This window comes from Eubalaena glacialis, chromosome 13 (assembly GCF_028564815.1).
Source record: "Eubalaena glacialis isolate mEubGla1 chromosome 13, mEubGla1.1.hap2.+ XY, whole genome shotgun sequence".
Classification (NCBI taxonomy): Eukaryota; Metazoa; Chordata; class Mammalia; order Artiodactyla; family Balaenidae; genus Eubalaena; species Eubalaena glacialis.
In genome coordinates, this window is record NC_083728.1 from 27258371 (window position 1) to 27384001 (window position 125631).

Here is a 125631-nt window from a genome sequence, read left to right on the forward strand (position 1 = left end):
AACACTGAGGATTGTTGAAACTGAGAGTTCATTTTATTACTCACAATTTTTATGTATATTTGAATTTTTTCCAAAAAAAAGTTTTTACTTTTAAGTCTTGATCTAACAAATCCACTTCTGGGAATTTATCTTAATGAAAATTTTAGATATAGAAAAAGACTTACAAATAAAAATATTTTCCAAATAATAGCAGTGAAAAATTGGAAACATACTAAGTTCTCATAATAGGACAACAATAAGCTATGGGACACCCCTCAATGGAATTTTATATCATTAAAAACATTTATTCAGGCCATGTACCAACATGGAAAACATGATATACTATTAAGTGAAAAACAGGACATTAAATTGTAACTACTGCATGATTAAAACTATGCAAAGACTTATATCTTTAAAAAAGACTGACATTTTTAAATGATTTTATACATGCAGAATCTGACCACTTCCCACCACCTTCAAGGCAATGACCTTTGCCTAAGCCCCATCATCTCTCTCGCCTGCATCCTTGTGACAGCCCCACATTGGTCTCCCTGCTGCTACCCTGCCTCCTTCCCATCTCTTCTCCACGTGGCAGCCAGAGAGGCCCTTCAAAAATGTAAATCAGGGCTTCCCTGGTGGCGCAGTGGTTAAGAATCCGCCTGACAATGCAGGGAACACGGGTTCGAGTCCTGGTCCAGGAAGATCCCACATGCCACGGAGCAACTAAGCCCATGTGCCACGACTACTGAGCCTGCGCTCTAGAGCCTGCGAGCCACAACTACTGAGCCCTGGCGCCACAACTATTGAAGCTCGTGTGCCTAGAGCCCGTGCTCTGCAACAAGAAGCCCACGCACTGCAATGAAGAGCAGCTCCCGCTCGCCGCAACTAGAGAAAGCCCGTGTGCAGCAACGAAGACCCAATGCAGCCAAAAGAAAAAAAAAATTAACCAAAACTTCAACAAAAAAAAAAAAAGTAAATCAGACCATGACCCTCCTCTGTTCAGACCCAACAAGGCTTCCCGTATCTCTCCAAATAAAAGCCAAGTCTTGACCTTACACTGCCCTCCAGGCTGTAGGATGCGTCACGTCACCTGCTCTCATCTACTCTGTTCCCTGCCTTGCTTCTGCCACTCCAGCCACACTGACCTCCTTGCTATTTTTCAAACACTCACTCCAGCTTCAGGACCTTTGCACATGCCGTTTCCTCTGCTGGGAAAGCGCTGCCTCCAGATCTCTGGATGAGTGTGCCCCTCCGCCCTCCACAGTAGCTCTTCAGAGAGGCCTTCCCTGAGCTCATCTAAACCAGGACTACTCCCCATCTGCACCCACCACGCCCTTTATTTTTCTTTAAAGCACTTAATTAACACCTCCCACAGTACATTTGCTTATTATGTCTTCTACTTTATTAGAATGCAAATTCCTTGAGTACAAAGACTTTGTCTGATCCTCTGCTGAATCCCTAGTGCCTAGCACAGAGCCTGGCACACAGTGGGTCAATAAACACCTGTTGAATGAAAGCGTGTTGAATTAAGCAACCACCCAAGAGAACTGTAAGCTTCATGTGGGCTTTCTGTTTCTTGGGTGATTCCCCCTCCCTGAAAGCTCCTGGCAGTGGCAGACCCACGGCTGCAGCCCACTGGGGACAAAAGTGGCTGACCATTTCTCCATCCGAAGCCTCCACAGCACACAGCATAAAGTGTATCCTGTGAACTGGAGGAGCAGAGCGTGCTGGCTAACAGCACTGACTTTTGGAGGTCAAATCCGGGCTGAACACTACTTGCTGTGTGGTCCTGGGGAAACTGAGAATTTTCTGAGCGTTAATTCTGCCCTGTGGGACTTCCCTGGTGGCTCAATGGTTAAGAATCCGCCTGCCAATGCAGGAGACACGGGTTCGATCCCTGGTCCGGGAAGATCCCACATGCCGTAAAGCAACTAAGCCCATGCGCCACAACTACTGCGCCCCGTGCACCCTAGAGCCCACTCGCTGCAACTACTGAGCCCACGTGCTGCAACTACTGAAGCCCGCGCACCTAGAGCCTGTGCTCCTCAACAAGAGAAGCCACCACAATTAGAAGCCTGCACACCGCAACGAAGAGAAACTCCCGCTCGCCGCAACTAGAGAAAGCCCACACGCAGCAACGAAGACCCAACGTAGCCAAAAATAATTAAAAAAAAAAAAAAAAAATTCTGCCCTGCGCAGAAGTTCCTACTTCCCAGGGCTGAGGTGGGGGCTAAACCAGAGAATGCCCACAAAGCACTTAGCAAGCACAGTGCCTGGCACAAAGGAGGCATGCAACGAGAGGCAGTCAAATTATCAACAGCCATGTATTTGCCCTTGTCTCTTTCAAGTTTACAACGGGCTCTTATACATGCTTTATCTGATTGGGGCTGTTCAACAACCCCGTCAGTTTTATCACCATTTTATAGGTGAGGAAACTGGGTCAAAGGAATAAAGTACTCGCCTACAAAACACACTGAATCTGACTACAACTCCAGCGCCCTCACCTCCAGAGACACGAGGATTTGGCCGGCCCATTAGAGCCCCAGACTCTAAGGCGTGTGCCTAGTGTGGGGCAGCAAATGACATCAGGCAGAAAGCCACACGCCCCCAACCGCCGGATGGAGGCAGGGGCTCCCACGTCCCACAATGAGGCTCGTGAACAAGTCTGAACAGATAAACCATCTCTCAGAGTCCACCCAGGATTTAAAACATTTCCCCCAGACGGAAAATTCAAATGCCCTTTCTGTATAGTTTCTCCTACTAAGAGTTGGGCGGCAGCTCTAAGCAGCGAATGCCACCTTTGGTGTTTGAGATCCTTGTTGCCCTGCAGCCTCTGATTCAGTCTGCCATGAAAACAAAGCATCTCTTCCCAAAGGTTACCCAAGGGACACCGCTGCATGAAGCTCTGGGCCTGGCTCTCATCAGTCTCCTCTACCTTACCAGGATTGACTGTGGCCTTCTGAGGGAGGCCAGATGGCGGGGAAGTAATCGGCAGGTGTTAGACATGAATTTTAGAACCACAAGGCCAAAAAATCAGACTCTCAGGAGTCATGGATTTTTACAACTACAGCATCTGAGAGACAAAGAAACTTATGACTGTAACACCTTAAGCCTCATGGGCTTGGCTGAGATTATACTGGATGAGATGGGCAAAAAAACCTGGGAATCCAATGGCTCCTGGGTACTGAACATCTTTGATCTGGTCAGAGGCTTAGTGAACACTCCCTTGTGAGAATATAGTCTGAGGGCTCCAGCTGCAGGAGGAAGGCTGGGAGGACAGGCCTTGGATAGCAGCTTAATGGCAAAATTCTACAACCAGGTCCCTTGGGACATGAGATCAGAAGAGGAAACTTCAGAAGGATCCTGCCAGGCAGCAAGTCCTGGCCCTGGTGAGGTGTTATGAAACCCTGATGGTGCCAGGTTTGTGGCAGGCCACCAACTACCAAGAGACTTTGAGAGCAATACCATGATGGTCTGGCTTAATGGGAAGAGATGCTTTGTTTTCATGGCAGACTTAATGGTGCTCCTTGCCGGGAATGTGCTGGGGGAGCAGCACTTAGCCGTCTTCGGGGTACTGACAGCACTGTGATTGATAACTTCTATTTGCATACTGTGTACAATGGAGAAGAGTGTTTGTGCCCCAAACCCTGGCAATGGCCTAGGAAAGGGGGGCTGACAATGGCTCTGGCCAGGCAGTGGGGATGAGTCTGAGGGCCACTTTGGGGGTCATCTGGAAAAGCGATCAATACACCCACCCACCCCTGGCCTTATCCACATTCTGTTAAGGTCACTTCAGGTACCTATGTTAATGAACTTCACTGATTTTTTAAAATGAGGGAGAGTTCTAGGGGAGTCATGACCTTGTATCAAAACTATAAAAATCTCTCTATATATATATAAAAAAAAATCTCCGAATAGAGTTCAGCATCCCAGGCTGCTCAGAGCAGGGCAGACCAAAAGACAGAGGTTGGACTGCTTTGCTGGTGCGAGAAATTCCCAGGAGAAGCAGCAGGGAGCACATGAGAAAGGGAGGTGGTCTGGCTACTAGAAGCTTGGAAGTCCCGTGCCCTGGGAGATGGACTATCTTCCTCCTCCTCCAGGAAGTCCCTGGTACTTTTTTCTGTTCTCTGATCCTTGGGGATCAATCCTGGGAGCACCTCTGGCTGCCAGGCCTGGCTGGAGGGAACAACTCAGACAGGCGGTATGCTCCAGGTAGGATCAGAACTCATCCCGCAGCTGAGGGGGACTGTCCATGCCGAAGAAGGAGGACTGCCTCCCCTGGAGGTCCCGTTCCCGCTTCACAAAGGCAGTGAAGGAGGAGACACAGTTGCCAATAAAGTGGTCAGCTTGGCCGAGGATGTACAGGTCGATCTGGGCCACCTCAGGATTCAGACTCACCACCTTCACCTGCAGGAGGAAGGGCAGGGTGTTTTAGCCAGGGTGCAGGCCTAAGTGGCCAGCTCAGCCAAGGCCTGCAGCCACCGGCCACCTTCTTTCCCTGTGCTGAAGTCACAGACAGACAAGGAGGCGTACAGAGGATTAAAATGTAGGGTCGGGGCACCTGAGAGAAGTGCTATCCAGCAGCTGCCTTAGCCCCTCAGCTCCAGACACACCACTCATTCACACTCTGCCTTTGCTTGTTGGTTCCCTCTGTCGGGAATGCCTTTTCCCATCCATCACAGTCCTGACCATACTCTCAAGGTTCAGCTCAAGGTCACCTGAGGGGCTTGGCTTCTCCCACCAAACCACGATCTGACCAAAGCGCACCCCACCCACTTGGTTCTGCTGCCTGGATGCCTCCAAGACTTAAGTCCTGTCCAATCTATCCCTGAGGTATTCCCCAAAGGTGAACCCTTCTCTTGATGGATTACTACTCCCTGGTCAGTCACCATAATCTTTTCTCCTCCAGGTCTACTCACCAAAGGAAAGTAGCCAAAGGAAACTTTTTCAGATTCCCCTACCCTCCTACTCCTCCCTCTACCCCAAGCTGAGCACCCTTAACTGGTGTCCTACTGCTCTTCACATAAAGATGACAAATCTTGAATGTGGCCTATAAGGCCTGTTCAGCTACCTCTCCACCTTGAGCTCCAGCCACTACACCAGTCTCCCTTCCACCTCAGGACCTTTGCACATGCTCTTCTGTCTGGAGTGCTTGTCTCTTTGCTCGGTTAACTCCTATTTAACTCTCACCCTGCAGCTCAAGTCGCACCTCCTTGGGGAAGCCCTCCCTGGCTCCCCCATCTAGTCCAGGCTCCTCTGCTCTACACTCTCACAGAACCACGTTCTTTTACTTTGTAGTACACATCTCGGTTTGTAGCTTTCACTCCTTAGTGATTCTCTGGTTAACGTCTGTTTCCTGCACCTGACTGGGGCTGGGGCTGTGTCAGTTTGCTTGTCGCTGCTGGCTGGGGTCTGCCTCAGTATGCATCTGTTGACTGGACAAGTGAGTGAATGAGCCTCCACACCCAAGCCTGGCCCTCTCTTGTGGCGTATCTTATAATTCTTTGCAAGTCTCTTTTCCTGAGTTTAGACTGTGAGCCCTGGAGGCAGCACCACGTCTTATTTATCAGTATCACCGGCTCAGCACTGGCCCAGCTTAACAGATAAGCAAGGCTTAGGTCAAGAGGAAGGGTGGGTTGAGCCCATGGAGAAGGGGGCTGAGTGGTGGAAAAGGGCAAGAACAGTGGCACAGGAAAAGGAAATAGAAAATGGCAAGAAGCTCAAGGTATAACAAACATACCAACTCTAGAAACTCACAAAAAAACTCCCTGGGACTCTCCAAATGGGGGTGTGGGCAGAGTTGGGGCTGAAAGTGCTTTGCTGTCACACAGAGATTTCTGATGTAACAAAAATCATCATCTTGCTATTTGGATGGCAGCATAAAAATAATAGCAGCTTAACCATGGCCAAAATCCCCTGAACAATTCCACCCACGCCCTGAAACTTACCCGCTCTGTGTCATGCCCACTAAAATGAGCTCCGAGACCTCCTGGGTAAATTCTATTCCTTCATGGGACTTTGGTTTCCTTAGTTATAAAACGCAGGGGTTGGGTTAGAGGCGCTCCAAGGTCTCCCGGCTCTGATATTCTTCTATAAAGCGGGTGGGTGGGGACCAGAATGCTCTGACTCGGCACTTCCTCTACAAGCTGGTAAAAGAGAGAAAGGGAGCCCCTCGACATAAAGCCAAGGGCACCCACTGCTAGAAAGCGGATGTCTGTCTTTTAAGGTCTGCACAAGCATTTAGGGCCTTCATTCACCCAAAAGTCTTATTGAATGTTCACTATTAACTCCGTCATTTTATCGATACCTACTTACTTATTACCTATTCTTCACTCATACAGTAACAAGCCTGTTCTATTATTTACTCATATACTGAACACCTACTATTCACCACCTCTTTAATCATTTACTAAGCACAAAAGAGCCTTCCTTGTATTCATCAACCACCTACTTCTACTATCAATGACAGCTAACTTTATTCAGCACTTATTTTTTACTGGACCTGTTTTAATTTCTTTATATTTGATCTTCACAATTACACTATGAGATGTAGGCACTACTCTCAGTCCCATTTTATTGATGAGGAAACAGAAGCACAGAGAAGTAAAGTAACTTGTGCAAGGCTGCACAGTGAGTAGAGCCCAAGTCCTCTGGCTCCAGAGTCCATGCTCTTAATCCCTCTGCTGCACTGGACCCCTACCAAGGGCCCACTCTTTATGGCCTTATTCACCAAACATTTACCAAGTGTCTACCACGTGTCAGGCACTGTCCTAGACCCTGGAATGGCAAGGCGGGGTCTCAGCCCTGGAGGAGGTCAAAGCAACAGGCTACACCCTGAGGAATAGAATGCTGAGTCCACCTTGGATCCTGCTTTCAAGGAATCACAACTGGGAAGGAATAAGACCTGTTTCTGCACTAGTCTCACACTCTAGAAGGTGTCTCAGGAGGAGATGTGATAAAGTGCTGTGACAGCTCCCAGTAGGGATCCATTAGCGACAGGAGTGGAGGGAAATCTGCGGAGCACCTGTGGAGGTGTCTGAGCTGGGGTTTAAAGAAGGGTAGGAACTGGAAGGGAACCTGATGTTCAAGTAAAAGCCTGGTGGTGGGAGGACGTGAAGCATGAGGTGGGAGCGGGCAGACCACCCTGGTGCTTCCTTTGATTCCCTTCCTGCTGCCCTCCCACCAGGCCCACGCCCCACGTGTACCTTCCCTTTGAAGAGCTGCTGGATCTCGGGTACATAACTCTCAGAGTCAGTGGCAATGTAGACCGACTGGGCGTTCAGCGCTGTCACCCAGAGCTTCAGGGCGCGCCTGATTTCCTTCAGGTCGGGGAGGCACATGGTCATGGTGAGCGGGGCGGCGGTGTGGCGGCTGTAGCCCACGCACTGCGGGGAGGCCATGAAGTGGGCGCCGGCGGTCCCGTCCTTCAGCATGGCACACGCATTCTTCTGTGGGGCGGGTGGGGACACAGCTAAAGACGGCCACCGCCTGCAACCCCAGAAGCAAGAGCCGGGAAGGGGAAAAAGGCAGGCAATACAGGAGGAGCGCAACTATTTTTTTTTTTTTTAAGCATTGAGGGAAGAGGGAAATGCATCAAAACAGTTAACGGTGGTTATTTCTGGGTAGTGGGATATTGGCTTTTCACAATTTTCTTTTCTTGGTATAACTGCACTATCTGGGACTTCCAGCAGAATTCTGAACTGTGGTGGTGACGATGGGCAGCCTTGTCTGATTTCTGACTTCAGTGGGAACACTTCTGATAGCTCCCAAGTAGTACGTGTTTGCTGTGGGTTTCGGAGAGATAGCCTTTATCAAGGTAAGGTGGGTCCCTTGTATTCCTGGTTGGTTAAGAGTTGTTTTTCTTTTTTAAATCATAAATGACTGTTGACTTTTTATCAAGTGCTTTCTTGGCCTCCATTGAGATTATATGATTTTTCTTCTTTGGGTGTTAATCTAGTGAATTTCACTGCATTCCTGGGATAAATTTTACTTGTTTGTGTTGTATGTTCTTTAATATGCTACTGGATTTTACTTGGTAATATTTTACTTAGGATCTGGGCATCTATGTTCTGTATGAGAATGGGCTGTACTTTCCTGAGTTGACCTTATTGACTTTGGTATTAGCATTATGCTAGCTTTATTTAAAAAAAAACATCTTATATCTTCTTATGTTCTAGGGAAGCATAAATGGGAACTATCTGAAACCACTGACAAAATACTCTGGGCCTGGCTCCTTTACTTTGTGGAAGGGGGCAGGAAGGGGGGCAGGAAGGGAATCTAGTGGGTAAATGTGTGATTGCTTCCTCAATTGACACTGAATGAATTTTGATCTACTTTCTATACTTTTCAGTATTTTTCAAGTTTTCAACAATGAGTATTTCTCACATACATACATATATATCTTCTTCTGTAAACTAAGGAGATTGTCTACATTACTCCAGTTATTTTCACAGGGAGGATAACCTGATGAGTTTTCTGCACATTTAAGCAGCTGCCAAATTTGGAGGATGACATCTTCATTTCTTGAGAGCCCCACCCAACCTCCAGAGCTTATTTTTCAACAAGGAGTCTACTGGCTAAACACTGAGCTGGGACAGAGGACTGTGGGCTGTGGGGCTCTTTCTGGCTTGCTGTCTGACCCAGAGCCTAGTTTGATACCTCAGTTTATCCATCTGTGAAATGAGGATAAAAATGGCAACTGTTAAAATGAAAACTGCCAAGCAAGCGCTCCGGAGCCACATTTCTGACGTGTCTGCGGTGGGATCGTGGGGCACAGTCCCGTGAACTTGGCCAAGTGAGACCTCTCTGCCCTGGCTAGGACGTGGTGCAATGGGTTCAGTGTTCCACTCCCACAGGCATGGGCCCTGCTCAGAGATGTGTCCATCCCGGCCATGAGGGGAAGGGGGAAGTTACCCAGTCGGAGCCAATGCGCAGGTGGATGCCCACATAGGGCCGGATGAGGTGGGCACGGATCTGGGCCTCCCCTGTCCTCACCATCTCATCTGACCACACCATGTACTTCTGGAGAGGCCTATGCTCCTCCAAGACAGGGAACTGGGCCGGGGCCCCTGGCAGGGCAAGCACTGGATGTTCCTCTGGAGAAAATCTAGGCATGAGACAGAAGGAGAAGAAGTCAGACAGAGAGCGCACAGCGAGTCCAGCCGCCACCCCCATGGGAGAAAGGACGGCGTTGCACCATGCCCCAGAGACCCTGCGGAGGGGCCCCTGCAACATGCAAGAAGCACGAGAGGTTGTGAAACCCCAACGGGCTGATAAGAGACCTTGGCGGCGGCAAGAGGCACAGTATGCAATACTGTCCCGCCACATGGAATTTACAACCCTCTTTGATTGTTTAACAATTAAAACTTTACAGTAGAGCATTCCAACCTTTTGTATGTCACGCTGGCTTCCAATCTGTGGTGCGGTAATTCACTCCAGGTTGGGGTGTCTAGACTGAGTCTTTGCCATTTTACCCACACAGTGGGATCGGGAAGTGCAGCTGCCGACAGGTCACACTCCCAGGGAATGTGTACGCTGGATGAGACCATTCACTCAACATTTAACACGTTATCTACGGATTGCCTACTATGTGCTGGGGGCCAGGGGAGAATGAGACAGGCATGGTCCCTGCTCTCATGGAAAACACTAGAGGTCTGTAGATGCCCCCCACGTACCCTGCCGAAGGCTCTCCCTCCCCCTTGTTCACAATGCACCTTGTAATTATTTTACCCCTGAGTCCAGAAAAGTCTGCTGGACTCAGGCTTCTGAAGTCAGTATCTCCGCGTGCCTAAAACAGTACATGTAAGAGCTCAGTAAAGATCTGTTGACTGAATAGAGTGAGGAGCAAACCTGTGCTCCCTCATTAGCTAAGCCCAGACTATATTCCAGCAACATGAAATGCCCCGCTCTTCCATAAACTTGCAATGCACTTTCAAACTCCAGATCTCTGCAGACTTCTCCCCTCTACCTGGTATGCCTTCCCTCTGCCAGCCAAAATCCTTTTCCTAAAATTATGAAATAGGTACAGGCACTCTGGAAAACAGTCTGGCAGTTTCTTATAAAACCAGACATGCAATTATGATATGACCCAGCAACTGTACTCTTGGGCATTTATCCCAGAGAAATGGAAACCTATATTCACACATGAACCAGTACACGAATGTTCACAGCAGCGTTTTTCATAATAGTCAAAAACTGGAAACAACTCAGACGTTGTTTAACAAGTGACTGGTTAAACAAACTGCAGTACATCCACACCACAGAGCACTATTGCAATAAGGAACCGGCTACTGATACAGGGAACAACTTGGATGGATCTCAAGGGAATTATGCTGAGTGAAAAAAGTCAGCCTCAAAAGGTCACATACTGTATGATTTCGTTTATATAACGTTTGTGAAATGACAAAGTTGAGAAAAAAGAAATGGAGATGGGATTAGTGGTTGCCAAGGGGCTAGGTGTGTGTGTGTGTGTGTGTGTGTGTGTGTGTGTGTGTGTGTGTGTTTAGGGAGGTGGGTGTGGTTATAAACTGGCCACACAAGAACCTTTGTGATGTTAGAACTGTTTGATATCTTAACTGTGGTGATAGATACACGAACATACACACGTGATAAAATTGAATAGAACTAAGTATACACACACACAGAAGTTAGTACAAGTAACACTGGGGAAATTTGAATAAGATGGATGGACTGTACCCATGTCAATATCCTGGTTGTGATACTGTGCTATAGTTTTGCAAAATGTTAACATTGGGGGAAACTGGGTAAAGGGTACATGGGATCTCTCTGTATTAATTCTTACAAGTGCATGTGAACCTACAGTTATCTCAGTAAAAATTTCAAGGAAAATTTATTAAAAATTTCAGAGCATACAGGATAATACAGAAAATAATTTAACAGTCCACAGAGCTGTGACCCAAATTAGCAAATATTAACACTTTACTTTGTTTCAGATTTTAAAAAATATACACCTGAATAAAAGCTCTACCCTATGATCTCTTTCCCGCTTCCTCCTCTTTCCAGAAGATACTGTGGTTTTATGCACGATTACACTTTACTATTTATATTAAAAGGTATTATTCTGTGTGCTCTTTACACAGTGCAATGGCAAAAGCATGGACTGTCAAGCCAGGTGACCTTGTTCTAATGTTGACTATGCCACTTACTAACTCGGGCAGGTGACTTAACCATTCTGTGCCTCAGTTTCCTTATCTGTATAATAGAGCTGATGATAGTTCCCACTTCACAAGGCTGTTGAGAAGATCAAATGCATTAATATAAGCATAGCATTTAGCACAGTGCTTGGCACGTAGAAAGCTCTCAGAAAATTCTCTCACCATCACCACCATCATCATCATCATATTGCATGTAACCTATTTCAACTTTTAAAAAATTCAACTCAGGGACTTCCCTGGTAGCGCAGTGGTTAAGAATCCGCCTGCCAATGCAGGGGACACAGGTTCGATCCCTGGTCTGGGAAGATCCCACATGCTGCGGAGCAACTAAGCCCGTGCGCCACAACTACTGAGCCTGCACTCTAGAGCCCGCGTGCCACAACTACTGAAGCTTGCGTGCCTAGACCCCGTGCTCCACAACAAAGAGAAGCCACTGCAGTGAGAAGCCCGCGCACCATGACGAAGAGTAGCCCCCACTTGCCACAACTAGAGGAAGCCTGCGCGCAGCAATGAAGACCCAACGCAGCCAAAAATAAATAAAATAAATAAATTTATTAAAAAAAGGTCAACTCTGTTTTAGAGATTTGGCCATGTTCATGGCGTGGATCATGTGATCGTGTTAGTGTCTCTTGAAGTTTTCCATTTGCACGAATAAACTGCAGTTTACCTATCTAGTCCCCTCCTGCTGGTCAGTGGGGCTGTTTCCAATCTTTCCCCATACGACAGTGCTGCAATGGACATGCCACTCTTTCTTCACACCCAACCAAACACCTCACTCCACAAACACCTTCCAAAGTTCCAAGACCAGTTGCCGCTCCCAAGCCTCATCTCCTAGGGGAGGGCTCTGTCCCACCTCTCCTTTGCTGCCTTCTGCACGCTGATGTGCTCAATAACCACCTTCCCTGGCCACTGCCATGAGGGTAGGCCCCAAGCACTCTTGTTCACCATGATTCCTGCACACACCGGTGCAAGGCCTGTGCCAAGTAAGCCACAAGCAAGTGTTCATGGACAGCTTGGCTCTATCTGATCCTCGTCTTGTCAGACTTTACATGTACATACATGTGACAGGCAATGTTCCATTTACTTTGTGTACATTAACTCATTGGATCCTCTTAAGAGCCCCGTGAGGTAAGTACTACTGTTAGTCTCACTTCACAGATGAGGAAATTGAGACACAGAAAGGTTAAGTAGCATGCTCATGGTCACACAGCTAGGAACTGGTGGAGCAGGGATTTGAATCCAGGCAATCTCCTCCAGAACCTTTGTTCTTAACTACTATACCTCACTCCCAGCTCCCCCACCCAGTCAATAAGCACCTCAAAAGCTGAGTCTGTGGCTTATTCTTCTGATTCCCAGCCTAGGCACAGGCCTCAACACATAGTAGGTACAATAAATATGTTTAGAGTGAATGAATGAGAATTCAGGGATCTCACCAGAAAGACCAGATCAGGTTGTCAGGGGTTAGAGGAAGAAGTGAATAGTAACTGAGTACCTACTATGGGCCAGGCCCTCAGCTAAGCGACTTTCATAGGCCACCTTAAAGGGTTTCAAATGGAAAGCAAAGCTGTGATCTCCCAGGGGGCTGGAACATTAGGATAAAATCAGGATCTGCTCCCTCCTTGACCTCTTAGAAAGTACCTGCTGTTGACCTTTGGTGAATTCCAAATCTGGAATATCCATCCCCTCTACCTGGATCTGGATCAGCACACATAGCTGTCCCAGTGCAACGCCAGCTCTGACATGACAAGCAGCAAGAGGCCGAGACGGATGCGCTCATTTGCTCCCAATGAGGGAGGAGAGTGCTGTTTGGAAAGAAAGTGGGGAATAAGGGTCTTGTTTGGAAAGAAAGCTTGACCAGGTCCATCTGTTCACAGCCCTGACGGCTGACCCTAAGTCAGGCCTTTGCCTGGTCACTGCCCAGCTGAAGAAGGCACACTTTCCTGCTGCTGGGTGCAGTGAACCTCTGGGGTTCTTCACCCACCACCACACGGACGCTACTGAGATCCCCCTACCAAGCTGGGGTTTCTCCATGCACAGCACCCGCATGTGTGCCCAGGATACACCAGTGGATGGATACTATGCTGAGTGCAGAGGATGCAGGGACATGAACGAGGCAGAGTCTAGTTCTCAATGTCCCTGACATGAAGAACTACCTTTCCCTGCAGCTCTTTGCATGCCTGGCTTCTTCTCATCCTTCAGGTCTCAGCCCTGCCAATTACATGTCACCTGTTTATGTCCTCCCAAGGAGGCTGCAGCCTGGGAGAACAATAAGCCACGTGCTCAAATACCTGTTGCCTTCATGCCAAGAGAATGGTTCAGCATGATGGTTCATAGCCTTCCAACAGTGAATGTGCAATAAATAATAAATGTCTGTTCAATTAAATCTCCATCGGGGTATTCACAGACTCAGAACCAGCACAGCTGGAAAGATCCTCAGTGGGAAATCACTTAGTGGGGAGAAATAACTCTTATCCTCTTTTCCTAGAAGCCAGTTTTCAGCTGGACACATAGAAGCCCCAAAAAAGACATTTCTCAGTACTTCTTGTAGCTAGGTATGGCCACATGTCTAAGTACTGGCCAATGAGCTGGTGTAAGCAAGCTATAAGGAAGGCTCCTTAAAATGGTGAGGATGTGCCCTTCTTCTGCCCCTTTTGTCCTTCCAGCTACCTGGGGATTCATGAGTCATCTTGGCCCATGAGGTGAGACTAAGGATAAAAGCCAGTACTGGGGGAATACCTTGGTGGTCCAGTGGTTAGGATTCCGTGCTTCTACTGCAGGGGGCAGGGGTTTGATCCCTGGTTGGGGAACTAAGATCCCGCATGCCGTGCAGTGTGGCCAAAAAAAAAAAAAAGCCAGTACTGGGACGGCTGAGCAGAGATGGGAGCCTAATTCCTAGACACAAGGGAGCTGCCCTGCAGCCCTGGGTTGCACAGCCCAGTCCTTTTTTACTTAAGAAAACAATGAACTTTTATCTTGCTAGTCTGCTGTTATTTGGGGTTTTCTGTTACATGTAGCTAAGTTAAACCTGGTACACCCGGACCTGTGGCCACCAGTACTTTTAGCTGATATACAAGAGGGTTACTGGTTGAAGGCAGTGGGGGAGGGGAACCGAGCAGTTCCAACTTGGCCCCCGTTGCTGCCCCCACAGCACTACAGCGCTTCTCCAGAACTCTAAAACTCAAAGAACAGTTTGAAAGTGACCGATCTTGCTCAATCCCTTCATTTTATAGATAGAGCACTGTGGCCAGAGAAGGGAAGCAATCTGCAGTTACACAGTGAGCCAGGGAAGCAGCTGACCCTTTCTAATGCCATTCTCCCTACATCCATGCCCCTGCCCCCAAAGGACAATTTTCTACAGCAAGAAAGTGTCCACTATTTAAGAAAATGTTTAAAATACTTAAACTCTCAAAACTCACCCTTGCAAACACTCACAGGATTCTTATCAGACTGCTTCACCAGGGCCTACAAAGCCCTGCACAGTCTGACCCCTGCCCACTTCTCCAATCTCCTGTTCTATATGGCAGGTTAATTCAAGTCTCCTCCCATTGGGTGGGCTCTATGTTCCCTCCCAATAGCATTTGGCAGAGGTAACAGTGTCCCGGTTGCCAGGCCCAGGCTTTAGGGGGCCAGCAGCTTCCACCTTCTGTCTCTTGGAGCACGCACTCCCTGGATGCACCCTCTCAGAACCCAGCTGCCACGCTGTCTGAAGTCCAAGCCACACGGAGAGGTCAAGAGTATACATGCCAGCCGACTGCCCCAGCTGAGCTCCCAGATGACAGCCAGCACCACCTGCCAGCCATGAGTGAGCCCTCTTGGACATGCAGCCCAGTTGAGCCTTCAGATGACTCCAGTCCCATCTGACAGCTGACTGCAGCCATGTGAGACCACAAGCAAGAAGTGCCCAGCTAACCCAAGTGTCCATCAACAGATGAATGGATACCCCACACACATACCCTACCCAACACACTCCATTGGCATGGAGTGGAATACACACCAGTTAACCATTTTTTGAAATCTCATGTTTTTACATGTTTAGAACTGATCCTGCCAATGATATTTACTAACCTGATAAATATCAATTACTCCTCAGAAAAGATAGTTAATTACTCAATTACAAACTATATGTAATAATTTCATTTTAAGTTAATATGTATAGGTATACATTGTATATGTACATAAAAATACACCCATTTTGGAGGGTGGAAGTATACATATCAAAATTCTAATAGCTTTTTGGAGGGATGATGGGATTATGAGTAAATTTAATTTTCTTCTTTATTAAAAAAACAAAAAAAACACCAAATGTGGTGGGTATTCCAAAGAGTATTCATCTTAAGAAATTAGATGTTTAACATGGATTAGAACTTTGTACAGTTGGGATTCCATAAAGAAAATGGAAAAACAAAAACGAAACCAAAGACGTGCCCTGCTAAGCCCAGTCGACCCACAGAACTCTGAGCTATCATTCTATATTGTTGTTGAGCTACTGAGTGTTAGAGTGGTTTATTACACCGTGGTGGACGACGGGAACACCCTACCCTTCTCCTCCTGAAATGCTCCACGCCAACCACTCTGGCCTTTCTGCCCCTTGACCACACCAAGCTTGTCCTGCCTCAGAGCTTGCAATGTCCCCACCATGAAGAACTACCTTTCCCTCCAGCTCTTGGCATGGCTGGCTCCTCATCCTTCAGATCTGTTACGGACTAAATGTTTGTGCCCCCCCACCTCCACCAATTCATATGTTGAAGCCCCAACTCCCAGTGTGATAGTATTAGGAAGTGGGCCTTTTGGGGGCAGTTATATTTTGCTGGTCATGAGGGTAGAGCCCTCGTGATGAGATTAGTGCCCTTATAAGAGACCAGAGAGCTTGCTCTCTCTCCAACATGTGAGGATACAGTAAGAGGCAGCACCTGCAAGCCAAGGAGTCCTTACTAGAACCTGACCACGCTGGCACCGTGATCTCGGACATCCCAGCCTCCAAAAGTATGAGAAATAAATGTCTGTTGTTTAAGCCCCCTAGTCTGTGGTATTTTGTTATAGCAGTCCAAGCTGACAAAGACAAGGTCTTTGCCTGCCAATCACACATCACCTGCTTATGTCCCTCACAGCACTATGTCTTCTGGAACTATCTTATGTAAAAATGTATTCACTGTCTCCCCTGTTAGACTCAGCTCCATCAGGGCAGGGGCCTTATCTGCTTTATTCTTGCCTGTCTCCCCAGCATCCACACCAGTGCTTGACACTCTGGCGGTACTTCTTACATGTGTGTGGAAGGAAGGCAGCTGCCCAGGTGGTCCTAACTCTCTCCAACTGCCTCCAGGGACCTCATCTTCCCCACTAGTCTTCCTTTCCCAAAATTTTGGTTGTAAGGCACAAGCTTCCCCAAGCCCTTACACAATTCCTACAACTCAATGAACTGAAGCAAGACCATGGGGCCATGAACAAGTGTTTCAGCAACACTGTCCGACTGATGCATCCATGCAGCCCTGTCCCTTCTCTTCCAACCAGGACTGTGTGCTTTTTGGAATTTGCTCTTAGAGCTGCTTTTAGAGCTGGTGTCATGTTTTTTTTCCCCCCTGGCATTTTAGAGGCAAATCTCCATCCTTTGAGGACAGGTCTGCCGTCTGGCAATAGCTCTGGGTCATTCAGAGCTGAATGGGGAGAACCAAGCAGGTGATCAAATGGGAATCAACAATTCCCTATCCGGGATCAACAATGAGGGGGATTAGACTCTGCCAGGACTGAGTATCCTCAGTAGCTCATGATCTAGCTCTGAAGGCAAGTCCCAAATAGGAATTGGCAGCTATTAAAGGCACAGCTCTTTTCTCCACAGTGATGAAGAATGGGTGCTCTGGAGTCAGGCTGCCTGGATTCAAATCCCAGCTCTGCCACTTCAAGCTGCATGACCTTAGGGAAGTGACTTCACTTCTCTCTGTCTCAATTTCCTTACCTGTAAAGCAGAGATGACAATAACACTCGTCCCCCAGACTCATGGAAGCATTACATGAGCTATTACCTTAGAAGACTTAGGTAGTGAAGATTTAGAACAGCAACTGGCACAAGTAAGCACTAAATAAATATTAGTTCTTATTACCTATGAAAGCCTTACACACAGACCCCTGCTGCCCAGTCAATAGCTGCATTACCTTGGGCAAGTTATTTAGCCTTACTGAGTTCAGTTTCTTCACCTGTCAAATGGGAATTGATCATAATACCCATTTCATGAAATTTCTCAAAGACTTAAATAAAATAAAGCATGTGAATAATAGTAACAGGTAACACTGACTGGCCCTCTACTATGTGCCATGTGATTTATACACTTGGAGGCAGATAACATAGTGCTCCTTCCATTAAACCAAGGAGGAAACTCAGGCCAGACAGCTGGAGTGGCTCACTCAGGGTCATCTGAGAAAGAGGTAGGGCTGGGTCAGAGCTCAGGGCCGTCTTATCCTGAGCCTGTGCTCGTTCCTCTGCATCAGTCTATCTTTGTCTTACTAAATGCCAAGTGCTGGGACCTCAAAAGAATTCATAAGCCCCTCATGGCTCCTAACCCAGGTCTGACGTCTAAGCCCACGCTCTTTCTTGCCACACTATAGCATCAGGGGCAAATGTACTATGTTAGTGTCATCATTATATCTAGACTGTAGCCAGCTGAAGGCTGAGACTGGGTCTTCCTCATTTTTATGCATCACCTCTGGCCTTTGAGCACTATGTCTCTTACGTGACAGATACTCTATAAATATTTCACAGCCTGTGCCTATGCCCTGCTAACCTTTTTTTTTTTTTTAATAGGGCTTACTGGAGCACAATTAATAAAGCACATCCAATTATTATCAGAATGACATCATTTCTCCGTCTGCACCTGAAGCTGTCTTTCTCTAGAAGCAGCTTCCAATTTTCACCTTGTGAAGAGGAAGGTAACAGGGGAGTGATTCTCACGCCTAGAGGAGGAAATCGAGACTCATGTGACTGCACAATATTCTTTTTATGACATCCTTTATTGGCTGATAAACTCTTGCTCAACTTTGTGGCAGGTCAACGTCCCACCGTGTCAGGCATTAAGATGGGAACAGATCACATAGGATCCCAAGTTCAACAGACAGAACAGCCGCACCTTTGGTCTCATACATCAGGGTGTGGTAGAGGGGAAGAGGGCCAGGAAGGTGCTGAATGCCCATGGGCCCCCCACCTCTCCCCTAATCCCAGCAATGCTGCCCCCTCCACATACCTCTGGATCCACTGGTCTTTGTAGGAGGCGCTGAAGGAAATGCCTGCAAAAAGCTCAGACCTGTTGAAACTCACATGAAACTGATCCCAAAATGGGCCAAAGGGGTTTCCTTCCTAGAGAAAGAGAGTGGGCAAAGGCTTACTGAGCGGGAGGGAAAGCCAGTTGGGGATGGGGCCAAGGAACTGTGGATGGGGGAACCCTGGGCGATTTGACTCAGGCTGAAATACTCTCATAGGACGGGCCAGTAGGAATATCACTTCGTAATTTCTGGGCTGGGTGCTGAGGAGGGCAGCTCGGCCTCCAGTCTGGTTTTCAGCAGGCAACGTTCACCACAATATCTGAAGGAGTCTTTCCTGCTCGTGTGCCATATGCCACTGACCCTGCAGCATTGGTGGGGGTCTGGGGAGGAAGTCAACCTTGGATTTGGGACCATGGACTAAGAGCTCCAAGAGACCTTCAAGACCCAGCTAATCCAATGCCCTTATTTTCAAGATGGAAACCAGGACCCAGACAAGGTAAGACACTTGCTCAAGCTCACAGAGCAAGTGAGGGCAATGTTGGGACTGTAAGCAAGGTCTCCTTTCTCAAATTTCACAGCTCCTCCAACCACCCTCAGACTTTAGCATAAGCACTGAAACACATGCTGGGGATTGTCTTATTCCCAAAGTGCCGGAAATTTACAAACTTCTACTGATAAATATGACAGCTTCTCATTTACGTGCTGAGAGGCAAGAAAGTATACAAGTTAGGAGGGTGGACAATGGAGCCATATTACCACAACTTATTCACTATTATGATTTTGGGCAAAATATTAAACCTCTCTTTGTTGCATTCAGTGTCCTCTCTATAAAATGGGGTATTAATAGTACTTTCCTCACGGAACAGTTTAAGGATTAAGTGGGATAATATGTGGAAAGCTCTTAACATGGTACCCGGCATGTAGTAAGTGCTATGTGAGTATTAGTGATTATTACTGATGTGGTACTTTACAGTTTACAAGCACTCTTACACCTGGCCCTCATTGATACTTTATAAGCAAGACACAGCAGGGACTGGTGTCTTTACTTTGTAGGTAGAAATAAAGGCTCAGAGGAAGCAAAGTCCTCTGCCCAAAGTGACACTGCTGACAAATGCCAGAAATGGGACTTAAATCTCCATCTTTCTATTCTAGGCCCTTCTGGTGCCTTCCCCCACATACTGCTATCGCACAGTGTCTCAGGGGCCTAGAGGACCTGGAACAGGCAGAAAGGGTCCCCCAGACCCACAGGACCCACCTTCATGGGGCATGTCTTCTTATCAGGGCTTCGCTGGGCTGCCACCTCAAAGCAGTATGCCACCCGCTTCTCAGGGGGCCAGTGAGTAGGTGCCAGCTTCTCCATGAAGTCCTCCAGGCTGATGACCCGATGGTAGGCCTGGAGGGGCTCCAGCTTGAAGTACTTCTGGTAGGACACATGGAGCTACAGGAAAAGTGGGGAAAAGGAGGGGGCGAGGGTCCCTCCTCAGTATCCTAGTGGCTGTTTCAAAGACATTCATTAAAACCGTATACTGTAAGACCCAGACAGCTTGGACTACATGCCAGTAAACAACTTTTGATAAAAGACACCAAAGTTAGAACGGAGGCTGGGAGAAGACATCTGCAAACTAAACAACAAACAGTAATATACCTCATATTCAAAAATGCCTGCTGATTTATAAGAAAAAAGACAAATGATGCAAGAGAAAACATGGGCAAAGGATAGGAGTGAGCAACTCACAGCAAAGGGAACCCAAATAGCCAACACACTCAAAAGATGTGCAAGCTCACGAGAATTAGGAAAAAGAAAATTACAAGACACCACTTCTTATGCATGAGACCAGCAAAAATTTAAAAGCTTAACTCTAATTACTGGAAAAGATACGGCTGATAGTAGAAGTCTACATTTTGGAACAACTACTTTGGAGTGTAACCCCTTACAAGCATCTAATAGAATTTTAAATGTGCCCTCTACCTCTAGGTATTTGCCTTAGAGAATCCTGCCCTTTGTACCAAGAGATGGATAAAAGGATGCTCAGTGCCACAATGGAAGTAGTACAGGAAAAAACTTGGAAGGAGTCACACCAAAAGACACTAAATCCATGATAGTGGTTGCCTCTGGGGGTGGGGGAGGGACTAGAAGTAGCCTCGAGCCAAGACACACAATCTTTTAACGACTTTATCTATAAACTTTTATTTCTTTTATTAACAAAAAGAAAACATGAAGCAAAGATGAGAAAATGTTAATGATTATCATTTCTAGGGGCAGATACATGGATGGTGATTATAGTAATCTCTGCATTTTTCTGGACTTAAGAAAATTTCTTAGAACACCATGAAATAAAATTTAGACTTTATCCTATAGGTCAGAGTTCCCAAGCATGTTCCACTAGTTCAGGTGGGTAAAGGGTTCTGCAATAAAAAGGCTCCAGAAATAAACAGGCCTGGCAAATGCTATGTTAGCAGGTTTCTTTATGACAGGACTTCTCAGGGCCTTTAATATGCTAACATGCATTTTGAATCTCCAAATTTGGGGGAAATGAGGAATTGAGAACACAATGTCCCAAACTGACTTAACCACTGCACCATTCCTGCACGAGCCGTTGATGTTCCAATGAACAGACTTCGAGAACCTTAATTATTAGCAACAAGGTCTTGCTGAAGGATTTTAAGCAGAAATAATATGAGATCTGCTTTCTTGAAAGATCACTCTGGCGGCAGAAGAGAGAATGTACTAATGGTAAGATTAGAGGAAGGAGAGGATTTAGGAGGCTACTGCAATGGTCCTTTAATTTGTTCAAGTATTCATTCAACATGTATTTTTGTTTTGTTTTGTATGCTTTGTTTTGTTTCAACATATATTTTTGAGCATCTCCAAAAGTCCGAGAGATGGGGAAGCATGGACAGGTTAAAAAATGTAAAGGGAGGTGAAGTACAGAGTAAAGGGAAGCATTTAGGATGACTTCTAGGTTCCTGGCCCAGGTGAATGGAGGTGACATAAACTAAGGCTGGAAATATAGGTGGTTACACAGGTTTGAGGGGAAAGTCCTGGCTTTGTGAACTTCAGATTATCTGTGGGTCATCCAAGTAGACCCAAAGGTGTAGGAGTTAGAAACACGAGGCCTGTGGTCAGAGGAGAGTCTGGGCCATAGATAAATTTGGGAGGTACGTGGAGAAGAGTGAAAGCCCAAGAGTCAACAGAAACTTATAGCAAAGCAAATAATGGTAATAAAAGCAACTAATATTTACTGAGTGCTGGGTTAGCGCCAGGTGCTGTACTCAACATGTTTCATAGACTTGATCATCTAATTGTTAAGAGGTAGGAATACAACCATCTCCAGTTTATTTATGAAGAAACCCAGGTGGACAGAATCTAGGTAACTCATCTGAAGTCACACAGCTAATAAGCAAACAGAAAGAGGAGACACATCAACATTTAAACAGTGGGTGGGGAGAGAGGAGCCCCTGATGCAGCGCAAAGAGGAAATTGTGGATAGGTTGGGCTGAAGCAGGAACAGGCTGTGTCTTGGAAGCCAGGGGAGTAGGAAGTGCAAGAAGGAGAGAGGCACATGGGGCCACGTGCCACCAGGAGGTCAGTTGAGATAAAGACTGAGAAATGACTCCTGGATTTGGCAATTCTGAGGTCCTTAGTGGCCTCTGTGAGAACAGTCCCAGTGGGGAAGGGGAGCCCAACTGGGGTAGGTTGAGTAACCCGTAGAAAGCAAGAAGTGGAGACTCTGAAAGACTCCTAGCTGAGAAGGCAAGGTGAGAGAAGGCAAGCAAACCAGAGGGAGACCAATGGCCAGGTCTAAACTATAACAGTGAGTACAAAAAGTCAGAGCATCAACAGCTCCCGGTTACTAAGGACTCCCTGCATCCTAAGCACTTTCAATTGATGGCCTCAGCTGATTCTAAGAGGGAGGCATTCCACAATCACTAACTCACTGAGGGAGGTAGCAACAATTATTACCAGCCTATTTTAAAGATGAGGAAACTGAGGCACAAAGAGGTCAAGTACCCTGCCCAGGCTATACGGCTAGTAAGTGGCCAAGCCAGGCTATGATCTCAGGTACTCTGGCTTTTAACCTTTCTAAATACAGGCATGTGCAGGAAAAAATAAAACCTACGTTTTAGGCTGTAAGAATGAAATACAGTGTTTTGTACATATTAAACATAATTTTTTGAAGTTTATTAAAAACTTTCAAAGTCAATTCACTAAATATTAATTCAGTTCCTACTGCCAGGCCCCTGGAGTTACACTGTGAACAATGACAGACACAGGACTGGTGGAAGACATAAAGAACATGCAAGAAATTAGATGATGCTGGGCTTCCCATGCTAAGGGACCCCTTGATGAGGTGAGAGGCAGTGCTGGAGCCAGACTGCTCCGGTTTGTGGCCCTGGACATGTTATTAACCAGCTTGTGCCTCTGTTTCTCCTTCAGAACTGATAATAGCAACCATCACCTCTGACCAATGGGTGGGACCGAACAAGGCTGGAAACGGAGTCTGGAGGTTCAGGTCACAGGCTCTGGAGTCAGAGAGACATGGGCTTGAATTCCAGTCTACTACTCACAAGCTGTGTGAGCGTGGGTAAGTTACCTAACCTCTCTAAACCCATTTCCTCATAGGGATATGATGGGAAGGAAAAGAGCTAATCCTGATGCAGTGCTCAGAAAGAGTGCCTGGCAGACAACAGGTGCTGGATAAATGTTAGCCAGTTAGCCAGGGAAGACAGTTCTGGGTGGGGGGGGTAGGGCAAACTCAGAGGGGTGGGAGGTGAAGCCTACAGAAAGACTTGGGGTCAAGCAGAGGTGAGCAGGATTGGGGAAAGGTGGACAAGGGTCAACAGCAGGAGGTACTCACATTGGTGAAAGGAGGCTTGTGATGCTGGTACTCAATCCAAGGAGGTACAGCCAGGGTGCGGTTCAACAGCTTTGCAAATGCCAGGGAGCCCAAGAAATGATCAGCCTGGTTCCCAAAGCGCCCTGGATGGTATATTGCAGGTGAAGTGAGGACTAGGGCGTCGAGGGCTTGGGGCATGCAAGGCTCAGAAAGGATGCAGAGCCAGGAGTGTGGAGGGCCAGGACACCAAGGAGAGCCAGGGGAGCTGGCAGCAATGGGATCAAGTCTGGACTCCTGGGTCTGACGGTCAAGGCCCTTCAGGCCCTGCCTCTTCTGCCTCAGCCACTCCTGGTTCTTTGCTGTTTCCCAAACATGCTCTACACTTCCCATCCCCACCCCATGCCTTTGCTCTTGCTGTTCCATCAGCCAGGAGTGACCTTCTACTTCTATTTCCTCCCACCTGCATGTGAAGGGGTAACTCCAATGCCTCGCTCACTGGGATCCTTTCACTACCTCTCTGCCATATTCAGTTCCCCTCCTCTGCCTCCCACCTTGGATATGAGTTACTTGTGGTTCTTCACTCTTCCTAGAATGTCCTTTCCCATTTCCCGGCCTTTGGCTGTTTCCTCAGCCTGACAATGTCTCAGGTGCAAGGTCCCTGTCTGGCTCTTTCTGTTATCCCCAGCATGGCATCCATTCCTTCATTCCACAAAGATTGTTGAGAGGCCACAATGTGTCAGGCTCTCTGCTAGGTGCTAGCACACAGGAGTGAGCAAGAAGGACAAGGTCTCTGCCTTCAAGGCATTCACCGTCCAGATAGGGGAACAGTAAACATATAAACAAATATACAGTGATAAATTTTGATAAGTTCAAAAAAGAAGTGAAAAAAGTTTGGTGATGGAGAACAATGAGGAGGAGATTATTTGGGTTGAGGTCAGTGAAGTCTTTTCTGGTGACATTTAAGCTGTGGCCTGAGGATGGGAAGGAGTTGGTCTGGCACAAGGCAAGAAGAGGGTGTTCCCGGCAGAGGGAATAGCACAGGCCGCAGGACCTGCGTATGTGTAAGGAACGGAAAAGGATAACTGTGCCTGCAGCTGCAGGGTCTGGGGAGAAGGGTGTGGTGGAGATGATGCGCAGAGGGCCACATCATCATGGTTAGGAGTGTGGAGGATTTTAAGAAGAAATAACTTTAACAGTGACGATCCACCACTCCCATTTAAATTGCACCCCTCAGCCAGCTTTTAGATTCTCCCTTACCCTGCTCTATTTTATTTTCCCATAGCACTCATCCATAAATACTATGCAGTTACTTATTTTTTATATTTATCTTTTATGGGCTGTCTTTCCCAACTAAAATGAAGGCTCTACAAGGGCATGGGGCTTTCTGTCTTATCACCACCGTATGCCTGGAGCAGAGAACAGGGCTGGACACACAGTAGGTGCCCTATAAATATGTGTTGAATGAATGAAAGAATCGCCCAGAGCCAGCGTTGGGTCAGTGACATCAAGTCCTGCCCCACTAACTCCATTTACTGGACTCGGGGCTGGCTTAGGCCTTGTGCAAGACACATCGTAACCTCTCCCGGCCTCAGTTTTCTCATCTGCCAAACGGAAGGTTGGACACAGAGGTCCCCTCAGTGCCCTTGCAACTGGGGCAGAAAGGCGAGGAGCAGGCCCTGCCCCGCGCTGGGGTCCTTTCCTGGACCTGTCAAAGCGTCTCTGGGCGCCTCAGAGAAATGGCTTCTCCTCTCTGGGCCTCAGTTTCCCCATTTAGACAGAAGGCTCGGGAGGCCTTACCCATGCATGGGCAGTAGAGCAGGTAACCCGCCGGGTCCCAGGAGCCCACAGACAGCCCCGGGAACGGCAGAAGCAGCAGCAGGAGAGACACACGCGGCGGCAGGGGCGACGATGCCCACGCTGCGGCTCCCATATCGGCCCCAGAGCCAGGGCGCTCCGCGGCTCGGAGGCGGGGAGGGAAGGAAGGGCGCGAGCATCCGCCCCGCTCCCGTCAGCCCCCGCGCGCCGCCCGCGCGCCGCCCCGGCCGCTCTAGCCGGCGGGCAGGCGGGACCATAGAGAGCCCGCGGCACCGCCCCCTCCACGGGCCGAGCGCCCGCTCGCGCGGCTCCCACAATGCACCGCACAATGGCCCGACCGCCGCCACTACCGGGGCCTGAGCGGGCCTGGCGGAGCCCGAGCGCGGCCCGGCCCGCAGCGCGGGGCCCGGAGCGCGGTGAGTGTGGGCGAGGGCCCCGGGGGACGGCGGGGAGCGGGGCGGGAGGCAGTCTCGCTGCGCCCGCGCGCCCGGCACCCGGAGCGGCAGCGCCCCTCATCTCTGGCCCCTCAGCGCGGTCGCCCACACCCCCGACCCGAGGGCCCCTCTGCGCCATTCCGGCCCAGATAGGCCCCAGGGTGACGAAAACTTTCCTCGGACCCGATACCTGGGTCTGGGGGACCTGAAGAAACCCCGCTGGCCCCCTCCCTTCCGAGACGTGGAGCCTCAGCCCTGGGGGGGGTCCCCCACTCCCGACCCCCCAGGCTCCCTGGAGACCCAGATAACGCGCTGCTGACCTTACCAGGGACCCGGGTCTGGGGGACGCAGATAAGCTGCACCTGCTCTCTCCTCTCAGACACGCCTACCCGGACCCACATAACCCTCTTTCCTGCTCCAAATAGTTCGCTCTTTCTCCTCTGTTTCATTTCCCAGAACCACGTAACCCCTTTTGAGGCTTCCCCCAATTATTTGGTTCTGGGGAACCCAAAAAATTTCTACCCATAGTTCCCTCCTCGGCGATCGTACTCCCAAACTCTAGACAGCTTCCACCCGGTACCATTTTGAGACTCTTGAAATTCAGGGAATTCGCTTTTATCTTCAGCCCCTTTAACCCTCCAGCCCGTGTAATCCATCCCCCACCCCCCACCGTCTCTTTTTCTTTGCGGAGGGTGGGGTGGGGGTCTCTTAGGGATCGAGATAACTTGCTCCTCCCTCCCTTCCATTCCTGAGACCTCCTCCAGACTTCTTCCTGAATTTCTGTCTCTGGTCCGGCAGCCGTCTACCCCCAGCCCTCCCAGCCCAGGGGCGTTTAACCTTTCCCCCCATGCAGTATGGTGGTCTACAAACGAACCAGGAGACAGGCTGTCCCCTGCAAATCCTGTCCTGGCCCCATCTCGGTGGGGGAAAGGGACTTGTAAGGTGCAAGATAAGGGGACATCGGGTGTGGGGAGTTGGTACTTTCTTTCACCGGAAAGTGTTCCTGTGTCCTGGCGTGTGTGTTTTCCCACCTGTCTGCCTGGGACTCTGAAAGAGTCTGGCCTGGGGTTGCTAACCCTACCGCCCAGTGTGAGGCCACGGGATTGGGGGGGGGTGGTGTCTAATCAGGTTTCCTCTTCGTGAAAATGGGGCTGTTGTGAGTTGCAGCCATTTGCTCAAGACCTCCTTAGGAGGGGGAGGCAGCGGGAATCAGAGGAAATCATGAATCAAAAGGACTCCAAAAAGGGTCCATCTACACCGATAGAAGAACTAGCAGCCCCTGTTAATCCTGTTTGATGTCTCCTGGAATGATGCAAGTCATTGAGACGCTCCAGCCTCTCTGTAATTTAATTCTCCCCCCACTCTGGAGTGTATGTGTGTTTGTGTGTGTGTTTTGGGGGGGCAGCTAAACCCATTTCCCCCTTTCCTTCTCACCGTTGTCCAGTCAGTCAGTGTGTCTTTTGGATTTGTTTCTGATGCCCAGGTCAGGACCTGTTTTTTATCTCTAAGTCTATTTATAATTTCCTAGTTGCTATTTTGGGTTCTGCTTAAGGGAAGATTGTGTCCACCGCAAGGAAAGTTCCTGGGTGTGTTTCCTCCTCGGCAGGTGTTGAATTGAGTTCTTCAGATCCCCAAGTAGCTCTTGGGCAGCAGGGATAAAAGCTATTTTAGGGTAGTCACTGAAGTGGAGCTGTTAATCCTCTGTGGGTCTCTCTAGTTAAGAACACTTACAGATTAACCCTTTCCTTGGTGCAGGGGTGCTATTTCTCAACAGTTTTGGGGGGAGGTTTGAGAGAATTCAACTGTGGCAGCAGAAGGTGGGAACATGCAACTCAATACAAAGGCAAAGATAATAGCTGCCTTTTGTTGGGTACTTAGAGCAAGCCAAGCCCTGTGCTGAGCCCTTTGCATACCTGACTAAAATAATCCTTACAACAAGCCTGTGAGGTAAGTATTTTTAGTTTTACAGATGAGGAAACAGGCTAATAATGGAGAAAGAACGCAGTTTCTATAGAGATGATGTAACACCATAAAGACTATAGTTTCATCAGAGGGCAGCAGGCATCATGGCACACAACAGAGGACAGACAGACGAGGAAGCGATTTGTCTCCTTTAAAGGCTTCCAAAGAGGGCCATACAGAGTTTTTAGCAAGCATTTGTATTTGGGGTATGGGGCCTTAATAATAAAGGAGATTCCTACAGTGAGGGAACTCTGGCCCAGGATATGGTGCTGGAGGAAGATAAAGTAAGGGGGACTGGCTCCGGGGGATGTGCTGAGGGTTAATTGTGAGGGAAAAGGGGAAGGCTGCATTCTGGGGAGATGTTGGGAAGGGAAGGAAACTCACTCTGAGGCCTGAGAAGACTCATCTAGGGAGAAAAAAAAAAGTAGTACTATTCAGGCCCCGTGCGGAAAAGAGGGAGACACAATTTAGACCTCAGAGACAGCACTGTTTGTATTTACACGTTTTATGTCAGACGTTTCAAGAGTGTTTCACTGAATCTTCCATGAGAATTTTATAGGTAAGGAGAACAAATGTCTATTTTAGAAATTGAGGAAACTGAGGTTCAGAGAAACTATGTAACCTGCCCATGGTTTCACAGCCAGTAAGTGGCAGTCTTCTGATAGCAAGTCCAAGGTTCTTTCCACAATACCTCCCTCTTCAGATCAGGCGCCAGAAGGAATCTTAGGATGAAAATATACCGAGTTATACCAGTAACTGGGAGGGATTGATTGTGTTTGTTTTATGGGAACAGGTTCTGTCAGCTTCTGTAGTTGTTAAGGTTAGAGTATGAGACCAGAAGAGCAGCTTTGAAAGAGAAGCAGAATTTTTTCACAGTTTTGCAGAGGAAGATGTCTGAAGGAATAGGCCTTCGGATAATGTGGGAGAGACCCAGGAATCTTCCTGGATGAAAGGAGTTTGTAGACAAGGGACAGAGGGAGAAAAACTAGATTTCCAGAAGGGTTCCTAAGGTAACAGTAAAGCCATAGCCCCATTAAGTGTAAATCAAGGCAAGCACATGGCTGCTGCCTTCCTCCTTTGGTTCTGTCAGTACAACCTTGAGAGCTCTTCTTAGCCACCATCAACCTCTTTCCTAGAAGCCCATTACTCACTCTTCCAGCAGCAGCTTACTAAACTGCTGTGTCTTGTTTGTGCTTGTTCAGGAGAACAGATGAGGTGGACGTGTGGGAGGTGGGGGACGTACTGTTCTCTTTCTGAGTTTGAGTGGAATTTCCAAGGCTAGGCTCCTCTCTCACATCAGCCAAAGTGATGTGACTTGCTTCCCTCTGGCTGCCATTCCCAACTTTCCAGAGGCTGAGGTGCATGATTTCACATATTGAGGGGAGGGGGGGGCAGAATTTGACTTTGAAGGTGGGGGAAATTCCCTCCAAACTAGATGTTCAAATTCGTGCTCGCTCTCTACCCAATTCCAAGCTGCCTAGTAATCGCTGGTATTATAAACAGGTAATTCCACCCTTTGGAAGAAGGAGGGGACTTAAACAATGAAAGCCAGACATCAGAGGCCTTTGAGGTTTATCGTGAAGCAGGCAAATATGCCATGATGACTCGAAGGCTCAAGCGGGACTAGTTTTTAGTGCTAACACGTGACTCATGCAAAATGCAGCCACCTTTGTGCAGATCTTTCTAGGCAAATCTCCACTCGTGATAGGGAGATGTTTATCATATTACATTGCAGTGTTTCTTCAACAAGAGGAATGGTTCCTGAACAGGACGTAGCTTATGTTAATGATGAGCAAAGCTCTCTCGGGCATAAACCCGCTGATCCCATCATCTCGTTCACGGCCAGCCTGTTGGTTGAATGGTCACTGTAAGCAGCAGGTGCTAATGAGCTGAGCAAGCATTCTTTGGCCCACAGCTAGTTTGTGCAATTGGAGCCCTCCCCAGATTCTCATGGACAATCCCCAGATACCCCTTTTGCTCCCTTCACATGGAAAAGCCTCATGACCAAATTTTGGCATGACCTCTTCAAAGGAAATCCCCCTGTTATAGCAAGTTGCATTGGGGTTGGTAATCTTGTGTGATGAGCTTGTGAGTGTGAATGTGGCTCTGTTGTCCCCCTTTTGAGAATCAATACGGTAATGCCCTTTCTCTCTTCCTCTGAGTTGAGTCAGGAAAGAAGTTGTGTCACCTTTGCTCCCCCGCCCCACTCCACAACCCAGTAGAAAGCATCAGACTTCAAGATATTGGCTCCCCACTTTGGAACTCAGTTTAAACCAGAACTTCCTGAGCATGTTAGCCAATAAGAATCCACTTGCCTTCAATGACTGATTTACTCATCTAAAAGAAAGTTGAAAGTCCTTTTCTAGATGCTAGGTGTATGGAGATGAAAAAGATGTGATCTGAACTCTCAAAGAATCAGAGTTTGGTGATGTCTAAGTTCTAATGCAAGTGTGTTACTTGCTCATAATGGAGACATTCCCGTGTTCTATGAGGGTCTTTGGGACCCTCAACACCACTCAACACCTTGCGTGTTCGACGGGCTTTGCTAAAGAAGTATGGTTTGGGCCCTGAGACCAAGAGACCCAGAGTGGTGGTTGAGGGCGGGACAGGACTAGTACTGGTTTAGTGGAAATGCTGAGTCTGCTGTTGCCTTCCTCAGACAGAACCTCTTGATGTTGATATGCTGCTAAGAAACACATCTGGCGCAGGGGCTGACTCTCCAGGGTGTAAATTTCCTAAGTAATGGCTTCTTCTTTCTCCTCTGATGCCTTTTGGGCATTTTATTGCTCCTTAGCACCTCTATGAGGAGAATTGTAGAAAGTGAGGAGGAGGTAGGGTGAAGAGGAGGAGGAGGTGCTGCTATTCTTAAATTTAGTGGAAAGGATGTAAAAGTGAAGTTAGAAAGGAAAGTCTGGAGTTTAGGGCTTTTACTTCCTCTGATTATCCTGTTTTCCTATTAGCCTAGGTGGTACTTGTAATAATAGTTACCACTAAGCACTTACTAGGTGCCCAGCCTTCTGCTGAATGCTTTATATTTATTATCTCATTTAATCCTCAAAAGAGCCTTATGATGTAGGAGATTATTAAGCCCATTTTGTAAATGAGGGAATAGATCAGGGAAGTAAGTAATTGGCTGAAAGTCACATGGCTTCTAAGTGGAAGGGCTGGGATGGAACGGGGATCTCTCTGCCTCCAGAGCCCATGTTTTCATGGTATTGGGCTCCCTAACACCAGGTGTTCTGATGTTTCAGGTGAAGAGATTGTTTTCTGAAGGCTGCGTTGGAGGCTGTGACAGAGCACAGAGCCCTGTGGAGCTGATGGGGAGGCTTTCTCAATAACATGGCCCTTCGCCATTAGCCTTGCCATGACCACATTTTTCACCAGCGTCCCCCCCTGGATTCAAGATGCAAAGCAGGAGGAGGAAGTGGGCTGGAAACTAGTTCCCAGGCCTCGGGGCCGGGAGGCGGAGAGTCAAGTGAAGTGCCAATGTGAAATCTCGGGGACACCCTTCTCAAATGGGGAGAAGCTGAGGCCTCAGAGCCTCCCCCATCCAGAGCAGAGACCGTATAGCTGCCCTCAGCTGCACTGTGGCAAGGCGTTTGCCTCCAAGTACAAGCTGTATAGGTAGGTGATACTCCCATACCTCTTCCTGCCCTGAGGTTTCCGGAGGATGAAGCCAGAGAGACTCCACTGAGTGTGGAACTTTATCTGTGGCAGAAGAGTAGAGGTTAATTTGTCCCATAAGTGTACCCTGAACGTCAACCGTTTGAGGTCACACACTGAAAAATAATGGTGGTATTTTTTATTCAAACACTAGGATCTGATGGGTACAATATCAGATAGCCATGAACAAACTAGATAGAATTTTTTTTTTCAATACAGGTATACCTCATTGTATTGCACTTCACTTTATTGTACTTCTCGGATACTGCGTTTTTTACAAATTGAAGGTTTGTGGCAACTCCCAGTCAAGAAAGTTGGCCCAGTTTTCCAACAGCATTTGCTCACTTCATGTCTCTGTGTCATGTTTTGGTAATTCTCACAAAAAAAGATTATAGCTTGCTGAAGGCTCAGATGATAGCTAGCATTTTTTAGCAATAAAGTATTTTTTAATTAAGTATATACATTGGTTTTTTTAGACATAATGCTATTGCACACTTAATAGACTACAGTATAGTGTAAACATAACTTTTATATGCACTAGGAAACCAAAAAATTCATGTGACTCCTATTATTGTGATGTTCACTTTATCGCAGTGGTCTGGAACCAAACCTGCAATATCTCCGAGGTATGCCTGTGCTACTTTCCCCACCTATGTCAGGTAATGGTCAGAATATTAGCCCCAAATTAGGAATCAGTTTTAGAAGTTTAGAAGGAAAAGGAGACCCTCAGGTCCAATCTGTAAATTTTAAAGTGCAGGCTCAGAGTGGAGAAGTAACTTACCCAAGGTCTATAGCTTCTTAGGTCCTGCAGTGCCTCTTCTACTGAACTAGCATGCCACTCAGATGATTACTTATGTCTCTGTAGAGTCCCTGGTGTCCTCTGGGTTGGAAGATTGCCTGAAACTTCTAAGCCCAAGAACCCCTACTTAAAGTGAAATGGAATGTGAAAGCCCTGGTGTAAAGCAGATAATGACAGAGCAGCTTTGAAGGGAGGGGGGCCCGCTCGGACGTAATTTTGATTTTATCCTTGCCTTTCCATCAGAGGACCCTGAACATGCCCTTTACCAATAATGTAGACTTCCTGATGTACAGTCATTCATCTCTTGACTATTATTTATTGAGCTCCTGCCACATACCAGGCACAGTGTTCAGTGATACGGACAGAATAGTGAGCCAGACAGATGGGGGTGCTGGCCCTCCTTGAGTTTACTGTCTAATAGCAGGGACAGACAGTATATGAGTAAATACAAGAACAAGATGACCACAGAAAGCCTCAGTTCCTTATCTGGAAAACAGTTGATAGGAAGGAACTAAAACAGGTAACAGGGTAGCGTGTGGCCAGGATTGCCCTCATGACAGTTCTGTGGTCCTCAGGAATGCTTTGATTCTGTGTGCTCCTCTGTCTTAGGTGGATTCCAGTTGGGGCTGTCGTCTTAGACTTTCTTAGTGACAGTCTGAGTGTCAGTGGGAGGCTACAGGAAAGGTCCTGGGCCAGGAGACAGGAGCCTTGACTCCACCCTTAGTCACTGTATTTTAGGTGAATTACTAAACCTCTCTGGGCCTTAGTTTCCTCACCTTCAAAATGAGGGAAGTAGACTGTGGATCACTCAGCATCTCCCTCTCATACGTTTTCATGCCAGTTGTGTCACAGGAGGTTAATAGTAACCCTCATAGGTGTGAGCACTCACACATAGCATGAGGGTAATGGGTACGATTGATAAGAATCACTGGGTGCTGTGCTAGAGACAGCAGTGGCATACCTAAGTGAACCTGGGTCTCAAGAAGGTCTGTGTTTAAATTCAGCCTCTGCCACTTACTGACTGGTGGGTGGGGCTGCCCTGTGCTTCAGCCTCTTAGGGAGAACAAGGTTAATCACATAGCTCACACAGGGCTTGCAAAGCGTGGGACCCCCCAAAGTCTTGCTGAGTTGATTCTGAATGTACTACGGAGCTCTGGATTGCAGTTCCTGGATTCTGAGCTGCTTTCCAGCCAGAAAGGAGCAGGAGCAAACCAAGGGACACTGAGGTGCTGTATCACAAAAAAACATTTTTTAAAATGTTGCTGCTGTGCTCGCTTCGGCAGCACATATACTAAAATTAAATGTTGCTGCTTTGTGTGGCAAACAGTTTAAATGGTACCAGTGGACATGCAGTGAAAAATGAATTGTCACACTCGAAGCCACTATTCTCCTCCCCAAAGGCAGTTTCTTGTGTATCCTTGTTGACACATTCAAACGTGTATTCCCTTCCTTTTTTATTTTCACAGGGGATTGTATTACACACACTATACTGAACTTCCTTTTTTGACTTGGCTCCCTATATCTTCGGATATTGTTCCAGATCAGGAAGTTTAGATATATTTCATTCTCCCTTTATTGTGTCATTTAAATTTTTGTAAATACACTTTTTTTTGCAAAGGAAATGCATTCAAAATTCAAAAGGTATATAATGAAAATTCTCCATCACACCCATAAAAGCTGCCCATTTCTTCTCCCCATAGGTAGCCAATGTTGTCAGTTTCTTGTGTAGCCTTCCAGAAATATTTTAAGCTTATACAAGCAAACATACATATATCTTCCCTCTTTTCATATGTATAGTACCATTCCATAGGGACTGTTCTGTCTCATAGGTTTTTTCGACTTAAGTGTATCTAGGAGCTTGTTACCTGTGGTACATATAAAGCTGCCATTATTTTAAAAAGTTGAGTTGGGAATTCTCTGGTGGTCCAGTGGTTAGGACTCTGCGCTTTCACTGCTGAGGGCCCACGTTCGATCCCTGATCAGGGAACTAAGATCCCACAAGCCTCATGGCCAGAAAAATTTTAAAAAGTTGAGTCATTTTATGGACTTAGAATAACTTAATCAGTTCCCTATTGATGGACATTTAGATTGTTCCTGATTTTTTGCTACTAAAATCAGTGCTGCAAAGAATAGCAGTACATGTGATTTTGCAGGTGGTCAGGGATATCTGTAGAATACAGTTGGCATGGTATTCCATTCCATTGCATGGCTGTACCATAATTTTTGTGTCTAGTTGCCTGTTAGTGGACAACTCAGTTGTCTAGCCAGCCCTTGTGATCTCATTTCTTTCTCCTCTGTCCTCCATCCCTGTCTCCAGGCACATGGCCACTCACTCAGCCCAGAAACCCCACCAGTGCATGTACTGTGATAAGATGTTTCACCGCAAGGATCATCTGCGGAACCACCTGCAGACCCATGACCCCAACAAAGAGGCCCTCCACTGTTCTGAGTGCGGTAAGAATTACAATACGAAGCTGGGCTACCGGCGCCACCTGGCCATGCATGCCGCCAGCAGTGGTGACCTCAGCTGCAAGGTGTGCCTGCAGACCTTCGAGAGTACCCAGGCCCTGCTAGAGCACCTGAAGGCCCACTCACGCCGGGTAGCAGGTGGCGCCAAGGAGAAGAAGCACCCCTGTGACCACTGTGACCGGCGGTTCTATACTCGTAAGGATGTGCGGCGGCACCTGGTGGTCCACACAGGCCGGAAAGACTTCCTGTGCCAGTACTGTGCCCAGCGATTTGGCCGCAAAGACCACCTGACACGTCATGTCAAGAAGAGTCACTCGCAAGAGCTGCTTAAGATCAAGACAGAGCCAGTGGACATGTTAGGCCTACTCAGCTGCAGCTCCACAGTCAACGTGAAGGAAGAGCTGAGCCCTGTGCTGTGCATGGCCTCTCGGGACGTGATGGGGGCCAAGGCCTTCCCTGGCATGTTGCCCATGGGCATGTATGGTGCCCACATCCCTACCATGCCCAGTGCGGGCGTGCCACACTCCCTGGTGCACAACACGCTGCCCATGGGTATGAGCTACCCTCTGGAGTCCTCACCTATCTCTTCCCCAGCTCAGCTTCCTCCAAAATACCAGCTTGGATCTACCTCATACTTGCCCGACAAATTGCCCAAAGTGGAGGTGGATAGTTTTCTGGCGGAGCTTCCTGGAAGCCTGTCTCTCTCATCCGCTGAACCCCAGCCCGCCTCACCTCAGCCGGCGGCAGCTGCGGCCCTCCTAGATGAAGCACTGCTCACCAAGAGCCCCGCCAACCTCTCTGAGGCCCTCTGCGCTGCTAATGTGGACTTCTCCCACTTACTGGGCTTTCTTCCTCTCAACCTGCCCCCGTGTAACCCGCCCGGGGCCACAGGAGGCCTGGTCATGGGCTACTCCCAGGCCGAGGCGCAGCCCCTGCTCACCACTTTGCAAGCTCAGCCTCAAGATTCCCCGGGAGCTGGGGGACCGCTGAACTTTGGGCCTCTGCACTCCTTGCCTCCTGTCTTCACCTCTGGCCTGAGCACCACCACCCTGCCTCGTTTCCACCAGGCATTCCAGTAGCCCCAAGGAGGACCTCAGCTCAGTCTTGGCTCTGTCAGGGAGTCTCAGTATCTACCCCATATGCATCCCCCATGAAGGCAGCTGAGCTTTCAGAGCTGAGTTCAAAAAGAAAAAATTCCAGTATCTGTATGGAGCACTTGGTTTGGGGGCTTGGGCTCCAGGATCAGTTCCAGGAGGAGCCTTGAGCCCCAACCCCATGAAAAGATGTCATACAATAGGACTTCAGGTATTTTTACTTTTTTTTTTTTTTTTTTTTTTAATCTGAATCGGGAGCCACACCTAGCCCTCTCCCTCTCCAAAGCATCAGAACCTCCTTCTCTTTGGAGAAGGGAGAGGTCTCTTGGAGACACAGAGGGTTTTACTTTGGATGACCTCGAGAGAAATAGCCCAAGAAGCCCGTCTTCTGGTCCCAGCCTGCAGACCCCACAGCAGTTGGTTAGGCCCTGCTGCAGAGGGTCCATCGCCTGCTTCCAACCAACAGGCAGGAGAGAGGGCCTCTGTTCTTCCCCATCACCTCCATCCCTCCTGTCCTAGCACCTCCATTTTCAGTGTTTTCCAGCAACGGTACCGTTTACACAGTCGCCTCAGACACACCATTTCACCTCCCTTGCTGAGCTGTATAGCCTTAGAATGATTGCAGTGAACATTGTTTACACACCGTGAATCCATTCCCACCAGTCCATTCCAGTTGGCACCAACCGGAACCATTTGGTACCTGGTGTTAACTGGAGCCCTGTTTACAAGGCGGAGTCGGGTCTCACTGACTTCTCTTCACTTGAGGTCATATTTTTCCCCTGTGGGGAAATAAACTGACTTTGGACTGCTTCAGTCTCTGCCATCTTCCATGACTGTGTCTGTTCCTGCCTTCCTCGGCAGAGTCCACAGGAGACAGGCAAGAAGATTGGAGCAGTTTTCTCACAGGTCTGCAATTCTGTTTTTCTCCAAGTACATCATGACCCCCTCATCCTCCTTTTGAACTGGAGAGGGGAAGAAATGAAAGGCATGCCCACTTCCATCACCCCCTGCCCCAATTCTCTAATCCCCACCCTGAATGTCATGAGCTTTTATCATTAGTCTTGGAACGAGGGACTCCGGTTCTAGGCTGGTGTGGATAGCAAAGGAGAGGGAGAGACCTCATTTGTCTCTCTCCTGTCTCTTTTCCAGGAAGTTGTGGAATTGTTGGAAGAAGAGTTTTCAGAAAGTTAGGACTGGGCAGATAGTTGAGTCCTAATCTCTGGGTGTACATCATTGCCTCCCATACCAAACTTTTTTCTTCTCCAGTGTTCCTCCTCTCTCTTCCACTTTGCAGTCCCGTGGACTCAGGCCCACTGTGCCTAGGCTTCTCTGCTCTCCATCAAAGAACTTCCATCTTCCTTTTGTGGCCCCTCTCACTTTTGCCCCCAGTACTCAGCAAGTTTCTTGCAACAAATGATTAGTTCTTCTCTTCTGACTTGTGGGGCTCCCTGCCACAGACAGCACAGCTCTTGCCCCGCTGAACCCCATCCCTGCTTCATCTCAGTTCTGCATGGGCTTCGCTCTTCCCACTCGTGGAAGGGAGGCAGCTCAGGGACCACCAGTGTGGGGCCCTCTTGAGACACTTCCACTCTGATTCAGAAACACACTCCTACCTCTTTACTGTTAACTCCTACAGATGCAGCCAGCAGTTTCTGGGCGCTTTTCTCAGCAGGTGCCTCATACTGGCTTCTCCACTAGGGTTTCAGGACAAACTACCAAGGAACTGCCTCAGCCTCTTCCCAGTCCTCCCCCCCGCCCCTTCTGTCTAGAAATCACTTTGGTTTATCATCAGGAACTGAGCAGGTCCAAGACCCAGGCTTCTGCTTCAGCCCAGGCCAGTACTCTTCCTTTGAGGTGAAAGCCTTAAAATGTAGCTCCCTGGCCCTTGATTGGAAGCAATGTGGAGTGAATAAGCATGTTTTAATTTAGGCAGGCTAGTTTGGGATACCTTTTTTAAAAAAAAGACAACCAGATATAAAGGTGTCTGGCAAGATTAGAATCAGAGTAGGTGATTTGCTTCTAAAAATTAGTTTCAGTGAGTCCCAGGGACTAATTAAGGTTTACTTTTAAAAGCGTCCCCTTGGTACGCAGCCACCTCCTGCATGCTGTGCATGTTATTGGGACTCGTATATAGGAAATGGTATGTGAGGATCCAAACAGGACTCTGCTGCCATTCTCCTTGTCGTCTCTGATCTTCATCACTAGACCCAGCAACCCTCACCCCTCCCTGCCACCTTCCCTGCACCTTTCGGTTACAGAGGCAAATGGGCCTCTGGCCACAGAATATAAAGTCTTGGGCTGTTAGAAGAGTCCCCTCCTCTTTGCCTGCTCTTTCCTGTCCCTTCCTTGAATACTCTCCCCCATTAGTGATGCTGGGAAACTCATAGGACAGGCAAAGCAACTATTTAAAACCTTGTAACTGGGGCCTTGCCCCTCCTCCCCTCACTTCTTCCTTCCATCCTGTTCCTCTTTTCTTCTTCCTTCAATGCCCTTCCCACCCACAAGGAATTTTCCTATCACTGTGAACTTTGCTGGTGCAGAGGAACATCTGCCTTCACCTTTTTTTTTTTTTTTTTGGGCCATAGACACCCAGCCATTTCTTAAACCTCCCCAAAATTTAAAAAAAAGGAAAAAAAAGAGTCCATATTGGCCTGGTTGTTCAAAGGATAAGAATAGCTTTATCCTACTCAGTACCAAACCCACTTCATACCCTTACTGAGGCCATGAGAGCCTAGGGGTTTCTGCCCAGGACGGGAGCCATGGCATGTTGGCAGAGACCAAACGGGGACCAGGAAAAGGGGTGATGTTCCCTTCCCCCACCACCTCCAACCTCTGTCAGCATGAGCTGCCCTGAACAGTGGCAGGCAACTCCCCCTCTGCACAGTAGCTGGTCAGGGTTGAGTGCAGTCCTGGGGGCCAGGGGATAGCATGCCCAGTTGTGTCAGCTCAGAGGATCTGTGCACATCTTAGGTAAGAGGTAGGGAAAGGAATAACAATGAGTTTTTTTCCCTCACCCTTTTACAATGGCATTTTGTTAATGGAAATCTGGGAAGCAGGTGTGATTACTTCTTTTGCTCGTAGATATTGTCCTAAGTTGAAATGCTCTCACTGCCCTAAACTTTCCCCTAGTAGCCCTTTAAGTCCCTACCCCCCTTCTTTTTGGTAGCTGTTTTCTCCACCCCTCTCTCCACCTCCTCTCTTATCTAGGAGCTGTTTTTAAGCACGATTTTTTTTTTAACAGTTTATATTGTACAGGATCAATATTTTGCTTTTTAACAAGGATATTTATGTAATAAGAAACTTTGCCTTAGGCAGGTGTTGGCCAGAAAAGTCCAGATTCCTCTGGGACCCCACCCTGGCCTCTCCTGGAACTCTGAACCTGCTGTGGAAGGAATTGGCTGTAACCTCACCACTGGAGAGTAGGGTCTGTGGCGAGGGAAAGGGGTGTACTGGTTTTGACAGGAGAAGGATCCACCATCATAATCTAGTGCCTCTATGGAGGGGTTTGGAAGAAGCGTTCCAGTTCAGTTTCTTTGGATGTAAGCTTGCTTCCTTAGCGGATTCTCCCCATAGTGCACCTCTCCACCTCCTACTATTCGGCACTAGAACTCCTGAAACACCACTTCTCATACACCTCCCTCCCTCCTTCCCAGTGGTCAAGGCTTTAGAGCCACTCTTTCATAACGCCAGATTATTTAAAGAGAAAAATACAAGACAAAACCTAGCACTTTGTACACACAGTGAATAACCTCTTGGAGTATTTTTGGCTTTATATAAAACAAGGTTTTTAATTGTAAAATATAAGTGCCATTAGAAAATGCACAGGGCCTATCTTTCTTAAAGTAGATTTTTCAATGTTTTGCAGAATTACATTTTCAAAAAAAAGTTTTTATAATGAAGTTGTTTATTAAAAACTTCTGAATGATGTGTTTGGAAGTTGTGAACCTGTTTGATTGGAAAGGGGTAGGAGAGAGCCTGAAGAAGAATTGGAATCCAGACATCTTTAGCATCCAAGGGGATGATGAGTATAGGGCAGACAGTAACAACCCTTCACATTAGCACCTACAAACTTTGCACTTTGAAATTAAAGATCTTTGAGGTAAGTGGCATCATGCCACCACTTAATAAATCTTGGGTGCAAGAGTCAGAAAAACCAAATTGGCTTAAACGGTGAAATTTCATGTCACTGAAAATGCCAGATGGAGTGCAGTCTTGAGGTTAGTATTGATCCAGCAACTCAAACATGGTTGGCCTTAGCATTCCTGTTTTTGCCCTATCTTGTGCAGTTGTGACTTCATCCTCCAGCCCTTCAAAATGGTTTGTCCCTTTGTGTAGGAGAAGAATGCTGCCATAATTCCAATCATTTTCACACAGTGCTGACCACAAATGGAGAGGGACCCTTTCTGGGCTCTCAAAGGAGAGAGGAGTCCTTTATTCACGGAAGCCTCAGTAAGCGTCTCCTGTCTCATTGGCCATGATGGCATTCTGTGCCATCCCAAAACCAGTCACTATAGGCCAGTGATGACAAGGCTGAGACAAGGGTTGGAGTAGTTTCTCAAAGGAAATTTGGGGTGCTGTTAGGATGAGGAATGGATGCTGGTTGTCCAAGAAAAAAATGTCATCCATTGCCCAAGGTGCACAGCTGGTAAGTGACAGACCTAGGACCTAACCTTGACCACACTTGTGCCTACCCATTTGGTTCAGACAGACTCTTGAAAGGCTATTATGGCTTCACCTGATGTTGCTTGGCCAGTCTCCAGTGAAGGTAGTCATCACTATTCTGGGCCCCATCCCTTGTACTGAGATCCTCCTGTCCAGGGCTCAGACCGAGCTTGCTTTTCTGTGGTCTGGAGCCAGTGTTCATAGCCAAGCAGTGCAAATCACTCCAGAGACCAGCCCAAGAGTTTATGGGACGTTAAGTGTTAATGTGTGTAACAGGTGCTTTACGTACAAAGGCAGTGGGCTGGCTCTTCATCTCTTTGGCCTTCTGTTTACTTGACTAACTGTCCACCCCAGTGGGTCGGATCCCTGCTAGGGCCCCAAGAGAATCCACCTTGCCCTCTAGGGGATGCATACCCAGGAGTGGGTCTGGGGGCTCAAAGCTATCTTTTCCATTGGATGGGAGGAAGCTGAAGGCCTTCTGGAGGAGGTGGCAAGGACTTCCAGGTGAGCGGGTGGGGTATTGGGTGTATTGACCTCCATGGGCCACAAGTGTGGGAGCTGAGATCACAGGAGTGCAGGTGCACTTGCAGGATCAGGGCTGCAGGGGCTGGTCCATCCAGGCTCTTAACTATCTGTGCACAGACCCTGCACTTCAGACTAGAGTTCACATTTATGAAATGTCTGGAGCAGAGAAAGGGGTAGCCCCTAGGCCTAGGACGAGGTGAAGCCATGTCCACCCTTCAGCCTGTCAGCCCAGGAAGATCCAGCTCGTTCAGGGAAACCAGGCAGAGGCCCACTTGCTTCCTGGTTGGCAGCATTTGGGACCTTCCCTTGCCCCTAGATCCTTCTACTCAGACCTTGTTTCTTCCTTTTTCCAGAAATATTTTGAGCACCTCCGTGTGCCTGACAATTACTATGCAAGTTTCAGTCTAGTCAGCCTCTGCAAGGGATATCTCTTCAGTCCTCTGCATACGCCTGAGTAATTTATCCTGTGAAAGCTGCCCCAAAGCCACAGCCGAGTGTGGGCACCAGCCGACTCCCACCTGTCCACCGCAGATGGGGGGAACAGTAATTGCCTGGCGTGGTGGCTGTGGGGTTGGGCCTGATCGTGGGCGCCTGCTCAGAGCTGTTCGCTGCTTGGTACACCCCTGCACTTCACCCCATTTCCACCGCCGACTCCCAGTTCTGTCTGGGCGCCCGCAGTCGCATCCCCACCGGGCAGCCCCCTGCCACTCCACCAGTCGCCTAGTCTCAAGACAGCCGGGGAACCCTTGCGAATCACATCCGGAAAAGGGTGGGGGCGCAAGGGGCGGGGCGAGCCCTGTAGGAGAAAATCGGGCCTCCCTGCCTACTACCCGCGGTCCCGCTGGGGTCGCTGCCAGCCACCCAGCCGCCCCTCTCGCTGAACCCGCAGTGTCGCCCGCGCGCCCCGAGCCCCTCCAGGCCAGAGGCTCCCGCAGGTGATGGCGGACGAGGGTGCGGGGGGCCTGGAAACCGCCGCGCGCCCGGTCACCGCGTCTGGGGCCCAAGAGGCTGGGGGTCGCGGGTATCCCGACCCCGCAGCCCGCCCAGGGACCGCCCTGCCTGCCCCGGAGGGCCGGGAAGCGGCCTCCGCGGCCACTGGCCTGAGCCCAGAAAACGGTCTTTTCGGGGACGGGGCCCGAGAAACCTGTGGCGCAGAAGGGTGGGAGGCTCGGGCTGGAGCCGGCGAGAAGGCAGAGGAAGTGACGACTGGGGAGGGCGCCATCTTCATGGAGGAGGCGGAGCGGGAGGTGGGGAAGCAGCATGTGGGAGAGGAGATGGAGGTGGCCGAGAAGCTGGTGCAGGGGGAGAAGCTGGAGGTGGGAGCGGAGGCGCAGCAAGGCCCGGGGCCCCTGAACTTTGGTGGCCCAGTTGTGGACCCGCTGGAAGCCATCCAGTGGGAGCTGGAGGCCGTGAGTGCCCAGGCGGACAGGGCCTACCTGCGCCTGGAGCGCAGGTTTGGGCGCATGCACCGGTTGCACCTAGCCCGAAGGAGCTTCATCCTCCAGAATATTCCTGGCTTCTGGGTCACCGCCTTCCTGAACCACCCGCAGCTGTCAGGCATGATCAGCCCCCGAGGCGAAGACATGCTCTGCTACCTGATGAATTTGGAGGTGAGGGAGCACAGGCACGCCAGGACGGGCTGCAAGTTCAAGTTCAGTTTTTGGAGTAACCCCTACTTCCGGAACAAGGTGATAGTGAAGAAGTATGAGTGCAGATCCTCAGGCCGGGTGGTGTCAATCGCAAGTCGCATTCGCTGGCACTGGGGCCAGGAACCTCCAACTCTGGTACACAGGAACCGGGACACCGTCCGCAGCTTCTTCAGCTGGTTCTCACAGCACAGCCTCGCGGAGCCCGACAGGGTTACCCAGATTATTAAAGAGGACCTGTGGCCCAACCCCCTGCAGTACTACCTGCTCTGGGATAGGCCCCACAGAGCCAGGCAAGGCCTAGCAAGGTGGCCCACAGAGGCCCCTCCTAGGCCCTATGGGTTCCAGTCTCGCTAAGTCCTGCCCTGGGACCTGGCCCCTACGCAAGACTCCTTTCTGCCTCCTGGGGACCTGTGCTTAGGCCAGCCATGGCACTCTGCTGTCTGCTTTCTGTTCCATGTACTCTGAGCCCTTTGGACTTCAGTGGACTCAGCTCCGAGATTGTGGCCTTCATGGCCACGCTCTTCTGTTTCCACGTAGGCTCCATGCATCACATGACTGTCACATGCCACAGTGTCTACCCAAGCACCCAGCACTGTGGACAGGTACTACCATCATCTTCATGGCCTGGACCTGTCTGATCATGGCCTTCCACCCATTTTTTACATGTGCACCCACAGGTCATCACTAGGAGGACCAGTGCCTCTTTGAGGCCTACTCCTTCAAGGCCACAGCATGCCGGGCTTCATATTTATGCTGACCCCACACCTGTCTGTGGCATGCTGAGTCTTGTCACCCAAGAGGAAGTGGGTGCACTTGCTCAGCCAGACTTGGACATTCCAGGACCTCAGGACCACAGGCCAGGCTAGTGGACTGTTGGGCATCTAGCAGAATGGGCATGGGGTGAGGTCAAGGACATGAAGCAGTGGGCAATGCATTCTTTGTGATCACACTGCTCTTCTTACCCCTGTGCGGGTCCTACATCCCGACCTGCTACTGACTTGTGACGGTCTGTGTCCTACCTGTGTCTGGTCATCGCCCTTCTCGTGAGTTTCACCCACGTTGCCAGCGACCTTGTTGCCTGCTCCCAGGTCTATAAGGACCTCAAGAACTGCCTGTGAACCCAGGTGGGCCACCTGCCAATGCACAAGAGTTCCCAAACCCCCAGGAACTCTGCCACACTGGCATATCTGGGCATGCACTTAAGGCAGGGGCAGTAATGGGGTCCCTTCCAGAAGCCTACCTTCCTGAGCACCAGTCACTGGACTCACACAGAACCCAACTCCACTGTCTCCACTTGTTTTTAGGCTGCCAGCATGGGGGCGCTGGAGAGGGGGTGTTTCTGGTCATGAGGCCTTTCTCCACCTGCTGAGATCTCACATGTTTCTTTTTATTTTCTCTAAAGTGATAGCTCAGAAACAAAATAACTGAAGAAGTAGGGTTTTTTACAAACAGCTGAGGAGACAGGCTTTCTTGTTGAATTTGCCTCTCTGATTGTCTCCAGAGAGGGAGGGTTGTCCTGTAGCTTGGCGGAGCTCTCTTTGCCCCCTCTGCTCCAGTGCCCTGCCCCCCTCAGCAAGGGGGGACAGCACAGGGCCCCTGAACAGAGACACCAGGAGCTCTGGGCCCGCAGGGAAAGCACATTGTTTTGTTTCGTGCTGTGTTCTTGGAGACTAACTTTAGCTCCAACTCTACTTTCTTCTCCTTTCGCCGGGTCCAAACCCTCATGGGATCCTGTTGGTACAGGAACTTAGCTGTGTCCCTCTCCTAAGACCCCCTAAGACAGTTTTCTGGGGCTGTCTCCATCTCATTTTGGGGGAGTGACCATACCCAGGCCCCTTCCCATGGAAGGCCTTGTCTTCTGCTCCCGAGGACCTGGGGAGGCCTTGACACAAAATAAAGGGGGGGGGGGGCTGCTCTCGGCAGGGGAGTGCAAGAGAAGTTGGAGCCAGCTGGGAAGACAGGGATGGAGGAGGGCCTGCGAGGTGCAGGGAGGGGAGCCCCCGAATCTTCCTAACTTTTTTGATTCACCAGTTGATCTTTTAAGTTTTAAAAAATTTTTTCCTTTTATTTTTTTAAATTTATTTTTATTTGATTATTCCAGTTTCTAAAAATTTTGATGGTCAACCCTATTGAGGAAATTTGTAGATTTTTTTTTAAACATCTTTATTGCAGTATGATTGCTTTACAATGGTGTGTTAGTTTCTGCTTTATAACAAAGTGAATCAGCTATACATATACATATATCCCCATATCTCCTCCCTCTTGTGCCTCCCTCCCACCCTCCCTATCCCACCCCTCTAGGTGGTCACAAAGCACCGAGCTGATCTCCCTGTGCTATGCAGCTGCTTCCCACTAGCTATCTAGTGGGATATATATGTCCATGCCACTCTCTCACTTCGTCCCAGCTTACCATTCCCACTCCCCATGTCCTCAAGTCCATTCTTTACGTCTGCGTGTAGATTTTTTTTTTAATTAATTTTTTATTGGAGTATGGTTGCTTTACAATGTTGTGTTAGCCTCCACTGCACAACAAAATGAATCAGCCATACACATACAGCTATCCCCTCCCTTTTGGACTTCCCTCCCATTTAGGTTACCACGGTGCATCAGGTAGAGTTCCCTGTGCTATACTGTGTGTTCCCATCAGTTGTCTATTTTATACATAGTATCAATAATGTATATGTGTCAATCCCAGTCTCCCAATTCCTCCCACCCCACCCCTTTCCCCCTTGGTATCCATACATTTGTTCTCTACGTCTGTGTCTATTTCTGCTTTGCAGATAAGATCATCTATACCATTTTTCTAGATTCCACATATATGCGTTATTATACGATATTTGCTTTTCCCTTTCTGACTTACTTTACTTTGTATGACACTCTCTAGGTCCATCCATGACTCTACAAATGATCCATTTTTATTCCTTTTTATGGCTGAGTAATATTCCATTGTATATATGTACCACATCTTTATCCATTCCTCTGTTGATGGACATTTAGGTTGCTTCCATGTCCTGGCTATTGTAAATAGTGCTTCAGTGACCATTGGGATGCAAGTGTTTTTTTGAATTATGGTTTTCTCTGGGTATATGCCCAGTAGTAAGATTGTTGGGTCATATGGTAGTTCTATTTTTAGTTCTTTAAGGAACCTCCATACTGTTTTCCATAGTGGCTGTATCAATTTACATTCCTGCCAACAGTGTATGTGGGTTCCCTTTTCTCCACACCCTCTCCAGCATTTATTGTTTGTAGATTTTTTAAAATAAATTTTAATTAATTAATTAATTTTTGGCTGTGTTGGGTCTTCGTTGCTATGCGCAGGCTTTCTCTAGTTGCAGCGAGTGGGGGCTACTCTTCGTTGTGGTGTGCGGGCTTCTCATTGCAGTGGCTTCTCTTGTTGCAGAGCGTGGGCTTAGTTGCTCTGTGGCATGTGGGATCTTCCCGGACCAGGGCTGGAACCTGTGTCCCCTGCATTGGCAGGTGGATTCTTAACCACTGCACCACTGGGGAAGCCCTGTTTGTAGATTTTTTGATGATGGCTGTTCTGACCGGTGTGAGGTGATACCTCACTGTAGTTTTGATTTGCATTTCTCTAATAATTAGTGATGTTGAGCATCTTTTCATGTGTTTGTTGTTAGGTCTTCTGCCCATTTTTTGATTGGGTTGTTTGCTTTTTTGATGTTGAGCTGCATGCGCTGCTTGTATATTTTGGAGATTAATCCTTTGTCAGTTGCTTTGTTTGCAAATATTTTCTCCCATTCTGAGGGTTGTCTTTTCATCTTGTTTATGGTTTCCTTTGCTGTGCAAAAGCTTTTAAGTTTCATTAGGTCCCATTTGTTTATTTTTTTATTTTTTCTTCATATTTTATTATTTATTTATTTATTTATTTATTTTTTGGCTGTGTTGGGTCTTAGTTTCTGTGCGAGGGCTTTCTCTAGTTGTGGCAAGCGGGGGCCACTCTTCATCGCGGTGTGTGGGCCTCTCACTATCGCGGCCTCTCTTGTTGCGGAGCACAGGCTCCAGATGCGCAGGCTCAGTAATTGTGGCTCACGGGCCTAGTTGCTCCGCGGCATGTGGGATCTTCCCAGACCAGGGCTCGAACCCGTGTCCCCTGCATTGGCAGGCAGATTCTCAACGACTGCGCCACCAGGGAAGCCCTATTTTTGTTTTAATTTTCATTACTCTAGGAGGTGGGTCAAAAAAGATGTTGCTGTGATTTATGTTGAAGAGTGTTCTGCCTGTGTTTTCCTCTAAGAGTTTTATAGTGTCTGGTCTTACATTTAGATCTTTAACCCATTTTGAGTTTATTTTTGCGTATGGTGTTAGGGAGTGTTCTAATTTCATTTTTTTTACATGTAGCTCTCCAGTTTTCCCAGCACCACTTATTGAAGAGGCTGTCTTTTCTCCACTGTATATTTTTGCCTCCTTTGTCATAGATTAGGTGACCATAGGTGTGTGGGTTTATCTCTGGGCTTTCTTTTTTTTTTTAATTAATTAATTTTTATTTTTGGCTGCGTTGAGTCCTTGTTGCTGCGTGCGGGCTTTCTTTTAGTTGCGGTTAGTGGGGGCTACTCTTCGTTGCGGTGCGTGGGCTTCTCATTGTGGTGGCTTCTCTTGTTGCGGAGCACAGGCTCTAGGCGCGTGGGCTTCAGTAGTTGTGGCATATGGGCTCTAGAGTGCAGGCTCAGTAGTTGTGGCACACGGGCTCTAGAGCACAGGCTCAGTAGTTGTGGCGCACAGGCTTAGTTGCTCCGTGGCATGTGGGATCTTCCCAGACCAGGGCTTGAACCCATGTCCCCTGCATTGGCAGGCAGATTCTTAACCGCTGCGCCACCAGGGAAGCCCCTATCTCTGGGCTTTGTTCTAATTCTGTGAAAGATGACATTGGTAATTTGATAGGGATTGCAATGAATCTGTAGATTGCTTTGGGTAGTATAGTCATTTTCACAGTATTGATTTTTCCAATCCAAGAATATGGTATATCTTTCCATCTGTTTGTGTCGTCTTTGATTTCTTTCAAGAGTGTCTTATAGTTTTCTGCATACAGGTCTTTTGCCTCCTTAGGTAGGTTTATTCCTAGGTATTTTATTCTTTTTGTTGCAGGGGTAAATGGGATTGTTTCCTTAATTTCTCTTTCTGCCCTTTCATTGTTAGTGTACAGGAATGCAAGAGATTTGTGTGTATTAATTTTGTATCCTGCAACTTTACCAAATTCATTGATTAGCTCTAGTAGTTTTCTGGTGACATCTTTTTAAATTAGAAGAACTCGTAACAGAACACTACAATTTTAGAGGTTCCCTCAATCCAGGTGTGACTTTGGGTATGTAGAAAGTTAATGCTCTGTTTTTCATTTCGCTGCTTTGTTTGTTTTTGTTTTGTTTTGTTTTGGTCGTGCGGTATGCAGGATCTTAGTTCCCCAACCAGGGATCGAACCCATGCCCCCTGCAGTGGAAGCGTGGAGTCCTAACCACTGGACCACCAGGGAAGTCCCTCATTTTGCTGCTTTTAAGTCAGCCCCGATGCATCCCCTTCTCCATTTCCATCCACTGGGGAAATTGAGCTGTCCAGGCCTGCTTGTTGCTTTTAGCTGAGAACATTTACCAGGAATATCAGTGTAATTTTTCTACACCATTTGGAAACTTATGTGGCTATTCATGATTGTTATTAAGTTGTTGTGGCTGTTAATATAACCCTGAACTTAGAAGTAGTTTGAATAAGGTTGTTTTGTAGAACTTAAGACTAGAAATTGTTACCATATTCTGTGAGGATAACCTCCAAAAAGAAATCTGTAACTCTGATGGTCTTGATGACCTGTGTCCCAGTGGTGGTGTTGTAATGACATCGCTGTAACTGACGTCACTGCTTCTAGACAGAGAAACAGTCATGAGGTGGCTTTGTCCAGTCAGAAGAGGATTCATGGCACTTTGTCTTCCCTTGCGTGATGAAAAAATAAAAACTTTTCAGTCTGGGGGGAAAAAAACCACCTCAGATCATGTTACTCCCCCATCCAAAACCCTCCATTGGCAGAAAAAAAATCCTAATTCCTTATTGTGGCTGACAGATTCCAGCATTTTCTGGTCCCTGCCAACATCTCCCCTCGATCTCCCTTCACTTCCCCCATGCTCGCCTCTAAGCTGCTCCTTAAACACACTAAGCACATTCCGACCTTGGGGGTTTCGCACTTGCTTTTCTGGCCCCCAAACGCTTCTCCCGAGGCCCTTCCTGGCCAGCCTGTCTAAAGTCATTCTCTGCCCCTCGGCATTGCTTCTCCCCTTCTCTTCCTGATTGCCTCCGTGGCACGTGTAACTCTGAAGTGACCTTCGTTTTCTTCTTTTCCTCTCCCATCTAACATGTGTCAGGAGGACAGGGACCTCTTCAGTCTGCTGCTTTGCCCCACGTGCACCTCAAAAATTACTTGTGTGAAATGAATGACTTTAGCCAAATGTGTCAGAGTATTGCGCTCTGCCCTGCCAACATGGTTGCTGCCCAAAGGATTTCAGTTGGGCAGAGAAGTGTGGGGACGATGAAGGGTAACCATGTAATTTGTCTTTAGCTAGAACACATCTGGGAGTGAAAGGGACGCTACTAATAATTACACCAGGACAAGAGGCCTAACTGGTACATAACAGTCACCCCAAAGAGACAGAACCCAGCTAAGTCCAGCTTGGCATACAGCTCTTCCCAGCTGTGTATGATGTGGGATCAGAGGGTGGAGACTTCTCTGAAGCCAGGACGCTGGAGCTGGGCTTTGAAAAATGAGCGGTAGTTTAAGAAAGTGGGCCTGAAAAAGGAAATTCCTGACAGAGCAAACAGTGTGACCAGAGGCGCTGGGATAGAAAATGCATGATGTGTTTAGGGCACAACATGTGCCCTGCGTGTGGCTGCTTGGAAGAGGCAAGGCTAGATGGGTAGGTTCAGGCCATTTTCTGGAAATAGGACCTCTGAATGCAAAGCCAAAGCATTGTCTGTGGATAGTGGCGAGGGGTATCAGATGTGGTTCAGAGGTGGGAGAGCTCATGGGGCAGCTGGAGGCAAGGCAGGGGTCAGTGTCTGCAACTCCCGCTCTCCAGTACCTTCAGTTTGAATCTTTTCCATCTGTCCAGGCTGCAGCTCTTCCAGGAAGCCCTCCATGATTGCCCTAGCCCACAACAATCTCTGCCACCTTCCAAGTAGACTGAGAACCCAAAATTGGCACACCAGTGCCTGGCTGGGCTGCACCCTCTGGGGTTCTCTTTTGTGCTAAACACCTGTCCCAGATGCTCCCAGGGGAATCAGGGTGAGCCTGAAGTGGAGGCAGCCTGGCGATCCTGGAAGCCAGTGCCCCATGTGGTTTGCCTGCCCTGCGCCTTGTGTTTGGCAGGTGCACTTTGGCTCCTGCAGCCCAAGTTGGGGCCCAGCTGCATCCTACACGTCCTTAGGCCTTCGACAGTGGTGCTTGCCCAGACAGGTGCTCACTTGATCTTTCTGCTGCATGGCCAACAGCACACTTCCTTCATGCCGTGACTGGCTTCGGCAACTGTGGGTCTTGGCGCTCTTCTGGGGCCTGAGTCTCGTCCTCAGAACCCACTCCTGCTTGCTCATTTATTCGGGTCCTGAGTCATTTGTTTATCCACACCTCTTAGTGTCCTCTGTACCGGGCATTGGGGGCACAAGATGACTCTATTCAGGTTTCTGCCCTCAGTGAGCTCAAGAGCCTGAAAACAGTGATAATAACCCCTGACATTTAGTGAACACCTACTGTGTACAGGGAGCTCACATGGATACAGCAGCCAGAGTGGTTCTTTAAACCTCCGTCGGGTCATGTCTTTCCTCTGCTCCAAACCCTCCAAAGGCTCCAATCGCGCACAAGAGGGAAAGCCAACGTGCTCCTCGTGGCCTGCAAGACCCTCAAGATATGACCTTATCACCTCTCCAACTTCATCTCCTACACCTCTCCCTCCAGATCGCTTTCCAGTGACACCAAACTCCTGTTAGTCTTCAAACCTGGCTCAAAACTTTGCTTGCACTTCCCTCACCTGGAACCTTCTTCTCCTGATACCTGCACGGCTGACTCCTCGATTCATTAAGGTTTCTCAGCTCATCTGTTACAGTTTCACCTCCTGAGGGAGGCCGTCTGTGACCACCCTTTCCGAAAAACACCCTGACACTCTTCCTCCCGGTTCTCTGATTTGGATTTTGTTATAGCACTGACAACCCCTTACGTTAGATTGCATATTGATTTATTGATCTGCCGTTTCCTCTGCACTCATGGGGACTTTGTCTTATTCACTGCTGAATACCCCTCACCTAGAATAGCACCTGGCACAGTTGGGGGCTCAGGAACTCTTTGACGAATGAATGCTTCACACCCTCGAGGTTCAGGAGGCTCTCACAGGTGGGCAAGGGGAAGATGACCTCTAAGGATAGGAACTCTGTATGGCCCGAGGCAGCCATTTTCCAGGCACTCTCTGGAGTTGAGGTGATGTCTCTGGGCCCATTCCTGGTCCCTCCTACAGAGATATGGCCGCCTGGCTTACACATGTTCCAAGGGTGGAGGAAGGAGTTCAGGGCCAGGAGGGTCTTCCTGCTCTGGTGTGACAGACACGAGCCTGTGCTCTCAGAGGTCTGCCCTGTTCTGTTGTCCTGGGAAGGAACTTTGGACAAGTTCTTTTCAATCAGAAAGAATCTGTCTAGAAACTATAGCAATTAGTTGTTACCTATAACCGCCCTGATTACAGCTTAGGGGACTTTGATATTTTCTTCCAAGGACATGATTTCAGCACAGAAATTCAAGTATCTCTGATATCCGCTTGCCCTTGCTTAGCAGGAGAACTAAATGCTAACTTGGGCCAGTGAACTTTGAGGCTCCCACCTCACAGTGAACTTTGAGGCTCCCACCATCAGAGCTGACTCAGGACCTCAAGGGCAGGGGCTGGGGTGGAGCAGGCAGTAGCCAGAAGGCTGATAGGCCGGCATGCTCTTGATTCCCCACTGTGTGGCCTTGGACACATCTTTTCATGGCTCTCAGCCCCAGTTTCTCACCTAAAGGAAAACTTGGAAATTCATTAGCGGGAGGAAAAAGTCCCTTCAGGTGTCTCCCCCTCCCCATAAGCCTCCAGCCCTCCAGGTGGCCGGCTCAGTGACAATGCTTTTGGTTGCATCTAACAGAAACTCTAATTGACTTAAACGAGATTTTTTCCCCTTACGTGAACATCCAGAGGTCAGATGGGCTTTGGGGCTGTTTGATTCAGCAGCTCAATGATGTCTTCAAAGACTTGGGCCTCCTTCTCTGATCTGCCATCCTTCCTGTTGGTTCCATTCTCGGGTTGGTACCAAGATGGTAGCAGTAGTTCCAAGGGTAACTTTGGGATATGGCGACTCCAGAGAAGGCAGATTGTGTCTTCCCATGACTTGCTTAAAATGGAAGAAAACTTTCCCAGAAGCCACTTTAGACTTTCTGGGTTCTGCATCTAATCGGCTAGAACTGGGTAACATGTCTGCTCTTGAATCAGTTATTGGTGAGGGGGAGCATGGTACCGTGACTTGCTTGGACCAAACGTCAGGGGTAAAATGGATGTCTGTCCACAGTGTCCAGTGGGATGGTTAAGACTGTCATCTCTAGGAGCTACAGTTATAATTCAGCTCTCCTGTGGGACCCCTTAGATGGCACTTTCACCCTGCAGTGGCCCTCAGGGTTAGAGGGGGCTGACTTCTGGGCTAGCACAAGTTCAATTGCACAGTTTCTGGGCCTAGAGCGTTCTTAGGTGCAGCCAAGTCACTGCCAAACTTAGATTGCTAGGAATTAGGCCCTTTAGACTCACCATTCGTGGGTGAGGAGGGAGTAACTGATTGAGCAGCTACCGTGAGTGATCCTTTCATGTAACAGGACTCACACAGCCCTTCACAGAGACCCCGTGATCTTACAGGTTAAAAAAGGGAGCAGCAGAGACTTCTGTTTTTAGCCAAGATGAAATAACAGGTAAGATTTATCCTCGCACCTGAAACTACCAGAAAAACTAAACAAAATACATGAAACAGTGGTTTACAAGGCTTTGGACATTGATCAATAAAGGACAGTAATCCCAGACAGATGGGAAACAAGTGAGGTAAGGCCTGTGACTGCCTAGCTCACTGCCTTGAGAGAGTTTTCAGGCTGCAGCATAAGGAGGGGGACTGAAGTAGAGCCGAGTGCACTCCCTGGGATGGTGCTGAGAGTCTGGAGACCAACGTAACAAGAGTTCAGAAATGGCCAAAAGATCTGAATGGACATTTTTCCAAAGAAGACAAACAGATGGCCAACAGGTACATGAAAAGATGCTCAATATCATTAATCATCAGGAAAATGCAAGTCAAAAACCACAATGAGATATCACTTCACACCTGTTAGAATGGCTATTATCAAAAAGACAAGAAGTATTGGTGAGGATGTGGAGAAAAGGGAAACTTTGTGCACTCTTGGTAGGAATGTAAATTGGTGCAGCCACTATGGAAAACAATATGGAGGTTCCTCAAAAAATGAAAAATAGAACTACCATATGATCCAGCAGTTCTACTTCTGGGTATTTATCCAAAGAAAATGAAAACAATAACTCAAAAAGATGCACCCCTATGTTCCCTGCAGCATTATTTACAATAGCCAAGATATGGAAACAACCTAAGTGTCCATCGATGGATGAAGAGATGAAGAAATTGTGGTATATATACACAATGGAATATTATCCAGCCATAAAAAATGAAATCTCACCATTTGCAACAATATGGTTGGACACTGAGGACATTATGCTAAGTGAAATAAGTCAGAGAAAGACAAATACCATATGATCTCTCTTGTAGGTGGAATCTAAAAAAAGAAAAACAAACTCATAAATACAGAGAACAGATTGGTGGTTGCCAGAGGTGCAGGGGGTGGGAGAAATGGGTAAAGGGGATTAAAAGGTAAAAAGAAAAAGGGGGAGAGAAGGGGAGGGGGGACGAGAGAGAGAGAGAGTTCGTCAGAGAGAATACCCGAGAGCCAGAGAGAGCTGCACAAGGAGAAACACCTGGAGATCTGCATAGGGTCCCCTGAAGTATTCATTAGCATACTGATCAGCACAAGTGTGCGAGGAAACCACCTGAGGCCAAGTAAAGAACCAACAGGAAGAATGGGAAGGGAATAGTCCTTAGTGCTCACATGAGTGGGGAATAGTGTCTATTCCCACCAGCCATGGCACTGGGGAGAATGTCATGGTATATACGGGAGAATACTCAGAAAGGTCTTGCCTCGGTAGTGGCCAATAATTAGCCCTAGAAAAAGCACTGCTCTGGAATTGCCTAAAAAAAATCTATGAGTAAGACCCAAAAGGATTAAACTGTTTCCAAGTAACTTAACTGTCCCAGAACAAAGCTCAAGAGGATTTACAGGATTACAAAAATATCCAGCCCTTAACAAGGTGAAACTCACAACATCTGGCATTCAATCAAAGACCATCAAGCCTATAAAGTGGCAGGCAATATGATCCACAATGAGGAAAATAAGCATTCAAAACCAACCCACAACTGAAATAGATGTTAAAATGAGCAGAGAGAGGCTTCCCTCGTGGCGCAGTGGTTAAGAATCCGCCTACCAATATGGGACACGGGTTCAGAGTAACCCTAAGCTAACACAAGCCACAACTAAGACCTAGTGCAGCCAAAATAAATAAATATTTTAAAATAATAAGAAAAATTTAAAAAATTTTTAAAATGGGTCAAGGACCTAAATAGACATTTCTCCAAAGAAGATATACAAATAGCCAATAAGCACTGAAAAGATGCTCAACATCACAAATTATTAGGTAAATGCAAATCAAAAACACGAGATACCACTTCACATTCACTAGGATTAATGGGTATTTTCTTTTTTTTAAATAAATTTATTTATTTATTTATTTTTGGTTGCTTTGGGTCTCTGTTGCGTGCGGGCTTTCTCTAGTTGCAGCAAGTGGGGGCTACTCTTTGTTGCAGTGCGCGGACTTCTCATCGCGATGGCTTGTTGCAGAGCACGGGCTCTAGGTGCACGGGCTTCAGTAGTTGTGGCACACGGGCTTAGTTGCTCCATGGCATGTGGGATCTTCCTGGACCAGGGCTCGAACCCGTGTCCCCTGCATTGGCAGGCAGATTCTTAACCACTGCGCCACCAGGAAAGTCCCAGGATGGGTATTTTCAAAAAACAGAAAATAACAAGTATTCGTGAGGATGTAAAGAAACTGAAATTTTCATGCATAGCTGGTGGGAATGTAAATGATACAGCCACTGTGGATAACAGGATGGTGGCTTCTCAAAAAAAATTAAACATAAAATTACCATAAGATCCAGCAATTCCACTCCTAGGTATATACCCAAAATAACTGAAAGCAGGGACTTGAACAGATATTTGTACACCAGTGTTTACAGCAGCATTATCCACAATAGCCAAAAGGTAAAAACAACCCAAATGTTCACTGGTGGGTGAATGGATAAGCAAAATGTAGTATATACATATAATGGGATATTAAACCTTAAAGGAGTGAAATTCTGACATATGCTACAATGTGAATGAACCTTGAAGACACAGTAAGTAAGCCAGACACAAAAGGACAAATATGTCTGATCCCACTAGAGTAGTCAAGTTCATAGAAGCAGAAAGTAGAATAGTGGTTACCAGGGGCTGGGGGGAGAAAAGAACGGGGAGTTAGTGTTTAATGCATAAACAGAGTTTCAGTTTGGGATGATGAAAAAGTTCTGGAGATGGCTGGTGACCACACATTTGTTGCACAAATTATGTTGCACAATTTGTGAGTCTACTTAATGCTTCTGAATTGTACACTTTTAAACAGTTAAAGTGGTAAATTTTATGTATACTTTACACAATAAAAAGTTAGGTAGAAATATGGAATATATATTTAAAAAAAGGCCTAAATCAAATTGCTAGAGGTGAAAAAGACAATATCTGAGATGAAAACCAGTGGATTAGTGGCAGAGTAGACATGGTAGAAGATCAGTGAATTTAAAGGAACAGTAATAGAAACTATCCAAAGTGAAACACAGAAAAAAGAATTAATGAAATGAGCATCAGTGGATGGGACATCAGTGGTGAAACAACTTCAAGTAGTCTAACCTATGGGTAATCAGAATCACAGAGGAAAGTGGGGGGGGAGAAAAAATATTTGAAGAAATAGCGACCTAAAAACTTTCCAATCTTACTGTAAACACACAGTTCTAAGAAGCTCAATGTACCCTAAACATAAGAAATATGAAGAAAACTATACCAAGGCATCCATAATCAAATAGCTCAAAAACCACTGACATAGTAAAAGCAGTCATAGAGAAAAGACTTGTTACATACAGAGGGGACAAAGAGAAGGATATCAACTCTGTTGTTGGAAGCAACGCAAGCAGTAAGACAGTAGACTAACATCTTTAAAGTACTAGGAAACAAAAAAACTTGTCAACCTAGAATTCTATACCCAGCAAAAATATCTTTCAATAACAAAGTTAAAATTGAAACATTTTGGACATACAAAAACTGAAAGGGGACTTCCCTAGTGGTCTAGTGGTTAAGACTCCATGCTTCCACTGCAGGGGGCACAGGCTTGATCCCTGGTTGGGGAACTAAGGTCCTGCATGCCATGTGGCGAAAAAAAAAAAAAAAAAGCTGAAAGAATTCATCATCAGCAGATCCTCACTACAAGAAATATTAAAGGATATTAAAAGATGTCTTTTAGGCAGATGGAAAGTCGTACCAGATGGAAATTTGGGTCTACACAAAGCAATGAAGACCACTGGAAATAATAACTACCTGGGTACATAGGTAAGATCTTTTATTACTTAAGCTCTCAAAAGACAACTGTTTAAAGAAAAAAAAAAAGACAACTGTTTAAATAAAAACAGCAACAGTATATTGTGGGGTTTATAACATATGTAAAAGTAAAAAAAGGAGTGACAATCAAAATATAAAGGCTGGTAATGGAGAAATGGAAGTATACTATTGTATGGTTCTTATACTGTATGCGAAGTGGTATAATATCACTTGAAGGTAGACTGTGATAAGTTAAAGATATACAATAGAAACCCTAATTACCAAAATATCAAAAAAAAAAGTTACAGTCAATAAGCCCATGAAGGAAATTAAAATGCAAAGCATACTTAATTTGTCCAAAAGAAGGCAGAATAAGAGGAAAAAAGGAAACAATAAATGGGGAAAATAGCAAACAAATGGCAAGATGATGGACTTAAACTTAGCCAAATCAAGAATCGTATTAGGGACTTCCCTGGTGGTGCAGTGGTTAAGAATCCACCTGCCAATGGAGGGGACACAGGTTCGAGCCCTACTCTGGGAAGAACCCACATGCCGCGGAGCAACGAAGCCTGTGTGCCACAACCCTGAGCCTGTGCTCTGGAGCCTGCGAGCCACAACTACTGAGCCCCTGTGCCACAACTCCTGAAGCCCACACACCTAGAGCCTGTGTTCCACAACAAGAGAAGCCGCCGCAATGAGAAGCCCATGTGCCTCAACAAAGAGTAGCCCCTGTTTGCCACAACTAGAGAAAGCCTGTGCGCAGCAACAAAGACCCAACGCAGCAAGAAAGAAAGAAGGAAAGAAAAGACGAAAGAAAGAATCATATTAAATGTAAATGATTTAAACACTCCAATTAAAAAGCAGAGATTGTAAGACTGGATAAAAAGCAAAACCAAACTATATGCTGCCTATAAGAAACACACTTTAAATATAAAAATACAAATAGGCTAAAAGTAAAAGAATGGAAAAAGACATACTGTGCTAACATTAGTTAAAAGAAAGAAGTGGGATTGGCTGTATTAATACCAAAGTAGATTTCTGGGGATGAATTCATCCAAAGAACAATATGAACCTAACAGAGTTTCAAAATACATATAGCAAAAACAGAACTGCAAGGAGAAATATACAAATCTACAATTACAGTTAGAGATTTCAATACTCCTCTCTCAATCACTGGTAAAACAAGCAGGCAGAAAATAAGCAAGCACATCATAGACTTGAACAACACTATCAACCAACTTGACCTAATTGACATTTATATAACACTCCACTCAAAAACAGCTGAATACTCATTCTTTTCAAGTGTACGTGGAATATTTACCAAGACAGACCATATTTTGGGACATAAAACAAGTCTCAATAAATTCAAAAGAATTCAAGTCATACAAAGTCTCTGTCCATTATGGTCTCTGTCCACAATAGAATTACATTAGAAATCAATAACAGAAATATCCTTGAAAAAAAATCCCCCAATATTTGGACACTAAATAACATACTTCTAAATAACACATGAATCAAACAAGTAATCAAATGGAAATTAGAACGTATCTTGGACTGAATGACAATGAACACACGACATATCAGTATTTCTGGGATCTTGCTAAAGCAGTATTTAGGAAGAAATTTATGAACACCTATTTTAGAAAAAAAAAAGACCTCAAATAAATGACCTCAGCTTCCCCCTTAAGAAACTAGAAGAGAGCAAATTAAAGAGAGATGTCCACTTGCACCATTCAGCACTGTATTCGAGGCTGTAGCCAGTGCAAGACAACATGATCATCTATGTAGAATTCTGAAGGAATATACAAAAGACAAAAAAAAACAAAACAAACAAAAAAAACCCCCCAAAACAGCTACAAGAACTAATACGTGAATTTAGCAAGGTTTTAGGATATAAGATCAATATATAAAACTCAGTTGTGGGGCTTCCCTGGTGGCACAGTGGTTAAGAATCCGCCTGCCAATGCAGGGGACACGGGTTCGAGCCCTGGTCCGGGAAAATCCCACATGCCGCGGAGCAACTAAGCCCATGCGCCACAACTACTGAGCCTGTGCTCTAGAGCCTGTGAGCCACAACTACTGAGCCCATACGCCTAGAGCCCCTGCTCCACAATAGGAGACACCATGAGAAGCCCGCGCACCACAACAAAGAGTAGTCCCTGCTTGCCACAACTAGAGGAAGCCCGCACACAGCAACAAAGACCCAGTACAGCCAAAAAAAAAATAAACTCAATTATATTTCTATTGCTAGCAATGAAAAAAATAGAAATTAAAAAACACCATTTTTAATGGCATCAAAAGTATGAAATAGGAATAAATCTGACAAAAAGCTGTGAAAGACCTATACACTGAAGACTGCAAAATATGGTTGAGAGAAATTAAATGGAGAGATATAAGTTGTTCACAGGTCAGAAGACTCAACATTAAGATGTCAATTCTTCCCAAATTGATCTATAGATTTAACAGAATCTCAATTGAAATTACAGCAAGTGTGGACTTCCCTGGTGGTCCAGTGGGTAAGACTCCGAGCTCCCAATACAGGGAGCCCGGGTTCGATCCCTGGTCAGGGAACTAGATCCCGCATGCACGCTGCAGCTAAGAGTCCGCATTGCCACAACTAAACAAAGATCCTGTGAGCTGCAACTAAGACCCAGTGCAGCCTAAATAAATAAATAATTTTTTAAAAAAGGAAATTACAGCAGGTGTTTTTGTGGAAATTGACAAGATGATTTTAAAATTCATATGGAAATCAAAGGGCCTAGAAATGCTGAAAAAGAACAAAATTGGAGGGCTAACAACACCTGATTCTAAGAATTATTATAAAGCTACAGTAATAAAAAGTGTGGCATTGGCATAAAGATGGACAGAACAATGGAACAGAATGGAAATTCCAGAAATAAATCCACACACAGGTGGGCAACTGATTTTTGTCAAAGACACAAAGAGAAAAGATAAGCTTTTCAAGAAATGGTAAAAAAAAAAAAAAAAAAAAAAAAAAAGAACTTGGATCCATATGTTGCACCTATACTAAAATTGCCTCAAAATGGATCACAGATCTAAACACAAAACCTAAAACTATGAAACTTCTAAAAGAAAACATAGGAGAAAAATCACTGTAACCTTGAGTTAGGCAAAGATGTCTTAGATATGACACCCTAACCCAAATCCATGAAAGAACGAATTGATAATTGGACTCTTTCAAAATTAAAAATTTCTGCTCTTTAAAAGACACTATTAAGAGAAGGAAAACACAAGCCACAAACTGGGAGAAAATCTTTGCAAAGCATATATCTGATAAAGGACTTGTATGCAGAATACATAAAGAACTCTCAAAACTTAATTTAAAAAAACAAGCAACTCATTAAAAAATGGGCAAAGGATTTGAACAGACATTTCATCAAAGAAGATATATGGATGACAGCTAAGCACATGAAAAGATGCTCAATAAAAGTTGTCACTAGGGATATGTAAATTGAAATCACAGTGAGACATTATTTTGCACCTGTTAGAATGGCTGAAATTAAAAAGATTAACCACAGGAAGTGTCAGAACGTGGAGCAACTGGAACTCTTATACTGCTGATGGGAATGTGAAATTATAGATACAACCACCTTGGAAAAGAGCTTGGCAGTTTAAACATTACCACCATCATATGATCCAGCCATTTCACTGCTTCACTTATTCCCAGCAACTTTATTTGTAATAGCCAAAAACTTGAGACACAAATGTCTGTCAATAGATAAGTAGATAAACAAATGATGGTATAGCCATACAATGGGATTTCATATACTCTGAAATATAGAGGAATGAACTACTGATATACATAACAATGTGGATTAATCTCAAAATAGTTATGCTGAATGAAAAAAGACCAAAAAAGCATACATATGATTTCATTTATATAAAGCCCTAGGAAAGGTAAACTAATCTATAGGGACAGAAAACAGGAATGGTGAGAGGCTAAAGGCCAGGATTACAAAGGACATGAGGAAACTTGGGTCGATGAATATGTTCACTATCTTGATTGTGGTGATGGTTTCATGATATATATATATATATGTCAAAACATGGGACTTCCCTGGTGGTCCAGTGGTTAAGACTCCACGCTTCCACTGCAGGGGTTGCGGGTTTCACCTCTGGTTGGGGAACTAAGATCCCACATGCTGCACGGCACAGCCAAAAAATAAATAAATAAATTGTATATACACACACACACATACATCAGAACGTATCAAATTGTGTAGTTTCTGTCAATTATAATTTGTATTAAAAATATAAACATAAATACACATTCTTTTTTTTATAATACCCATTCTTTTAAAAAAGCAGCTACAGTAGTGGTTGGAAGAACAGGTCTTGGAGTCTGGCTGCTTCAGTTGAGTACTACTCCAGCACTCACTTGCCATGGGACCCCCCCAGCAGGCTACCTGAACTACTGATGCCTGTTACCTCCTCTGTAAAAGGGGGCTAATAACGGAACATGCCTCAGAAGATCATATTCAAGATTAAATAGGCTAACACATGGAAAGTGTTTGTAAGTGTCTGGAACACAGAAGTATCCCATGAATGGCAACCAGCATCTTTCTCACTGAGGTTTGGCATTGGAGTGGGTGGGTCTAACAGGCAAATGTTGCTTTTGTTTGCTGTGCATACCCTACAGTGGTTAACTGTTCTTTCATCACCCATTCCACGTGACTCTGGTGGGCTGAAATTCACAGTATCCAGTACACTTGGGGTATGCAGCCTGTAATAGGACTCTATCCCCCAGGATGTAGTGATTGGTCCAAGATGTATGAACAGTAACCCAAGCCGGGCCCATCAGAGACCTTTCCTAGGATTTATCTATATTGAGTATCCTGACATAAGGAGATGTCTTTCTTTTTCTTCTGGGCTTTCTAAAAGGGCTAATGTAAGCCTAGAGTGATCTGTGCCATGCTCTCCCTGCCTCCCCCATAGGAAAGAAGACTGTTGACAATGGGACAAATGGTACAGAGAAAAGCACAGTGGAGACAGGGAGAATCTTAAGGCTATCCTTTGTGCCCCTGGATCTATCCAGACCTGAAGCCAAACCACTCCTTTCCTTGCTGACTTATGAGCTAGTCTATCCTCCTTGGGGCTTTAGGCTGTGTGACCCATTTCCACTGCCTGCAACTGAAGGTGTCTTACATGACAGAGAGGTGAAGTGAGTTAGCAGCAAAATATTGGAGCTGGGAATCATTTAAAAACCAGGTCTCACTGCTACCAAAGCTCACACATGATTACCATCTCCTACTTGTGGGACCAGAGGGGCATGCTTAGTGATTCAGTATCGAGGGGCTAAGCAGATGGCAGAGGCTGTGAACAAGCACCAGGCAGGGGAAGAGCAGTGGCCTGGGCCCTAGAAAGCCTGACATGAGACTGAGCTTTAGGGAAACCACTCAGCTCAACACACTCGGGGAATCTGTCTCACCTCAGACCCGTAACCCTTGAAGAGATTCAAGAGACATGACAACAGGACAATGACATATTTATTTACAACTGGACCAAAAAAAGGCATACAGGCATCTTTTAATTAAAAATAATGATGATGATGATTTAAAAAGTCAGAAAAATCGATGCTGTTTGAACCCTTTACGAGGAGTCCGTTTCCCCACTCCCCCCCAAAAGAGAATCTCTTAGGGAAAAAAATCCAAGATTCGAATGAACAAGACTCCATTATCATACTCTACTGCTTGGGTTCCCTTTCCTCCAACCTGATTCTTGGTGGACGCCGCTTGGCACTGCGGAGTCGCTGTGAGGCAAGGTTGAGAAGATCACCGGTTTGACTGGTGGAGCTGGTGAGGGCTGCTGGGAGAGTGCGGGGGCAGGGGCGGCGGTGAGGGTGGTGTGTTCCTAGCTCAGCCAGCATCCTGAGCTTTGTCTTGTGGTGGGCTTCCTCAAGGGGCTGCAGCAAGGGCGAGTGGCTGCTACTTGAACCCCAACCCCAGGGTGGGTTTGGTCTCTTGCAGCTTAAGAGCAAACGTCTGTGACACGCACGGGGGCGGGGGCGGGGGCGGGGGGTTAGGAGGAGTGGGCGCTGACAGGGAAGCCAGGCCTGCAGGTCAGCTCCGCTTTCTAACTTAGGCTGCTTGCCTATTCCTGGGACTTGGGGAAGGAATGACAGAACTTACTTTCCATCTTCCTTCTCGCAACCAGTGTTCTGGGTGTTCCTCAAAGGAGGCGAGAACTCAGACAGGAGGTGGAGGGGAGGGGTCTGGCTAGAAGAGCTGTGCGTGGGCACTAAGGCTGGGGGATGTCAGGGAGAGCGCCTCTTCCCAGCCACCTAAAGGAGGGGATCTGCGGTCTCCAGGCCTTGTCCCGCCCTGGAAATGGAGGAGAGGGCCCACCCTAGCACACTCTGCAAAGAGCAGCAACCCCCACAAGGAAGGGGCTGAGGAGCGTCCTGCGGGGTGAGGACCCTCAGCCCAGACACAGACACACGGATGCTTGGTTTGGCTCTGGAAACACTTGGCCCTGGATCCAGGGTTTCTTGGCACGAAGACAGTTCATTGCAAGTCTCTCCTCTGGTCCAGCAAACTCTTACTGCTCTGAGCAGGGGCAACTCCTGCTGTCCTGGGGCATTTGGTGCCCAGTACTTCCAGGGGATTTCCTTGTAGCAACCAAGACCTGGGCTTGCTCCCAGTGACGAGATGACCGGAGGCCTGGCGGGAAGCCCCGCCTCGAGCAGCCCTGGGAGGAGGCTGGGGAGGAGAGAAGAGGGAGGAAAAGGGGCTGGAAGAGGCTGGTTGGCACTGAGGATGCGTGTCCAGGCTGAGCTGTGCTTTGTCGCGGCATCAGTGGCGAGGACGGGCAGCGAGAGGCTCAGAAATCTCACTGAAGCCCTGGAAGGCCCAGCGTTTCCTCTTCCAGTTAGTCGTGGGGTGGCCAACAGCCCTGAGGAACTGAGGTGGAGACAGTGACCAGAACCCAGTGTCTTGATGGGTTTATCCATCCTGGATCCATTTGTTAAAAAAACTAAGGAAAAAACTCCAAACCAAAAATAAACCTGAATAAACAGGTCTGAGAGTTCCTGCTGGAGGGATCTTTCTTAGCACTGAAGAAAAACAACCCACAAAAAACTCATCCCCCACAGAACTGGAATAAGATGATGAAGAAAAATGCAAGATTTATCTATAGGCCCTCCCGCCCCCTATGCAGCCCCAGGATCCAGGAACACTGTGCCAGGAGTTACATTCCAAACGAGCAGGAGTTATTTTATTTTACGTGCCTGCAGTTCCCCACGCGGGGTGGCTTCCTGTCCGTGGATGGAGTGGGCCAGGCCACGGTCCACCCCCATCAGTCTATCTTCACAGCAGCGTAGATCTTGCGGACAAACATGTAGGCTGCATAGAAGCCGATGGTGCCCGTGAGAAGCCAGAAGGACAGGACCATGAGGGCCGTGTAGCCAAAGTAGAGGAGAGAGGGAATGAACTCGACGATGTCCAGCTGGGGCACGAGCAGGGGAGAGAAGAGAGGGGACACGCTTAGTGCCAGCCTGCCGTAGCCAACTGGGTGTCCCCCTACCTTCTCACTGATCTCATGGTGAAGCTGAAGACTAGCAAGGGGAAGGGGCCTGCCCCAGGTGGGCAGCGAGGGGCAGGTGGGTCTCACAGTCATGGTGAACCTTCATCGGTACCAGGGCCCGTGCACCGCCTTGGATGCTCACAACCACTATGGTAGGTTATTAACCCACTTTACAGATGGGGCACAGTTACACAGCCGGGAAACAGAAGAAGCTGGGATTTGAACCTGGGGCTAGAGGGCTAAGAGCCCAAGGCCCAAATCCATTGACTCAGGCCATTTCTTGTGGGGGTAGGAGGGAGTGGGAGTCTTCCTGGGGAAGGGCCTGGGAGCTCGCTGGGAGATGGGGCTGACCTCAGGGGCCAGTGCCAGAATGACAAAGGCAGCAATGGCCATAGCTGTCACTGCTTCACTCTCCACAGTCCCCAGAACAGTACAGTGAGACTCCTGGATGCTGGAGCACAGGAAGTGGGGGCAGGAGAGAGGCGTCCAGGGCTCCTGGCCTTAGGAACAGAGAGCCACCATGAGCCTGTCTCAGCCTACAGTCCTCTCCACCTGAGTGCACTCTGTCACTTTCGTTACCCTCTCACGGGGATTTTTATCTTGGAGCATTTGAACTCCTTTGCAGAGTTCTGAGGCCTGGGCAGGGATGCTAGGGAATCTGGGGTTTGGTGGGGTTTGCTGGGCCAAGTGGAACTAATCTAGGACCTTGGTATCAAGACCTGCCCAGCCCAACGGGGCCTGAGTGGGGCCTGTTCTAGGGCTCATGGGCAGACACATGGTCACAAAATGCCAGGAGCCCAGAAGAAAATAATAAGGGTCACTGTTTGAGACCGTCTCCCTGAAGTCAAATATCCTCAAACTAGGGGTGAAGGCCATGTTTTCCAGCTCAACTGCCTATGTCTCCTTTTATGAGCTTTCTTATGGCTGAAGATGGGGTGAAGGTGAGGGGGGAAACAGGGCAGTGGTAAATCCAGTGGTAAAACCAGGAAAGGGATGAGGCAAAAAGGCAGCGCTGTAAAGTTCCTTAGAGTTCAGACAGGCCAAGGCCACCATTTTACAGACAGGGCTCTGGGGCTGGAGGAGGTTTTCAGAGCAGAGAAGAAAGCCTGGGCCAGAGGCAGGAAGGGCAGGAGGCTGAGACGTGACCCTTGTGTAGGCGGCTATGGTAGCAGGTTTTGCTTGCCCAACACTGGCTCCTGTCTTCCTTCTTCCTGGTGTCTCGGGTACCCACTCCCTACTTTGTGGTCCTACTGGGGCTGTCGGTCCTAATACAAAACCTAAGCTAGTCAATCAGAGTATGCCATCCTATTGGACATGAGGAACAGTGAGGGATGGCATGTAGCCTGGGCCAATGAGTGTCTTCCCTGGGATTTATAACATAATGATAGAGGAAAGATGTTCTTTTAGTTCTAGAGCTGCAAAGCTGAGAAAAGGAGACTCTAGGGCTGCTATTGGTCATCCTTCTACTTTGTGGAAAGATCCTGCCTGCAGATTGAAGCCAAGAAAACACACACAGAGCTGAGGAATAAACACAGAGCCCTGATACCATTTGAGCTGCTGGATCTAACCAAGCCTGAAGCTAGAACTCCAACTTCTTATTAAACTTACATCAGCCAAAACATTCTCTTTTTTGCTTAAGCCAGTTGGAACTGGTTTTGGTCACTTTCCATTCAAAATAGTTCTGATTAATATGGGTTGTAGAGAAGGAAAATTAGATTTGTTCTGCAGCGTTCCAGGAACAAGACTATGGTCTGAAGATGGAATTTACAGGGAGGCAGATTTCAGTGTGACTTAAGGAAGGCCTTGATAATGACAGGAGCTATCCAAAGAGAATGGAAGCATCAGGAGGGAGTGTCTTCTGTTGCTGGATGTGCTAGAGCAGGGGTCAGCAAGCTTTTTCTTAAAGGACCAGATTATAAATAGTTTAGGCCATGTGGCCTCTGTCAAAACTACTCCACTCTGCCACTGTAGTGTAAAAACAGCCTTGACAATATGTAAATGAACAAGCATGGCTGTGTGCCAATAAAACTTTGTTTACAGAAGCAGGCCTGCTGGCCCATGGGCTACAGTTGGCTGACCCCTGAGCTAGATGATCACTTGTTGGGATCGCTGGAGAAGAGGGCAGTCAGCAAACTGGAAGCAGGGGTGGAGCACCGCACTCAAATATCTGGACAGTCCTTTCCAACCTGACATTTTCGGGAAAGGGAATTCCAAGCTTCGCCCAGCTGACCTATGCCTCTAGTTTGGGAATACACCCTGGTTATAAGCAGAGGACTTCTCGGTTTGGGGTTCTGGATACCCAAAGTACAGCGGGTAAAACTGTCTTCAGCGTAAGCTCCAGAGGTAACATGGGGTCCACCAGAGCGACCCCAGACTCCTCTCCATGGCCCATCTGGTTTATGTGTTACACACAAATCTAATAAACCTGCTGTGGGGATCTGTCTGTATTCTTACTCTTATGCCACTCTTTGGGGACAGTGAGCTCTGTGAGTATAGCCGAGTTCCTACATCTGAGTGCTAAAGGCTATTTCAGCAGTTTCTGCTTTTACCTTTATTAACGCTTCTCATTTACTTTCATTCTTTCAAGTTACTGTTCTTTTTTTTTTTTTTTCTGTCTTCTTGAGGTGAACACTGTATTAGTCTCTCTTACTTCCTCTTAAAAGCACTGTAAGGTGATATACTCCTTTTAAGTTCTGCTTTGGTTGTATCTCACAGGTTTTGCATACAACATTCTCACTGTCACTTATCCTGAAGGCTTTTGTCACCCAAACATACTCTCTTTCCTAAAAAGATTATGTTCTAAGAGCAGGAACAGTTCTAGGATGACTTTGGTCCTCCTCATTCTTGGCAGAAAAGTAAGACGTAGACACTGGGGTTTTTCCCCAGCACCCTCCCCCCCACGATCCTGCCCGGAAAGGGCTAGGGGGCTCCCTCATGCAGGGTGGTACCTTGTTAACAAAATAAAAGATGGCATAGACCAGGACATAGAATGCAGATCCCCCGGAGACTAGGAAATTCCTCCACCACCAGCGGTAATCCTGAGGAGGAAACAGAGAAGGGTCATCGCGGTCTCCAGGCAGAACCTCTTCCCCAAGTTTCAGCGCTGCCTGAGGAACTAAAGACCTGGGTAAGGACTGTAATATTAGGGGTGATGCGAAGCTTTTATACCTTGACTGTGATGGTGGTTACACAACTGTATGCATTTCTAAAAACTTACAGAACTGTAGATCAAAAAGGGTGAACTTTACTGTTTATAAACTATATCTCAATTTAAAAAAATCAGCAACAACAAAAGAACATTATTAACAACATTAGCGTTTCTTGAGCAAACGCTCACCATGCGCCACATACTGCTCTAAGTGCTCCGTGTGGCTCAGCTCATTGCGTCTCTGCAGCAGCCCTCTCAGTTAGGCCCGGAAGGCACACGGAGGTTAAACAACTGCCCAAGATCCAGAGCTACTAACAGAGGAGCCAGGGTTTCAGCTCAGGCTGTCTGTCCCAGAGCCCTTGTTTTGCCCGCCAAGAGCTAGTCCCCAGATGGAGGGCAGGTCACCCAAACTGCATCAGCTGTTGAAGAAACCACTACTGGAGCGGACTCAGTACTGACGAGTCTACTGTCATTAGGTCGTGGTGACTTCCCTGCAAGACTATGCAGTGAGGTAGGGATCACTAACTCTAGTCTACAGCTGAACAAATGGAGGCTCGGCAAGGGGAAGTGATGTACTTGCCCAAGACCTCATGGCCAGAAGAGGCAGGACCACATGAGAAACCCAGACAGCCTCACTGACCCAATTCAATACTGGACCCAGCTGCCCCCACCCCAAACTGCGGGCCCCATTCCCCTCACCTCTGCACACAGCTGGAAGTATACCATGACGATGCTGATTTGTGAACAGGACACCACCAGGATGATGAAGACGAGGAACAGGAAGCCGAAAAGGTAATAGAACTGATTCTCCCAGATTGCCTGCGGATACACCACAGCCGGCCTTCAGCTAGCCTGCCCCCACTCCCCTGGCATTCCCTGCTTGTGCTCGGGAACTCCATCCCTTAGTCAGGACTGGCAGGAATGGAGACACCATCATGACACCACTGGGGCCTGTGGGCCTGGCTCGTGGCTGACTGGTCTCTCCTCCCTGGAGCAAAGGGTTCCGAGGGAGGGGCCGGGGCAAGGCTGATCCTGAGATGGGTGGCCCCCGCCTGAACTCAGCAGCTTGCGGAAAATAATGAATCCCACTCCAATCAAAATTACACAGCAGCCACCACTACCTGGGGCAGCTCACCATGTGCCAGGCATAGTGCTACGTGCTTTACGTACAACACCACATGTCAGCCTATGAAAGCATGGCATTTTACAGTGAAAGAAGTCAAGGTTCAGAGAGGCTGGTGATTGGCCCAGTGTCACACAAACAGAACAGATGTAGCCTCCCTGCCCAGGCAGCCAACCCGTCCTAGGCAGGGCTGGGTGGGCGAGGGGGTCTCAGCAGGGACGGGCTGGGCCACTCCAGAGGAGTGGATGCTCGTCCAGCACTGACTTAGTGCAAGACCCCCTCTCCATGCTAGGCGCTGAGCTGGGTCAGCTGGACTTAGGTGGCTCTGAAGAACCGTTCTGCCAACTTTCATCTTGGCATGCCTGGGAGAGAAGTAATCATCATTACAACAGCAGCTACAAGTTAACAAGCATTTCCTGAATGCCAAGCACTGTGCCTTTTATAGACATTATCACGTTCCAGCCTCATGACGATCCTGAGAATTAGGCATCATCCCCCACACTTTCCTAGGAGTTTCGAGTAACTTAGGTAAAGACACGTAGGGACCCAGAAATCAAAGCAGACCCAACAATGATATTAATAATGGTGGTGACTGACTGCAATATTGCAAAAGCAGCCAAAGCAGCTTCTATTTACTGAGCCCTTCCCACACCAGACCCCGTACATATGGCACATCTCACATAACCTTCCAAGCTGTCCTGAGAGGCAGGACTGTTACCCTATTTTAGGGCAAAGAATGGGGGCTCTGAGAGGCTAAAAGGTCTGTCTGAAACTTCATAGGCGGTAAGAGGCAGAGCACCTAAGTGGAGGGGTAGGGACTAGGCTAGTGTGGGTGAAGGTGAGGGGTGGGGAGCAAGTAGCAGTACTCACACTGAAGATGAAGAAAAGCTCGATGAACATGGCGCCAAAGGGCAGGATCCCAGCCATGAGAATGCTGCAGAGAATGGGAGGGTTAACACTGCTGGGAGACCTGGGCCACTGGAAGCTTCAGGCTCCCTCCTGAGCCAGCAAGAATGAGAATGCATACACTGTTTGGTGGGTCTAAATCTTTCGGCATGCTTTTGTACCATTATAGCCTCTCAAGAGGTGGGCATCATTCTCCCCATTTTGTAGATGGGAAAACTGAAGTACAGAGAGGTGGCGTGACTTGCCCAAGGTCCAAGGTAGTCTTTACCTGTCACCCTGCACCTTTCCACTCCACCCCTTCCCTGGCCAACACCGAGTCTGGCTACAACTTGGTCCTCTCTATCTTGGAGTGAAGCTAAGCTTTCAGGAAGTCTACTAGAGCCAGCCGGGGCTGCAGGAGCACCTGTCATAGCCCGCACAGGGGGAGGGTACCCCTGTCCATGTCTTTCCAAGGAGATGGCTCAGGGGAACGTTGGCCTTGCCTACTGCAGAAGCCCCCGCTTGGCCCTTGCCGGAGACTCACCCCACAAATCGGTTCATGTACCACCGCTGCTCAGGGATCTGCCGGGGAATCTGGTTGGTGCGCACAGGGTTGTCATATGGCTGCTTGCGGAAGCCGAAGTAGTAACCCAGGTAGACAAGGGGCAGGGAGATCCCGAACCACATGCATAGCAGGGCCACCATGGTGGGGAAGGGCACCTGTGGGCACAGCACCGTGAGGCTCCACAAGCCCTGAAGCCCAGGCTGGGGCCGTGCAGGGGGAGGGGGACCTTCTGGGTCCCAGGGCAGGAAGGGCACAGCAGGGCCACCATGGTGGGGAAGCTCCTGCAGACACGCCCCCCACAGGGCTCCTGGCCAGACTGTCCTGGGGCTGACCCCAGCCCTGGGAAAAGCAGAGGGCAGATGGAGGGCCAGTTGAGCCATGAAGTGAAGGAACCACGGCATCCTACAGGAGCTTGTCACCAGGGAGGACGTGGGGAAAGAACAAGGAAGGAGGGACTGACAGCATGAAGGGGAGAGGAAGGGCTGGAATGAAGGGAAATTACGTGTGGTCTGTTAAGTGAAAACAAAGGGGAAAAAACAGAAGTGCACAAATAGTGTGCTCCCAATTTCGCTCAATGAAAACACCACAATATACCACTAAGTGAAAAAAGCAGGCTATAAAACTGTATGTAGAGAACTCCGTTTTAATAAAAACACCCCAATACTTATATGCATACGTGCCTGGAGAGGCCTACACCAAAAAGTTAACAGCACTTCCTCAGATGGGGTATCGGGCTTTGGAATTGACTTTTCATTTTTTTTTTAATTCCCCTCTGCACAGTCTTAGGTTTTTACAACTCACACAAAATGGAAGAAATGAATTAATATTTGTAAAGTGTTCAGAACAATACTTATTCCAAAGTAAGCACTATATAAATGTTTGCTATTATTTTATAATTTTAAGATTACATTATTCCATTTTAAATATATCTAAAAAGAGGTTAAAAGACTGCAAAAACAGGGAATTCCCTGGCGGTCCAGTGGTTGGGACTCTGCGCTTCCATTGCAGGGGGCACGGGTTTGATCCCTGGTCGGGGAACTAAGATCCTGCAAGCTGCGTGGTGCGGCCCAGCCAAAAAAAAAAAGACTGCCAAAACATACTAAAGATCTACATTAACTTTTCTGTACTTTCCTTTCTAAAATTTCTGCAATGAGTGTTTATAGTGAGCAGCTGGTAACTGGGAGAAAAATGTTGACAGAAGGGAGACAGGTATAAAAAAGAGGAAGTGAGAGGAAGAGCACGACCCTGTCTTTCCTGAGGGCAGCTCCCTGGACCGCTGGGAAGGACCAGTCCTCCCGCAGCCCGGACTGCAAGCCTCACCCAAGGACCTTCTGTGGGCACCTGCCAGTGGAGGGGGGGCGGCTCTCTCCGCTGAGGCTGGGATGGCAAACACCTGCCCCACATCTCCCACAGCTAATCCATCAAGACCATCTCCCCACCCCCAACTGAGTCCACAATCCTCGTAGTGGGGCTGGTGCTGAGCTCGGGGCAGGGACACTAGGAGGAGAGCCTTGTTTTGGGAGACTGACCTCATCAAGTCGTACCAAGCAGCTTTCCCTTGGTTGAGACAAGGGAAATTCCCCAGTTGGCCCCTGGAGTGTGGAAATCTCCCTTTAGAGAAGTGAGCTTTGGTCAGCTGTCTGAAAGAGCCCACGGGAAGGGCAGGACAGATGGATGCATAGGGCTAGAGAAACCCTGGTCAGCCCTCAGCCCCCAGGGCTGGGAACAGCCCTCTGGGGACTTAGAAAAGGGAAGGAAGCAGCAGGAAGTGACCTGCAGGAATGGGCCTGAGCACAGCTGGCCCTCCCTTGCCGGGGAGGGCACTTACCGCCCCTGATGAGTGCTTTCCCCAGATGAAGCAATTCAATACGAAGCAGATGCCAAAAACTACGCCAGGGTACAATGTCGCCGTCTGGAAGCAAGAGAGACCAGGCTGGGGAGCTGCATCTAGGGAGAGCTCCCATCTGCCCCATCAGGGCTCCCCGACTAGAGGTTCTCAAGCCCTCCCTATCCTGTAGGACTCAGCGCAAGGATAAACCCTTCCAGAAAGCACTCCTTGACCCCCAGACTAGGCAAGCCTCCTGCTCTCTGTCCCTTTAGATCCCTGAACCGCACCGTCCTTGCCCTCATCCGAGTTCATAATCATGCGCTGTTGTTACCCCCGCAGACATAAGCTCTTGGGAGGATCACGTCCTGCTCACTGACGTGCTCCCAGCACTCAGAGCACAGTAGTGTTCAATAAGCATTTGTTGAACAGGAATGACCAAACACAAGTTTTACTCAACACGTAGGTCTGGGCCTCAACCCAAACTGTCCAGAGTGGTGGGTAAGCTTTAATTGAGTCTTAGGGGCGGTGGGTGCTCGCCTCCACGTGCATCAATCATCTCACCCCATCCTCACTACAGGCCTAGATGGGAAGGACTGTCACTATCCCTTTTCAAGAAGAGGACACTGAGGCCCAGGAACGTTAAATACCCCACACCCCAACTTCACACAGTCAGTTAAGGGTGGAGCAGAGGTTCAAACCCAGGCAGTCTGACTCCAGAGGTCCTGCTCCTGACGCCCTGCGGTGTATTCTATCCAGTCAAGACCTCTGGGGCTGGGGCTCAGGCACTGGGAACCAAAGCCCTAGACCTACAGTGGAGCCTCCTTTACTCCTGCGGCTGCCTGAGCATCCAAGAGGGTCTGACCATGATGCCTGAGGCTCCCTGCAATCTGGTGCTCAGCCTCACGGCCAGTTTTATTTACCTTTAGCCTGTAGCCTCCCACACCCACTAACTGGCCACTGCTCCTCCACGCCCCTGGCTCCGGGCCTTTATGAGGTAGTCATCAGCATCTCAGGTATCCGCCGTCTGAGTGCCAGTGCTGGACCAGTGGCCTTCTGTATACAGTCTCCTTCCAACCACACGACGACCTGAGACGCAGGTGCAACCAGCCCCCAGTGGAGAGGTGGGGAAACCAAGGCTCAGAGGGCTGGTCAAGGTTACCAACCAAGGAGATAACAGAGCCAGGACTGGGATCCAGGAGGTTCCAGAACCTGAGGCCTCCTTGCTGGCTGCCTCCATCCAGCTGAAACCCTCCTCTCCGAGGCCCAGCTCAAATGTCATTTCCCCCCTTCCTGTGTGTTCCTGCTTTACTCTGCTGTGTAGCAGGGAATTCCTGGTCTGTCCTCCTGGCTGAAATTTATGGACTGGGCACTGTGCTAGGTACCAGGAAGAACAGGAAAAATGTTCAGACCCATAAATGGAGAACAACATAAGTGGCACTCATAGGCACAAGGCTCTGCCCAGGCCCCTCTGGGGTGCCAAGGAGGACCCTGAAGTTAGAATTGGTGGGGGAGGAAGAGTGACCCCAGAGCTAAGACTTAGCTGCCCACGCAGGGCCGGAGGAGAGAAGAGCAGGTGTACACCTGCACAGCTGTGGCTGCAGCAGAGGCCTACCTGTGGAGCGAGGCAGAGCTCCACACCAGGGGAGGGTCAGAATCTGGCAGGGAAACTGAGGAGGTCTAGGACGGCCAAGGGCCCAGGCAGGAGGCAAAGATGCCTGAACCTGGGCAGGAGTCCTGGGGATGGAGATGGGAAGGAATTCGTGGACTATCTGGCAGGAGAACCGTCCACACTTGATGTATGAGAGGAGGCAGGGGTGCTAGTGAGTAGGAGGAAGAAAGGGAGCCACCCAGGTGACTGCCTTGGGGGCCCGGGAGGATGATGGTGCCACCGGATGCAGGGAGCAGGTTTGGGGCAGAGAGACGGGATTTGCCGGGGAACCAGTACAGGGAGACTTGGAGGGTATCTGGTGGGAGACCTCATCAGGGAAGTCTCACCAGGGGAGGAGAGGGCTGGGTTTTACAGCTCTGAAGATCCCTGGGTCTCGGCACACAGTAGCCTGAGAAAAACACCTGATGCATCAAGAATTTAGGAAACTCTTTTTGATCTTTCCAGAACAACCACTGTCACAGCTCTTCTATACTGAGGGCTTATTAATTGCCAGGGGTATTTGCCAGAGCTGGGATAGCCTGAGTTCCCCTGTGCTTTTGATAGCTGTGAGAATGGTTTCAGAAGGCTTGGGTCTAGAGGCTTCTCTGAATTTGGCACCAGGGGTTCCCCTGGTCCTCTAAGGGCTCACTTGCTCTGGGAGAAGGGGCTCAGGGCTCCCTGGGAGGCAGGGTCAACTCCCAGGCGTCCTCCGGTTTCTGTAGTCTTTTCTGCTGCCAAGAACGCTCCTCACCGCCAGCAGGACAGTGAACATCAGAAGCGGACCTTACTGAAGAGGAACAGAGGCACCGGAGTCTGGAAAACAGGCTGACGGTGACGTGGGGCCTGGCTTCTCCCGCCCCAGCAGGTAAGTGTTCTCACAGCTGCCCTGCTGATCAGGTTTTGACCTTAAACTTTGACACCTGGGATGGTGTGTAAATCCTGTTATTCTGAATCCCCTGTTTCTTCTTGTGCTTGAGCCATGGGACAATGTAGGCTAAAAATCACCTAAGTTCAATTCCCTCTTTTCATGGATGCGGCTACTAAGGCCTCAGAGGGAAGCACCCGTGGGTGAGAGCCCAGCACTCCTGGCCCTCGGGTGTGCTCCTCCCACCCCATCGGGCTGCTGCTCAGCACCTGGCCCTAAACCCCCACCAGAGACTGCCTACGCTGCTCCTGAGGAGCCCAGGGGGAAGCTTCCTGGCTCCCCAAGAACACGGGGAGGAGGTTTAGGACACTTACACAGAAGGCTCCTTTCTTCCACCGATGGCCTTTTAGAGTGCGGTACAGACGGCCGGCGGAAAATCCACCAAACACCCTGTGGGGAAACGGAAGGGATCCACACCAAGGGGACCTGTTAGCTGCAGTGCAGGCGGTCTGCGCCAGCCCTGGGACCCCACTCATGCACACGTACCCCATGAACATGAAGAGGAAGCAGGCCGTGGTCATGAGAGCTCCCCGGCTGGAGGGTGACAGCATCCCAAGCATGGCCACAACTGAGGAGGGAGGGGCAAGAGAGGGAAAGTCAGGGTCTCTAGGCCCCAAGGCCCAGTTGCGGGCTGGCTCACAGGGCCCCAGGGCAGGTGAGGCTAGATGAGGCTCCCTACTCCCTCTCCCTACTCTACTGGAGAAGACTGGGTCTTAGCTGGGGTTCAGAGGGGTGCAGCAGTTACTGGGCCACGGCTGGCTGCATCTTTTTCTTTCAATTTATTTTATTTTTATTTATTTTTGGCTGTGTTGGGTCTTTGTTGCTGCGTGCAGGCTTTCTCTAGTTGTGGTGAGCGGGGGCTACTCTTCATTGCAGTGCTCGGGCTTCTCATTGTGGTGGCTTCTCTTGTTGCACAGCATGGGCTCTAGGCGCGCGAGCTTCAGTAGTTGTGGCTCGAGGGCTCTAGAGTGCAGGCTCAGTAGTTGTGGCGCACGGACTTAGTTGCTCCGCGGCATGTGGGAATTTCCCAGACCAGGGCTTGAACCCGTGTCCCCTGCGTTGGCAGGTGTATTCTTAACCACTGTACCACCAGGGAAGCCCCATGCATCTTAATGGCAATGGCCAGCCCACAGAGCACTTGCAACCAACCAGGCACTGAGCTGAGAGCATTACGAATGCCAGCTCACTGAATCTACCTCATCAACCCTCTGAGGTGGAGGTTAGTTCCCACATTCCTCAGATGAGGAAACTGCGGCTCAGGAGGTTAAATGAGAGGCTCACAGAAGTTAAATGACTTGTCCAAGGTCACAAAGCTTGGAGGCATGAGGCTGAGACAGAAATTTAGGCAGATTAGTTGCTAAGAGATTAGATTTTGAAAGTTCTCATCACAAGAAAAAAAAATTTGTTAACTATGCGAGGTGATGGATATTAACTAAACTCACTATGGTAATCATTTTGCAATATATACATATAATATCAAATCATTATTTTGTATACCTTAAACTAATACGGTGTTATATGTCAGAAAAAAAAAAAAAGAAGTTAAAATGGTAAAAAAAAAAAAAAAATTTAGGCAGATTGACTACAGAACTGCCTGTAACTACTATATATTCATTTTGGGGGGTGTTTTCTGAGAAGAAAGACCTGATTCCAGTCCTAATCCTGGTGCTGAAATGGGTAAGTCACTTAATGCCTGACTGCAAAAGGAGGCCAACCTCAGAGTGCTGATATGTGGCTTCATTGGTGGTGTGGATGTCGGGGGCTATCGATGGTGCTGGAAAGATCTGAGGAGGAGCAAATCACCAGGGCCTGTGGCTGAGAGGACCAGCCCTCTTGCTGGGATGGACGGCTCTGTCTGGCCCAGAGATGTTGACATGCCCCCCTGCCCCAGGAAGGGAAGCCCACCCTTTGCTCAGACTCAGGCCTGTGCTGCTCTGGTGACCACAGCTCCCCCTCCCCAGACCCCCACCCCACCTCCACCCCTGCCGGGCTTACTCACAGATGACGATGAGGATCATACAGAAGAGCTGAATGCCTGAGCCCAGCAGGGAGCTGAGGATCATGGGGTACTGGGGGGGCCTGAAGACGTCGCCGTGCACCAGCTTCCACCCGGACTCTTCCATCGTGTCTTCCTGCAGCAAAGGGCCAGAAAGCGAGGCTCTTCTTGGACTCCGGAGAAGGCAGCTCCTGCAGGGACCACCCCCAAGGACCCACATCCCTGACTAGGGCTGAGGGTCCCTCAGGTTTCAACCAGCTCCACTCTGACACAGGAGTATAAGTGACATGAGAACGTATTTCCCAGAGAACTGTCACACGGAAAAAGGAGGGCACAAACGTCGGCTTACAGCTATATAAAAGGAAAATCTCCTCCCCACATTCCACAAACCAAATGCATGGAAAAATAATGTAAACCAGCACATTAAAATGTTAACTGTGATAGTTTTTGAGTGGTGTCTTTAGAAGCAACTTATTATTTTTTTAACTGATTATAAAAGTAATATAGGCACACCTTATTTTATTGTGCTTCGTTTTACAGCACTTCGCAGATATTGTATCTTTTACAAATTGAAGGTCTGTGGCAACCTGCATCAAGCAAGTCTATTGGCACCATTTTTCCAATAGCATTTCCTCACTTTGTGTCTCTGAGTCACATTTTAGTAATTCTCACAACATTTCTGAATTTTTCATTATTATTATATCCGTTATAGTGATCTGTTATCAGTGATCTTTGACGTTACTAGTGCAATTGTTTTGGGGTGCCGTGACCTGTGCCCATATAAGATGGCAAACTTAATCAGTAAACGTGTTCTGATTGCTCCACCAACCAGTTGTTCCCCCATCTCTCTCCCTCTCCTCCAGCCTCCCTATTCCCTGAGACATAACAATATTGAAATTAGGCCAATTAATAACCCTACAGTGGCCTCTAAGTGTGTAAGTGAAAGGAAGAGTTGCCTGTCTCTCACGTTAAATCAAAAGCTAGAAATGATTAAGCTTAGCAAGGAACACGTGTCAAAGGCTGAGATTCCTGAAAACTAGACCTCTTGCACCAAATAATTAGCAAAGTTGTGAATGCAAAAGAGAAGTTCTTGAAAGAAATTAAAAGTGCTACTCCAGTGAATACAGGAATGATAAGAAAGCAAAACAGCCTTATTGCTGTTACGGAGAAAGTCTGAGTGGTCTGGAGAGAAGATCAAACCAGCCACAACATTCCCTTAAGCCAAAGCCTCATCCAGAGCAAGGCCTAACCCTCTTCAATTCTATGAAGGCTGAGAGAGGTGAGAAAGCAGCAGAAGAAAAGTCTGAAGCTAGGAGAGGTTGGTTCATGAGGTTTAAGGAGAGAAGCCCGTCTCCATAACATAAAAGCGCAAGGTAAAGCAGCAAGTGCTGATGTACAAGGTGGCTACACTAAACATCAGATATTCCATGTAGACGAAACAGCCTTCGATTGGAAGAAGATGCCATCTAGGACTTCCATAGCTAGAAAGGAGAAGTCAATGCCTGGCTTAAAAGCTTCAAAGGACAGGCTGACTCTCATTAGAGGCTAATGCAGCTGGTGACTTTAAGTTGAAGCCGATGCTCATTTACCATTCCGAAAATCCTGGGGCCCTAAAGAATTATGCTAAATCTACTCTGCCTGTGCTCTAGAAATGGGACAACAAGCCTGGATGATAGCACATCTGTTTACAACATGATTTACTGAATACTTTAAATCCACTGTTGAGACCTACTGCTCAGAAAGATTCCTTTCAAAATATCACTGCTCATTGACAATGCGCCTGGTCATCCAAGAGTTCTGCTGGAGATGTACAGTGAGATTACTGTTATTTTCATGCTTGCTAACACAACATCCATCCTGCAGCCCATGGATCAAGGAGTCATTTTGACTTTGCAGTCTTATTATTTAAGAAATACATTTCATAAAGCTACAGCTGCCATAGAGTGTGATTCCTCCGATGGATCTGGGCAAAGTAAACTGAAAACCTTCTGGAAAGGATTCACCATTCTAGATGCCATTAAGAACATTTGTAATTCATAGGAAGAGGTCAAAATATCAACATTAATAGGAGTTTTGAAGAAGCTGATTCCAACTCTCATGGATGGAATTGTGGGGTTCAAGACTTCAGAGGAAGAAGTAATTGCAGATGCAGTGGAAACAGCAAGAGAACTAGAATTAGAAGTGGAGCCTAAAGATGGGACTGAGTTGCTGCCATCTCATGATAAAACTTCAACGGATAAGAAGTTATTTCTTACGGATAAGCAAAGAAAGTGGTTTCTTGAGATGGAATCTACTCCTGGTGAAGATACTGTGAAGACTGTTGAAATGACAATGTAGAATTTAGAATATTACATAAACTTGGTTGATAAAGCAGAGGCAGGGTTTGAGAGGACTGACTCCAATTTTGAAAGAAATTCTGCTGTGGGTAAAATGCTATCAAACAGCATTGCATGTTTACAGAGAAATTGTCCATGAAAGGAAGAGTCAATTGATTTGGCAAATTTCACTGCTGTCTTATTTTAAGAAATCGCCACAGCCACCCCAACCTACAGCACCCAACACCCTGATCAGTCAGCAGCATCAACACTGAGGTGAGACCCTCCACCAGCAAAAACGATTAGGACTTGCTGAAGGCTCAGATGATGGTTAGCATTTTTAGCACTGAAGTATTTTTAAATTAAGGTATTTTTTTAGACATACTGTTACTGCACATTTAATAGACTGCAGTATAGTATAAACATAACTTTTATATGCACTGGGAAACCAAAAAATTTGTTTGACTCCCTTTACTGTGATAATCACTTTATTGTGATGGTCTGGAACTGAGCCCGCAGTATCTCTGAGGTATGTCTGTATGTGCTCTTACTTGTGTAATAAGAAAAGTAAAAAAAATTTTTTGATATATGGCATGATATTCAAATGAACAAAAAGTAGTAAATGAGTATTGTAGACAATTTTTTAAAACTCCAGAAAGACTGAACAAAAAATATAAAACTCAAAAACATTCATAGATTAAAAAATAAACCAGAAAGATAGAGAAAATGATTTATATACTTAATAATACCACTGTTTTGACATATTTCCTTTAGTCCTTTATGTATGTACATGTGCATATGTATATATAATTTTTAACAATAAAATATTGTATTTACTGTGTAACAATACTTTGTTATTTTAAGCTGATGTATGATCATGAGCATTTCCTTATGTCAGTAAACACTCTCTACAATTACTATTTTAATGTCTGTACAATTTTTCATTGTATGGCTGTACCATAATATAACCAATCCATTATTATGGAATATCAGGCAATTTCCAGTTTATTTAAATTATAAAAAAGGCTGCAATAAATATTTCTAGACCAAATTTTTGTGGTTTTAATGCTTTCCTTAGGAAAATTCTAGAAGATAGTGGATCAAAACAAGTTAACTAGGACTTCCCTGGTGGTCCAGTGGTTAAGACTCTGCGCTCCCACTGCAGGGGGTGCGGGTTCGATTCCTGGTTGAGGAACTAAGATCCCACAGGCCGCACCAAAAGTTAAAAGTGCAGCCAAAAGTTAAAAACAAAACAAACAAACAAGTTAACTATTTGGCAGTTCATGATATGTACTGCCAATTAATAACTTCAGAAATCTACCAGTTTACACTTGCACGGGTGGCATGAAAAGGTGCTTATCTCACATTAACCTTGCTGGCAATTAGTACTATATATACGAATCTGTGCTAATTTGAAGGTCCAAAACTGTCTTCTCATGACTGTTTGACACTGCACGTTGGGGGCTTATCCCTGAGGTAAAAACAGTTTCTCACATGTTTACTGGCCATGTATGGTTCCTTGTCTGTAAATTTTTTGTTCATTATCACATTAGAGATTTTACTGGTTTTTTTTAGAGATTTGATACCAGTTTTTTTAACTATCATCTTTTAAAAAATTTGTTGCATATATTATTTTGCCATTTCACTTTTCTGTTGTTTATATATCTTAACATGCAGGATTAAGGTCAAATTAATCCAGTTTTCTTTCTGTGATTTCTTCCATTGTTTTTACGTTTAGAAATTAGAAAGCCTTAGCCCCATCACTTTGGGTCATTAAACATTTTGTTTTCCTTTTCAATACTTGGTTTATGCTATGAATGATAACACACACACAGAGAGGCATGTGCGCGTCCTGGTCTGGTAGGCCCAGAGCCCCACTGCTAGACTGCCCTCCCTCTGCAAGTCCATCCCTCCCCAGCCAAGACCTCGTACAATGTCATCCTCCTTATTATAGTTGGCGATGTCCTTCCGGAGGGTCCGAATGATAATCATACTCAGGATGCCTGAAACAAACAGGGGCGGGGAAGAAGAGGAGTCGTCAGCATGGCCAAAGGAGTCTTCCGTGCTGCTTGCCCTCTGGGCACGCGTGGCTTCCTCTAGTGGGAACTGGCTATGCAGCCGCCCCAGGTCCTCTCCTGGGCATAGCTCCACCCCAGCTACAGGGCAGGGGAAACAGAGGGTCACCCCCCAAGGAGGGGGAAGAATGAGCTGCGGGGATGGGCGGAGGCAGTCACAGGACACCGCTTGTATTCCAGGGAGAACAGCATCCCAGCTCCTCCAGGGCTTGGTCCTTCCAGCCTCTCCAGCCTCACCTCCTCCCAGGCTCGCCTCTCACTTGCCTCTGGTTATTTGTTGCTTTTAGTTATCAGGTCACAGCCCCATCTCTCTCTCACCTGCGTGCCTGTAACCCAGGCTGTTCCCTTTACCCGAATGCCCCACTCTGTCCTAACTCCTACTCACACTTCAAGACATCTTCTCCTCTCAACACCCCAAACAGTTCAGAGGCACCCCCGTTTGTACTTGCACAGCACCCTGTTTACCTATCTAGGCAGCACAGTGTAGTGGTTAAGACAATGGGTTGTAGGACCTTGAGCTAACTTAACGCTTTTTGGCTTAGCTCACGGGGCTGCGAGGATGGGGATGCGTGTAAAGTGTTTATTAGCACAGCAGCTGGCCCCTGGGTAAATGTTTAATAAAGACAGCATTATCTTTACTTCTCCTGATACTGAAACGATCAGTTTCATTCTGCCTCTGACAACCACCCTCACCCTGCTCACTGCCCTCTTGCCTTCTGGCTTCTCACCAAGCCTGGCTCACTGCAGGGCCGTGACCCTTGCTGGAACCGTCTTTCCCTAGGTCTCTGAATGGTGGCTCCTCATTCAGAGAGGTCTTCTCTAAAGCAGCCTTCACCCTTTCCTCAACAGCCATGCATATGCTTCACGGCACTTAGCACTATCTGGAACCCCACTACTTCTGTGCTCTTCTGTCTCTCTCCTGCCCCCAGAATACAGACCGTGAGGGCAGAGACTGGGTTGGGCTTGCTCAACACCACATCCAGCATGCGGCATGGGGCCCGCACAGGACAAGCAACGACGCCACACTGTTGAACGAGTCAATGAAGGTGTGCATGAAGAGGCGGCGCAGTCTTCCCCTAGGGAGCTCTCCAGAGTAGAGGGTGAATCTTGTTTACCTCTGTGTACTGATGCCTTGCACAGAGCCCTAATGTCTGCTTTTGACCTATGCTTGGCTCCAAGAACGCCCTAGAAGTCCCCTGGGAGTGACGTGACACCGCAGCCCCTCATCCCTCACCCCCTTGTCCTCTCCACCCTCCAACTCACAGCTCTCTCACCTGACAGGAAGAAGACCACCACGACAGAGTTAATGATAGAAAACCAGTGGATCTGTACATCACTCATGGTCAGGTAGGTGTCCCAGCGAGAGGCCCATTTGATGTCACTCTCCTGGCGGTGGGGAGGAAGCACTTGAGAGTCAGGCCTCCATCTTGACAACTCCTGCCCGGACCAGAGCCCTCCTCCCCTGCCGTGGGCTCCAGCCCCTTCTCACCTCCCAGTGCACAGAGTAGGTGAAGTACAGCCGATTCTCCTTGGTGGGGTCAATTTCTTGGGGCGAGGAGTTGGTACCCTCAGGCAGGGTGCATGAGCTCTTCTCATCTGTTTTGAGGTCTGTGAGAGACAGAGACTCAGTCTGTTCCTGCAAGGGCTGGTGCCACTACCCAGGGACTGTTCTGCGGGTGCCCTCAGAGGCAGCGTGCTGCGGAGCAGTGGCTGAGAGAACAGATGGCAACTAGAGCTTTAAAACTGTGCTCCCTTGGGTGGGATGGGGAGGGTGGGAGGGAGCCCCAAGAGGGAGGGGATATAGGTATACATAGAGCTGATTCACTTTGTTGTACAGCAGAAACTAACACAGCATTGTAAAGCAATTATACTCCAATAAAGATGAAAAAACAAAAACAAAAAAGAAACAAAAAACTGTGCTTCCCAGAGCCCTGACTTTCCAAAGGGCCTCAGGGGCTGCAGAGAGGTGTGTGTGGGGAGGGGTCTGAGTCCCTATTTAGTCAAACGAATTCTTCCTTCACTCAATTCAAACATTCATTTGCTCATTCAATCCGTCCCATTCAACAGGCAAAAACAACACTGACTCACTCTCTCATACGTTCACTCACTCATTTAGTCCCCAGAGTCCTGGCACTTTAGTAATTCAATACCTCAGATGCTTCCTTCCTTCATTTACGCATTTGTTCATCCTGCTATCTGTCCATTCATTCAGCCAACAAACATACAATAAATAAGCACCTACTATGTGCCAGGTACTGTGCTGGAGAGAAAGTGGTGAGAAAAGGAGACAGGGTCTCTAACTTCGAAGAGCCAGTGGGGGAGCAGCTGCTGTCAAACACTCACACAGTAAATGTCAAGCTGTAACCATGACACAGACGGGAGGAGAGGCAGTATGATGCCCCGAAAGTGCAGGGTCTATGTTTTACATAAGACTTCCGCATATGACTTTGTTTGACTACGAGGTTCCACAGCTTAAAAAAACTCCAGAAACTCACCACCACTGTGGACAAAAGGCCAGGCATGCTAAATGGAAGTGCGCCCTGTGGTGAGCTAGGGCTGCCAGGCAAGGTGAGGCCGACCAGATCCTGTCAGGCCCACAGGGCTGGGCCTGGGCTCTCAAATTCCTGCACAACTGTTGACCCGGGGGCCAAGTTTAGTCTACGCCAATCACCCACACAGAGGAGCAGAAACACTGAAACCTGCTGCCCAACAGCTCTGTCGGTACCCCTGCCCCTTGTTCTTCAACCCTTTGCTTTTGAGCTGGCTGGTTCTTATGATAGGCCCAGCAAAGCCCCAAACTGCTGTTTGGTCTTGGCCAAGTCACTGACCTCTCTGAGCCTCTGGTTCCTATCATAATCAGCACATACCTGCCGGGGTGGCTGGGAGGTGGTAAACTGGTAAGGTGCTGTGCCAGGCCAGGAGACAACATGTCAGCTCTCCCATTGCCCCTCACCTTCTCTAATGGGAATGTAGTGACCCTACCTTCGCTGGGCCCATATGCCACACTGGGGCCTATCAGCCATTTCAGGAATCAAGGGTGCAAAGACCCTGGGTGTGGAAGCCCAGGCCCGTCCAGCCCTGCCCCTCTGGTCACACCTCCCCACTCACCCTCCAGCCTGATGCTCTGGGGAATCACCTCGAAGCGGACGACGCGGTATGTGTGCTCCTGGTCCTCTTCCAGGTCCTCCCGGTGGTAGTAAAGGATGAACGAGAGGTGATTGTGCAGGTAGATCTAAAACAGAGCAACAAAGAGAACAAAATAGCTAGGAGCCAAGAAACCACCAGAAAAATCACACAGGGTGACCAACCAGGTATTAGGTCCCTTCCCTCATCTAGCAGACCCAACTGTACCAATGTTCCAAAAACACTGCTCTTATAGCAACCTGTTACTCATGAACCCTCCAGGGCTCTGTGGGGCTTACTAGGTACAAGTTCAGACCCCTTAGGCTGGTGTTCAAGGCCTTCTGTCACCCTAACATACCCAGCTGTCGTCACCCTCTCAGACATGTTAGTTCGCCTGGTCTCCCTGGGTCCCTCCCTGCCCCGTGAACAGTCCCCACCCTGAACTCCGTTCACGGGATTCACTTAACTAGAATGCCATCCCAACTTCACTCAGCTCAAGCCTACCTATTTTTCAAGGCCCACCTCCTCCGTGACAACCTGAACGCACATTAGCTCCCTCTGAACTCCTCTGTCATTGACCGTCAAAGCACTGGCCCGGTCAGGACTGGGACTTAAGATCCAGGATCTGACACTGTCAGTTCTCTTCCCAGTTATGAAAGAAGCCCTTGGAGGACAGGGATTGTGCCTCAAAAGAAATGCTTTTGTTCTTTATTCCCTAAGTAATATGTGTTCAGTTTAGAAAATGACAAATATAAGAGGATCACTGTTACAATCAATGCCATTAGCATATTTCTCAGTGGCTGTGCTATGAAGTGCTTACACAGATTATCTGATTTACTCTGCATGACAACCCCAAAAGGCAGGTATGGCCATAACATACATTTTACAGATAAGGAACTCAAGGCTTAGAGAGGTGAAAGAGGTAGGCTTAAGGTCACTCACCAACTAGTAAGTGGTGAAGGCAGGATTCAAAACCCAGGGAACCTGCATGCTCTTGACCACTACTGGGCTCTCTCTCTTACGTACTGATGAAATTCCAGACTTCTTTTTTTTTTGGGGGGGGGGGTTAATCTTATAATCCATATAATCATGTGGAATCTGAGTTTTTAGGCACTGTGCCTTCCACCTCCTGTGTAGCATCCGCCAGAGCCCTGCCCACAGCACTCAGACTTCTGACAGGCCATGGCCGGGGGCACCAGGAGGAACTTGTCTTGGCCATCCCCATCTTTTCTAAGCCTAGAGCTACATGTTTCCCCCTCCTCTGTGGCCCCAAGTGCTCGTGACTTTGGGGAGTGGCTCCCCCAGCCCTCTGAGCACATCAAGACACTCTACCTTGTTGACATCCGTGAAGCCGAGCCGGTAGCCGTGTTCAAACTGCACGTCTTTCTCTTTCTTCTTGTCATCGCCGTCGCGGTTGGAGTAGAGTTCCAGCCGGGTGGCCACAGGCAGGTTGTCTGCAATGCTGGAAACCCAAGGCCCCACTCAGTCCCTCAGACCGCCTCTCCCTCAGCGCCCTCCCCTATGGGAACTCGACGCTGGCAGGGAGCAGAGGACAACTCACAGGTGGACATAGTAGTCCTCGGAGATCCGCTCGGCCACGAGCCGGCTCTGTTCCACGGTCAGGATCACCGGCTTGTTGGACTGGCTGCACAGAACCTCACACTTCTTTTCGCTGTTCATGAGAACCTGGAAAGGGGTGTTGACAATCCGGTCCCCTCTCAGCACCTCTCCTGCCATAAGAGAGACAGATGGAGCTCAGAGCTTCAGCCCTGAGGTTGCTGAGGTCAGCAGAGCCACGGAGACACAGGGCCCACCTGCAGGGCCTTCAGCAGTCCTGCAGCCTGGCACTCAATGCATTACCCTGCCTGTTCAGGCCAGGCTTGCCCACCTGACGCCCCCTTGTTGTCCCTCCTCTCCCTTTGTGCTCTAGCACCACCAGACTCTTCAGAGCACATCAAACATGCCACGTCATTCTGTGCCTCTGGGCCTCATGTCGTTTCCTTTGCCTGGAGTGCCATTCCCTGCCCCACGTTCCTGGGAAACTCTTCCTCACCCTTCAAGCTCAGCTTCTATTCCACTCTCCGGGAAGCCCTTCCTGACCTCCTTAGGACTGAGTTTGTCAGTCCCTCCTCGGATTGCCCTCTGCACAGAGGCAGCATCGTACAGTGGTGAAGAGAGGGCTACTGAACCCTGGCTCTGCCACTGACTAGCTTAGCAGTCTTGGTAAGTACCTTAACCTCAATGAGCCTCAATTTCCTCATCTGTAAAATGGGGATAATAGTACCCATCTCACAGGGTTACAGTGAGAAATAAAGTACCAGGCACAGAGTGGGAAGACAACAAATACTATTTTTATCACCAGTATCACTTCTGCACCTTTTCATATGTCAGTGATGTGACTTCGCACAATATGTTGATAGGTTAAGTTTTTGTCCTCATACCTCATTATGAGCTCTTTAAGGGCAGATAATGTTTCCTATTTATTTCTCCGTCTTCAGATCCTGGTTCAGGGAGGAAGGGAGGTAGGGTAAAATCCAGCACCTGAGATTTTCAGCCAAAACATCTTTTTAACTTAACGAACTGGCACACCCCTTGCATGCCTACTGCCTCAGAGAAACCTGCTGCCAGACGTCCCAAGAGCAGGCACCGAGCAGTTAGGGCCTGTCAACTAAACCCAACGGTGATTTCATTCTGAGCCATTCTAACACTTCTACTAGGATGAGGTGGAACTGGCGCAAGCCGAAGGAGACCTACCAAAGCCCACAGGCGGCACTAATGCCCACACACGCCTGGTCTAACAGCTGCCTACCAGTGTGGACCCGCTTGATGTGGGACTCTTGGCCTAGTCATTCATTCGTTCATTCATTCATTCCTTCCCAAACATCCACTGGATATTGGTTATGTGCTGGGCTCTGGAGAAATAATGTTGAACAGACATATGGAGCTTATGGTCTAGTGGAAAGACAGATTGATTAATCAGGATAATGAGAAGATACAGTACAATATGAGGAACTTGCTCTAGATGTGGGGGAGTAGGTCTAGGACAGCTTCTCTAAGGAGGTAATGCTTCAAGTGAGCTCTAAAGGAAGAGAGCCTTAACTAGGCAAAGAGATAGAGGAAGACTATTCTAGACAGAAGGGAACAGCACGCACAAAGGCTCCCTGCCTGGTTGGGGGGCGGGGGGAAGGCAGGGGGACAACGCGGTAAACGTAAGAGGCCTGTGCGGCTGTAGTGCACACAGCAAGGGTGACTTGAGGCGCGCTGGAGAGACGGGCCGGAGCTGGACCTCAGGGGGCCTGTGGGCCAACGGGAAGTTTGATCTCTATCGAGAGAGCCACAAAAACCAATAAAGGGTTTCTAACAGGGGCGGCAGAAGACATTATCCAGTTCTGGTTACAGATCACTCTGGCTGTTTTGTGAAGAAAATATCGAAGATGCACGGAACTGGCTGGGGGCGATGGCAGTCAGCTATGCAAGTGGGCGGTGATGGTGGCTGGATTAGAGGGTATAGTGAGGGTGGAAACAAGTACACAGATTCAGGAGCTACTGAGGAGGTGAAATCTAGGGGGGTTGGTGCTGGCTGACACAAAGGATGAGTGAGGAGTGGTGCATATCAGGAAGACTATGAGGCTTCTACAACCAAGTTCCAGTTGGGGGGAAAATGGGAAAAACAGCAAATTTAGACTGAAGGCATTTTTTCAGTTTGGATATGTCAAGTGGCTATGTCAAGCAGGCAGTCAGATATCCAAATATGAGGGTCAGAGGAAAGGTCAGGGCTATCTATAGATAGAAGCTGTGAGTTGTTGGGATACAGATGGTAAGTGGCAGGGCCACAGGCTTTACCACAGTGGGGAGAACCACTCAGCTGTGCAAAGCAGCACTCTGACAAGTGTGGATGAGGCCACTCAGGAGAGGGGGGAGGGTAAAAAGGGGCCTGGATGAAGGTCTCTACACCTCTCCCCCGCTTTCCCCCTCCTTTAGAAGGCTAGTTATGCAGGTGAGTATGCAAAACCCAGGGATGGACTGGCCAGTGGGAGGGCAAGAAAACCAATAAGATATCTGCATGGTCCACTGCTGAAATGATCTGGGTCATCCTCTGCCATTTTACAGATGACAATGCTGAGAACCAGACCCAGATAGTGACTAGCCTATGACAGTGACTGTGGTAGTGCTAAGCCCCTGGGCTCTTTCCTCTACACCATGTCCTACCACTCACTTCTTTTCAGTAAGGTCAATAAGGAACTCACTTGAGGAAAGGAAGAACATACAGAGAGAGGAACAGGGCTGAAGATCAAGTAAGGTGGGTATAATTTCTTGATATTTAGAAATTATTGATACATTTAAACTAAGAAAGAGGACATACTGGCCTGGAACAGCTCATTTCTAATACAGAAGTATTCATTTTAATTTTTAAAGCTGGGAGCAGACAGCCAGCCACACTAAACGAGCAACAAGCTGAGTGGACCCTCTAAGCGAGTCTGATGTTATATTCCAGTACATCTGCCGCAGACATGCCCCCACCTGCCCCCGCCACGATATGAATCTCCACCAACATGATAATCAGGAGCACAGCCCTTGGACAGCCCAAATGAACCTTTCTGGAAAAGGCAGTCTGGACAACAGAAAGAATTCTGTTTTTAGAGTTAAAAAACCTGGGTTAAGATCTCAATTTCTCTACCCATTGACCATGTGACCACAAGCAAGTTTTTCAAACCTCTGAAGCTGCTGTGCCCTCTACTATGGCATGGGGGCCATCATACCTGGCTTTGCTGAGTTACAGTCGGAACCAAGTAAGACAGTGCGCAGAGTGTACTGCTTAAGGCTATGGACCCTGAAGCCAGAGTTCCTGGGCTCTGCCACCAACTCGGTGAGTGACCTGTAGCAAGTGACTTCACCTCCTGTGCCTCACTTCCCTTATCTGTGATAAGAGGTAGTAAGAGTAGCTACCTCAGAGGGCTGTTGTGAGAATTAACTAAGGTAAGCACAGACGTGCTTAGAACAATGCCCGGCTCATTGTTAGAGCCCTTTAAGTATTAACAGCGATGATGATGAGGACGTAGAGTACAAGGCTTGCGACCCAACAGGCACTCAATCAAGGCTGTTTCTGCTCCACTCAGGGAGGACAACAACTTTTACTGAATGACAGCTATGTGTCAGACACCGGGTCAGAAGTGGCGGAGAGAGACGTGTAAGACATGATCCCGCTGTTCAGAGCCCCTAGGCCACAGACGGAGGCACTACACAAAACTGGAATGAGATACAGTGTGGCAGGATAACTTTTGTACACGGAAGTTTCCATTTCTATGAGGCAGGAACATTCCCCAGCTTCACGGAGGTTAAGGTCACGCAGCGTCACACTGAGGGGTGCCCAACTGCTCAGCCTTGGGCTGTAGATGAAGCCATACCAGCTCACAGGGGAAGGGAGGAGCTGCTGTGAGGGGTCTGGAGGACACAGCAGGTCAGGCTTCCCAGCAGCGGCAAGGTGGCCGGAGCACGGCATGGTGTGGAGAGAAAAGAAGGGTAAGCGGCAGGCAGCAGGAGCAGCCCAGGCCCCGAGACCGACCTCCGTCCAACTGCACAAGGCGAGACTTCGGGACTGGCGGTGCTGCCTGCTTTTGGTCGAGGCCTGCCCCAGCTGGTCTGGGACATCCAATACCTGGCAGTAGGTACACCTGTTGGCTAGGGGTTCTGGAAACATCTGAGCCATGGGTAGCCCTGATGGAGAAGGCAGTCCTTTCAGGGGACTGCTCAAGAGCCAGTTCTCTCCTTTCCCCTCCCTAAGCTATAAGAGAATAGGAAAGTCTCTTAAGTTCCTTGAAGTCAGGGAGGGCATCCTTCCAAGTTTTTATCTCCAGGACTTAACACTGAGATGGCAGAGTATGTACTAATAATCATGTCCTCAATAGAGGCCACCAAATGTCTTTTCCTTTAAGCCTGAAATTCCAGCAAAGAATTATTTGAATTAAAATAAAATGGCTGCTATTTATGAATACATATGCCAGACACTGCACTGGGTGCTTCACACATTATTTGAGGCAAGGCCTGCACAGCTTAGCAAGAACTATGGTGATGTCCCTGCTTCCATTAGGGCCAGAGATAATCACTCATTCTTTTAATTAAAAGCAGAGCAGGTTACAGAAGCCGCAAGAAACAGAAGGGGATATCTAGAAATCAAGGAGAGCCGGTCGGAGCAGTAGGTAAGGGCTCCAGCTCTGAAGCCTGACTACATGGATTCCAAGCCCAGTTTAGCCATTAATTAACAGTATAACCAGAGGCAAGTCACTTACCCTGTAAAATGGGAATAAACACCACAACTACCTCCTTCAGGATGTTATGAGGATTAAATAAGCTAATCTGTATATAAACTATGTAGAATGGTGTGCAGCACATGGTAGGTGCTATATAAGGGTTAACTGTTATTAACATTATGAAAAGATCTGGGTTCCTCTTTGGGATAGCGTGACAGAAGTGTGAGAGAAGAACTTACCCAGATTCTCTGCCTTGTAGGTTATTTTGCTGGGCTGGCAGAAGGGCAGTGAGTAGTATTCATAAGGCAGCTGGGTGCGAGAGCTGGTGAGCTTCACAGCCTAGTGGGAGAAGAGAGGCCATTATTCCTCAACCCAGAAATCAAGATGACTGTTCCAGTAATCCTCCCTGGTACCCACTCATCTTTAGTATACTCGGCATTATTACCTAATCAGCAAACTAACCGCAGCAGACACAACACTGGTATACTGTACAATTATTTCACAGTTCACTAGTTTTAGATTACATTATAGATTTTGTTTAAAATCACAACCAAATCCAATATACACTCAGAGTCCTTAACATGCTGATATCCTTTGACCCTATAATTTCACTTCTGGGCATCTTTCCTACGGAAATAACTCCAAATAAGGGAAGAAACTTCAGGAACAAAGAGCTCCCTCCTCATTCCTAGCCACAGTGGTCTTTTGCCTCTAGTTCCCTGAGCCCGGCCAGCCCTCTCCTGCTTCAGGCTTTCAACCTGCTCCTCTCTGCCCGACCCGCTGCCTCCTTCTCACATTTGGTCTCACCTTAAATCCCCTCACCTTTGAGTCCTTTCCTAATCATCTTATCAAAGGAATTCCCTCATCTTCTGTATTTCAACACTTCCAGTTATCTTTGTAGCACATCTGATAAAATGTAATTATTTTATGTTTTTGGTTTTTTTTCCCAGAAAAATCAGCCTCCCCTACTAGAATTTAAGATTAAGCTCCATGAGGGCAAGGACCATATGTGTCTTGCTTACCTATGTAACCACTGTGCCTACAGATCTAGGTACACAGTAGGTGCTCAACAAATGTTCACACAGTGAAAAAAGAGAGAAAAAATGGAAAAACAGCTAAAAGCCCCATAATGGGAAATTGGTCAATAAACCACAATATATTCGTTCAATTAAATATTATGCAACCATTAAAGATGAAGTTTAAGAAGACCATGAAGGAGAACATTTAGGAAGTGATGCAAGCACACAGAATGCAGCTCTGGAAACAGTGACAGCCACAGATAACTCCCCAAAACATGGATAAAATAGAACCAATCAAAATGTTGCAAAAAAAAATTTAATTAATTAATCAATTAATTATTTTAAAGGTTTTTTTGATGTGGACCTTTTTTTTTTTTTTTAAATTTATTTATTTATTTATTTTTGGCTGTGTTGGGTCTTCGTTTCTGTGCGAGGGCTTTCTCCAGTTGCGGCGAGCGGGGGCCACTCTTCATCGCGGTGCGCGGGCCTCTCACTGTCGCGGCCTCTCCCGTTTCGGAGCACAGGCTCCAAATGCGCAGGCTCAGTAGTTGTGGCTCACGGGCTTAGTTGCTCCGCGGCATGTGGGATCCTCCCAGACCAGGGCTCGAACCCGTGTCCCCTGCATTGGCAGGCAGATTCTTAACCACTGCGCCACCAGGGAAGCCCCTGATGTGGACCATTTTTAAAGTCCTTATTGCATTTGTTACAATATTGCTTCTGTTTTGTTTTGGTTTTTTGGCTGTGAGGCATATGGGATCTTAGCTCCCCGACCAGGGGTTGAACCCACAACCCCCTGCATTAGAAGGCGAAGTCTTAACCACTGGACGGCCAGGGAAGTCCCAAATTTTAATTTAAATGCAACTAAAATTATCTTTGCTATTTAAAAACTATTAACCATTCCTCATACACCATCTGAAAGTATAAATAGTTTTTAGACTCCAGGTCCACAATCCTTACTTAAAACTCTTGCTTTGGAATCAGGAATTTTTCTAATTTTAAAAGAGGAATGTGGTATATTATAAAACCATGGGTTTTATAACACCCCCCAGCTGGGTCTGGAGCAGTACCCCACATTCAATGACAAGGAAATGCAAAAATATTCATACTAAGTGGGAAAAATAAAGTTAATAAACAGTTCAGGTCAGGTCTCGCCTACAATGAGTTTAGAAAAACTCTAAGTTTCAGAGCTTTTAGATGTTGGATTGAAGGACGGGGGACCTCTATTAAGCATTTCATGAACTGCTTGAGGCAAAATGACCAAAAAGTTATTGTCTGTTATAACAGCCTGTTATTTTGTGTATCTTAGCATTCTCTCCTTCTGGACAATCAAAAAAGAATCCACATTACAAAGAAACTGAGTCTCACCTTTATGTCCCCTTCCGCCCTCTCCCTTCCCACCCAAGGTGTACGCTCTCACATGCCCCACTTGGCAGGACTGAAGCCAGAGCCACCCTGCCCTCCCCACGCCACAAGCTTTGCTCTGGAGGGGGCTTCTGGCAGAGGCACTGGGAGGAAGGGTACTGCGGCGGTTAAGAGCCGGGCTCTGAACTAACCCTATCTCTCCCTTACAATGTGACCTTGGGCAAGTTGGTTCACTTCCTCGGGCCTCAGTTTCCATAACTGTAAAATGTTCAGTAAATCTCTAAAACATACAGTATCTGCCTCAGAGGGCTCTTGGGGGGCATCTTGAGCTAAGCCATGCATAATGCCTGGCATGTAAATAATCCTCAATAAAGGTGACTTTAATTATTGTTCCTGAAAATTACAAGTCTGACTTCCAAGGAAGAGGGATGCTCACAGTAATGCAACACATGGAATGGTGCATTTGCTTGTTACTACTACATAGTTCTAAATGCAGACACTTCTAATAGTCATTGATCATATGTATTTATCCACCCTACCAGGCTATGTACTAGGAGCTGGTGACACAGCAGTAACCAAGAAAGATAATATCCCAGCCCTTGTAGAACTTGATTCGTGGTAGTTTTCGTTTTTCCACAAATGTATAATATTTTTAACCTCTAAACTGGTTAACTCCCCCTGGATAATGAAAAGTTGCTTGCATCTAATGCCCCAAATAAGCATGACATGTAGCAATTTATAATTTTGCAAATGCCCAAAATGTGGTGGCAAACAAAGGCACATGTACATGACAGCATGTCAGGTGGATGGTCCTTTGTGATTTTCTGGGCTTCTGTTCCCCCTTTTGAACACTGTGATGCTTAGGACAGGATAAAAACTTTATTTTCACACAATCTCACTGCTTTGCTTTTGCACAGACCAGTAAAGATGTGGTTCCCATCAATAAGAAATGTACATTTTAGGAGCAGAATTTATTTTCATTACTTTATAAGTTTTGCTAGTCCTTTGTACAGAATCACTAAGGATTTGAAGGACTACTTAAAAACTTCAACTATACGTTATTTTGCCCGTGGGGGACCAATGTGGTAGTCAAGAAGCTGGGGGTTTATGGAAGTGTGAGAATGCCGAGTACCCTACACTGTAAACACTGCACAGAAAAAAAGACTAAGAAAAATAACCCAAAGTATTAAGAGTGGTTATATTTGGGTGATGGTAGAGAGGAGTCCCTATAGCTGGGAGCTCTGGTACAAGGTCACACCCCTTGTCTGGTGGCCAGTCCTCTCGCCTCAATGTGGGAGAACTCTGCAGCTGGCCACTCCAGTTCCAGAGCCTTCCACAGGACTCTGTTGTATCACAGCTTAATATCTCCCTCTGCCCAGTCCTGCTTCCCTTACTCCCTCCCAAGTGCCAACACTGAGCGCCTAGTCAATAAATCTCTTGCACCAAATCTCCCCCTTAGAGTTTGTTTCCTGGGAAATGAGATCCAAGAAGATCCACCACCAACCCTCAGCCGTGTTTAGGGCTCTGAGAATGCCAGCAAGAGTCCGAGACATTAACCAACGTGCCAGTCTGCCCACTGCCCCGATCAACCATATTTTAAAGGACTCTCCCATAACCCTGTCACAGGTGACTGACCCACAGGTGGGCATCTAGGCTGAAAAGGTGAGGTGGCCCAGTTGGATGTTCTTCTGGACTCTGATTTAGGGCAACGCTTTCAAATCCTAATCACTCATGTACCAACTTGCCCTATCTACTTACCACTTATTCTGCTATTTTCTTGGATATGATTCATTTTTAGGTAAATACCTTTATTTAAGAAGCAAACATTTTAACACTATTAAAAATGGAAAACCAACGACAGCCATGAAATCATGAGTTGAAGTAATGGCTATATTTTCTAGTATAATTAAAAGAAAACAGCTATTAAAATAAAACATACGTGTCAGCCACTTAAAATCATCTCATATACCACCACTCAGATATGCAGTGCACCGTTTGGAAATACTGAACTGGAGAATCCTGGCAGAAGCTAAAATCGAAAAAAAAGGCCATAATAGGCTGCGTATACACAGATGATATGAGTTATGCAGAGAAAGCCGGTAACAGAGAGGAGGATGGAGAGAGGCAGAGATGTCACAGAGAAGGAGGCAGGTTGAGAGAGATGGAGACACAGAAAGAGATGGACACAGAAGCGAGTGAAAGTGAGAGAGAAACAAAGACACAAGAAGAACCAGAAACAGAGCCAGAGCCAAAGAGAAAGAGAGAGAGGGACAGAGAGAGAGAATGCACTCATACAGGCAGAGATGCAGAGACAGCCAGAGGCAGAGAGAGAGGAGAGGCGGAGATCCTGGCACTGCGGGGCCCGAGGGACACCACTTCCGCCCCAGCCATGCGCAGTGAATCCTCCTCCTCCCAGGCTAAGCAGCACTGGTCTGGGTTCTCTGCAACCACAGGAGGGACGTGACCAGCTCACCACAGTCCTCTGGCCAGGTTGCCCAGCACAGAGGCTCCCACAGACCAGGAATGCACTTACCTTGATTTCTACAGGGTCGTTCTGGTGGAAGTTGATTGGTGCGACCCCAGGAACGTAGAAGGCCCCTGTATTACACGTGAGAGAGAGAAGCAGCAGGGACCACGGCAACCAATCCTGCTTGGAAGAAGAGAGGTGGCAGTCGGAATGGGGGAAAGAGGTGAACAACCCTCTGGGGCACCGTCACATCTGCTTTAACTGACCCAGTCTCATCCCCACTCTGAGAAGCCTGAGGCCCCCCAAGGGCTACCCTCTAAATGCCCCCAAGGGTGCGATGAGGCACTGATCCTGCACTTCCAGAAACGAGCCGCAAATTGAGTGCAGTAATTAACAGCAGGGCAAAAGGGCAGACTAATACAGGAGCCACGGCTCCCCACTCTTCGAGCAATGTTCCTTTCATCATGTCACATGTATCACTGTCTTGTTGGGCCAGCAGGAAACAAAGCTCCACAGTGTCCCATGAATTCCCATTTCTCTACATAGCAACGGGCTTGCTTTGTCAGGAAGCTCCTATGTTACCAATACATTTTCCTACAAATCGTCTCCAAAATTGTCCTGACCCCACCGCCTCCCATCCTCTGCCTCCTCAGCTCCGTTTACACTGGCCTTCTTGTTGTCTCCTGACAGCAAGTCCTTCTCCACCCCCTCAGGGCCATCACCTTCACTGCTCCCTCCGTCAGAATGCCCTTCCCACAGGTGCCTGCCTGGCTCATGTCTCATCCCTTATTTCATTCAGGTCTCTCTCAAATGTCACTTCCTCAGAGAAGCCTCCACTGACTAGCCCGTCTGAAATGGCCTCCTCAGGGCTCCTATTACCCATTCTCCAACCCCTTACTCCACTTCTCTTCGTGGACTTAGCTAATTGACATGGACATATGTATCTGTTTACTTGTGTATTATCTGTCTCCCTTCACTCGAATGTAATCTCTGTGGGAGCAGGGACTGTGTCCCCAGTGCCTGGCACCTGGGAATCAAAGGCAAGAACGATCAATTACCCACCTCAAGAAGTACCCCATCAAAGCATCTCTTTCCCTTCATTAATATGCTTCGCCCCCTCAAGGTACTAGAAGAGCTTCTTTCCCTTTGCCTGGCTTGAACAAGGAACTTTGTCGTCCACACACCTGGATCACCAACTCAACTGCGCGGCTGCATCTGCCTTCTCTCTCCACCCCTTTTACCGCTGTGGCATTTCAGACCCTCATTTCCTCCCATCGGACACTGGCCACAGCCTCCTGATCACCTTGTCCTCGCATCCTTCAAGTCACCATCACCACCACACACACACACACACACACACACACACACACACACACACTCAGACGATTCTTTCTGGAACTCAGTGTTATAGGGAATCAGAATCACTCACTCAGGGGGCTTGCCAAAAATGTAGACTCATCTGTATTTTTACCAGGAGCACAAGTTGAGGAAAACTGGCTTTCAAAGTTTAAGGTTCTGAGCTTGTGCACTAGTTTAGATACAGAGCCTGGTCAAACTCTTAAAAGCAATATATTCATAGAGTGCTTTCCTCTGATCTGCTGTGATGTTTATAAGTATCTGTCAGCTGATGTGCATTACGAAATATGAAATAATAGTCTGACCCCAACAAAAACAGTGAAAAATGGCTAAGACAGTTGTATTGAATCTGGTAATCACAAGGTCAGCAGAATTAGGGGTGAAAGCAAGATCTTTAAAAGAAATGACAAGACAAAAAGGTGAAAAATGTCTCATGGGGTAGGATTCTGTATAGGAAGTCAGTATGTTCCCCCCCCCATCATTTTTTTTAACTTTTTATTTTTAAATAAATTTAGGTTTACAGAATATACTATGAGAGTTCCCATATACTCTTCACCCACTTTCCTCTAATGTTAACATATTACATAACCATGGGTAAGAGAGGCTTTTAAAAAAATAACTAGGTTAAAAAAGTTTTGAAAAAGCAAAACATATACAGTAAATATTCGCGAAGATTATGGAAAAACCCGAACAAACTTTTTGGCCAATCCAGTAATTCAAACAGTACAAATGGGTATAACCATGAAAAATAAATCTTCCTCCCTCTTCAGCTCCCCACAGACAACTGCTAGCACCAGTTCCTTGAAAATCCCTCTGGAGATATTCCATGCACGTACAAAGGGAAGCCTTTAGTAGCATGGGTTTGCCTTGATACAGCAACAACAAACAGATTTTTATTCTTTCTTTCTGTGAGAGAAAGCCTACTGACTGTGGGCTGGTTACAGCTTCTGATTTCCTCTCCATCAAGTGGAGGATTTCCTCCACTTGACCAGTCATCAGAAGATTCTAGCCCTCCCTCTTTGCTAGGCCTCACTGGGCAGTCCTTAGATTGAGTGCTTTGTGTGAGAGAAATAAATCCTGTCCTTTGTTTTCCTCAAATTCCTCTTTGAACCTGAATTCCAGTTAACTAAATGCAAGGAAGACAAACCCTCTATTACTGACATCAAATGTCAGCCAAAAGTCATTTAAAAATAATAACCCAACTCTAAAGTTTTGAAAAATGATACAGAAAACAGACAATCCTCACGCATAGATACTATCAACAAATCACAAATCAATTTATCTTAGAGGAAGGATCAACAGATGAAAAATGGCCAAGAATTATTTCCACAATATGCTAGAATCTTTGAATAATATAAGTTGGCAACCAAAAGCAATTCAGAAGTTCAGTTTAGAATTAATGACTATACCAAGATGATACTGTTAGTTTTAGATATTAAAATGTCACTGTTTCGATATTTTCATATGGCTGGAGGGATTATAAACTGAAACATTTCTGGGGGGCAATTTGACGCTATCAAAATCCTCCCTCCAAAAAAGTCCCCCAGAAGTGCATACTCTTTGACCCTGCAATTCTACTTCTAGACATGTTAAGAAAAATATGACAAATATGCCAAAATGTACATAAAAGGATGTTCACCACAGAGTTATTTAAAATAGTGAAATAGTTCACAACTTACAATAGTAAAATGTCCAATATTAGAGGAATGGGTTAAATTATGGTGTAACCACTTATCCTTTTATGTAGTCATTAAACATGATGATATACTTCTTGAGTAGGAATATTCAAGCTTTAGATTTATGTAGAAAAAGCAGGGGATAGAACCCTGCTCAGCAAGATATGCCCCTCTTTTTTAAAGTTATGTTTGAGAAAATGAGGTGATGTTTTCCTTTTTTGCATATCTGTGTTTTCCAGTTTTTCTTTGGGGATTATACATATTTATACTACTTAAGAAAAATAATAAAATAAATTAGGCAAAAGAAAACATCACTGTTCTGAACGCCTAGGTTACAGCAATTCTAGCTTGGTATGGAATGAACTCTACCTGCTGGCCCCAAGATGCCTTTCCATCAGCACCTCCCACCTTTTCTTTCTAAGCCTTCAGGAAGACCCCAAGTTTGTCTCTGCCCTTGGCAAGCAGACTTGCCCAGGTAAGGCTGCCTTCAAGGCCTTTGCTCAGGCTGTTTCTGACACTTGCCCTTACCTAATTCAAGTCCTACCTACAATTGGAGGTCCAGTTGAAATGTTGCTTCCTTCAAGAACCCCTCAGATCCCCACAGGAGGAATTATCCTCTTTCTTCCTTATTTTTCAAGGCACTTGGCAAATATCTCTATGATGACACTAGAGGCAAGAAATTGGAAACTACCCAACACCCAAATGAACTTTCACATCTATACATGTTCAAAGACTGCTGCTTAATTTATTTGACAAGAATTTAAATCTGTACTTGTTTAAGGCCCTACTATAGCACTTTTCATGTTGTATTATGGTTTAAGTATCTGCCATCTCTCCACCGGCACTAATCACTTGTCTGGCTTTGTTGATGTGAATACTCAACAAATCCTTATCAAACAGGCTAACAATAAGCATCAACTAACCTCTGATCTATAAAAATATAAAATCATCCATTCACATACAGGTTGAATACTACAGTTCTTAATCTTTGCTATATCCCCTTGATAACTGATTTTTTTCAAATCCTCAAATTTAAGGAGTTCTTGACACCTCCCACCTTTCCAGCTGTCCAAGGACCTACTGTGAGAATCCCTGAGACATCTATTACCTCTATACCCTATCTGTACATCTAGGATACTGGTTCTCAACCCTGATGCACATTAGAATAACCTGGGGAGTAAATGGATTAAATTCCCTATCAAAAGACACAGAGTGGCTGAATGGATAAAAAAACAAGATCCAGGGATATGCCGCCTGCAAGAGACACATCTAAAGACACACACAATGAAAGTGAAAGGACAGAAAAAGATGTTGCATGTAAACAATAACCAGAAGAAAGCAGGAGTAGCTATACTTATATCAGACAAAATAGACTTTCAGTCAAAAGCTGTGTCTAGAGACAAAGAAGGTCATTATATGATGACAAAAGGGTCAATTCAATAGGAAGATAAAATAATTATAAATATATATGCACCCAACATCAGAGCACCTAAATATATAAAGCAAATATTGACAGATCTGAAGAGAGAAATTGACAGCAATGCAATAATAGTAGGGGACTTTAATATCCCAATTACAATACTGGATAGAACATCCAGATAGAAAACTGTTAAGCAGCTGACTTGAACAACACTACAGACCAAATGGACCTAACAGACATATATAGAACCTTCCACCCAACAGCAGAAGAATACACATCTACTCAGGTGCACATGAAACATTCCCCAGGACAGACCACATGTTAGGTCACAAAACAAGTCTTAACAAATTTGAAAAGAGTGAAATCATTCCATGTATCTTTTCTGACCACAAAGGAATGAAACTAGAACTCAATGACAGCAGAAAATGGGAAAATCTGCAAATAGGTGAAAACTAAACAACACCCTCTTAGATCAAAGAGGAAGTTGAACAAGAATTTTAAAGGTACCTTAAACAAAAGAAAATAAAAATACAAAATGTCAAAATTTACGAAATGCAACAAAAGCAGTACTAAGAAGGAAGTTTATAGTGATAAATGCCTACATTAAAAAAAAAAAAACCCTCAAACAACCCAACCTTACATCTCAAGGGATCAGAAAAAGAACAAACTAAGCCCAAGTTAGCAGAAGTAAGGAAATAATAAGATTAGAGCAGAAATAAATTGAAAAGAGAATGTTAAAAAATAGGAAAAAAAAACCAGAACTGTGTTGGTTTTTTGAAAATACTGACAAGCCCTTAGCAACACTAAAGAGAAAAAGACTCAAATAAATAAAATCAGAAATAAAAGAGGAGACATTACAACAGATGCCTAAGAAACAAAAAGGATCATAAGGGTCTATTATGAACAATTATAGGTCAACAAATTGAATAAAAAGGAGACTGAATCAGTAATCAAAAACCTCCCAACAAAGAAAAGTCCAGGACTAGATGGCTTTAAAGGTAAATTCTAACAAACATTCAAAGAAGAGTTAATACCAATCCTTAAACTCTTCCAAAAATACAAGAGGGAACACTTCCAAACTCAATTTTATGAGGCCAGCATCACCCCGATACCAAAATCAGACAAAGATACCACAAGAAAAGAAAACTATAGGCTAATATCCTTGATGAACACAGATGAAAAAATCCTCAATAAAATATCAGCAAATTGAATTTAACATCTTGCTAAAAGGAGCATACACCAAGATCAAGTGGGATTTATCCCTGTGATACAAGGATGGTTCAACAAATGCAAATCAATCAATGTGATAAATTACATTAACAAAACGAAAGAAAAAATCACATAATCTTTTCAATAGACACAGAAAAAGCATTTAACAAAGTTCAACATCCATTCATGGACTTCCCTCGTGGAGCAGTAATTAAGAATCCACCTGCCAATGCAGGGAACACGGGTTTGAGCCCTGGTCCAGGAAGATCCCACATGCCATGGAGCAACTAAGCCAGTGTGCCACAACTCCTGAGCCTGCACTCTATAGCCCGTGAACCACAACTACTGAGCCCGCGCTCCACAACTACTGAAGCCCGCACGCCTAGAGCCTGTGCTCCACAACAAGAGAAGCAGCTGCTATGAGAAGCCCGCACACCGCAACGAAGAGTATCCCCCGCTCGCCGCAACTAGAGAAAGCCTGCGCACAACGAAGACCCAACGCAGGCCAAAAAAAAAAAAAATCCATTCATGATTTAAATTCTCAAAAAAAAGAAGTATAAAAGGAACTTACCTCAATGCAATAAAGGCCACGAATGAAAAGCCCACAGTTAACATCATTATTTCTTGCTTATCAAAAATATATGTGTTCTACCTCCTACACTGCTGGTGGGAATGAAAACTGGTGCAGCCACTATGGAAAACAGTACGGAGGTTCCTCAAAAAACTAAAAATAGAGTTGCCATATGATCCATCAATCCCACTCCTGGGCATATATCCAGACAAAACTATAATTTGAAAAGATCCATGCACCCCTATGTTCACAGCAGCACTATTTACAATAGCCAAGACATGGAAACAACCTAAATGTCCATCGACTGATGAATGGATAAAGAAGATGTGGTAAATACATACGTGTGTGTGTGTCTGTGTATACACACACACACACACACACACATATATATACAATGGAATATTACCCAGCCATAAAAAAGAATGAAATAATGCCATTTGCAGCAACATGGATGGATCTAGAGATTATCATACTAAGTGAAGTAAGTCAAAAAGAGAAAGACATATACTGTATGATATCACTTACATGTGGAATCTAAAATACGACACAAATGAACCTATCTACAAAACAGAAGCAGACTCCTCACAGATATAGAGAACAGACTTGTGGTTACCAAGGGGGAGGCAGGGTGGGGGAGGGAAGGATTGGGAGGTTGGGATTAGCAGGTGCAAAGTATTATATATATGATGAATAAACAACAAGGTCCTATTGTATAGCACAGGAAACTATATTCAATATCCTGTGTTAAACCATAATGGAAAAGAATATGAAAAAGAATATATATATATATATGTATAACTGAATCACTTTGCTGTACAGCAGAAATTAACACATTGTAAATCAACTATACTTCAATAAAAATTTTTTAAATATATATGTGTTCTAAATTTCCCTTCCTAGGAAGCCAGAGTCCAGAATTTTTTGCCTTATCTGATATGTGACGTGAAGCCAGGGCAGAGGATTACAATCTCTTATGGTTATCAAGACAATTAAATCTAGAAGTTACTCCAGTTCTTTTGAAACAGAATCCTCCAATCTTAGCAGAGAGACACTGCCCTGGGGAACTCAAGGGCTCCATGAGAGCTCAGGTTGCAGAGGAATGAAAAGCAAATCCTGAAAGACTTCAATACCCTTCTGTTCCAAAGTCTCAAACCAATGGAGCAAGTAGACACAAAAAACAAACAAACAAAAAGACATAACAACAAAGAAAATACTCACCCTGGCGGAAAACAACATTAAAAAGTAACAAGAAGCCACAGAGTCACGGAGCACCTAAAAGTTAAGTACAAGGCACTGTGGCACAAACAGTCCCTTCCTTCCATTTACCAAGTCCCTGCTTTGTACTAAGCACTTTACAAACACGATTCAGGCAACTACAACTACCTGGGGATTTCTATCACCATTTCCCAGATGATTGCCAATTAACCTGAGACCCTGAGATTATATAACTTGCCAAAGATCAGAATGTACAGGAACAGGTATGCTCTTTTCAGGCAGGTGAGTTGCATTAAAAGATGATAAGCATGTAATGGTGATATCGATAACAATGGCAGCTAACATTTACTGGATACTGATTATGTGCCAGGCACACTTCTAGGTTCTTTTCATGCAATAACCCAATTAGTCTTGACAACAATCCTATGAGATAGAGACTCTTACAATTCTCACTTCAGAGATGAGGAAATTGAGGCTCAGAGAGGCGGTATAACACTAGTTGAGTCAGGATTTATACCCAAGCAGTCTGACTCCAAGGCCCATGCTCTGACCAGTACAGAAATCAGCTCACTACATTGAACACCTACTATATGTCAGGCACTGTGCCAGCCTCACAGAATGCACACCCACGAGGAGCTTTCAGCCAGTTGGCGGACAGAGACAAGTCATCAGCCAACGGCAATACTAGGTCCCAGATGCTAGGGAGGGCCTAGTCTCTTATCCTATCAGTTAAGAGGCTAAGAAGTACACAGGAGCAGCAACAAGCCCACTCTTAGAGGGATGGGGTGCAGATCTAAGAACTCAAGCTTACTCCAGGGCCTGAAGGGAAAGAAGAGGGAAGAGAGAAGTGTTCCAGAAAGAGCAGAACACAGGCACAAGGGCCTGGGGGCAACCATAAGGAGTTTATGGCAGGTGAGGTGTAGGCTGGTGCTTCTCAAACTTTGATGTGCATATAGATCACCTGGAGGGCTTATTAAAATGCAGAGTCTGATTCAGCAAGTCTGGGGTGGGGCCTGAGATTCTGTATTTCTAACAAGCTCCCAGGTGATGACAACATTTCTAGTTCATGTGAGTAGCAAGCATGAATAGGTCTGTGCAGACAGGAGAATGGAAAATGGGTAAGGGATACATCACACAAAAGCCACACTGAGGAGTTTGGGCTTTCTCCTTAGTGCATTGGGGAGACACTGAAGAACTTTAAGTAGGAAAGAGATACATCATATCTGCAGTTTTAAAAATGACTCTGGTTACCGAGTATGTGTGCGTATGTGTTCGGGGGAAAGGTGTGTGTGTGCAGCACATTTCTGCTCCAGAGACATAGTAATATCCAGCCCTAGAGAAGTCACCTATAAATTCTTGGTCAGATGTGAACAGAAGCAGCAGCCAGGTGGGGAAGCAGAATGGGAGGCAGTGGTTCTGAAACTTGAACAGGCAAGGAAATCACCAGGAGGGATTATTAAAACAGATTCCTGGTCTAACCCCCCAGAATGTCTCTTTCAGTAGCTCTGGAGCAGGGCCTGAGAATCTGCACTTCTAACAAGTTCACAGGAGATGTTGGTACTGCTGGCCTTGTCTTGGGATCACACTTTGAGAACCACTGGTGTAGTGGAAAAAGCACAGGCTTTGGGGGGCCATACAGATATGAATTCAAAGCCCTGACCCACCACTTCCTAGCTGTGTGACTTTGGGCAAGTTTTTTAAACTCTTTGAGTCTCCGGTTTCTTATTTGTAATAAGAAGATAGTAAAATAATACTAAACTCATGGCAGGGCGGTTGAGTGATGATGGTGGTAAGGATTAAGTAAAGTACACATAGTGTGTGCTTGATAAAGCAGAGTGGCTTTGCTCTGGGTTGCACTGGAAGGCAGGACCAATGAGTACACTGCAAGGAGGGAGATGTATGCTCAATCTAAGGAAACTTCCAACAAGAGAGTTATCTAGCTAAGGAAATGGCCATAACCATGAGCAAATCAGAGAGAAGGAGGTGACCAAGGAAGGAGGTGAAAGGGGATATCCCTACCCTAGTGAGGAGAGTGAACCAGAAGCCTTATTACCTCCTGTGAAACTCAAGAAATTCATGATTCCCTTGAAAATATGGGACATTCCATCAACCCAAGCAACCTAAAGGTTGAACAAAACAAGGCAAAGTTCCACCCAGAGTTGGGTTCCATAAAGACATCTTTTGGGACTTCCCTGGTGGCGCAGTGGTTAAGAATCTGCCTGCCAATGTAGGGGACATGGGTTCAAGCCCTAGTCCGGGAGGACCCCACATGCCACAGAGCAACTAAGCCCGTGCGCCACAACTACTGAGCCTGCGCTCTAGAGCCCACGAGCCACAATGACTGAGCCCACGTGCCACAACTACTGAAGCCTGTGTGCCTAGAGCCCGTGCTCTGCAGCAAGAGAAGCCACCGCAATGAGAAGCGCATGCACCGCCACGAAGAGTAGCCCCCGCTCACCACAACTAGAGAAAGCCCGTGCAGCAACGAAGACCCAACGCAGCCAAAAATAAATAAATTTATTTTAAAAAAAGACATCTTTTGAAGAACCTCAGGGTCAAGTAATCCAGGAGGCCAGAGAGGGGAAGTGACGTGTTCACACAGCAAATTATCTGCAGAGTAAAGGAAGTCCAGCTGTCCCAAACCTGGCAGAGCTGAGTGATCAGAAGTTTGTCCCCACTGTGGGAGCCATACTCAGAGATAATTTTAGGTCATGATTTGAGGTATCCAAAGAACTTGATGGCACAGATTAATTGCTTTTTGTCTCCCTTTACCCTCCCTCTCTAATTCTTTTCCTCTCCAATACTTTTGTCTTCCTTGTCCCTCCCCCAATTCAATGCTTTTCTACCAATAAACAAGTCACTCTAGTCAGTTTCACACTTATCCTTTACTTCAGGATTATTTTGAAAAGAAAAATAATGAAGGCATACTAGTTCTACTAAATATTAAAATACAGAGCTATCCAAACTGGTATTGGAGCAGACAGAAAAGACTTCAACGTACAAACTGAAATAAGAGCAGTATTAGAAGAAAATATAGCTATACTTTTAAACAATCTTGACATGGAAAGTTTTCTAAGAAGAAAACAAAATCCAGAGGCTATTAAGAAAAAGAATATAAAGGAAGAAGGAAGAAAATGAAAAAAAAAAATCACCATAGAAAAAGAAAAAGACAATTTGAATAAAAATATTTCCCACACACCTGACAAAGGACTAATTTCTTCAATACACCAAGAGCTCTTACAAACCAATAAAGGACAAATAACCCACAAGGATAAGAATGGGCAGTTAAAAAGAAAAAGGTTCAAATGGTCAGACACAAAAAGATGCTCAACATCATTCATAATCTAAAAACTGTAAATGAAAATAATGACATCTTTTTTACCTTTCAGAGTCATAAAGTTTAAAAAAAATCTGAATACACTAGATATAGGTAAATTTGGGGAGGGCAATTTAGCACAATATATACTTAAATGGAAGGTAGAATTATTATTGAAAGACTGCCAACATAAGATATTAAGTAGAAAAAAAAAGTAAGATGCACAGCAGTGTATGTATAGCATAATCTCATTTGTCTAAATAAATTTTTTAAAAGAATGTACCAAAGCCAAAGACATCACAAGAAAAGGAAACTACAAATATTCCTCAGGAACACAGACAGAAAAATCCTTCACAAAATATTAGTAAATTGAATCCAGCAACATATAAAAAGGTTTACACATCATGGCCAAGTGGGGTTTAGCCCAGGAATGCAAGGTTGGCTTAATATCTGAAAATCAAATAATGTAATACACCATATAAATAGAATAAAGGATAAAAACTATACAATAATCACAACTGATGCAGAAAATGCACTTGACAAAATCCAACACACATTCGTGATAAAAACTCTCAACAAACGAGGAATAAAAAAGAACTTCCTCAATCAGATAAATGGTAGCTTTGAAAAACCCACGGCCAACATCATACTTGATGATGAAAGACTGAATGCTTCCCCCTAAGAAGGGGAACAAGGCAAGGATGTCCACTTTTGCCATTTCTATTCAACATTGTTCTATAAATGCAAATAATGTGCACTAAAGCTAATAATTAAAGTCATCCAGATTAAAAGGAAAAAGTAAAAGTGCTTTTATTTGCAGATCACATATCTTGTATCTAGAAAATCCTAAGAAATCCACAAAACAACAACTACAACTAATAAACAAGTTGAGCCAGGTCACAGACTACAAGATCAATACATAAAAATTAATTGTATTTTTTGACACTAACAACGAACAATCCAAAAATAAAATTAAGAAAATATTCCAGGGATTTCCCTGGCAGTCTTAACTACTGGACCAGGTTTGATCCCTGCTCAGGGAACTAAGATCCCGCATGCTGCACGGTGCGGCCAAAAAAAAAAAAAAAAGAAAAAAAGAAAAGAAAATAGCTCCATCTACAGTAGCTTCAAAAAGAATAAAATATTTAGAAATAAGTTTTCAAAAAGGACTTGTACACTGAAAGTTACAAAACATTGCTAAGAAAAACAAAAGAAGATCTAAACAATTGGAGAGACAGTCCATACTGGATTGGAAGACAATATTGTTAGGATGGCAATTCTCCCTGGACTAATCTATAGATTCAGTGCAATCCCTATCAAAATCCCAGTAGGCTTTTTTGTTGAAACTGACAAGTTGACCCTAAAATTTACCTGGAAGCACAAAGGACCCAGAATATCCAAAACAACTTCAAAAAAGAACAAAACTAGAGGATTTATACTAACAATTTCTAAGCAATTATAAAGCTACAGTAATCAAGGCAGTGTGGTAAGGATAAGCATAAAACCCAATGGAACATGGACTTCCCTGGTGGTGCAGTGGTTAAGAATCCGCCTGCCAATGCAGGGGACACTGGCTTGAGCCCTGGTCCAGGAAGATCCCACATGGTGCGAAGTAAATAAGCCCGTGCGCCACAACTACTGAGCCTGTGCTCTAGAGCCCGCGAGCCACAACTACTGAAGCCCACGTGCCTAGAGCCTGTGCTCCACAACAAGAGAAGCTACTGCAATGAGAAGCCCGTGCACTGCAACAAAGAGTAGCCCCTGCTCCCCGCAACTAGAGAAAGCCTGTGCACAGCGACGAAGACCCAACACAGCCAAAAATAAAATAAATTAATTAAATAAATAAATAAACAAAATGAAACCAAAAAAACCCCCCCAATGGAACAAAATTAAAAGTCTAGAGATAAATCTTTGCATTTACAGTAAATTGACTCTCAACAAAGTTGCCAAAGCAATTCAATAGGGAAAGGATAGTCCTTTCAACAAATGGTACCTGGACAGTGCAAAAGGAACCTCACATCATATACAAAAATTAACTAAAAATAGATCATAGACCTAAATAGAAAAGCTAAAATGATAAAACTTCTAGGAGAAAATCTCTGTGCCCCTGGGTTAGGCAAAGATGTCTTAGGTACAACACCAAAAGCACAATCTATATTTTAAAAAATTGATAAATTGAATTTCATCTAAATCTAAGACTTTTATACTTCAAAAGATATCATTAAGAAAATGAAAAACAGGCCACAGACTAGGGGAAAAACCTTTGTAAATCACATATCTGATAGGGGACTTGCATCCAGAATATATAAAGTTTGGCAGTATCTTTAAATAGTTAAACATAAACTTACCATACTATCCAGTAATTCCAATCCTAGGCATTTACCCAAAAGAAAAGGAAATATATGTCCATACAATGACTTGCACATGAACGTTCCTAACAGCTCTGATCACAATAGTCCAAAATTGGAAACAACCCAAACACCCATCAATTGGTGAATGGATAAACAAAATGTAGTATAGCTGTACAATGGAATACTATTCAGCAATAAAAACTACCAATTCATGTTACAACATGGATGAACCTCAAAAACACTATGCTAGGTAGAAGCCAGATGTGAAAGTCTATGTACTACATGATTTCACTTACATGAAATGCCCAGAAAAGGCAAATCTATAGAGACAGAAAACGCAAATCTATAGAGACAGAAAGCAGATCAGTGGTTGGCTGGCTGTGGGAACAGGGATTATTGGCTGCAAGTGTCAATCCCTTGACTGTAAGGGAATTTGTTGGGGTGACAGAAATGTCTAAAACTTTGTGTCATTATGAAGATGGTTGTATAAGTCTATATGAAAAATTATTGAACTGTACACTTAAAATGGGTAATTTTATGGTGTTAAATGATACCTTCATAAACCTGAAGAAAAAAAAAAATCAGCTAGGGGGAGGTATAGACAAAACAAGTTTGGCAATATAATAGTAATTGTTGAAGTTGGGTAATGGGTTATAGAGGTTCTTTATACTATTTCTTCTACTTTTGTGTATGTTGGAAAATTTTTATAACAAAAGGTTTTTAAAAATAGATGTTTTATGTGCATAAAGATGTTCTGGAGAAACATTTTTTTAAAAATCAAAGACTATACCTGACGAATGGATGGTGGGGTAGCTGAGTGACTTTATTTTCATTTATAGCTTTCATACTTTTTCCCACGTATATGGATTACCTATATTCAAAATAAATACATTGACACTTTAAGAAAGGGAAGGCTGCCTCTGAAAATACTTGGGCAAGTTCCCCCGAAGATGTGCAGAAAATGGGAGCTACAAGGTAAGAATGATGCAGAGGAGATTCTGGAGCCAGGTGTGTGGGTAACCAGACCAGATCAGTAATTCTTAATCTTGGGGCAGTGTTGCAAATCCCCCTAAGAATCTTAAAAAAGCTATAGATGCTGCTCCCAGAAAAAAACTCCAAAATGCAGAATCTGACGTATGATTCCAAGAGGATCAAAGGACCTAGAAGTTCACGGGCCCTTGATAAAGACCCCTGTACTGGATCCCATTCCAACTTTTGTGATTATCTGACTTAATTACCTCTGTAGCCCTGACAGCCTCATAGAGCATGTTTGACCCATATTTCATTTCTGTAAGGAAATTAGGGAGAAGCAAAGTACCTGCTTCTTGGGAAATTCCTTTATATCTTCTTTTAATTTTTAATTGATCACCACAGAAACTCTCACATGAGGTTCAGTTTGAAAAGCCAATTAAGTATTTAGGAAACATCTGCTGCACGTTCAGAGCCATGAAAGGAGCAGAGTCCTAGGAGAGGTGAACCAGTCCATTCAACGTTATTTTGCTTTACTTCGTTTCCAAGTCACAAGACTGCAAAGGCAGCATGTGAAGGAACAAGGTGATGGCAATCTAGAAGCCCTTGTGCTGTAATATAACACCCTATCACTGGCAAAGATATGGGTGACCTGAAAAGTTATAAAGCTCGAGAGGCCTAAGAATCAAGGTCTTGCCCTCCCTATCTACTTTATTCTTGGGGGCTGGGCACACAGAAAATATTCTCCTAAACAACAGCCCAGTGAAGGACTACTAGGACCAAAAATTACCCCTCACTCCCCGCTCAAATTTGCACCACCCAGTTTGAAAGGTATGAACAATTAACTTCTTCCAAAGAAAATAGGAAGTTTCCCCTGAGAACTGAAAATTATTTCATTCACTCATATTTCTCTGTGGGCAGAAGTTAACCTTTTGTTTTCTGGAGCCCTCTGCCTTACAGCCGTCTTTCCCATAAACAGCATCACCTAGCGATAGAGTCTGGCCAATCTGAACAGCCTTCCTGGTTTCTATTCCATGCCTTTCCTGCTGCAAAAGCAGCACCTTCCCTTAAGAGTAAGCTAGATTCTTCTTTTTCCTTTTCAAAGACACAGTCACCATTTTAAGATCACTCAGTAACTGCTCCCCAGGGCTGCGAAGAACAAAGAAAAAGAAAAAGGCTTTGGGGCACAGTTTGCCAACAGTTAACTGAAATCAGTTACCTAATCAGTTAAAGCTCCCTAAGAATTCAACCACACATGAAGGACAGCTAATGACAGCCAAAGACCACTTACCAAGCAGCCACCATGGAGCTAAAGACCTCAGGAAGAAAAACAAACAAACAAATGAGCCAAAACAATCACACAAGCAAAAAAACCAAACCAGAACCAAATTAGCCACAGGAGACTGAAATGTAGCCTTTATTTCAGAGCCCAAAGACACAGAATAGCTGTTGAGCAGAGACACACAAGAAGACTCAAAACTGTTCTTTGGGGGTAGGGAACAACCCACAGCAGGCTGTGGAAGTCCAGGTGAAACTAGTAACTACCCTCACCAAGCAAAAGACAACCAGACCCAAACCTTGAGGCTAGCAAGTGCTGAAATAAAACATAAAAAATGCACTGACCTTCTCTCTCCCCCTGGGTATTTGTAAAAGGACTCTCAGTTAGCCCAAGCAATAGGCTTAGATGGTTCGTCTCCTAAAGACTTCAAACCTTGGAGTAGGAAAGTTACAGAGAGCTCTCTTCGCACTACGCATGTTCATCTCATATTTCATTTAATCATCACAACAATCCTTTGAGAAGAGTATCATCCTCATTTTAAAAATAAGGAAATCGATTCAGATGAAAAAGTTTTGAAGATGGATGGTGGTGACAGTTGCACAATAATGTGAATGTACTTAATGCCACTGTACACTTAAAATAGCTAAAATGATAAATTTTATGTTATGTCTATTTTACCACAATTTAAAAAAAATGTTTTTAAAGTAACAGGTTTAAAGAAGCAAACAGTTTGCCCAAAGTCATAAAACCAATCAGAGTGTCAGAGTCTAGCCCAGGTCCTTAGACCAAGGCTTAGTTTCTTCATTTGTAAAATGGGCTTTTGTAAGGATTAGATGGAATAATGGATGAGCCTATGGTTTATCAACTGAAATGTATCTTGTGAGCAGAAATTTCCCCCTCAAAGTTAGGTAACATAGGGGATTACCACAACCTTTTAATATTGCTTTTGAATCAGAATGTCAAAATAGGAAAAATTTTATAGAGACCACCTCATTCAGGGGTTGCAAGTTCAACCACCTAGAAGGGCCAGGCAAGTTACCTAAATGGTGAAGCTGCGGAGGAACAGGACACAAGGGAGTGGAAGAGAAAATGACGAACTGTGTCCTGCATGGGGAATGCTCCTGACGGGGAACTTGGGCCCAAATTTTCAAGAAAAAATGAAAATTGAGAGTTTTTGTAATGTGAAATCTCCCTATTAAATATTGGCAACTAATTAGAAAAAATTTAAAGTCCTGTGCCTGCCAATCTCCGTCCTCCACCCCCACCACCCCAGTCAAATCCATGTGAAGATGCGGTCCATAAACTGTCAATTTATAGCATGTGATCTACTTCATTAGAAACTGAGGCCCAAAGACGTTAAGTGACTTGCCAGGGCACCCAGACTCCCTTCTAAACTGGCTTACGAATTCAGCTCCAATTTGTGATTTGATTTTGTTTTTTAAGAACTGCTAGTAGCATTTAGCATACCCTCTGAATACAAAACCTTCAGACTTCAAACCCTGGGAGGTCTGTCAGTTTAATGCTCGGGCATAGGTGAGAAATCATGGTAGGGGGCAGAGAAGGAAGCAATGAAGAGGAATGAGACGGAACCAAGAAGTCACGGGTGTCCCCAGCCGTGCCCCACTTGGGAAATACCAGTGTCAGCAAATGGTTCAGGGATCAAAGCAGGTTTGGGGTGGTAGGTGGCTCCTAACATTCGTCTACGGCCAGATGGCCCTGTTCATCCTGGGTCCTTCCCACCTTCCTGCCAGTGCCCAGAGATCAAAACTCAACCTTCTCCAACATTCTGTGACCTGCTTCTTTAATGCTGAGATCAAAGGGGAACTTTTGTCCAAGTTGTAAAAGAGAAACCAAGAGGCAACTTAATGCCATCTCTGCCTTCTCTGGACTTCCTGAGGGGATTAAGGGCACTCCTTTAAAGGGATTCCTCAGAGAAACACATTTGTACCAAGGCCTGGTGTCGGCGCCTCAGCTCCAAGGACGTAGTGACTCCTGCAGAACATGTGCCAGGTGGAGCAACTCGAGAGATCAGACAGCACAACCAACAGACAGCCGCTTGGGAAGACCACAGGGATTATGGTCATGAAAAAATAAAATCAATCTGATTTTATAGGCATATTAGCAAAAATCACCTTAAATACAAGTACTGTAAACCACAAAATTTTCAACCAAGAATTTAGAAATCCTCAAGTCTAAATCTTAATTTCACATATGACATGTGTTGAAACAAACCAATAAAGCCAAAATAATCTGCCCCAGGCTACACGGTGGATCAGTGGCAGTGCTGAGACTAAGCTCCGGCTGCTGACTCCTGCCCCAGTGCTCCTTCCTCAATGGGCCGATGCCCATCCACATGTGAGGCCCAGGGGAGACAGCAACTTGCCACACACAGGACTGGTAGCAGAGTCCAGGCCTCCTGCCTCTTGTTCCAGGCCTCTATCATCCAGATTCCATCACTAAAAACGGTTCCTGTGCTTCTGACTGGGTTGAGGGGTCGGTGCGGGACGGGACGGGGGGCGGGGGGGAACTGGCTAGCGCACTGCTTCCATCTGCTCAAAGGAACCCTGAGGTCATTCAGGCCATTCCTCTGCCTCTGGACTGGATCAAAGCTAAGTAACCTCAAAACAGTGAGAACTGACCCAGCAATTCCACTCCTAGATATATACCCAAGAAAACTGAGAACCTATGTTCACGCAAAAACTTGTACACAAAATGTTCATACCAGCGTTATTCATAACAGCCAAAAAGTGGAAACGACCCCAAAGTCCATCAACAGATGAAAGGATAAACAAAACGAGGTCTATCCATACAATGGAATATTACTTGACCATAAAAAGGAATGAAATATTGATACATGCTACAACATGGATGACGTTTGAAAACATTATGCCATGTTAAAAAAAAAAAAAAGTCAGATACAAAACACCACATATTGTTTGATTCCATTTATATGAAATGTCCAGAAAAGAAAAATCTATACAGACAGAAATTATATTAGTGGTTGCCAGGGACTGGGGGGAAGGGGGGAGTGGGAAGTGGCTGCTAATGGGTTTCTTTATGGGGTGAAGAAAATGTTCTGGAAGTAGATAGCAGTGAAGGTTGCACACCTTGTGAATATACTAAAAACCACTGAACTGTAAACTTTAAAAGGGTGAATTTTATGGTATATGAATTATAATCCAATAAAAAAGGAAAAAGATAAAACCCAAGACAGTATAAACAATGATTATGTGAGAGAAATACAGAGTTTTATTCTCCAAATGGAGGTTTCTAGACTCCTGAGATGCCTAGAAATGCACTCAATGGACATTTCCCAAGTTCCATGAAAATAATATTCCCCAAAGCATATTCCATATGCTCAAGAGTTCCATAAGGAGTGAGATATGAGCCTGCTTCTCACCTCAGACCCAGCTAGATCAACTCAGTATCCTGTAACTTTATAGAGTCATCTAAATCCAGGGCAGGAGGAAGGCAGGAAAACTAGAGAGAACTTCAGTTTACACCAGCCATCTACTCCTATGCTGCAGGAAGTTCAGGAAACACCCATTGTGCTAACACAGACCTGGGAGGTGGCAGCCAACCCCTGGGGAAGAAGAACCAATCACTAAGGAGGGGAAGGGGGAAAAACACAGAAATACCACTTGAAATTTGTGTCCACAACCCTAACTTTCAAAACAAAAGAATAAACCAAAACCCAGCATGTTCCCACGGTCACTGAATCTATTAGCTCACTTCCTCTTTCGTTGTATGACTTGCCTCAAAACCCAGATACCCCAAAGCAGATCCACACACTTCCATTCCCGACAGCTGTGCAACAACCTATGTGTACGAGGGTGTGGGGACTGTTCTGACTTCCGTGTAATAAAGTGCTTAACACAAACCAAGCTCAAGTCCATCTGCCCACTCTGCCTGTCACACATATCCCCCTGTAATAAACTTGCTTCCATGCCTTTTCACTAGTGCATCAAACGTGAAGTTTCTCACGTGCACTCTTTAAAATGGCCTCTGTGGGTCACTGTATACATTACATCCTCAGTTTCTTGAAATCAGTTACAGTATGCACCATGAAAGCACAGGACGACACTCCCAGGTGACACAACAAACACGAAATCACTGTGCTTTCCACTGTGCTTAGAATAAAATCCAAACTCCTTTCCATTGTTTCTCTGCAGGCTGAGAACAAGCCGGCTCCCTTAATGTAACATTCTGGAGAGGATGGGAAGGGGAAGCACCTAACAGAACAGTCTTTCAAAACGCAGTCCACAGGCTTCCCTGGTGGCGCAGTGGTTGAGAATCCGCCTGCTAATGCAGGGGACACGGGTTCGAGCCCTGGTCTGGGAAGATCCCACATGCCGCGGAGCAACTGGGCCCGTGAGCCACAACTACTGAGCCTGCACGTCTGGAGTCTGTGCTCCACAACAAGAGAGGCCGCGATAGTGAGAGGCCCGCGCACCGCGATGAAGAGTGGCCCCCGCTCGCCGCAACTAGAGAAAGCCCTCGCACAGAAACGAAGACCCAACACAGCTAAAAATAAATAAATTTATTAAAAAAAAACAAAACGCAGTCCACAGACTACAAACTGTAGACTACAACCCACCACAATTATAGGCATGCTTCTAGAAACACAGCTCTTCCTGCCTCTCTCCCATTTCATCTTGTATCATTCTCTGCACCACACCCTGACTCCTCACCACATTTCAGTCCCTCCAGCCTTCTGTGTTCCTCAAACATACTCTTTCCCACCTTGGCCCTTTACGCTTGCCATCTCCTTTACCTGGAACACTCTTTGCATTGCTAGTTCCTTCTTGTCAATCAGGTCTCAACTCATGTCACTTTCTCTGAGAAGACTTCTCTGACCACTTAACGCAAAGCAGGTGCATCACCCTGTCACCCCCAATCACTACCACTTCACCTTGCCGTCTTCACAGCACTTACTACTATCTGACATTACCTTGTTCATGTATTTGTTTACTTACTCACTGCCTGTCTCTTCAGACTAGAAAGGCTCCACGAGGGTAGGGACCTTGACCCTCTAATTCACCAGAACATCCCTAGGTCTTGGCACAGAGCAGGCCCTCATATTTGTTGATTAAATAAATGTGTACCAGAAATATGTTAACTTATTACCTCTTAAAAACCTCAGAACAGGGCAGGAATTTCCCAGTGCAATGCTATAAATGCCACTTTATTGAACTTTTCCCTATGGCAAAAGAGGGTGTGACTTTTCCTGTTAAGTTCTTACGCCATCCTTGTTCTGAATGTGGTCCAGAAAAAAAATGGGTTTCAACATACCACTTTTGGGATTTTTTTCTGTGGTCTCAGACCACAGAAATCAGGCAAGACTGTGAAGACTTTTACCTGACCTCTGAGGTTCTAAACAAGGAATCCCTTTATTAAACAAAAAGGATAATTTATCAGTTGGTTAACAGAAGGAGGGAAATTTGTTATCAGCCAATAACCTACCCTTGTTTGGAGAAAATCAACACCAAAGAATTTAAACAACAATCTTCCTTTACTAAAGTCAAACGTCCTTTGCGTGCACTCCCAGGATGCAATTATCTGCTGAGGAAGCAACATACAGGCACACCTAGACAATCACTCTGGACTAAGTGACTTCAATTTTGGTTCTGGTCTCGACAAGTAGAATGTGAGCCGAGCTTCTGGAAGAAGAAAGGGCCAGCCCTTCATAGATCTACTTCCAGCGTTCTGTACCAGAAGCCAGCAAGTTCTGACCCACTTTCCAGGCACAGCTTATCCACATACCCTTATTCACACACAGGCTTCATCCTAAAGAGCTGTGTGGCCCTGTAGGGGCATAGGAAGGGGAGGGGGCCAGGCGGGGCTGGTACAGTGTTTTTCAAAACGTAGTTACAGACCACCTCGATCATAATCACTAGAGTGCTAATAAAAGTGCTGATTCCTGGGCATCATCTAGCCCTAAGGAATTAGAATCTTTGGAAACTGCATTTTTAACAAGCCTTCCCGCACACACCCCGAGTCTTATGCACAGTTAAGTTTGAAAACCAGTGGGATAAAAGCTCCCTATGAGAGAGGCAGGGAGTTGAGAGAAGACAGGAGAAATGATTAGGGAAGAATCTGGGGATGGAGGATGGCGCGGGGTGGGGGAGGCAAAGGCATGCTTCCGGGTATCGGCAGTCAAGACAAGTGCGCGGTGGGAACAGCTGAGGGTAGAAGTGAAGACAGGGCTCTGGAAAAGATCTGACACAGGATTTGGGCTGGGAGGTTGGTCAGAGGTGAGGACGCATCCGCGGACTGGTCAAGACAGTGGGGAGGCGGAGAGAGCAGGGTCTGGACGTGAGAGGGAGGAGCGAAGGTGGGAATAACTGGGGGCTCTTCAGAGAGATCAGGGCTGGAAAGTGAAAACTGGGAAATGGGAGTCACAGGATACGGAGACCAAAGCCAGAATAGGAACCGACGGAGGCGGTGGCTGAGACCTTTCCTCCGACCCAGTGCCTCCCCCAAAACTTCGGGCCTTGACAAGACTGAGTGCGGGGCAAAGGCCGGGGAGGGGGAGTTTGGGGGAGTCGAGCCCTGTCAGGGATGTCCCTCAGGCCTGCACTAGGGGTCCCTGAGGTGGCTCGGGCCAGGCATGGGACGCCGGAAAGTCCTGGGATCCCCCGGAGGGCCCCGCTCCATCTCCGGCTCTCGGAGCCTCCTTCACTCACCATCACAGCCGCCATCTTGGATCCACGTGTCGCCGTAATGACGTCAGCGGAAGTAGTGTTTCCCCGGTTACGGAGTTTAACTCCGCAAGGTGCTGCCTGCCTTCAGTCGCTCCTTTCGTGGCGGTGAGTGGAGGGGCAAAGAAGACTTAGCTGCTGATCGGTAGCTTGGTCTGGGGAGTCAGGACGCTGATTAGGTGAAAAGAGAGAATGGTGTAACTACGGGAGCCATGTTAGCTCCTGGCAGAGCCTGCTCCTCCCACTCTTGACGCTGCATTGTGGGTAATAGAGGTGTGAGTAAACGCACTTGTTCTGTGGACTCCATTTTTACTATTGGCAGGAAGACCCGTTGCCAGGGTTACCTGAGGCCCCTGATATGGGTGAGTGGGGTGGGTACCAGGGCTCTATTAGCAGAATAATTTGTAATTATATATTTAATTACTTGCTTGACTATCCTATATCCTCTCCAATAAAATATAATTCCTATGTGGGTAGGATCCTGTCTTTTATTTAACCTCGCTCTGCCTCATTCTCATCTGTGAAATGTGGAGGGGATGATTATAATACCTTCATAGGTTTATGATGAGGATCCAATGACATAATGTTACTATTATTCAATAAATAATTGTCATTATACTCTTATGTATACTCCTTCTGGCATATGTTAGGTGCCCAACACAATACACTACTTATTAAATGAATGAAGGAAAAGCAGCATCTTTAGTGGAGGGAAACATCTTTGAATGTGGACTTAACCATGTGCTAGTTACCTAAGTGTGTGACTCGAGGCAAGTCACTCTACCTTCCTAAGCCTCAGTTTCCAGTAGCTGGAAAAGGAGACTCAAAAAGTTGTGGTGTTAAAATTGGGAGAGACCTGAAAGTTCTTTTGGTCCATGTATCACTGTAAGGTGGATACAGTACCAGTGCTATCTGCAACTGTTAGGAAAAGTTGTAAAAGAATAATAATGGTGGGAATTCCCTGGTGGCGCAGTGGTTAAGAATCCACCTGCCAATGCAGGGAACACGGGTTCGAGCCCTGGTCCAGGAAGATCCCACATGCCGCGGAGCAGCTTAGCCCGTGTGTCTCAACTACTGAGCCCGCGTGTGGCAACTATTGAAGCCCGCGCGCCTAGAGCCCGTGCTCTGCAACATGAGAAGCCTGCGCACCGCAACGAAGAGCAGTCCCCGCTCGCCGCAACTAGAGAAAGCCCATGCTCAGCAGCAAAGACCCAACACAGCCAAAAATAAATTAATTAATTTTAAAAAGACGAAAGAATAATAATGGTTAATAATAATAATCACTTACTGAACATTTGTTGTGTGCTGCAGCGTTTAACATTATGCTAAAACTATTCATAAGACTCTCTTATCTAATCCTACCTCTTGGCAGGGGGCAGTTGAACTCTGTTGCCCACCTACAAGCACCACTATGGTGGATTGCCAGACAAAGAAGGCTGCCAACAAGTCTTCCCATCTTTTCATGAGCATGCTGTTTCTCCCGCCAAGAGGTAGACTCTTGTTCTCCTCCTTTTGAATCTGGCTGGCCACATCATTTGCTTTAGCCAATAGAATGTGGTAGAGATGACCCTGCCAGTTCTGGGTCTAAGCCTTAAGAGACTTGGCAGCTTCTGCTTCCATCATCTTGGGTCTAAAGATGTCTGGCTACCCAGCTGGAGAGACACATGGAGAGGGAGAGAGGCCCAGCCATCTCCTCGAGTTACTCTGGAAATTCTAGTTGAGCACTAGGCATACAAATGGAGTCATCATGGACATTCTAACCCTAGCTGAACTGCCAACTGAATGCAGCCACATGCATAACCTGACCTGACACTATATGGAACAAAAAAACTGCCCAGCTGAGCCCGGTTGTTTTAGATTTTGGATTAGTTTCTCGTGCAGCAATAGATAATTGAAACACACACTTATTAACTCTTGTGACCCACACAGCTATCCTGAAGAGGAGCACAACAGATAAATCCCCAAGGGGGAAGAAGTTTGAGAGACTAAGGGGGAGAAATTTGCCTGGAGTTTCATAGCTAGTAAGCCATAGTTTCCAAACTTGCAATCAGTTCTCCTGGAGCTTGAATCCTGGGTGTTTCCCACCATTTCTGGATGCCTGAAGAAGGATGACTGATAAGGAACAAAGTTCCATATTCCTCAGTATTTCCATTTTTCCCCTCATACTTTCTGTTTTTCCCATAGGGCTTTCATGACCCAGTCTCCTTTAGTAACATACATACATCAGAATCTTGGAGTAAGACTGCTTGGGTTTAGATCCCATCTCTGTCACCCCCCCCCAGCTCCGTGGTATGGGCAAATTTCGTTTTTCCCTTAATTTTTTTTTATTGTGGTAAAATATACATCACATAAAATTTACCATTTTAATCACTTTTAAGTGTACAATTCAGTGGTATCAAGTACATTCACAATCTTGTGCAGTCATTACTACCCTCCATCTCCGGAAACTTTTCATCATCCCAAACTGAAACTCTGTACCCATTAAACTCTAACTCTGCATTATACCTTCCCCTCAGCCCCTGGTAACCATTATTCTACTTTCTGTGTCTATGAATTTGCCTATTCTAGATACCTCATATAAATGGAATTATGCAATATTTGTCCTTTTCTGTCTGGCTTATTTCATTTAGCATAATGTTTTCAAGTTTCATTCATGTTGTAGCATGTATCAGAATTTTATTCCTTAAGACATTTGGGTGGTTTCTACCTTTTGGCTATTGTAAATAATGCTGCTATGAAATATCTGTTCAAATCCCTGCTTTCACTTCTTTTGGGTGTACGCACAGAAGTGGAATTGCTGAATCATATGGTAATTCTATGTTTAACATTTTGAGGAACTGGCATACTATTTTCCACAGTGGCTGTATCGTTTTACATTCCCATCAGTTATGCACAAGGGTTCTAATTTCTCCACATCCTCACCAACACTTGTTATTTTCTGTTGTTGTTGTTATATTTAATAATAACCATGCTAATGGGTGTGAAGATGGGCAAGTTTTTTAACCTCTCTAAACCTCAACTTCCTCATCTGTAGAGCATGGATCATAAAAGACCTTACCTCATAGGATGGTTATGTGGGCTGAATAAGTTAATATATGTCAAAAGATTAGAATAGTGCCTGTCACATGGTAAGTGCTATATACGTGTTTGCTATTATTACTTTGAGGTCAGTAGGGCTGGCCTTTTTATCTCTGGAATGGTGGAAACATTAAGATAAAGATATGTTGAGAAACTTGGACAACATAACCCAACAAATCAGAAGGGGGATAAGGCTTGACTCAAATCCATTGAGTCGAGTCCATGCCTCCGTTGTACATCCAGACAGACAGACAAAACCAAACCCAAACTAGAGGGGTCTTATAGGAACATCGAGGCACGTAGTTCCAGACACCTGCAAAAGTGCTTCTCCAAGGAAAATTGGAGGGTGGGGCTGGGCTTAGAGGAAGCAAATCCGATCCTTAGATATCTCCAAGGAGAAGGGTAGGATGTATTAATCTATGTCCTTCTCACACTGGTGTCAGTTATCTATTGCTACATAACGCACTACCCTAAAACTTAGTGGCTCAAAACAACAATGATTTATTATTTCTCTTGATTGTGTAAGTTGGCCATCTGGGAAATTCTGATGGTTTCAACTGGGATCTTTCATATGGTCTCATCTGACAGCTCAACTGGGGCTGGAGGGTCCAAGGTGGCCTCATATGTTTGGGAGGTTGGTGCTGACTATCAGAAGGGCCTCTCTCTCCACATGGTCTTTCATCCTCAATGAGGGCAGCCTAGGCTTCTTCACAGTGTGGTCTCAGGGGTCCCTGAGGGTGAGAGCAAAAGCTGCTAGCCACTTCCTAAGGCCTAAGCTTCAGAAATCCCATAGCATCAGCTCTGTCACAATCTGTTGGTCAAAACAAGTTACAAGATCAGTCCAGAGTCAAAGTGGGAGGGGACCACATACAGGCACGAGTTCAAGGAGGCATGATTCATTGGGGGTCATTTTGTCACAATCCGTGGTGCAATCCTTGCCTAGGCCACCCTCCCCTCTCTCACCTGGGCATCTGGGGTGGCCTTCTACCTGGTTTTTCTACACCCACTCTTGTCACCTCTAATATCTATTTAACCGTCAAAGTCATCTTTTAAAAGACAAGAATCAACAGTTTCTTCCCTGTTTAAAACTCTCGAATGATTCCCACTGCGGTAACATAAAATCCCAAGTCCTCACCATGACCTGCAAGGGCCTGCATGATCTGGCCTTGACTCCTACACTGTCCCCTTTACTCACCAGGCTCCAGCCACACAGACCTACTTGGAACTTGCCGAACTCATCTCTACCTCAGGGCCTTTGTACTTGCAATTCCTTCTCTCTGGAATATTCTTCTCTCAACATTTTGTGTGATTAGCTCCTTCTCATGATTAGGTCTCAGCTCAACTGTCACCTCAGAGAGATGTTCCCTGCCCCCAACACAGTTGGGAACACACACACACACATAGAGAGAGAGAGAGAGAAATACTTTGGTTATTTCTTATTGTCCTTCTTCCATGAAAGCCTACACTGGGTCTATGGTGTTCCCAACTGTGTCCCTATTAAGTATGTGCTCAAAAAAATATTTGTTGAATGCTTGCATTATGAATTAATCTCAGGCCTCACTCTGTCAGTTGGGAATAGATCCGGCTGCAAGGAAGACCCCGCCCCCCAAAATAACAGTGGCTTAACAAGATGAACACTTATTTTTCTCTGTCTTAGTTTGGTTTTCTCCAGAAGCTGACTCTGAGATAAGGATTCAAGCAAAAGTGCTTTATCTGGGAGGTAAAGGGATGCCAGAAGGCAATGGTGTGCAGAAGCCAGCTTCTACTGTTTGCAAGAGCTGATAGTTAAATTCTCAGAAATTTTGTGAACCAGTTGTTGAATATGGGCATCATTGAAAATTAAATTATATAAATTTAAAATTAAATAAATAGTATTAAAAACAAAAGTATGAAATATTCAAAACTCATTTCCTAATAATTTTACTATTTGCTAAGCTCTTGATTTTATTTACATCTATTTTATGTGTATGACAGAAATACTGTTATTTCATGTGCTGCTACACATCTCTTCCCAGCTCTGTATTCAGTGACTTTGGGTTGGTAGCAGAGCCAGTTTATTCATTAACACAGTAGGTACAGTTCCCAAGGCCCAACATACTTTTAGGGTCCATGAAATGTTTAAAAGAAATTAATTCCTTTTAAAATCAGAAGGCAAAAGTGAACTTCGGTGTTGAAGTAAAAGTTTTCGTATGTAATATTAGCATATTCATTAAAAAAAAAAAAACAGAGCTTATTTACTTATTTATGTATTTATTTATTTATTTATTGGCCATGCTGTGCAGTTTATGGGATCTTAGTTCCCCGACCAGGGATTGAACCCAGGCCCCAGCAGTGAGAGCTCTGAGTCCTGATCACTGGACTGCCAGGGAATTCCCAGTGTATTTATTTTTATATCAATGCAGCTGTTGACTGCAATTTATATTTAATACAATTTATATTTATAAATAAAAATATTTATATTGATATTTATAAAATGTATATTTTATGAAGGAAGGGTCCTACAAAGGCAAAATTGCCTAAGCCCCATGAAAGCCACAATGCAGTTCTGGATGGTAGCTTAAAATTGGCCATGGTGGGGATATTTACACCACAAAAATCAGCAAATGCTACAAATCAGGACTTGAATTTTTGCTTTGTTAGCAAAAAGTTTCTGTAAAGGGCCAGATGGTAGATATTTTAGGCTTTGCAGACCATGTGATTGTGTCACAACTACTCAACTCCGCCTTGTAGTACAAAAGCTGCTACAAACAGTAAATAATGAGCATGGCTGTGTTCCAATAAAATGTAGTTTGCCAAACCCCAGCCTAGACTTAAAGTGATGGAGAAAGTGTCAGTTATGCAGACTAAACTTTAAGAATATCATGTCTGTAGCTGTTACATTGTGATTAGCACAAAAATGTGATAGTATTTGAAACTCTTACTTTATTCAGCAAAGAAGTTGCTCATATCATTGACTAACAAGTGAAGTTCTGATGTACGCCTTCATTATTTCATTTTCATCTGATTCGTGAATATACATGAAACTATCAACCCACATTCATGTTGGAACTATACTTGGAGAGCATATGTTGTCAAGCAAGTTACCATTGTGGTTAACTGAAGCTTAATTCTGTGGGGAAGCTCTGGGAAACAATGCAAAACACACACCTCAGAGTTATCCTACCAAAGGGGCAAGGGAGCTGGAGTATTTATACACCACCTCCCAAAAGTCATTAGTTGAGGACTGATCCCACAGGGTGTTAATTCCTTAGAACTTTTGGCCTTCTGGGAACACTGGTAGCTGAAGCTTTTTGCAGTTTTAGAAAAAGAGCTCTCAGGCACAGTGATGCAGATGACAGCTAAAAATCCAGTCCACTTTAAGGGATACCAACAATGCCTGTCACACCCTGTAAAGTAAAAAGGGGAGGACTGTCCTAGCTGATATGGCAGCTGTGCCTCAAATATCTTCAGGGAATCAAGCTTCATCCAGCTTTGCCATCCCTAGAATTAATTTATTTTCCTCAGGGTCCAAGCTGCCAGCTAGAGCTCTAGCCTTCACATGCACATTCTAGGCAGAAAGATAGAGGAAGAGATGAAAAATAAGAGGCGAAGAGACCACATCAGTTGTCTTTTAAGAAAGGAATTTGGAAGATGCTACACCACACTTCCACTTACAACCCATTCATCAGAACTTAATCAATTGGCCACACTTCGCTGCAAGAGTGGGAAATGTAGTCTTCATTCCAGGGAGTTATGTGTCCCTAATAAAAATTCTGTTTCTCAGAATTCTACTTCTAGAATAAGGGGGAACATAGATATGGGGACAACCAGCAGTCACTGCCAACCCCCCAAAGGGAAGGGATGCAAACAGAATGCAAACTGTTATAGCCTTATGTCAGAACATATTGTGACAAGGACAGACACGTGACAAAATTGAGGGCCCAGGGGGGTAATAAGGAGGCAGTTTTACAAGTCACAGGGAAGAGAATGAAACAAGTGCCTTCCCTATATTTAAACTCAAAGCTATAACTAGAGAAAAGATTGAAGCAAGTCATTAACATCTTAGAATGGGCACTTTACCCATGCCTTCTTTGCCATCTTCCGGGGAGGAGTGCATGCCGTTTTCCCATAAAATGGGTGGCACAAATCTATCCCCATATTTATTTAATAGACTTTATTTTTTAAAGCAGTTTCATGTTTACAGAAAAATGAGTATGAAGTACAGAGTTCCCGTATACTCCCTCATCCAGCCCCCAGTTTCCCCTATTATTAATATCTTGTCTCAGTGTGGTACATATGTTACCATTGATGAGCCAATAGTGATACACTATTATTAACCAAAGTCCATATTTTACATTAGGGTTCACTCTTTGTGTTGTACATTCTATGAGTTTTGACATATTTATAGTGATATGTATCCACCATGAAGAGAATCATATGGAATAGGTTCACTGCCCTAAAAATCCCCTATGCTCCACCTCTTCATCCCTCCCTCCCTCCCCAACAAACCCCTGGCAACCACTGAGCTTTTCACTGTCTCTATAGTTTTACCTTTTCTACAGTGTCATATAGTTGGAATCATACAGTATGTAGTCTTTTTAGATTGGCTTCTTTCATTTAGCATTATGCATTTAAGATTCTTTCATGTCTTGATAGCTCATTTCTTTTTATCACTGAACAATATTCCATTATATGGATGTATCACAGTTTGTTTATCATTCACCTATTGAAGGATATCTTGGTTTCTTCCAAGTTTTGACAATTATAAATAAGGCTGCTACAAACATCTGTGCAGATTTTTGTGTGGACATAAGTTTTCAGCTCATTCAGGTAAATACCAAGGAGTGCAACTGCTGGATTGTATAAGAGTATGCTTGTTTCATAAGAAACAGCCAAATGTCATCTAAAGTGCCTGCACTATTTTGCATTCCCACCAGCAACAAGTGAGAGTCCCTGTTGCTCCACATCCTTGTCAGCATTTGGTTGTATCAGTGTTCTGAATTTTAACCATTCTGATAGGAGTGAGGTGGCATTGCATTGTTATTTTAATTTGCATTTTTCTAATGACATATGATGTTGAGCATCTTTCCATATACTTATTTTCCATCTGCATATCTTCTTTTTGAGGTGTCCATGGGTTTTGCCCATTTTTTAAAGTGAATTGTTTTCTTATTGTTGAGTTTTAAGACTTCTTTGTGTATTTTGGATATCAGTCCTTTGTCAGATACATGTTTTGCAAATATTTTCTCCCAGATTGGGGCTTGTTTTTTCATTTTCTTAAATGTCTTAGAGCAGAGTTTTAACTTTAATAAAGTCCAATTTATCAATTTTTTCTTTCACGGATCATACTTTTGATGTTGTACCTGTCCCCAGTATTCATCAGTCTTTCCTGTGACCAAAGGGATAAATCAGGGTGTAGGCTAATGGGGTTCAGAGGGCAGTGTAAACTGAGAGCAGGAGGGCAGGAATTGACCCCTTGATCTTGTCCATATAGGCTCCACCTTTTGAGATCATTTCTCAGTCATCTATTTCTATAATAATGCTACATAACAAAACAACCCCAGAACTCAAGGGCTTATAATAATAAGCATTTACTTCTCTCTCACATGTCCACGGGTTGGCTGGATTTCAGTTGATCAAGGCTGTGCTCAGCTGGGTTTAAATCCAAGCTGCAGGTTGGGTCCAGATCTGTCCCACATGTCACTTATCTTCCTTGGACCTTGTTCTTTTCAGGTCAAAAGACTGGAGGGCAAGCCCAGCCACACAAGCACATTTCTAGTCTTTGCTTACATCATATCTGCTAACATCCCATTGGTGAAAGCAAGTCCATGGCCAAGCTCAACATCAATGGGGCAGGGAAGTATACTCCTCCTATGGATTACTGAACAGCAATCTAATATGCCACAAACCATATATGCAAATTCCTATCACAGGACCCTGGGCTCTGCTTTCAGATATCCAAAGACACATTCCCAAACAAGAAAACAAGAGAGAAATTCAGTTATACACTAAGTAAGTTGAAACACTGCTAGCTTTATTTTCCACTGTTCTTATACCCAGTGCCTAAGGTTAGACTCTGTGCTACTCAGGGCTACAGAATCAAGTCAGTATAGCATTCCATGGGACTCTGGCGGGTGCTTCACAGAAGGATATAGATCCTT

The 125631-nt window shown here is 46.1% G+C and overlaps 4 protein-coding genes across 8 annotated transcripts; 2 read left to right on the forward strand and 2 right to left on the reverse strand.

Annotated features, from left to right (window-relative positions):
• Positions 1-2284: 2284 nt before the first annotated feature.
• POFUT1 (protein O-fucosyltransferase 1) lies at positions 2285-25268 on the reverse strand. 3 transcript variants are annotated; one of them, XM_061208834.1, is made up of 7 exons: positions 25036-25266; positions 23260-23381; positions 19656-19838; positions 18382-18494; positions 8893-9085; positions 7185-7427; positions 2285-4386 (listed from the first exon to the last, which is right to left on the reverse strand). In XM_061208834.1, the coding sequence occupies exons 1-7, from the start codon at positions 25166-25168 to the stop codon at positions 4198-4200; spliced, it is 1176 nt and encodes a 391-aa protein (XP_061064817.1). In that variant the 5' UTR covers positions 25169-25266; the 3' UTR covers positions 2285-4197. The 3 variants fall into 3 exon arrangements, with proteins under 3 accessions (XP_061064817.1, XP_061064819.1, XP_061064818.1); XM_061208835.1 differs by having other exon boundaries at positions 4301-4386; positions 7185-7467; positions 25036-25268; XM_061208836.1 differs by lacking the exon at positions 23260-23381 and having other exon boundaries at positions 25036-25089.
• A 174-nt stretch (positions 25269-25442) lies between these two features.
• Positions 25443-39225, forward strand: PLAGL2 (PLAG1 like zinc finger 2). Of its 2 annotated transcripts, none has more exons than XM_061208166.1 (2): positions 25443-25469; positions 34229-39225. In XM_061208166.1, the coding sequence occupies exon 2, from the start codon at positions 34233-34235 to the stop codon at positions 35457-35459; it is 1227 nt and encodes a 408-aa protein (XP_061064149.1). In that variant the 5' UTR covers positions 25443-25469; positions 34229-34232; the 3' UTR covers positions 35460-39225. The 2 variants fall into 2 exon arrangements, with proteins under 2 accessions (XP_061064149.1, XP_061064148.1); XM_061208165.1 differs by lacking the exon at positions 25443-25469 and adding an exon at positions 30765-31073.
• Positions 39226-41599: 2374 nt separating this feature from the next.
• LOC133103581 (putative testis-specific Y-encoded-like protein 3) lies at positions 41600-43770 on the forward strand. Its single transcript, XM_061209019.1, has one exon. It carries the CDS (start codon positions 41600-41602, stop codon positions 42662-42664), a length of 1065 nt encoding a protein of 354 aa, XP_061065002.1. The 3' UTR covers positions 42665-43770.
• Positions 43771-61570: 17800 nt separating this feature from the next.
• TM9SF4 (transmembrane 9 superfamily member 4) lies at positions 61571-116592 on the reverse strand. 2 transcript variants are annotated; one of them, XM_061207999.1, is made up of 18 exons: positions 116399-116592; positions 94417-94530; positions 89742-89841; positions 84816-84984; positions 84587-84716; positions 83240-83363; positions 81621-81739; positions 81406-81517; positions 79989-80059; positions 75745-75877; positions 74232-74313; positions 74060-74135; positions 71173-71256; positions 69324-69499; positions 68765-68828; positions 67471-67590; positions 66572-66661; positions 61571-63545 (listed from the first exon to the last, which is right to left on the reverse strand). In XM_061207999.1, exons 1-18 carry the CDS (start codon positions 116411-116413, stop codon positions 63396-63398), a joined length of 1929 nt encoding a protein of 642 aa, XP_061063982.1. In that variant the 5' UTR covers positions 116414-116592; the 3' UTR covers positions 61571-63395. The 2 variants fall into 2 exon arrangements, with proteins under 2 accessions (XP_061063982.1, XP_061063983.1); XM_061208000.1 differs by lacking the exons at positions 94417-94530; positions 116399-116592 and having other exon boundaries at positions 84816-84940; positions 89742-89800.
• Positions 116593-125631: the final 9039 nt, after the last annotated feature.

Bases quoted from the DNA above. Each gene is read 5' to 3' on its own strand.
- POFUT1 (XM_061208834.1), bottom strand. From the start codon at position 25,168: ATGGGAGCCGCAGCGTGGGCATCGTCGCCCCTGCCGCCGCGTGTGTCT. The intron at 23,382-25,035 runs GTAAGGCCTCCC...TATACCATCCAG, and splicing joins GCTCTACTGCCCATGCATGG to GGCGCTTTGGGAACCAGGCT. The intron at 9,086-18,381 runs GTATGTGGAGGG...TCTCATGCCTAG, and splicing joins AAAGACCAGTGGATCCAGAG to ATTTTCTCCAGAGGAACATC.
- PLAGL2 (XM_061208165.1), top strand. From the start codon at position 30,814: ATGACCACATTTTTCACCAGCGTCCCCCCCTGGATTCAAGATGCAAAG. The intron at 31,074-34,228 runs GTAGGTGATACT...CCCTGTCTCCAG, and splicing joins TCCAAGTACAAGCTGTATAG to GCACATGGCCACTCACTCAG.
- LOC133103581 (XM_061209019.1), top strand. From the start codon at position 41,600: ATGGCGGACGAGGGTGCGGGGGGCCTGGAAACCGCCGCGCGCCCGGTC.
- TM9SF4 (XM_061207999.1), bottom strand. The intron at 84,717-84,815 runs GTGAGTTGTCCT...TTGGGTTTCCAG, and splicing joins GAGGACTACTATGTCCACCT to CATTGCAGACAACCTGCCTG. The intron at 83,364-84,586 runs GTAGAGTGTCTT...GCTCTGTTTTAG, and splicing joins GCTTCACGGATGTCAACAAG to ATCTACCTGCACAATCACCT.